This window comes from Fonsecaea monophora, assembly GCF_001642475.1.
Source record: "Fonsecaea monophora strain CBS 269.37 chromosome Unknown Scaff52, whole genome shotgun sequence".
NCBI classification, from domain to species: domain Eukaryota; kingdom Fungi; phylum Ascomycota; class Eurotiomycetes; order Chaetothyriales; family Herpotrichiellaceae; genus Fonsecaea; species Fonsecaea monophora.
In genome coordinates, this window is record NW_019173983.1 from 1 (window position 1) to 135,854 (window position 135,854).

A 135,854-nucleotide genomic window follows, 5' to 3' on the forward strand; every position below is an offset into this window, starting at 1 on the left:
CAAACCCCCTTAAGGACTGTCATCTGTCTCATCTCGCCTTTCAACGGATATCGTCCACGTCGTTCTTCTCGTTGAACCTACCCCTGTGCCTTTCCCCGACGTGATACTGCGTCTATATCCCACCTCTCCCTACCTGGCTGGTAGACCTTCAATCCGAATCCCAAATCCCAAATCCCAAATCCACTCCCTTCACCCGCGGCATATATCAAGACTACTCAGTATACATTTTTGAAAAACAGAAGAATGCCTCACCCAGCAACATCCTCGACCATATGGCCGCCCGCGCCAATAAGTCCGGCCGTCAAAGACCTTCTGGGACGATTCTTCCACCTCGCCGACCAAAAGGACGACAACGTTGGGAACGTGCTGGCTGAAGAAGTCTTTACGCCTGACGGGCGCTTCGTCACGGCCAATGGCGCTTTCGAGGGGAAGGAGCGTGAGTTTTTTCGTCACTTTTTAAGCCCTCCATTTTTTTTTCCAGACTGTACAGGTCACACACACACACACTTCTACCTACCTACCTACCTACCTACCTACCTTACCTAGTGTTTTTTTTTTTACTAAAAATCATACACACGTCCAGAAATCGCAACCAGCCGCGCCGGCGCGTGGACCGTCGTGACCTTTCGCAAACACACCGTCGACAAGGTCTACGCCACCGGAGTGAATGTGACTAAAGAGGGAGTCACGGACATTGTCCTCACGGGCAGACTCGAGACGCGCACCAAGGACGGCGGCTCCGTCGTCGGCACCGTCACGGACTTTGCAGCCAGAGTGGTTTTTGTAGGCGGGGGGGACGACGACGACAAAAGTGGTGAGAGCGCGGGGTGGAGGATCAGGGAGTATCAGGCGTGGATTGGGCGGTCGAACGACTTCCTCGGGGAGTGAAAGCAATGAGTGGACGGTGTGAAGGACGGGGGTGAGAGAAGAAAGGTTGGCCTTGTGATGTCAAAGTAAGGATATGGTATACAAGCTATACAAAGTATTCGATTTTCTCGTAGAGGACTTTGTCACTTTTTTTTTGGGCCATTCGGGGATATATATATTTCTCACGCAGGGGGGGGGTGACGCCTATTCGTTACTCATACTTATATTCATTCATTGCTCTCCTTCCTCTTTCCTCTTCCTGTCCCTCCCATCCCTCCTTCCCCTAATTACACTTCGTTATTCTCATAGTTAGTCCTCGTAATTTTGAAGAACCGTCCTCGCCTCATCAAACTCCCTCCGTATCGTGTCCTCATGCTGCCGCGACCTGACGCAAAACGACGCCGAGAACGGATTCGGCCCAAACACGAAGCCGTCAGAGTATCCCGTCTCGACGTTCGCGTCTGGCGGTGCCGCCCCGGCGGCCGGGTCGGCTTTGATATCGAACGCCCAGGCCATCTTGGACATGTTGATCATCTGTACAACAGAAAAGGAGAAAGAAAAAAGGGGGGATTTGTTAGTTAGAGGTAGGTATTGGTATTGGTACTGGTGCTGTTTTCGGTACGGTGTGGAAGAAGAAAGGGGACGTGTATGCGGATATGTGGGTATGTGGCTTTTGTCTCTCTGGGACGGATGGATGGATATGTACGCATATGTGTGTGTGTGTGTGTGTGTGTGTCTGTGTGTATGGAAATGAAACTCACCAGAGAATTCTCAGCGAGCCGCTGACCGGGACAGACGCGCCTCCCGGCTCCAAAGCTATAAGTCACCCGGCGGCGATTCTCGTCGTCGTCGACATCGTTGTTATTGTTGTCGTCATCGCGCAAAGTTTGGGTGTTGCTCTTGTTCTTACTACCAAACTTGTCATCGAGGAACCTCTCGGGAATGAACTCCTCGGGTCTGTCGTACTCCGACACGTCCTGGTGGATGGACCAGGTGTTGGCAAACACGATGGTGCCCTTGGGGAGGACGTAGCCGTCGTAGACGTCGTCTTGGATCAGCATGTGAGGGACGCCGTTGGGGGCGACTGGTCGCCATCGTAGTGTCTATCGCAGGTATTTCAGTCTCTCTCTCTCTCTCTCTCTTTTGAATACGAAACTTTTTTGTCACTCGAACACAAGGCGCGTGTGTGTCTCTCACTCACCTCTGTCATCACTGCTTGCATGTAGGGAAGGTTTCTGATATCTTGGGAGCTAGGAGACCTCGAGGCCCCGCACACTTGGTCTAGCTCTGCCTGTGCCCGTTTCAGGACTTCGGGGTACTTGATCATGGCGAGCACGAACGAGTGGAGGGTCGAAGATGTCGTGTCGGATCCTGCTTCCATCTACCCAACCAACCAACCAGAGATGTTAGTAATGTCTGACCCGAACCTCAAACACAGCCGCGGGAGAGAGAGAGAGATACCAAAATCCCCCCCGTGTATACAATCTGTTCGTCGTCCAACCCGCTCTTCTCCTTCCCCTCCAGCAGCTTGTCCATGAAGCAAGGGATTCTGTCCTGCCTTCGACCCCGCGCTACCGTCTCATTGAGCAAGTTGGAATACAGCGTCCGCTGCTCCTGTCGAATCCGCGCCGCCCAGCGTTTCCAAGGGGCCAAGAACGCCGGGACGTATTTGAAAAGAGGAAACGCGTCCACGGGCGGTGTGGCTCCCGGGGCGAGGATCGTGGTGAACTGCTCCTGCGCGTGGTACAGGGCTTGGACTTTCGGGGCCTCGTAGCTCGCGCCTCTCTGGCCAAACACGGACGCGAGGATGACGGCCGTCGAGTACCGGCGGATGTGCGTGAAACACTTTTGCGGCGTCGTCATCAGCTCGAACAGCGTCTGCGCCGCTTCGGCTTCCTGCACGGGCAACAGGCGGTCCACGGCCGTCACGTTCAGCATGGCCTGGACGGCTTTCCGGAGGGCCCTCCACCCCGGACCATAGGGGACCAGGAGGATGTGCGTTTCGTCGGGGCAGAGGAGTTGATTGCCCACATAGCTGTCTGGACGACTCGAGTAGAGAGCTCCGCGCTTGTCAAAGAGTCTGTTAAAAAAATAGCTGTCAACACATGCCTGTGTTGTTCAAATCGGGGACCCAAACCTACTCTCTTACACTCTTGTAGTTGTTCAATACCACGACGTTCTGAGGACCCAGCTTGAGACCCACTACAGGGCCGTACAATTTGCTCCACTCATGAAATCTGGACAAATTAGACTTTTGTGCTGATAACCCCCCCGGGCGGGGGAATCAAACTCACTTGATGAAAGGCTTTGTGAGAGGAAGCTGGTGTAGATTGCCAATGACTGGCAGTGTTGGCGGCCCTGGGGGAAACCCTCGAGGTCGACGACTGGCGGCAGCATATCGAGCGAGGACAAGAACAAACACCGCGGCGGATGCCAGAGCCAGCTTGCTGGCAAGTGAAATCAATGTCTCATTCATGACTGTTGGCCTCCTGGGATTAGCAGGTCTCTCTAGCACAGTCTCGCTCTTGGATTGTCTGTAGCGGCACACACTATATGATGCTTATCTTTTGTTACTTACACCACTCCCCGTGTCGCTGAAGCAATACCGTCTCGGCCATTCGGTGATCGATGGCTCCATGGGACTCCCCGTTTCGGGTTCTTGGCTGTGGGGAAGAGATCCACAGTGATATACGAGGATGAGGTCCTAGCGGAGGATGCCGCCTCCGTGCCGAACGCGTTAAGCGAATACTTGTGAGCATTCGGGTGGTAGGCGTGGTGTTAAATGGTCTGGGCAAGGTGCTCTTTTTGTGAGGCAGACTTCCTTGGTAAAGGCAATAGTTACTTCGACACGACGCAGAATGGCTAGAAACCTGGACTTCCCCGTCATCATCGTCGGAGGTGGAGGATGTGGTTTGTCCATGTCGTCGTTCCTCTCTGACTATGGCATCGAGCACATCCTGTTTGACCGCAAGGTCGTGGCCTCGGCTCTGCCAAAGGCACATTATCTCAACCAGAGAACCATGGAGACGTTCAGGTTGCACGACATGCACAAAGAAATCCGGAAGAGAAGCTGTCCTCCCCACCTAATGAGCCAGGTTGCGTGGGCCACCTCACTCGGTGGCAACGGACCTCTGGACAGAAAAGTGATTCACCAGTTTCCGTGCTTTGGTGGCGACGACGGCGATCTCAAAGCCCAGGCATACAAAAGAGACAGCGCCGAAGGATCGGGCAATCTTCCACTTTGCAGAATGGAGCCAATCTTGCGTCAAATGGCTGAGGAAAGGAATCCTGGACGTATCCGTTTCGGCCACACCGTGGTCGACTTTCACGACAACGGTAATCACGTTGAAGTCACTGTCCAAGATGCCACCGGGAACCTCTCCACGTATCGAACGCGATATCTCATCGGCGCAGACGGTGGACGTTTTGTTGGGCAAAAGATGGGTGTCACTATGCAAGGCCCGAGCGGTATTACGGACATGGTCTCAGTTCACTTTGGAGCAGACCTTTCCCAGTACTGGGACGAAACATTCTTCGCCTGCCACTTTATCAACGGCGAATGCGGGACCATCTTTGAGAGCGGTGCTATAGTCCCCATGGGCCCGAACTGGGGCCGGCAATCGGAAGAGTGGGTGATGCATTTTGGCTTCGCACTCGACGACGAAGCGAGACACCAGGAGGAAAAACTGGTCCCTCGAATCCGCGACCTCCTCAAGATTCCCGATCTCGACATCAAAGTCCACAGAATCAGTCATTGGATCATCGAGAGCGTGGTCGCAGACAGGTATCGCGTGGGCCGCGTTTTTGTTGCTGGCGACGCCGCTCATCGACGTCCTCCAACCACGGGGCTAGGCCTGAACACAGCGATAGAAGACGCACTCAATCTGTCTTGGAAGCTGGCCATGGTCCTCAAACACAACGTGGACACCAAGATCCTCGACACTTATGAGCCGGAACGACGACCAGTGGGCAGAAGGAACGCTGATTGGGGCTTGTTCACGTTTGAAAACTCGGCGGTGATTAACGCGGCAATTGGCCTGGTGGCTGGACAGAAGGAGAAAAACCTGTCCAGATTCCAGGCCATGTTCGAGGACTCCTTGACCGGACGAAGCATCCAAGCACAGGTGAAGAAAATGATTGAATCTCAAAGCATCGAATTTGGGGCACACGGGATCGAGCTTGGGTTCACGTACGAGCATGGCCTCAAGATCGCAGACGGCACCACAGCCCCAGAGGTAGATCCTCTCGGACAGAGATATTTTCCGACGACTCGACCAGGGCACCGCCTCCCTCATGCATGGTTGGTTTTGGACGACCGGGTCATCTCGACACAGGATCTGGTAGGGCCTAAAGGATCGTTTCTGCTTCTGGCCGATGACAATGGGGTCGTATGGACGGCAGCTGCAAAGCGATTGGTGCTTCGGTACAAGATTCCTATCCAGACAGCCCGGATTGGCGAGTCTCTGAGGGATATAACAGACCAGTGGCAGCGGGTGAAGCAGCTCGAGGACGGGGGTGCGATTTTGGTCCGACCAGATAATTTCGTTGCCTGGCGGTCGCGAGGCCCGTCCAAGGCTAATGGTCAGGAGCTGGAGGATGCGTTTGCTGCGCTGCTAGGCCTGCCGCAGTTCGTTGTTGAGGAGTCGATATAGCAGCCAGTCAGTAGGGAGAAGAACAATCTGAGGGCGATTACACTGTGGTGGGAGAAGGAAAAAGCTAGCAATGCGCCAAGACACTAGTGTAATTACTAACCCAATCGGGAGTTTAACAGGGCATCTTTCACGACGGCGAATGGACTGCAAATTGAAAGACATAAGAAACTTCATCTATACGTCAAGCTCAAGTCATGGATGCGCGCGCACCCTGATGATCAACATCCATAACTTGATTCTTCTGGGGACGATCATGTGGCACGACTAACCAAGAAATGTCGTATCGTATTCCCCTCTCGCCATCGGCATTCGGGGAACTCGATGTCTCGTCACCGAAATTGTCCCTTGACTTACCTAGGCAGTGAACTCTTGACCGTCTTACACATGTTGTACGAAGAATCATGAGTTCAGCATTGTCCGTTCCCTGAAAGCGAGTGGCGCGAGCCTGTTGTACGACGTTGTCGACATAAAAGAAGGGGGGTTGAGTAGTCATCTCAAGACCACTTACAACCCTTAACCCAACTCTCAGCATATTCCCTCTACCTCTATCGCAACCATCCTCAGGGCTTAGTTGTAGAATTGCTATATCGAAATCATGACATCCACGCAGCACAACGGTGTCAACGGCCACTCCCAGAACGGCACACCACCGAAAATCAAAGTCAAGTCGCCCATTTCTCTGGCCCACGTCGTGCTCCGCACGTCCAACTACGAACCCATGGTGCAGTTCTGGCAGGCGTTCCTGGGTGCCGAGATCTCCTTCAAGGACGACCAGTTGGCCTTCCTCCGCTACGACGCCGAGCACCACCGCATCGCCATCATCAACGTGCCGGGCACGGGGCCCAAGGTGCCCACCTCGGCGGGCCTGGAGCACATCGCCTTCACGTTCGAGACGCTCGACGACCTGACCGAGTCGTACCGGCAGCGCAAGGCCCTGGGCATGACACCGTGCTGGTGCACCAACCACGGCCCAACCACCAGCATTTACTACAGGGACCCCGACGGGAATAGGATTGAAACCCAGGTGGACAACTTCGACACGGTGGACGAGGCGAACGCCTTCATGGCGGGGCCGCTGTACAGAGAGAACCCCATCGGCACCGACTTTGACCCGGAGGATCTGATCAAGCGGCTCAAGGCGGGAGAGGACCACAGGAGTATCAAGACCAGGATTGAAATCGGGAAGAGGGGCTTGCCGGAGGACTTTTGAAGGGACAAAGTCTTGAGGATAATGATCTACACTCCAATACTCTCTTAGTACATTCCATATTGTACTCAATGTCCCATCTGAATCTCTGACAGACATTCTTGATTTAGCCAGTAGATGGGGAGCCCGTATTGAGAGGGACCAGGAATCGTCAATGCGTGAGTCACGTAGAGTCCAGGTCGACCACAAAGCCAACCAAATTACAGATCTCTCGCGTACTCAGCTCACACACACACATACATTTCCACACATACGTCCCAACACAGTCCCCCACAAGACAAGACAAGACTGTCCCGTCCACATCATCGTCGATTGTGCAAAACGAGGACAATCAACCACAGAAGCAACACATCTCGGGGTTCGGCTTCTTGGCAGTCCTGGTCCCACTTGTGGGGGAGACTAGTCGTGCACATCTGGGGTAAAAACCAACCAAACCAGGGTTGGAAGCTCCGGTGCAAGGGGTAGTCCAACCGCCTCCTTTCTGATTCCTTTTCTCTGTTCACTCTTTGGTAAGAACGTAGTTGAATTGACGTCGTTTCCCCAGAACTACGAGTTCGAGTTTCTAACCGAGCCAAGACTCCGGTGGCGGCGGCGGCGGCGGCGGCGGCCCAGAAAAGTGAATTCGTCTCAGATGGGTCGACAGGACCGACCTCACCCCATGGGCCATGGCCCGAATGGTTTTTCTCAACGGACCAAAGCTGGTCAAACCACCTGATGGTCACCATCCACCCCACAGAGCGAGGATTGTCTACATACCATGGCAGAATGCACGCCAAAGGTTTATCTAGGGGGTCAAAAAAGCGGCGTCTCTCCGCTTCCCCCCATTCATTCCCCCATATTCGCCCGGTGTCCGAGTCCCGACTCGAGACTCGACGATGTGCACAGAGCGCGGATGAGAAGTGTATATAAAAATGTCTCATGTGTGTATGGGAGGACTGTTTGTACCAGGATGAGTCTTGACCGCCAACCTTTGGAAACCCACATCCCCCTTTGACTTTCCTGCCCGCCCGCCCGCCGGCATTATTTGAAGAGGCTTGTTATGTGTGTCCCCCCTCTCTCCTTGCCACCATGATCTTGACAAATCTTGGCAAACTGGGCCATAATGCCCCTGCGTGGGCGATTGTCCCACTCCTACTGTTTCTCTGGCTCGGTGGCCTCCTCGTCCAGTCGTACAGGTCACGCCGCCGCCGTCTCCCCCTCCCCCCGGGGCCCCCGCGCCTTCCGATCATCGGCAACCTGCACCAGGCGCCGCAGGTGTACCCGTGGCGGGTGTACCAGGAGTGGACGCGGCAGTACGGCCCCGTGTTCAGCCTGCAGTACGGGATGAACACGGTCATCATGCTGGGCACGTACCGGGCGGCGCACGAGCTGCTGAACAAGCGCAGCCACATCTACAGCTCGCGGCCCCGGGCCGTCATGGGCGGCGAGTGTCTCAGCCGCGGGCTGCGCACGCTGCTCATGCCCTACGGCCAGCAGTGGCGCAACCACCAGCGCCTGCAGGCCTCGTACCTCAACGTCCGCGTCTCGCAGAGCTACCGCGGCGTCCAGGACCTCGAGAGCAAGCAGCTCCTCTACGAGTTCCTGTCCCCCGGCGTCGACTTTGTCGACCGCTACCACCGCTACTCGTCGAGCGTCATCTTCGCGCTGGCGTACGGTCGCCGCCTGCCCGACGGCGACGAGCCCGAGATCCAGGCCATCGACGAGGTCATGAAGAACTTTCTCTACGCCGCCCGCGTCGGCACCTGGCTGGTCGATGCGGTCCCGCTCCTCAACTACCTACCGAAATTCCTCGCGCCGTGGAGACGCCTCGGTGACCGGCTCCACAAGCTCGAGTCGACCCTCTGCATCGACAACATGACCAAGGGCCTCGACTCGGCGTCGTGGAACTGGTCCAAGCACGTGTCGGGCATGAAAGAGGGCCGGGACATGTCGACCAAGGAGCTCGCGTACGACGTGGGCATCATCTACGAGGCCGGCAGCGACACGACGTCGATGGCGCTCGAGATCTTCACGTTGGCCATGCTCGTGTACCCGGACGTGATGAAGAAGGCGCAGGCCGAGATCGACGCGCACGTCGGCGGCGGCGACGACCGGTTGCCCGGGTTCGAGGACAAGGACTCGCTGCCGTACATGGACGCCATGATCAAGGAGGTGCTGCGGTGGCGGCCTGTCAGCGCGGGGGGCATCCCCCACGCCGTCATCCAGGACGACGAGTATCTCGGCTACCGCATCCCCGCGGGCGCGACCGTCATCGGGAACCACTGGTCGATCCACCTCGACGAGGACGTCTACCGGGACCCGCACGCCTTCAACCCGGACCGCTGGATCGAGGACCCGGCCCTCCCGCTCGCCCCCTTCGGCTTCGGCCGCCGCGTCTGCACCGGCCAGCACCTCGCCCGCAACAGCCTCTTCATCAACATGGTCCGCATCCTCTGGGCCTTTGACGTCGTCCACGCGCACGAGTCCGTCCCCGAGATCGACCCCCACACCGGCCGCACCGTCCTCGTCCGGCGCAGGTGCGAAGTCGACCCCCTCGCCTTCACGCAGGGCCTCAACTCAAAGCCCTTGCCGTTCAGGGCCGAGTTCAAAGTCAGATCGCCCGAGAGGGCACGGATTGTCCGGGATCAGTGGGACAAGGCGGAGAAGAGGCTTGATGTCCTGTTGGAGCGCATCCGCGCTGATGTCAGTGGAAGTGGGAAGTGAAGTGGCAAGAACGACGGCCTTAAACGATCTTATATCGACGAAGAATTTCTGATGATGTTTGAACGAGATTGCCGCAAGATATTCAACGCAGAAAATTTGTCGCTTAAGTAAATAATTCAAGAAGACTACACGAAAGTAGTGTCTGTTGTTTGCCTCTTGTATTCACACGTATCGCTATTTGTGGGATTTGTGTAGCGTTCCAATCCTCTATACCTCCAAGTCTCTTCACGCCACAAAGACGACACGGAATACCAGTATGCTATCAGTTTCAAAGATGAGCCTTTGCAGGCCCAACTTCCCAATCCGCCAAGAACCGCACATTGACCTTTCTTCCTCGGAGACCCTTGACAGCCACCTTGACCTCCTGTCCAGGCAGCAGATCGAACATGTTGTCTTCCCACAGTGGTTCAGGCTCGTCCGCCTTTTCAGTTCCATCGTACACGGGCTCCAGCCAACAGCCCTTGATTGGCTGATTGGCACTGACTGTCACCACATCCTCAAAGTGTGTGTCGTTGACGTCGGTATGGGCGTGATCATCTTGGATGCTCTGAACGGAAGTGGCCACTTTGGTGTCGACGGGCCACTGCAAGTACCGATACGGCTCGGGCCAGTCAGTGAATCTTGCCAGCACCTTCTTCGTCGACGGGTCCACGAGGGTTGCATCAAGGATGATCAGACTTTCCTCGGTCCACGACGCATGTGGCTTCAGACTCCCAAGCTCGGTATTGTGACCGGCTGACAAGGTCACCTCCGAGCTCACGCCCGTCCAGTCCAACTCAACCTCCTTTCCGGCGTGAAGATCGTACGCCCTCAGTTCCAGAGAGCACTTTGCCTCCACTGGCGTTGTATTATGCGCAAAGAGAGCAAAGTTGGGGATATACGAATCCTTTGGTTTGTCTTCGTCGATCCAGCGAGAGCGAGGTGTGCGTTCAATCCCAACGCTGATTGGGGCAAAGTTGCGTCGGATCGTATAAAAGGCAGGTTTCGGACGGAGATAATAGTCAATATATGCCCAGCTTGTGACCGGGTAGACATCATTCAGCTGCCAAATGATTGCACCTGCGCACTCCTCTTTACCTTTGCCCCCAAACTTCCGCTTCCAGTCACGCAGCGCATAGCCGTATGCTTCGCTCTGCAAAAGCTGTGAGCAGTATACGAAGTTCTCAAGTTTCATATCATATCGGAAGTTCTCTGACAAGTATCGCGCGATACGTGTCTCCGCGCCGTGGCCTTTGTTGTGACAATCGATGACGCGGGACTGGGGATGACGGTCCTTCGGATCAGGCGCAAAAACATCGACCGTACGCATGATAGGGAAACCGTGCATCCCGAATTCAGAGACAAACCGACCATGCAGCTCTCCATATTTCTGATAAGAGTGCTGCGGTCCATGCCATACAGCCCACTGGTGAAGATCACCGAATGTGGTGTCGCTCGCATTTGCTCCCTCCTCGCCCCAGGGTGATGATGGCCAGTATTTGATCGACGGACACAGGCTCTCGCAGACTTTGGGGAGAAGGTCGAGGTAGATCTTACGAGCCGGAAAACTGCTATCTTCAAAGGGTCCTTTGTGGTCGGCAAAGTCGTACGGCTCGCCAAAAAAGTCCTGGATCCCAAAATCCTCGTTGTTGCCACATAAAAGGGCTAGCGAGGCGCGATTGCGCATTCGAATAGTCTGTGCTTCGGCCTCGGTCTTGACGCTGTCCAAAAATTCCTTGTAGACGGGATAATCACCACAAGCAAATGCGTAATCGTGCCAGACCAGCATACCCATTTCGTCACAGGCATCAAAGAAGTCTTCCGTCTCATAGATTCCCCCTCCCCAAACCCGGATCATATTCAGATGGTGGTACTTCGACAGTCGAACCCAGTCAAAGTATCTTTCGCGGGTCATAGTAGGCAATAGATTGTCTCCTGGGATCCAGTTACCTCCCTGGGAGAAGATATCGCGGCCATTGACGTTGAAGAGGAATGTCTTGCCTGGCGCGTTATCAAGAGGGCGTTGAATCACTTTGATAGTCCGGATGCCGTATCGAATCGTTCTCGTATCGAGCTTGCTCGACGATTCATCTAGAAGAAATGCCGAAACACTGTATAAATGCTGTGCGCCTTGCCCGTTAGGCCACCACAGCTTGGGTTCTGCTATGATGACCGTGGCGACACCCTTTTTCGAATCGTCCAAGGAGATGTCGAGCTCCTGAGATACTTGTGAAGAGGCTTGATCGAGAATGTTGACCTTTACAAGCTTGGCAGAAGGTCCAGTTGCTTGTACCGTTATCGTGAGCGTCGCCGTTGAGTGATCTTCTGCCAGTTCCGTGGTAATGTAGACGTCGTCAAGCCTCGCAGAGTACGTCTCCAAATGGATCGGCATATACGGTCCCGCCGTCACCATTATAGGTCCCCAGTCCCAGCCCCAATGGTACTATATCATCATCAACAGAAGGGTCATGTAACCGAGATGTCAAACCGTACCTGTGCCTTTCGAATATGGTTCCTCCGTTTATCTCGAATCATTTGCGTCCTGGCCCCGAATTTCGCTTCCAGTTCACTTCCTTTCTTCAACGCGCTCTCAAAAAGGATAGAAAGCTCATTTTCCTGTCCCTCGGGTTTGAGCTGACTTGTCACGTTCACTCGATGCGGGATGAACATATTGTCAGATTTGAGAATCTCGTTTCCGTTGAGGAAGACAGTGGCAAAGGTATCCAGTCCCTCAAACAGCAAATCAGCAACTCGAGAGTTGTCAAGGCCCTTGGGGGTTGGGAAAGAGCAGGAATACTCCCAGTCCATTTCGCCAGCCCACTGGATCTGACGCTCATTTTCGCCCACGTTGGGATCCGGGATGATCTTCTTAGCCAGGAGTTCCATTTGGATAACCGACGGGAAAGCAGTGACCGGTGCCCAAGACTTGAGGTCTGGAATGTCGTCTGCTTTCGACTTGCCATTTGCATTGGCCAGACGCCATTTCCACCCGGTGGCCAGTTCATGTCGCTGCATCATTGCCATTTCGACGTAGTAACGAAATGGTTGGGAAGAAAACAGCCAGAGTGGCTAGTATCAAAGTTATAGAGCAGCCTTGTTAGTACGAGCCAGAATTATACAGCCATTGTGTCAGCTGAATCGAGTCGAACTCAATCAGATGCCGTGACATGCATAACTCTTTCCCCACTTTGCTCTCCATTCTGGGCCAGTGTTCTCACCGGGTTGAGGACGTATTGCAGTGAATCTCTTGCAGGGTTGGATCTCTGAGCGTCTGCCGAGGGTGCAACATGCTGTACTGACGGAGGCGGAGACATGTGTGTATGCGGGCATATGTACTCCCGGACTGTATCCGCACTTGACGGCAGTACATATCTCCTCCAATCAACGAAAGATGGCATCGAGGTCTCGGCACCTGAAAGCCACGTCGAGCCTTCGACGTCGACAACTCCTGTTCGCAGTGTCGGGAGCTCAAGAATCTTTCACGGAGAGGTGGTTTGAACCTTCTGAATCTCAGTCCACTCAAGCAAACATTACCCAGAGATATGGATCTTCTGAGACAGCAATTGGACGGCAGCAGATCTCCAACCAATGCAAACCCAAGTGATCTGCCAATACTCCACAACGAAGTTGAGGGAAATGTTTAGTTGTTTCGTGTGACGACTCCCGGACGATGTATACAGGAGTTGAGTTGAACGGCTCGGTCGTCGCTTTACTTCAGCCCTCGGGCCTTGTGTCACTATAACGGACTTACTCGACTCTTCAAGGGATTTTCCATTTGGACGCCTCCGGTGTTTAGTGCAAGCTCTTACTTTGAATTAGGTCGTCCACTGCAGTTGTGTCGGATGTGAGGTTTAGTACTGAAACTGTTCACCTGCATTGGCGAAGAGTGGCGCCTGGCGGTTTGTTGAACAAGTGGCTGACGAATAGACGCAAAGCGGCAGCATGATTGAACACGCAATCGAAGCTGACACGAAGTACTGCATTCATGCCGAGTTCGTTGCTCTTCCCGGACGGCGAGATAGGAGCGATCATCCGCGAACTCCCGTATTCTCCATTTGCTGCCTGCTTAGGATAAGTGCTGGTGGACCTTTGGTCCTCGTGATGAGACTGTCCCATGCAAATGGCTCCTGGGAAATATGAAAAGCCGCCCGAGCTCATAATCACATCAAACAGATCCGAGAAAACAAAATGCCAGTCTTTGGGTGAACGCCCCTTGTGAGGACCTCCATGATGTGAGTCTTGCAGACTTGAAAACCTGATCAGACCAGCCTCACGACAAGCTATCCAGGGTACCGTCACCTCACCTCCCCTCGTGAGCCTAGCAGTACAGCCGCGTGTTCAGCCTGCAGTACAGCAAAGGTGTCCTCGAATTCATGCAACCACGACCTCAAGGATCAGGAAGAGGGTACCAGTTTAGCTGTTGATCTCCAAACGAAAGATCATAATCAAACCACTCCAGGAATGGACCCGGCGCGGTGACGTCCTGTCCGTCAAAATTCATCAAGTCCATTGCGGTCTCCGATCTTGCATTGGCCAGAAAATCTGCATATTGGTCGATGTCAGCTGCGTACTGAGAATCTTCGTTATTCCAAGATATCACGCCATCTCGCAATGCCTCGACAATGCTGCCATATCTGTCCGCTGGCCTCGTATGAGGAGCCATATCTTTGAATGCACGAATAGCACCGTCCAGACTCTGTTTCCAACCATTGACTGCGGCTTCGCCAAATAGACTCAATTTCTTTGCCACAGCAATAGAAATCAGGGGAATCAGACAAGCTTGGAAAAGTGCAAAGGTCGAGTGCCAGACCGAAACCCTATCGTGATGAAGGCCCGAGCAGATCAGGTCGATAACTTCACTCGCCGAATTCTGGCAGAGTGATACAACCTTCCAGTCCTCGTCTGTGAATGCATTATGCGCCATGGCGTCGTCTGCCAACCGCAGCAGATGTGGTCGAGACAACAGGACGCGTACCCCCAAAAATCGATACATCATGGTCTCTCGACTCAGCCAGAATCGTTTTGGACACGAATTCTCCGACAAGAACCGAAAGTGATGGGATTTACTCCAAATTTCGAGTTCGTCGCTGAAGGCAAAAATCTCCCGAGGTGTAATGTATGACAACTGGGCCATTCGATCTCCTATCCTTTGAGCGATGATGCAAAACTCGGCAGTCACGCGGAGAGCTATGCCATGCCAGTCTCTGTCCTCGGACTCGTTGTGTCTCTGCCGTGCAACGCTCTCTAGCCGCGCAGAGGTTGAAGAGAGCTTCGTAGAAGGCCAAGCGGTGTCCATTGTGAGCGGATCCCATCTTCCAACCCTGGGACGGTGCAACAACAATCCTTGCCAGGCGTTTCCAGCGATCATACACCACCAAGTTCTTCGTCTGACTTCGGCTCGAGCCAGTGCCAAAGCTTCTTCCTCAGGCGTCTGGCCGAGTTTTGTCGTCTTTGCTGGCTCACGATGTAAGCCAATGGCAATAGCCATCCGGAATGCGGTTCCCATGACTAAGAATGCGGTGTTTGGCGAGTTGATGTAGTACAAGTACAGCGCGCTCAAGAGAACCAGCGCCTGTAGCATTTCCAGATTTCCCGAGGTAAATATGTTGTAACCAAGGAGATTCCGCGCTCGTTCGTGGTAAGCGAAGTGTGATTGATCGTCCCCCGCCGCAATGGAACCTAATGCAAGGACCATGTTTGAGAGCGCCTTCCATCCGTCATCTGTGCGTTCCTGGCTCGAGAACTCATCCCGAAAGCGACTCTCGTCCACCATTGGGATCAGGGCGTGGATCTGCTCGAAATACGCGTCGATGGCCATCTGTTGTGCAGACGACAAGGATGGAAGTGTGGAGGATACAGGGGCGACATGATGCGCAGCCCGTGGGGGCTCTTTGCTCGAACTCCGAACGACGAGTTGCTTTGGTTTCTGAAATGCCGACTGTCCAAGATCCAAGAACGATTGTTTTGCAGAGGGGCAGACGCTGAAGAACACATGCAGAAAAGCACCAGTCGAGGAAACGCGCGGATATGAGCCCGGGTGTTGGTGGATGATGATGCCGTTGACAGCGTCGCCAACTGGTGGCTCCGGACCTTCCTCGTCCTGAGCCTCATTCCATTCCTCATCTGCAGCGATATCGTTGAGGGATTGCAAAGCTTCTGGAACCTCATTGGCGACAGCACCATCAGCAGCTGGCGAAGGTGTCTGGGTATCAACCTCATTACTGATCAATCGGATAACACTCTCTCGAGAAAGGCCCGGCAGGCTGTCAAAGTCCACTGCCGGCAAAAGCTGCTTGATGATCTGATTGCGAGCGGTCAGAGCGTCGTTCAACTGGTCAATTGTTCTACACAGCCAGCAGTTAGATGGTGTCGCAAAGTCACAAGAGGCCACAACTCACTTCCAGGAGGGATTTGTTCTCCGCTGTCGCTTCCTGTAGCTACACCTCGATTCTAAAGAATGTTTTCGACAGTTTTGGCAGGGTAAAGTGCCATCGCACTTGATCTTCCTCCTCGTGCATTCAACGCAAGCACGATTGGTCCTTCGAGGCTCAGGGCCGCTGTGCTGCCTCTGCGGGTTCTGGGCCGTAGCCGAGAAGGTGAGATCGCTAGAGCCATCCATAATGCACTGTCTGAGGCTAGTTCTTTGCTGGCATTCAATGTCAACCGCCGAAATTCATCAGGTTGATTGGAAGGGGTTCCGTCCGATGATGTGGCTGTGTAGTATGATGACTCTCGGTGACCAAGTTGTCTCGACAAATTTTGTAGCGCAGCGTACCCTTGCAACCCTACAAGCCAGTCGGTTTCTAGCCTGGACAAAAGCCTCCGAGGGGAATCAATGGATCTAAGGGAGGCCAGGTATACGGTGCGCCGCAGCTGGGTGGGTGTGCTGCACGGTGCAGGAGAAAGACGAGGGACGCCATAGAAAAGAACAAGTCAGGCTGGTCCGATAGAGACTAGGGTTTGTACGTAGTGTGCCGTAGGTGGTATAGGCGGCGCCCTTCTAGTTTGTGGTGAGGGTTGGAGGGTGACAGTGTCCCGTGCTTGGCGCAGTCAATGCATATCTTGAGCATAGTCATCTACCAAGCCTGCAAGCCTAGGTAAGTTAGGCATGGCAGGTAAGCATTAAATCACTCTCCGCACACCTACAAAGGCACTTTGACCGAGAACTCATCAGGCACCCATTCCCGACAAATAATACACGGACAGTCCTTACCCGAGATCACGCTTGAGACTGACTTGCGGAGCAATTCGCACGAGTTTCTGACGCCGAAGCTGTCCATTACAATGTCCAAGGCACACGTTACTGAGGCACGCCAACTTAGTTATACTTGGGTTGGCGCTGGAAGAGATGGCAATAAGAGTAGCAAGAGATGCTTGAACTTCCTGCGGTTCATTGAGACTACGTGCACCAAAGCCGGCCCAAGCAGCACCACCTTCTTTCACACAGAGCTATAGACAGCCAATGCGTACTCAAGCTCTACCTCTATCAAAGTATAATGCGCTCAGCAAGGCAATCCCTCTATACAGAGACTTCACATGGTCGGACTATTAACTTGTTTCAGACGCAACTGACAAGCAACTCTGCAGCCTTCTCCCCAATGGCATACGCTGGCATCTGCGTGTGTCCACCGTTCAGACTCGGCATGATGCTGCAGTCGGCAACCATCAAACCCTTGACGCCCCTGACACGCAGCTTCTCGTCCACTACAGCCATCGTATCGCCATCCTTCCCCATGCGACACGTGCCCGCCGGGTGGTGCGCCGTGGCGCTGTACTGACGCACATACGGCTCCCAGTCTTCCCTGGTAGTTTCGGGCCCCAAGGCCGCGTACTTCGGACCAGCCATCCACACGCCCGGGGCGATGATGTTCTTGGTGCCAGATCCGGTTGTCACGATCGAGTGTGCAAAGCGCACGCCTTCGGCCAACATGAGCAGATCGAGAGGATCGGATAGGTAGCGAGGGTCGATGATTGGCTTGTCATGCGGGCTCGTGGAGCGCAGGGTGACTGTGCCGCGGCTCTGTTGGCTAAACAGCAGTGTCATCATCTCGAAGCCGTACTTCCCCTCCAAGGGAATGGGATATCCGTGAACGTGGCCTGAATACAACTCAGTGTGCATGTATTCGACGTGAGCCTGCTCGGGTGTGAGGTCAGCAGCATCTCGTGTCGACCCAGACGTCGCGGCGGATCTCTCGCGCCACAAAGACGACGAGTTCAACCCGTCGTCGAGTCGCGCCAGCGCAAAGATGCCAAAGGGAAATGTGGAAAAGAAGCCAGATTGAGAGCTCTGGTAGGTTGCCAGGGAATTTGCGAAACCGTTGGCGTGGTGGATGAATCGGTCGTTGGTGAGGTCCGGCTGCGTGACTTCGTAGGGGACAAACACGACCTTAGGAGCAGTTAGAGAAGACTTCCCTCGTCAGGGAATGAGAGTGCGGCTTGCCAGATGGTCTTGGAAGTTTTTACCCACGCCCGGAGAATCGACTATACAATCGACGCCGAGCTGTGTGAGCTCATCTTTTGGGCCGATGCCAGATCGAAGCAGAATAGTCGGCGAGCAGTACGCACCTGCAGACGACATGAGAAATCCCGTACATGTGAGTGTCGGGTGCGATGCTTACCTGCAGACAATATGACTTGCTGACCAGCTTTCAACACCCTCCTGTTCCCAGAGTTATCGACAACCTCGACGCCCGTCGCCACAACATCCCCTTGGACGTGCTCAAGGATGACTTTGTCGACTACGGTATCGACCACGATATCCACTCGACCTTCGTGACCTTTCAGGTAGTCAGTGCCGAACGTTCTCACGCCGCCATGCACCGTCCGGGGAACATGGCCACAGGCATGTGCTGCCTGGCCCGTGGTGAACAAGTCATCTACCAGCGGCAAGCCTTTATCCTGCAAGGACTCTAGGACGTGATTGGAGATGGGCGCCAGATCGTGCGGTTCAACATGCAAGGGACCATCCGTGCCGTGATACGCCTCTGCCGCCTTGAACCAGTCTTTGCCGTGGAACGTCTCTGCGCGTTTCATGTACCGGAACATGTCGTCGCCAGTCCAGCCCTCGAGGCCCCAGTCGTCGTAGTCGGTCTTGCACCCGCGGATGCACAGCGTCCCGTTGAACCCGCTGCTCCCGCCCAGGAACTTGCCGCGGTTGAGCTGCAGCACGCGGTTGTCGAGGTGTTCCTGCGGCACGGTCTCCAGGCCCCAGTCCAGCTCGCCGCCCATGGCTTGGAAGAGGCCGCCCACCATGGTGATGAGCGGGTGACCCGTCGAGTCCGGCCCAGCCTCGACCACCAGGACAGAGACATCCGATCTCTGGGAGAGCGCTTCGGCGAGTCTTCCCGCAATCACACAGCCAGAGGTGCCGCCTCCACTGGACGAGAGAGAGAGAAAAAAAGATATTAGCTTGTGAGCGAGGGGTGTGCAAAAGTAATGTGCTGATCTGGAATATTTGGGCGGCTGATAAAGAGGGGTGGATGTGGAGGGGTCGAAGCATCGAGGTATTATTGAGTACTCCTTACCAGATGATATAGCTGTATTCTTCCCGGACATCCTCAATGGTCCGAACTGGAGACATTGGACGTCTCGATCAAATATACGTGGAATTTATCTACTCGAAGTGAAGACCAGGGCAACAGATATATTTTGGTATTATCATCTATTATCCATGAAGAGTGGGACGACCGAGGTCGAAGTCGAGGTCCATGTCTAGAGACAGAGAGGGACAGTGCATAAGGCTAGGCCATGTTGAGCAAGGACAACGACAAGGACAACGCATGATAATACTTCCTACTATAATTTCCTATCTCTGTACATGCATGAACCGTGATCCATCCGTCCTTCAATGGTCGTTCCGTTCATATCGACCTCCCCATCGATCAGTCTCTCCGTTATGGAAACGCTGCGTTCTATATCGGGACACTGCCTAACTGGGCACCTGGGTCACCTGGCGAGTCGCTAAGAGTCACGTCTCGGCCCGCTCCGATGTCTTCAACTCAATGTCAAGAAATCAAGACGAGACAAGTGCTTGATTGAGCACCGACGCACATGGCACCCTCGTTGGATGTTTCAGGGACCACCAGGTGACTCTTAAAAATCTAACATAGTGACGGGCATAGTGAGCATATCGAGCTACTAAGCGATACCATTCCACTCCAAGGCTTGGGCAAGTTTCTATGTTGGCAGCTGGAGATCTATTCCACACAGTATTGCTCACTCACGGTCGACCAGCGTGATCCACGTACAACTCATGGCTTCGCACACATCAGACGAAGCATTGCTCCCACTGACCTCCCGTCTTTGCGAATCCTAGACTACTCACAAATCTGCTCAGAGAGCAGCGTCCAAGGGCATCACCTCCACAAGAGGAGAGGGGCTGGACACGATCGTTCACAATCACACGAATTAGTTCCCCCGAATGCCCCTGACACTGCATTTTCTCGATATACGCTCTAGCAGCAAACGGAACGGTCCAAGCGGCACTGTAACCACCCGCTGCACTAGCCTCCACGACCGTCGTGTTGGGCAATGGTAGCGTGTTGTTATAAAGTCCTAGTGCCGAAAAGATGGCTGTCATATCGTTATCGTGGCTGAAATCCGCATACAGCTTCCGGCCCAAAGGGAACGTGGCGGGATCATCGTCCAGAGTATGGTTCGTAGATGTGTGGTCTTGAACAGAGGTGTTGGTCAGCCGCGCAATGAGCTCGTTGACGAAGCCCACCCCTTGTGTAGGCCCCAGAGGATTGCCATAAGAATAGCCATAGTATTTGCCCAGTGTCTGATAGTAGCCGTAACTGTGCCATTCGGCTTCGGTAAAGAGGGCGCAGAATGGCGAAATGATGCCGTCATCGTTGGCAACGGTGTTGAACGGGCAAAGGTCCATCATGTCCACTGTTTGGTCCATGCTGAGATTAGCGCCGGGCAGACCGGCGTTGAGGCGTGCTTGGATGGGAGGGATGAAGATCTTCGCCCAGGCCTCCTGAGCGTCGTTGCCAATATCGCCGGCTGTGCCGTTCTCAAACTCAGTGCAAAGAGCATGGTTCAGCGTGTTGTTGAATCCATCACCTTCATACTGCAGGATCACCGGATATGGATAGCCAGAGTCGACATCCGCAGATTTGTCGGCCAGTTTCGAGGCGTGGAAGCCCTGTGTCCAATTGAGGGCCGACTCTACCACCCGATTCTCGCCCGAGGAACGGATGAAGGGTTCGAGGGACATTGCAAGCAAGCGATATCGATGATAGAATTTGGTACCCGAATTGACCATCTGCTCCTGACCGAAAGTCGTCAACTGGTCCGCGCCGAGAGTGTACGAATAATTGGCGAGAAACTCATACGGCCCTGTGAAGGTTTTCACATTGGCATGCACCTGTTTGATGGTGTTATTGTAGGTCTTGGTCTTTGATGCTGTCGGATCTCGAGCTCCATGGCGGGACAAGATCTGAACGAATGTGACTTTGCAGCTATCAGGAACGTCTGTCGAGATATCGGAGGGTACAGTAAAGTAGGGCGAGTACTGGCCCCAATAGTGGGAAATGGTTGGTTGACATTGAAACCCTGTCACGACAGTATCGCATGAATCTGGAGGAGACGAGCTTCCTACAGAGACCCCACTATTTGTTATGAGATGAGCATGTGGGAAACAGTTGACTGCGTCTGAGTTATTGGGAGCTTACCTCCAGCCCAAGAACACAACCACGGTTGCCAACGGTGCCAGTATCATGATGGCGAAAATGAAACCTCGATGGACCCTCCGGGACGAGCGTGTCGGACCAAAGCCATCGTGTCGGAGGACGGAGAAGTTATATCCCTCTTTCTCAGAGGCGATGCGAGGTAGATCTTCCATGGAGCTGCCAGATCTTGCCTAGGTGGTCTCGCCGTCTCATAGCTCTTCTACCGTGCTTATTGACCTGAAGGATTTAGATGGGTGATGATGGAATCAGCGCTGCACTTGAGGAATTGATCAGGCATGATATTTAGGGGCCACGTGTAGGAACGACGCGCCGAGAAGGTTTGGACATGTTCGTGTGCTAGTAGCGACTAACAAGGCACGGGAAGTCAACGCATCAGAAGAAAAACACAGAGTGAATATAGAAGCGTAGGATGAGCTGGAAGCAAGGGCGAAAACATCCATTGACAGCAAGAGAAAATGGTGAGGCTTTGGGTGACGATCAACGTGTTTTGAGGATCTTGGCTTGAGGTCGCAGGTCACCAGGTGCAGTTGGTGCAGTTGGGCATGCGGTCAAGCGGTCCACGTACGCCCAGTCCAGCCCAGCGAAGCCCAGTCTCGTACCTCAACAATGAATTCAATAATGTTCCTATCATAAACCGCCTTGATCGTCTTGTCCTCTAATTTTCATCCATTCCTACAGTCTACCTTGATGCCTCTATCTAATCAAACACACGAAGAGGGTCCAAGCGCATTCCCTTAAACACACGCAGTTGCTAAGGGATCGCGTCATCTCACCTCACATGCCGCAATCGACCCAAGTCGATCAAATGCTACCATCAACAATCCTTGTCCTTTCTTCCCTTCCAATCTTACAAAGCTTCGCTCGAATCTTTCTAAAGTACCGCTAAGGGCCTTGTCCTGTCAATATCCATAGCCCAGTAGATGTGCTGCTGTTCACACTCTTCGTCTCCTTCTGCTCAGTTGATTCCTCCCTTTTAAGCCTCGGACAAGTTACCCCCCCAGTCTTCGAGCGATACTGACGACTGACAGGAAAATTGACAGCTTACCATCATCCACAGCACACACCTTTTCTATCCCTCCCCGTGTTTTCGAAATGGCGCACGAGGGTTTGATTTTGCTGAACCGGCCTGATAACGTCTTAGAAGTCAAGACGTCTGATGGCCACGGCTACTGCGACAAAGCTGCTGGTCACTGTGGAAACCACAACAACTCCTCGTCTCTGTCTGCTGTACTCGTCGATGATGCTTCAACACTTGATCCTCCAGCTCCACCCAACCTTATACACCCGGGCGGCATACATCAGACAAGCGCCCACCACAGTAAGTACTCCCAGGCATATCTGTGCAACCAGGTACCCGCCTCGCCCTCCCCCGTTTGTCGACAATAACGCCCCTCCAATGGGAGGTCCGGAAAGACCTGCAAAACTGAATAGCGAGAACGCCATGCCCATCCTCACACCATTCTTGCTCAAATCGTTGTTCAAACTCGTCACTGTCGTTGGAAAAAGACACTGAAAGGCTCCCGCTGAGAATCCATAAAACGTTGCAAATACGTACATGCCTGCTTCCGACTTCACTGCGATCCAGCTAAATGCAAAAACCCCGTTGATGAAAAGGAGTGGAACCATCGCGTTCAACGGACCCATGAAACGATCCGCAATGAACCCCGTGACAAGTCGGACAGGTATCGCGGCCCCATTGAAGATGATGAGCAAAGTGAGTGAGTCTTCATAGCTCATATTCAGGACTGTCCGGCCAAAGGAAGCGATGTAATAGTAGGAGAAGAATAATCCTCCAAAGACGAGCGACATGCCCAGGAGGACACAGACATACGGCACTTCACAGAATGCCCTCCATTCGACGATCGGCCCAGATTTCCGCGGAGGCAGTCTCGGCCGCATGCATGCCAGTGCCAACGAAAGCAATCCCAGGTTCACGAAACCGAGCACGCGGACAGTCCATGCATATCCAATCTTTGGGAGGAGCTGGCGCACAAGCACCGGATATATGGCACCGCCTGCCGAGTTCCCAGCCGACACAATGGCAACAGCGAGTCCGCGGTTCTTCCTGAAATACGTCGTCACAAGTCCCATGGTGGGGCAGAAGAATATTCCACTGCCCAGACCGGTACAGAGGCCCTGAGCAAGCAAAAGCTGCCAGAAGTTCTTGCATAGACTCGTCATGAAGATTCCGATGATTTGGACGATTGAACCGATGAGCAAGCTCGGAACGAAGAACCCGGCATCCAGCGCCCGACCGGAGAAGGCGCTCACGAAGAAGACCACCCACAATTGAATGGAACCCACCCAGGAGATGGTCGACTGCGATTCGCCCAAGGTCTCGGTGTAATAGGTTTGAAAGACACCAAATGAATTGATGTAACCCCTGAGAAAGACGTCAGCCATCTGTTCAGGGCAAGGTTCTGATATCCCCCCCAAAGGCGTTTCGAAACTCCCACATACCAGGTACAAAAGCAGACAATCCACGCCATGGCGACTTGGATCCATGCTTTGAGGCCTCCATCTGGAGGTGGTCCAGGATCGACGATATCTCGAGTGCTGAGACGTGAGGTGATCCTGCTCAGGGCATTGCTGCTGACTTGTTTGAGTTCCGGGTACGATGTCTGTGCCAAATTCTTTTCAACGTCGGGATTGTTCTCTATGACGTCTTTATCATCCTCCGATATATTCTGGCTCGACATGATTGAGATCTTGATGTCACAAGCATTGGATCTGGTGGTCGCCCCTGGAAAACACTTTACTGTTGAGATTTCTTCCAGGAATCTTGGGAAGATAAGGGAGTCGACGAAAGAACAAGGGGATGACAGCGAGACATTGTTGGCTTGCAGACTGCATCCCCGAAGGGCGCCTGCATCACAAGTTTGTCGACTTTCTGTTGAAGCGGTGGGCTTTTGGGGTAACCCAATCCTTGATCAGTGCCGAATAGCCGACTCCATGGCCAAAATATCCGTTATATGCGGCAAAAACATGATGTAATGCAGGGTATCGGCCGGCACTACAAAGCGCAAAGCTTGTTACAACATCACCACGTGGGCACCACAGATCTGCGTATCGCAGATGTAATGACGGAGACTATTCGCGCACAGAGCTCCGAGCTTGGCAGATCTTTTGTCTGAGAGAACTCCGAAATCTCGAGACGAGATCTCGAGCCGGTGTCGGCCTCGCGCGGGCAGCCAACCAGGGGCTCACGAGGCTTGTTGGTGCGCCGTCTGCATCACAAAAGGGCTGCACCACCAATCCTGTCAGCCCCAATTCCCCAAAGTGTCGGTCTGTAGATTATGCCGACAACCAGATCTGTTGGTTTGGCTGGCTTGGGACACAATGACCGTGGCTTTGGATCTCCATCACTTGGATGACAAGTGGCGTTGAGCCAGATGTCCAGCATCACGACGCGCAGAAAGGAACAAACAAGAGGCCATGATGTTGCCAACGCAATGCATCATTGGTATTAGCGGCGTCGCGGATGGGCGAGCCGCGATGTAAGACTTTAGTTTCTTGAGTCCGCCTTTCTCTTTTTATGACGACCAACCTTTGGACATCTGGACTGCCTTTTCCCACCTCTCGAACATCTCCTTGCTCTTGGCCTCATGCAGCTGTGGTTTGAAGACAGTGCTGCCCTCGACATTGATGTCTTTCAACTCTTCAATGCTGTCCCACACCCCGACAGCCAATCCGGCGGCGATGGCAGCTCCGAGGGCTGTGGTCTCCCGCATCTGCGGTCGCCGCACCGGGATCTGAATCAAATCCGCTTGTGTCTGGACAAATATTAGCACCCATTGACTCCCTCAAGATCTCGGCCGCAACCACGGTGACATACCTGCATGGTCAAATCTGAGTTACTCATGCCACCGTCGACGGCAAGCTCAGCAAGTTTCGCACCCGAGTCCTTCTCCATGGCGTCGAGGATGGCTTTTGTTTGGAAGCATGTTGCCTCGAGAGTGGCGCGTGCAATATGTCCACGCTGCGTGTAGGCTGTTATGCCGTCTGGAGACACAATGGGGATCAGCATTAGATACCAACGAGCAGAGACAGTGACACTTACAGATGGTTCCTCTCGCGTCATCAATCCAGTATGGAGCAAACAATCCGCTGAATGCGGTGACGAAGACACAGCCGCCATTGTCTTCGACAGTGGCAGCCAACTGACTTATCTTACTCGAGGACTCGACAAAGCCAAAATTATCGACCAAGAACTTGACACTGGATCCGGCGACGGCGATACTCCCCTCGAGCGCGTACATGCGCTTGCCCTCTCCAAAGTCGTAGGCCACGGTGCCGAGAAGGCCGTGGGTGGAGAAGACCGGCTTTTCACCGACGTTGTACAGGAGGAAACAGCCGGTCCCGTAGGTATTTTTGGCCAGCCCGGGAGTAAATCCCTTTTGACCGACCAGGGCGGCTGACTGATCGCCCAGACAGCCAGTGATAGGGGTGCCTTTGAGCACACTCAGCTCCAGACGCCCGTATGCCTCGGGATCTGACGACCGAGTGATCTTGGGGAGGTGAATCTTGGACTGGTCCAACCGGAAGAAATCGATGAGCGACTCGTCGTAGTCCAGGGTCTTGAGGTTCATGAACATGGTCCGCGAGGCATTGGTCGGGTCAGACACGAAGACATTCTTCTTGGGCCCGCCGTTGAGCTTGTAGACGAGCCAGGCGTCGATGGTGCCGAAGGCGAGGATGCCTTTGTCGTAGGCCTCCTTGACCTTGGGCTCGTTGTCGAGCAGCCAGAGGAGCTTGCCCACCGAGGGGTACGTCGACAGGGGAAGACCACAGAGCTGTTGCAGCTGGTCTGACCCCAGTCGATGCTTGAGCTTACGGATGAGGGCCTGGGTACGGGTATCGGTCCACACGATTGCATTGTACAGCGGCTCGCCCGTCTCGTGGTTCCATACGACCTAGATGCCGAGCAAGAATCGAGTCAACCAATGTTTTCCCCTCGGTCTTTTCTTGGAGACCCAAAGTGCAAGCAAAGTAACGATTGGCTCGCAACCAACCGAAACTGTTGGATAGGATTGACTGGACGAAAGAGGCAGAAGAAGAGGGGTTCATTTTTCTTACCGTTGTCTCACGCTGGTTCGTGATCCCCACGGCTTTGATGCTGGCGCTTGCGTGGCCCTGGTTCTCGAGGTCTTTGACCGCCCCGTCGATGCATTGCTCCACCGACGAAATGATTTCCAGTGGATCGTGCTCGTGCCATCTATATTAATCATATCGGGAATGAGGGAGGGTTAGAAAGTGACTTTGATAAACGAATATACCAGCTTTGCTTTTATACATTAATGCTCTTTTGGCTTTCTCACACACACTCTCGTACACACCGTATTTTTCGTTCTCCGTGAAAATCCCAGACAGAGAGTAAATGAACTATGAAAAGAGAGAGAGAGAGAGAGAAAGAGAAGAAGAGCTAGAAAACGTACCCGGGATGCGGATAGATCTGCTTAAACTCGATCTGATGCGACGCCACCACCTCGCCGTGCCGGTTGAAGACGAGGAACCGCGTGCTCGTGGTGCCCTGGTCGATGGAGCCGACAAAGACCTCGTGCGAGGCCGACGAGGATGACGACTTTGCAGCAGTGTCGCCCATCTTGGATCGGAGGGTGGTGAGCATTCGATTACCGACTATCGATTATCGACTACTGGGTATTCAGTACTGAGTAAAGGTGTATAGATAGAATCAAGGTAGAACTGATATGGGATCGGTAGGGCCAGGAGGAGGAGGCTAGTAGTGCTGCTGGATGGAGATTGTATGGTGACTGACTGGGTCGTTACCTCGTGGTATTTTTTCTGTAGGAGGGAAGAGAAGCTGTGTGACAGAGCTGTGTAGCTGAGCTCGGTTGGATTGTCTCCTCGTCTTCGTTCGCGGGAAGCTTGTAGTATGGAGAGTGATGAGTTAGTCAAGGATCCGAATTTTTCCCTTTTCGTCGATCAGTCCTATCTCGCGAGAGAGAGAGAGGGGGGGTAGGGAAGAAGCTGTCCTCGGTAGAGCTGTTGTTGTTGTTGCTGCTGCTGCTGCCGCTGTCACTACCGCTATCTCTGATGACGATGACGATGGTGATGGTGTGAGCGAGATTTTGAGTTTCCGAGACTCTCGAAAGCTCGGGCTCGGTGTGTCTAACCCCGAGATACATGCCCCTCGACCAAGTCTGTCCAAGTACAAAGATACAAAGTGAGGAGGCTGGGCATTCACCCATTCATCACTCACCTAACGGGGTACTTGAGCCTGAGAGTGCGGAATCCGGGGAGACCGGCTATCATCAAACCACGCGGGTTTGGGGCGGTGATCAAGGTGTGATGTGTCAAGGATTTGTCCCTTTGTTCTCCAGACGGCCGGGGCCAAAACCATGCAATGCAATCCACCGCCCTCTATTTCCTTTGACTCTCTACCTCGTACTGCCCTGGCTGCTCAACGTGCTCGAGTCAATCAGCAACATGCCGATCCAGGTTCGAGATGCACGGTACAAGGGAGGGCCCCTAGCGCTGTCTTGGGGAGAAAAACGGCCATCACGGGAGAGGACAAAGGCGGGGGCCCCATCAAAAGGGCTTGCATAGCGGCGTCAATCCCGTCCACTAGAATACCAACTAACGCACGTCAGGCCAACCACCTACGCAGATACGAACGTGATGGAACATGAAGAGGGGGTGTTTTGGACAGGGAGGCTGGTCCCATCTCCTCTTCAACCAAGCATCACGAGTGCAACATCAGCTTCGGTAGCGCAAATCAGGCCCAATGCCAATTCTCCGGAGAGCACGCTCACCACAAAAATTCTCATCCAGGCGGCAGCTCTCGGCAGCTGTGCGGAGGCTGAGCTGAGCAAGCGAACAGCAACATCAGAAAAAGCGTATAACAAGGGAATACGAAGCAATCGCGGTGCGGCTTGCGAGACACGGTGGCGTTTCTCGGCGCTCAAAGGCACAAATGAGGAGGCGCATCCACTCTCCATCCACCAGTATAAGGAGTATTTTCTGCGGGGTAGAGAGATGAGTTGGTTGGTCAACATGCTGAAGAAGACAAGGACATGACAGCCACGAGGAGCGCGCTCTCTGGCCGCCTCTTGCAGGTTTTCTCTCGGGAGATTTTGTATAGCCGACATCACGATCCAGTCCGTTTATGCACGGAGATGTTGCCACGTTCACACACGACGAGAGCCGGATAGTCTCCTGGCGTACATCCAACAAGACCAGGGCAAGGACAGAAGTGAAGAGATGCAGAGAGCGACCGTGGTGGTTGGTTTCTTGATAGGGAAGATCTAGATCTACCGACCATAGTTTAGCACCTAGGACCAAAGGAAACCCTGCTACCCCGGCAGTGGCTTGTGGTCTAATTTCTATCCCAAACAGCCAGTGAAAAGGAGAAATGACGAGGGAAATATCTGGAGTAGGGTTAGGAAGATACGAAAGGTACCGAATAGTGAGCACAGGGTGATTGGTCTGGTCTTTAATCTGATGATGATGGTGATGATGGTGCTCTGAGTTGGCGATGATTAATCATAGGACAAGGCTATTGTACGGCATCCATTTGTACGAGTGATTTGAGCAAGCAGTTCCTAAAGGAGAGTAAGAGAGGGAGAGGGCCGCAGGCAAATGAAGACAGATGAAGAGAAGTGGATGAGGCATTACAAGTAGACGAGTAAGAGAGACTGTGTCAGTCTCGGACAGACTTGGCCCGAGCTACTCGTTGGTCCTTTTCTTGCCTCATATTCGCATCGTAGATGGCGTCATTTGTTCCGTCAGTCATTGTGTCAGACACCTAGTCAGACAGTGTCATTTACTCAACTCTCTCCCTCGATCCCTCATACCCAGCTCCCCTCTTCTGCCTCTATCTGTCTGCGTACAGAGATACCCAGCACGGAAAGTATCTTACGAAATCTTACCACCCCTGGTTGCCACAGTCTCCAGCACCGGCAGTACGCAACCTATCGAGCCATCCAAGGCCCATCAGGGACTTTGTGGTCTTGATGCATGATCGAAAACGGAAACAAAAACCTCGTCACACACCATCACACCTGACCCCCCTTGCCTAGCCCTAAGCCGTCGTCGTCCTCCTCTTCTCGCCACGGTCATCCAAAACGTCCCATCCACAAGGCTCCCCGGACTCTCCAGATTCCCACACAAGTTGCTGACCTCCTCCCCTTCAGTCCAAGCTCGCCCTCGCCTTCGGGCTTCCTGGACCCGAGATCCATCACCTCACCTTTTCCATTCGTGCGTGATACATGCTTCTTGGTATCTGATCATCTCCACCTGGCTGGTTCCGTCCTGCATGCAACCTCGCCTCTCAATAGCAAACCAAAGGGCTCGTCATGACTGGTTGGTACCCGCCCGCCTCCGAGCTTCGACCTGGGTGCGGCGATGCACAATGCGGTTCCCACCCCCGGTTCGTGACCAACCCAATGGGGCCCCAAAGGCAAGGTCAAAAGGAAAAGTTGATAAGACTCTGGCCTGCCTCGCTGCTCGGGAGCTGACTCTCAGATGGCTCCTCCTGACCACAGCCAGTCCCTGCCGCTTTCTCTTCCTGTGATCTCGCCCAAAGCCAAGGACGCCGACACCATGGCCCTCGAGAAGGAATCCCTCTCATCTACCCCTCCTGCCACCCACAACGAGCATGGCATATTCCACCATCCCCATGAATACCGCCATACCACCGTCGACGGCCAGCCGGCCTACGCGGAACATGGTCCTCTCGTCGACCACAAAGTCCCTCAGGAGGATGTCGTCCAGTCCGAACCTGACCTAGTGTGGAGCCGGATTCGCCACTGGATGCGGGAACCGCTGTCTGAGTTCTTTGGCGTCTTTATCCTGATTCTCTTTGGCGACGGCGTCGTGGCTCAAGTCGTACTCAGTGGCGGGACCAAGGGTGACTACCAGTCGATCTCCTGGGGCTGGGGGTGAGTCAACATCCACATTGTCAGAGTCAACTTTCGCTGATTCTTGTACAGGTTGGGTGTCATGTTGGGAGTGTATACCGCGGGCATCTCAGGAGCACATTTAAATCCCGCCGTCACATTTGCAAACTGCGTATTTCGCAAGTTTCCCTGGCGAAAGTTTCCCATCTACATGGTTGCCCAGACGTTAGGAGCCCTGTGTGCCTCGGGCGTGGTCTACGCCAATTACAAATCGGCTATCGACGTCTTCGAAGGCGGCCCCAATATTCGAACCGTCCCGGGCTATTCAGAAACTGCATCGGCGGGGATTTTTTGCACCTACCCGGCGCCGTTCATGACCAAGACCGGACAGTTCTTCTCCGAGTTCATCGCCAGCGGCATCCTCATGTTCATGATCTACGCACTTAAGGACGATGGTAATCTCGGGGCTGGGAATCTGACGCCGCTGGGCCTGTTCTTTGTCATCTTCGGGATCGGCGCTTGCTTGTAAGTTGTGCTGGACCGCGTGTGCACGGCAACCAAAACTAACTCTCCCTGCCAACAGTGGCTGGGAAACGGGCTATGCCATCAATCTGGCTCGAGACTTTGGCCCGAGATTGATGTCATACATGCTTGGGTACGGTCCAGAAGTGTGGCGAGCCGGCGATTATTACTTCTGGGTAAGTTGAAACACTGCCACCCTGAATTGACGCGTACGTTGACGGTCTCCATAGGTACCGATGGTCTCGCCTTTCTTCGGATGCACATTCGGTGGCTGGCTATACGACATGTTCCTGTTCACCGGCGAATCTCCCATCAACACGCCGGTTGTGGGATTGGCTAGATTTCTCAAGCCGAATCGGGCGACATGGTCCAACACCTATGTCCCGCAAGAGGGTTCGAAGGTCTAGACAATCTCCGACCGCAAGCAACTGTCAACTTCGGTATTGACCACGAACTCACCACTCAAAACCACTCCGAAACACAACAGCAGATACTTTGGACGCGTACATGACGAGGCTTAAGAGATGGCCGGAAGACAACAAAAGCAAGAGGCGGTCAGATAAAAACGGGACCCATACTCCAGACAGATGTATTTCTAGGTGTTTTGATGACGTTTACGAAGGGTTATGAAAACAAAATAATCAATATGTGGTTGTATACTTTGAGATTTTCATTGCTCTTCCAGACACGACAATTTCAGCCTCGGACTTTGGCTGGGCGCGTCCTTCCTGCCACTTTGGGACTAGCGCTTAATTTCCAGCCAAACTCTATTTGAGCTCCAGCTTCTTCTCAATTTTGCGTCTTCCAAACAGACCATGTCACCACCCTGCTCCATCCTCCCTCTTGGGCGAAAAACATCCTCGCGCGATATATGTAAGATTGCGCTGATGACAAAGGCCAGTATACGAAGTGCCCGACCAAGTCCCGACATGGCCCGAGATGCCTCGTGTTACACCTCGAGCAAGTCCCAAGCCAATTTGCCGGAGCCCGCAGTGAAAAATAGTTCTCACTGGGGCATTTTACGTGTATTTTCGGTCTGGAATGCTCTGGTAGAGAAAAAAAGTCTCTGATAAGACATGGGTCAAGATGCGACGAGTGTTTCAACCCCGGCTATCGGTGACACGGCCGCCTAAGATACTGAGGAAGAGAGAGTGAGATTCTCGCCGAGCCACTTTACGAGTTAGTTGAGAGGCGGCTCGAGACACCCTGCCTCGACTCGAGCTGGTCTACAGAATACAAGCGCGCTTTATCTCGAGCCCACCGATTGCGACGTCCCTATGCCATTGGCCGAGCGACCTGCCATGCGAACCTAGCGCCATCGTGCTCCCGTGCTGATGCGAGTCTGGCCTCGCTTCATGACCTTAGCGTCGATCCCCCGGCCTCTCGCCAATCTTCAAGGTTTTGTGCCTGGCAGGTTTCCCAGCCTCCACGAGGCAACCCGCCAGGACGGGCCCCCAGGGCTGAGCAGGACCAACAGCGTCGTTGCCAGGACATCAACCTCTCCACTTCTATACCTGTTGTTTGCCGTTGTTGGTTAATCTGCTCTCCCTCGTCTTCCTGAACCCACATCTCTCAGGGCTGGTAAGGTCGACAAAAGCCTCCCCCAGCACGCCGATTTCTGCTCCTTACTCCATCTTTGCCTGCGCTTCGCCTTCCTCCCCCAGCCTCGCTCGTTATACCGCTCGTTTTGAAGATGGAAGCACCATTATATAACGGCGCTGTTTGTTTGGTTCAGTATGGCATTCCTCATTCCATTCTTCCAAGAAGACATCACTCGATTTCGCGTTGCCCACACGAAATTGATCTTTCAAAATGCACGTTTCAGTCACTACCCTTGCCATTCTGGCATCAGCTGCTTCCGCGGCATACGTTCTAGAAGATGACTACACCTCCTCGTCCTTTGCAAACATGTTTGATTTCTTTACGGTACGGTAATTTGGCTCCCTTTCGAGACCAGCAAAGTACTAACATTGGGCAAAGGGCAACGATCCGACGAACGGCTATGTTAACTACATATCCTACGATCAAGCACAGAGCTCTGGCCTCTACAAAATTGACAACGGGCGCGTCTACATGGGCGTCGATTCCACCAATGTGGCCTCCGGCCGTGGTCGCGACAGTATCCGGATAAGCACCAAGAAATCGTACAACCACGGCCTCGTTATCCTCGATCTTGCACATATGCCAGCGGGCGCATGTGGCACTTGGCCCGCGTTCTGGATGCTGGGTCCGGACTGGCCGAACAATGGAGAGGTTGATATCATCGAGGGAGTTAACAGCCAATCTTCCAACAACATGGCAATGCACACGGACGCAGGATGCACAATCACGAACACAGGAGCTTTCTCTGGAACACTGGAGACTGATGACTGTGATACTGCTGCTCCTGATCAGCCCAGCAATGCCGGTTGTTCGATGCGCAGCCAAGACACGACTAGCTACGGCAACGGGTTCAACTCCAACGGCGGCGGTGTCTATGCGACCGAATGGACGAGTGAGGCCATCAGCATCTGGTTCTTCCCCCGGAACGCCATCCCCTCCGATATCACAAGTGGAAACCCCGACCCATCAGGCTGGGGGCTCCCTCAAGGCCAGTTCACTGGTGGTTGTGACATTGACGACAAGGTCAAGAACCAACAGTTGGTCTTTGACGTCACCTTCTGCGGCGACTGGGCTGGCCAGGTGTGGTCGACCGACGCCGTCTGCTCGCCGAAAGCCGCCACTTGCCAGGACTACGTTCAAAACAACCCCTCAGCCTTCCAGGATACGTACTGGCTCATCGACAGTTTGCGAGTATATACCGACAATGGCTCTGGCGCACCAGCCCCAACATCCAGTTCAACCACCGTCTCAGCAAGCCTGTCGACCACTCCCACCGTACCCACCACAACGCTCCTTACTTCCACTTCCTCCAATGTACCAGCGACCTCGACACGAAGTGTGGAACCAACCTTCCCCTCGACTACTCCGGCTTTTACTCCTACAACTACTCCAACTTCCACCCCTACGACTGCCCCGACTTCTCTGCCCACCTCCCTCGTCACCTCTGCCCCATCCGCGTCTTCTCCATGGCCCTCATCGGCGGCCTGGGATGGCACACCGTGGAATTCCGCAAACGGTGGATGGAACGGCGGCAACCGGGGCGGCGACGATGGCGGGTCAGACAACTGGGGTGGCTGGAACGACGGAGGCAACGGCGCCGGTCGGGGAAACCGTCGCGGGAACCCCTGGAAGTCATGATCTGATCCACGACGCACGACTATTATTACGCAGCAATTTTTCACACCAACAAAAGAAGCGATACGCAGCACCACGTTTACGACGCAACGATTTACAGCATATGACAGAACCACATACATGGGGCAACGGCAACGGGAACGGCAATTGAAATAGGAATGGGAACTGGAAAGAAAAAAAATGGGAGGGTGCGAATATGGAAAAGCCAATAATGGCTCTTTATGACCAGGAATATAATGGATAAACAGGACCCAAATCGGACAGGACGGGACAGGACAGCATCAAGATACCCCGTGGGAAAAGAGGGAAAGAAACGACAATGGAAAACGTTTCGGAGGCTCACTGCCGGCGCCGGCGCACTGGGTGGGATAGACATACACATATGATAAACATGCCTCGACAGGATGAGGTGCCTTGTCGGGGTTGGGAACGGCTTTTGAGCGCATGATTGATATTGAGCATAGTTTTGCGAGGCTAGCCTAGCCGGAATGGCAATTCAATGAAGACTAGACTATATTATATTATATCATATCATATTATACCGAGTGCATATATGTATATGTATATACTCGTTATACGAGGACTTTAAATCTCCTTCTGTCTCTCTCTCTCTCCTTGAGGCATACAAGTACTTACTTACACTTGCTGACATGACTGCTCAAAGCTATTCACTTAGGCAGGCCTTTAGGTGTTTTGCTCAACTCAGGTACGAGATATTTACCCTCCTCCTCTTCCTCCTCATCCTCGTATGGATATATAGTCTAGAATATAATACAATGCACAATATGTTTAAATATACACACAATCAAAGACCAAGACGCTCTCAGTCGTGGTGGAGAGATTTTTTGATCTGGATTCTTTCTTTCTCTTTCTTCTTCCGATCTTCACGGGTCTTGTCTATTCTTTTTTGTTTTTTGACGCCTCACACACAACGGCTTTCTCGTAAGCCCCGCGTTGCATGACATACATACATACATACATACTGCCCTGTCAGACAGCAGAAGATTGATATGTGGGCAGAGTGAAAATCCCCTCAGACCCGTCCATAGCTAGCTACATATACATCTCACCGTGATCATGAGGGGACAACCCCCTTCAATTCATCACGGAATAACGGGGGCGTCGACCCCAAACCAATTCCAGCCTTGATCCAGGTCCACTCCGCTCTGGCCGAACGGGAAAGTGCTGAATGAATACCCGGGATTCACCATCCCACCTAGGCCACCTCCAGCAGCTGGTGCATTCAAGTCATTCTGTGGCGTCGTGTTTGAATTGTATGGGCTCTGACTTTGTAGAGAGTGCGATGGCTGTGGGGTGAAGCCCGATCCGCCGGACGAAATGCTGACACTCCCTGCTGAAGGGAGGTCTGTAGGCTGTTGAGGTGGAAATGCCATAAACGAGTCAAATGTGATAAATGGATCATCGGCTGTCTCAGGCCAGGCTTGATCGAGGCCCGGGGCAATGTAGTTCGTCGACTCATAAAGAGGAGCCCGTCGGGTCTGGGAAAATTGCGAATGCTGCTGGTCGATCGTGGTCGACAAGGGTGAGGGTTGGGTGCTGTTTGAAGCAGCTGATGGCGGAGTCGGCAACCCGGTGTTGGTGGGCACACCGGCCGCTGGAGCGGACGTGTTCAAGCGCGCATCCCGTGTGCGTTGTGCGTATGTGCCGGGTTTAATGGGGACAAAATGCTTGCCCATACCAATGGAGATGTTGCCAAAGTAGGGGATCGAGACTTGACAGGTCTCCCCCCTGCATTCTTTGACACCTTCCATATCACAGCCCTGCCGTACACGAGCAAGCATTTCGAGGGCTTGGGCGCTTTGAGCAGCCACAACACCACCCGGTTCTTTGGCCGCGTCTTTCAACAGTGCTATTGTTTCGTCAATGAGGTCCGAGTCGATCTGGTCTTGCTCGAGGTCCATCTGCCGAGCATTGCTGCCACGGTGTTGCTGCGAGTACCCACACAGGTTCAGCAGCAATAGCATGGACCCAGTAAAAGCTTGAAAATCAATCAGTTTGCAAATGAACGGGCCCACGGCCTTGTTGGTCCGGAGTGCCTTGTAGACTCGGATCATTTCGCGTGAAGCGTCCAAGGCTGCGGTGTGAGAGTATTGATATCTCTTGTCGGTCGATGACCGGAGCATGAATGGCAAATGCAGCATGACTTTGGCTTGGTGATGGAAGAAATGTGCTTGGAGTCGATCAAAATGGTCCTCGGCCGAATCACCAGGAACAAGCTCGGTCGACCACCAGCTAGGTTCTTGCGTGCTGTGCAGCTCCTCCAACTCCTGATCGAGTCTCAACGTTGCCGAGTATCCCATGGGCACTACACTCTGGTTGCGATCGATCATTTTGGTGATAATGGGGATCATCTTCCCCGTGTAGTACTCGCCGGCGTTCACCGATGACGGTTGAGGTCCAGATATCGGAATGTAGGGAGTGACGAAGCTATCGCTGACGGAATATGGCAGACCCAGTAGCAAGGATAGGTATCGATCGCCCATAACAAGATGACACCAGATATTGACCGAACGCTGATAATCCAGCGAGATCTTGTCCGTGTGAGCTGCTAATCGGTGAATGCCCAATAACTGAGCAAAGGCGAGTGCTCGGTGGAACAACAGCCAGGCGCGTCGCGGCCGGCCCATATTGATGTGGTACTTAGCTTCAAGCATCATGCACTCGATGCCATCAAGCGTGGCTGCAATCTCATCGTCAGATGTAATCAACTTGTCGACTGTAGCAATATATCGTTCCATCAGATCAGCAGGCTCCTCTTTGATTTGAAGTCGCGACCAATCGAAATGTTCTGGTAGCTGGTGAATGCTGATTGCGATACATAACATGATCTTTGCCAATTCGGCCGGCTTCTGAGAACGCAATGAGTGCGAGACGGATTCTTTGATGGTCTCACATCGACTGTCGGTGATTTCGGGAAACATCCTCCTCCATATAGCCCACCATTCGTGGGATTGTTCTAGGATAACTTCCAGATCACTCGGTGCGGGGAGCAACTTGTTCAAGGCCGTCAGAAGCATCTTAGTTTTATTGTACTGGGCTCTCGACACGACGGGCTGGCTCTCTTTTCGTTCGAGGACGGCATTATCGAACAGGCTCAAAGCCGGGGCGTCATCTCGAAGTCCACCAGGAAGAAGAATCGACTCTTCGGTGCTGGGGTTGTCCTGTCGCAACGAGCTCTTCAGACTTTTCAACACTTCAGCAGCCTGAGCATCAAGTTGGCTTTTGTCGGAATCTGAACCAGAAACGTCCCCCTGGGCGCCGCCATCCTTCTCCGGTAACCGGTGCAGCACCTGTTTAACTAGATCCTCAAGCTGTGACACTCTTTCCCTCAAACTGTACGACGATTGTTCTGAGGTGGCCTGGGTGTATGTGTGAATGTCCCCGTGCTCTTGATCAATGCAGGTCGAACCTCTGGCATAGCATTCGTTGCATACCGCAGGCCTCCCGGGTTCGAAAGTACATTTGATTTTTCTCCGCCGACACTCCAAACAACTTTTTGTTCCCTTCCGCATCTTCTTCCTTGGGGGGCCCTGACTATGGTCGAATCCGAGCCCGCCGCCATCAGTATTGTACGGTGAGGTGGACATACTGCCAGTTCGACAAATTGGCTATCAGTGCAACAGAAGTCTGCTCGAAGTCCCGAAGAGAGCAGGCGATTGAAGGTGAGTGGCGGAAATCGGAGACTGCGGACTCTTCTCTTATTTCCAGAGAGGCGCTGACTCAGGTGATCGGCTTGAAGCCTCCAAGTCTAGACTTGAGGGCTCACAAATCGGGACAGAGAGGTAAAGGGAAGATCTTGTGGAAGACTCAAGCAATGGGCCATGCTTCTAGAAACGCCATAAGTGCTTGTTGAGGGCTTCAGATCAGTTGTGTGTCATGGAAGATGCCTGTGAGCACATGAATTGTCAGCATCCGTGCTAGGATGTCACTGATGATGGTATTCTCCAGCCACTTGAGATGCGTTTTGTCTGACGAATGCTGCTTTCGTCATTCCTATATGATAACTGCTACAATACTGGAGATAGCTGACTGTCATTTTGTCATTTGAAGGCTGGAAGGGTCTAGCTTCTCACGTGAGTGTTTCCTCCACTCTCTTTTTTTGCACGCTTTGATCCCTTCTACTACTTCGTAGACACACAAAGAATGACACACCACCTTTTGCCAGGTTCAATGTCCTCTATGCAGCTTACCAATCCAAAAAACATTCAGAACCCCATAGACCCCTACGAGTAGTCCTCCTCTTGGCAAGGAGGAAAGAGTGAGTCGAATTTCGTCCGCCCGATTTCGTCCGACCATTCACCACAGGAGGCCCAATGGGGACACCGCAGCTTCTCGCCAATCGGCGAACAACCGACAGCGGCTCTACTTCAATCTCTATCTAGAAGAAACCTTGCAATAAAGAGGAAGAAACTCGAGACACAATAAAGTGGCTGAGTGGCAATACGGAGTAAGGCATTGTCTCGGTCTCGTATCTTGGGTTAGGACGACGCATGCCAAATATGACCCCAATCGAAGGAACACCATGATATACAATGCTGCCTGGTTTTCTCGGCGGTCCCCTTCCAGCAGCTCGAATGGTCCACCACCCCAAGAAACCCACCCGATGTCACATTCAGCGGACCTCCTGTCGAATGTGGAATGCGAATTTTCTCTCAGTTCGACTGTTTGACTGCTGCCTGATTATCGGCAAGTCTGTCAAAGTGTGCTTTCGGATTGTGGGTCGCCGCCCCTGGTACGGGGTACAGCCTCGTCCTCTGCTGGGACCTTCTAGTTCACGCTGGTTTACTATGACACATCCCCCTTTACTGAGTTCGTATTTTTTTTGTTGGCTGTTATTTCCACATATTCTGTCTGTTGCTCATGCCGAAGGTCGAGACGTGGATGGGTTCACTTGTTTCGTCGGCATTGTGCTTTTATCAATTCTCGTGCTATCGTGATCCATGTGTCTCCCCAACGTTGGCACTTATTTTCTTTTACAATCAGAGGGGTGTGACTTGGACGTATATGGCATTGCAGGAGTAGACCTTATTCCGCTGTCTTGATGCAATCGGTTTTCATACCCTCCCGCCGTCATCCCTTTGGACCTGAACGCTTTCTGGATCTGGCTACAGAAAGAAACGCAGGGAAAAGAAAAAGAAAGATTAGAAAAGCGTACAGGCAGGAAATTTGTATTTTTCATCCCAATTCTACATACACGTACAAACAGCGTGTCAACCAACCTCAGACAAGCGACGGTACCATGCACCTCCCCACCCCTCAAGCATGTAGATCCAACACATCCTCCTTGTCCGTGATGCAGCCATGGCTGGCATCGCTGACCAATTTCGCATACTTGGCCAAGACGCCTCTCCTGTACCGGGGCTCCGGCTTATTAGCATTCCACTCGTCCCGTCTCTTCTTCAACGTCGCCTCGTCCACAATCAGGTCGAGCGTCCTGCTCTCGGCGTCAATCACGATGTTATCACCGTCTCTCACCAAGCCGATGGGACCGCCTTCCATGGCCTCGGGGACGATGTGGCCGATCAAAAACCCGTGGGACCCTCCGCTGAATCTCCCGTCTGTGATCAGGGCGACGTCTTTGCCCAAACCAGCACCCATGATTGCGGAACTGGGCTTCAACATCTCAGGCATGCCCGGGCCACCTTTGGGTCCCTCGTACCGGATGACCACCACGGTTTTCTCGCCCTTTTTGATCTCGCCTCGTTCGAGGGCTTGGATGAACAAGTCTTCGGCATCGTAGACCTTTGCTTTTCCCTCGAAGCGCAAGCCTTCCTTGCCTGTGATCTTGCCCACAGAGCCGCCTGGGGCGAGACTGCCTCGCAGGATCTGAATGTGTCCAGTCTTCTTGATCGGCTGAGAGAACGGTTTAATGATGACTTGATCAGACGGGAAGTCGGCGGCGGACTCGACGTTCTTGGCGAGTGTCTGGCCCGTGACTGTCGTATGTTTGCCCTTTACCACACCTTCTTTTATCAGGAATTTCAACAGAGTGGGAATGCCGCCCACGGTGTGTAGGTCATTGAAGACATATTTCCCGCTCGGCTTGAGGTCTGCGAGGAACGGGGTCCTGTCACTGACCGCCTGGAAGTCGTCGATGGTGAGCTTGATGCCCACCGCGTCAGCCATGGCAATCAGATGCAGCACCGCGTTCGTGGAACCGCCAGTGATCATCACCACAACCATAGCATCTTCAAAGGCTTCGCGAGTCATGATTTCGCGCGGCTTTAGGTCCAGTTTGAGCAAGTTCTTAATAGCCTCTCCAGCCGCAAGACACTCGAGTTGTTTCTCCTGAGAGACCGCCGGATTGGACGAGCTACCCGGCAGCGTCATGCCCAGTGTTTCGATGGCCGATGCCATGGTGTTGGCAGTGTACATACCACCACAAGCGCCACAAGCTGGAATGGCATTACGGATGATGTCGAAGCGCTGCTCCTCATTAATTTCCCCTGCGATGAACTGACCGTAGGCCTGAAATGCTGAGACAACGTCGATATCCGCGTTATTCTGCGTCCGCGCACAGCCTGGGGCTATGGAGCCGCCGTACACCATGATCGACGGGCGATTTACTCTTCCCATCGCCATGATCACACCAGGCATGTTCTTGTCGCAGCCAGGAATGGAGATGTTTGCATCGTACCACTGGCCCTGCATGACTGTTTCTATCGAATCGGCAATGATTTCTCTTGACTGCAAGCTGTAGCGCATGCCGGTCGTTCCCATTGAGATGGCATCCGACACGCCGATCGTGTTAAACTGCATAGGCTGGAGTCCTGCGTCTGCGACACCCTTTTTCACCACGTTGGACAGGTCCAATAAATGCATATTGCAGGGATTGCCGCTGTACCAGACAGACGAAATGCCCACTTCTGCCTTGTTCATATCTGCTTCGGTCATGCCGGTTGCGTAGAGCATGGCCTGCGAGGCACCCTGGGACTTGGGCTGCGTGACATGACGCGAGACTTTATTGAGACCTTCGGCGTCTGAGGAGGAGTTTGCATGGCGCAGGGACGAGGAAGAGAATGGGCGACTGCTGGAGCGTTAGCTGTGCGAGGCCAGGGAGGGCGAATTGCAATGAGCATACATGGCCTGTCTGCTGAGAGGAAATCTTGCTTGCCTGAGCCGCAGGCTTCTGAGGGCTGCTGAAGCTGTCATTGTGAGCTACCTGTATTTCGCAGAGCTGGAGGGGAGACTCTGGACCAGGCGCATCGAGTTCCCAGTGAGACCAACGAAGATTAAAAGGAGGGGAGAGACAAAGCCAGTCTTATTTCCCACCGACAGGGCACCCAGCTTCACCTTAAGTGCTAAAGAGTCACCTACTCCAAGTTACTCATGACCTTGTACCACAAATTGCAGTTTTCCCCAGAAAAGACGAAAAGTCCGTAAGCGGAGAGGCTGGAACTTAGCAAAGTGCAGGGGCCCGGAGCCAATCGGAGTGCAGGGAATTCAAGCAGCGCCGGGGAGTCTCGTTGATCTCCGGGGCGCAGTCACCTGCAGCCTTGCTCAGCCTTGCCTCTTGCGCTGGTCACGGACACCACACGCACTTGTCTACGAGGGATCAACCACAAGGAAGCGTTGCCAGCCAGCAATGTGCTCAGAGCGGATCTACAAAGTCAAGAAACAATGCCACGATTGTCGCCTCCTCGAGTATACTACCACAATCTACGAATTTTCTGCTCTTTTCCGATAAACTCGAAGCTGATTATTCAATGCACAGGTCAAAAGCCCGTTTCCCTGCATCTCCTCTCTTGCGTTATTGCCTGACATCGCATTCCTGCCTCGGTTCCAGCGAATTATCTGTGAGATCGGTTCTGCTTGTACAAACTGCATCGATCGTGGGACATGGACTTACCGAGGCCAGGCCTGAAAGGGATACCCCTCATATTAATGCACAGGCTGCCCATGCCAGCGTCCGACTCCAATTATATTGTGACACAAGCTGCTTGCTGGTGGATGGAAAACCCTACCCAGAGCTACCACGACCAGGACTTATCGTCATCAATTCGGTCCCGCGGGAATAAGGTGAAAATGTCGGGTCATCTCTCATGACATACAAGTGCCCGTCATCCTCTGCGGGGCAATGAGCTAACTAGCTCTTTCCTAACCAACCGGCTATCCCCTCAAAATGGATTGAAGACCCAGAACGCCTTAAGGTTGCCGGTCGGTATACCTCGGGACATGCCGCGGGACTTCCTGTTTGTTTTTCCCCCAGCAACAGAGGAATCAAGGTGATAAGTCACTCTACGAGATCCTCAGAGAAACAAAACATGACGGACGCATTCTCCCAAGCAAGCAGGCGGTTGAGTCAGATCAAGGATTCCATCATGGGTAAAGTGGCCACCACCATTCCCTTCGACCCAGAGTCGACCTCGTTCCCGACCCGCAAGAACCTCCCCAAGATCGTGGGCGCGCCCGACGAGGCGGCCTGGGTTTGGGGCAAGGACGACTACGTCGGGCGGCTGAATTTGCTGACGCCCACGCGCGTCAAGGCCGCCGCCTCGCAGGAGATCCGCACCGGGGAAATGGCACGACTGGATCTGCCCCTGGACGTGCCGCTGCAGCCAGCGTTTGGGCGGCAAAAGTTTGAGCACAAGATCGTGGCCATCGCCGAGGGCATCTCGTACGACGACATCTACCACATGAACACGCAGTCCGGCACGCAGTGGGACGGGTTCCGGCACTTTGCGCACATCGCCACCCAGACCTTCTACAACAACACGCACAAGGACGACATCATGGGCCCGACGGCCAACGACCACAAGTGCAGCATCCACCACTGGTCCGAGCACGGCTTTTCCGGGCGTGGCGTCCTGCTCGACTACCGCTCGTACGCCGACAGCGTGGGCATCAAGTACGACACGGCGACGTCGCACGCCATCAGCTACGACGACCTGGTTGCGTGCGGCAAGCACCAGGGGCTGGACATCCGCCCCCAGGCCCAGGGCGGCGACCTCAAGATCGGCGACATCCTGCTGATCCGCTCCGGCTGGGTCGAGGACTACTACAAGCGGGCGCCCGAGGACCGCGACCGGCTCGCCCTGCGCCACGGCCCCGACGCTCAGTGGTGCGGCGTCAAGCAGGAGGAGGCCGTCAAGGACTGGCTGCACGACTGCTACTTTGCCGCCGTGGGCGGCGACGCCCCGGCCTTTGAGCGCTGGCCCACCCCGGAGAGCTACTACCTGCACGAGTTCATCATCGCCCTGTGGGGGATGCCGCTCGGCGAGATGCTCGACCTGGAGAAGCTGAGCCAGCTGTGCAAGAAGAACAAGCGCTGGACCTTCTTCTTCAGCAGCGCCCCCTTTAACTGCCACGGCGGCGTGAGCAGCCACGTCAACGGCACTGCGATTTTCTAATCTAGGGGGCCACATAACTTCGGCGGAGCGGGCCATGAGAGAGGGGGAAGGGCTTGACGGGAGATTTTGGGGAGTATGTATGTAGGTTGACGACTGCGAGGCGAGGCGAGGCGAGTCTAGCCTGGTGCATGTATGCATACATAGCCCTTGAGGCAGAAAAAATGTCTATGTTGTCGCCAAATCTTCGGGACTGCTTCGATGCGGGTGAAATGAACGGACGAATGAATCTAATTATGGGCGGGCTGCCTGCTGGTCGAACTGAAGGGCACGAGGGAATGAGAACTTCCAACCATTGATGGATGACAATGCTGCATGCATGCCATCCTGGACGAACTTTTTGGGACGGTTCGAATCGAGATCAAACATCCATAACCACCCCCTGCCCTTGTTCTGGTCAAGATATAGTAATATATTTCATTCCACAAAGCCCAACCCCCCACCTGCACTTCCACGGACAACTCTCTCCTGTTCCACTACCGAGTCAAAGCCTAGTTTGAGTGTCTGGTCCGAGTGTGGTCCTATCTATATGTGTTTTGTGTTTGTGTGTGTACTAGCTCAACGTCTTTAGCTTATACCTCGTAGTTATAGCCAGCTATGTCTTGCTGTCTTCCTGCTTCTCTGTGCCTTCAGCTTTCTTCTCTCCGTTCTGCTGCGCGGAGTCCTGCTTCTGTTCTCCATCACCTCCTGTGGCGGGGGGTTCGGATGGTGGAGTTGATGATGGTGGTGGCGGCGGCGACGGCGCTGCTGTTGCTGCTGCTGCAGCATTGCTAACCACTGCCTTTGCCTGGACGACATTCATGATATGCTCGCCTAGATCACCCGAGCCGTCAATCTTGCTGATTCGCGCATTGAAGAATGATGCGTCCGCCAGTAACCTAGATCGACACTATCAGTATTATGATCTGCCTGGCCGCGATACAACTTCTAGAGAGAGAGAGCTTACCTTTCCTTGGCCTTGAGGGACTTGATGGTGACATCTCGGTACGCATTCGTCCACTGCTCTCGGTAACTTGCAAACACGGGCATCATGATCCCCGCCACCACAGGCTCTGGTAGGTGCTTGGCCAGGACTTTCTGCAGGGTGGCCGTTTCTTTCGCCAACGTCTCCATGTACGGCGACACATTGACGGTCGTGTTCTTGGCCGCTTCTTCCCAGTCGATATTCTTCATTGCCTTGACGTGCATCGAGGCTCTTCCGGACATGATGTCGACAAGCTTCTCGTGTATGCCATGTTGATGTTCCTGGAAGAGACGCTTGACCTTGTCGAATTCGGTCATAACTTGCCCAGCTGTCGATGAAGGGAGATGGCGGCGGAAGAATTCTCTCACATACGGTATGAGGGCGACGATGAAGCTCAGCCCTTGAGACGACAGTGCCAGGTGCTTAGTCGTGATATTCTTCAGCCCTGCACTCCTAGTAGCGCCGGCCCCTAAGATTAGCTGGGAGCTTCGGGAATTAAACAATTTGAGGCTTTCCAGCAATGACATGGCCACTTCATTGCTCATACTCGGGATGCCGGCCGCTAGGTGCTGGAAAGTTTCCATGGATCGTAACATGGCAATGGCAGATTCTGGAAGTATATACTTTTGCTCGTCGATCACTGCGCTGCGCACCTTTGTCCCTGCAGCTGCTGTGCCGTTGGTTGCCGCTCCGTTGCTGGTCTCAGCGCCGTTGGTCGAATTTTGCCAGATCATTGTGCTCTCGATCCAAGAAAGAGCATCGTTAGTACTACCTTCCATCACTCGAGCAAGAATCTCATTCTCACGCTCGCCGAAATCGCGAGCGTCCCACTTATCCGCATCCATCACCTTGATCACTTCGTGCTTCTGGGAGTCGGCAAATCGCGCAACGAAATCCTTGATTTGGGTGTCGAGGACGCTCTTGAGACCCGCGCCGCTGCGGCCAGATATCGCTTCACACTCATCCGCAAATAGTCTGTTAAGCGTAAAGTACCTCAAGAAATCAGACAATGGCAGCTCCGAATTCTGCTGGGACCGGACCCTAACTACTTTCGTGATCTGTGCCTGCGCAAGATCTACACCTTCCCCTAAAAGACTGGAGAGATCTAGAACTTGCTGCATTTCTGCCTGCACAGAACTGGTAGCTCGAGCTCGGCCTGTCGGAGGACTCATAACTCTGTCGATACTTGCAGGGTCTGGAGTTCTCGGAGGTGATTTGATCATATGGTCTGGTAAATGACTTGTGATGTCCAACAAAATCTTGACCTGCACGCTGAGTCGGCGCAGACCCTCACTAATGTTTGTATAGATGGTTGCAAGCATCTGATACCAATCTTGTGCGTCCAGAGATCTCAGATTCCGAGCCAGAATTGACGATTTCTCCTGTTGGCTCATATTTCTTCCACCAACTGTTGAGGCGGAGACGGTAGAAACGTTGTCCTCGTCGTTGGAGCTCGGGAGCTGCTTTCGGATCATGCTCTTCATCTCTCGCAAGACGATTGCTCGAAAACTAGTCGCTGCAGGAGTCGTATACCTGGCCCTCGAGAGGCCTCGCATCTCAGCTTCAAGTTCGTCTCGTAGCTCAGATCCAATATTCATATATCCAGGGAACGCTGAAGGTGCTCTCCTTTGGCCCGGTTTGGGCCTTGTATAGGCAATCCCCCACCTTTGAAGGGTCATGCTGGTCTCTGTGTGTTCCACATGTCGTCTGATATCACTGAGCAGGCTGTTGTGGAATCGGGCCTCGTATCCTCTACCAGCGCGCTGGCGCAACTGGTTCAGATCATCCAAGGCGCCCTCGAGGGCTTTGATTCTTCGTAGATCACGCCTCTGATAACGGAGTTGTTGGTCCACCTGAGAGGACTTGCTCTCCCTGCCGGCCATCAAGGCTTCCACGTCATCCAATCGATCCAAAGCTTGATCAATCTCGCCCTTTTCAACCATGTCTTCGCATGTTTGAACAGACTTGACAATGTCTTCGAGCTGCATGATTGCCTGCGCCAATTGACGGACATTGTCGCGACGCTGCTTCAAATTGACCACTTTCAACCCATCGATAGCCATTTCTTTGTCAAGTCTCGCCAACTCCCTCCGGAGTCTTTGAATCCGGTCTACTGAATCAGCAGCCTCATTGTGTAGCTCCCTGAGAGATCCGAGAGCGGAAAAGAACGACTTCGAGGCCGTTGATATGGAGTTGATCAGGTGGACCTCGACAGTATCCATGTACCATGACAACTTCTCTTGCAGAATTGCATTTGTAGCCAGGGACTTCCGTCCAGAAGGAGTACCACTGGGGTCGCGGACAATCTCCGAATTTTCAGAGACGATGTCAAACGTCCTGGGGTTCTCCAGGTGGAAATCTTCTTCCGAATAGACAGCCGGGATTGTGGACAACGGTGTGACGGCCTGACGTCGTTGGCCAGTCTGTCTCCTTTTCGGCTGAGGCGACTCTAATGGTATCGATATTGTCGAGCTCACTGAGCTCGCCCGTGAATGCCCGGGCCGTTGCAGACGCTTGCTGAGGATGGCCTCCCACTCTTCATTTTTTGTATCTTTCTTATCCCGGTGGAACAAGGATGTTTCGCCTTCACCCTCATTCTTTGCCCTTTGGAACGCTTCGTACAGTGAACCAACCTGCGACAGGTAAGGATGGAACGCTTTGGCGTCGACGTGAGGGATGTTTGTGAGGGCAACGGGAGGAATATCGCGTGGCGTAGGAGCCTTGTACCCAGAGCTGGCAGGAACTGTGGTTGCTCTTAGGCCCGTGTGCATTATCGGGTGTTGCAGCAATGTCGAGATTGCATTCTGGCTGGTTTCTGTTATTGTAGCATTGTTTAGTGAAACCGTGTCGAGGGTGCTGGCAATTGAGCTTGACGTCGATCCACGACGCAAGCCACCTTTTGGACCTCCATGCTGTCTCTGCGGAATGCTAGGGAAAGGGTACTCGGTTGCGGGTGAGGTGGCTATCGGTGAGGCATAGGTTCCCTGGGATCCAGGTCGGATTGGAGACGCCATCACATCTTCTTCCCTGGCATGCGCAAGGTTCCGAGGGCATCAAATGTGACATGCCGTGTCATAGGGAAATCAAATATTCAATAAGGCTATCTAGCTGAAAACATTGTGCATGTTTCACCAGTGTGCGGCATCCGCGAACCAATTGCTGATGAGGCCTGAAGGCGAGTTTAGACGACACGAAGGCCGCAGTTGAGTGAGATTGGAGAAACGGCCAAGATGGGTAAAACGTGCTCGCGCCTCAACCTCCGGATCGGGGCCAGATCAACTCTCCTTTCTATCTGTGCGGCATCACCTGCAAGCGAACAATTGTGCTCGAGTTCGCCATGGCCAGCGCGGTGGATGGTACAGTATGCAGTACCTCGTACAGCATTAGGCATGAATGTACAGCAGACTCCTCACGGGGAGCATTTCCCCAGTCTGAAATTGACGGAGAGTACCTCGCGTTTTGACCGTTGAATAACGCCTCAGATCGAGGAACTCATGTTACCAAAGAGGACCGCCTTACACACAACTATGATGCCGCCAACCTTATCGCTCGCCACGTCTGTTCGTGCGGATGGTCTGTTTGGGACTTGTCAAACACAATAAAGAACACCGTCACCTGCGGTGCAATGGCAGATTGACTGAATATTCGAGGCTTGTATTTTCGTGGCATTGATGCATTTACAGTTCCAATTCTCCCATCATCCAGACTGGCATGGCGAATCCAATACAGCACTCCAGACACCTTCGTGTGCATCAGACCGCAAAATCCAAAAGTGTGGAACGACGCATGTTGTTAGCAATTGCTACTATTTTCCCACCTCTTTACCCCTTTTTGGCCTTCTCACTCATCGCTTGTTAACTTCTCTTGTGGAGACCTTTTCCTTTTGCCTTTTTCCTGGCCTCTAGCTTCCCGACGCATGTTCCACTAGAGTCGCGGTGAGGTTAAGGGAAGGCGAGTGAGGCTGTGAGGAGTGAGAGGGTGCTCCTCATGGTGGTGCCTGGCATCAATATTTTCGTCAGTATTGACGCCATCTCACGGGCACCAAGGGGTGAAATGGTGCTCAAACAAGTAAAGAACCCCTCTAAAACCCCTAAAAGGGCGATAGGGGTCGTTGGCGTCCGTCTCGTCAATCGGTTTCGGTAGTGGAGGTGTTCGATTCAGCTCAGCCACGTGGATGAGCCGTGGTTTGCTCAACGGTGGCACTGGTGTTGATGGTATTGTTGATTCTGGTCCCGGTTCTGGCCAACGCCACCTCAGCTGCCAAGCTGCGCTTTCCACTTTTGGCCGAGAATACTTCCTGTTCCTATTTCCACCATCAACGACTCTAGTGAATTTACAATGCCACGAGACTCCGCTCGCAACTCAAATGCGATCGAGACTGCCACCAAGGCGCTTCGCCTCCCATCACAAGGGATCGATATGTGGATATCATGCTATACCATGGCGTTTCCAAGGCGGTGGTTCCGAAGGAGATGGTACAGGTAGGAGGGTGAGGATGTTCACTACAAAGCAGTCTTCTCTCCTCGCATCCGACTTCAGTCTCTTGATCCAAGGCGACTATGTACTGACTTTGACTTTGTATACTGACCTTCGTCACTCGTTTGTTAACAGCTGCCATGGGCTTGCTACACCTCACAGTAGCTCTGGCCCTCGCGGCGTCCACTCATTCACTTGGTTTACCAGCTAATCATGATACCACCATCACAGAGACCCTCACTAGATTTGTCTTCACCTGCCCTTGCGATTCGACCACCTCTGTCAGTATTGGTACGACGTATCCTACTTTGCCTACGGGTGTATCTGACGGACACGACTGGCATGATTGGGTTGGTTCTGTGTCGCAGTCATCGGGAGCTTTGACCTCTTCGTCAAGCTCGCTATCTCGTTCAGGCACCGGATCGCGATCGGCGACAAACCAGCCCAGTCCACATCATACTACTGCGGATTCTTCATCCAAGTCCACCTCAACCACTGCTGTTTGGACTTCTGTTTCTACAAGTCTGCCCGGAACATCTACTGGCAGCTCGATCACATTCACGTCCACTTCCATATACTCGCCTGTCAGCCCTTCTCTGTCGACGACAGCCATCGCAACAAGCTCCTCGCCTACCGTTTCATCAAGCATCTCGACCTCGACCTCGACGTTGGACATCTCAACAAGTACAACAGAGACAACTTCCCCCCTCACTCCTGGCACCACAAGCACTACACTCATCACCACATCCTCATCAGAATGCTCATTTGAGGTTATCACAACTACTTTGAAGAAAAGGGATGTTCTCGAAGTGCGGACATTGACCGTACCTGCTGCTGATTGTTCTACAACGACATCCACATCGGGGATACCGACCACTACACCGGCCTCGAGTTCCACGGCTTCTACTGCATCCACGACTCTGGGCGCGAGCTCGTCTGTGGGCACAAGCTCAACTACTCCAGCGGATCCTGCCACGTCTTCAAGCATTGGGACTTCGACCTCTGCAGATCCTGATAGTCTCCCCAGGACGACAAGCCTGACCACCGTCTCCGTTACTCTGACCACCTCGGGAACCTCTTCTACCACCTTGACTGCAGATACATCAGCCCCTTCAGTTGGTCAGCCCTTTTCCATTCAGGTAAACACTGCTGGACCAGGCAAACACAAGCGAGACATCCTGGTTGTGGGGTATGTCAATGGAGCACTCGTGCTTGTGAGCTCTCCAGCTGATGCTGTGGCCTTCGTTCTCACGTCTGATGGCGTGCTGATGATTTTCGGCACCACTTTGGTAGTTGGCTTCGGTGGTGGTTCGGGAACTTCAGCTTTGATGATTTATTCATCAGTTTCAGCCATGCCAACAACAATAGTATGGTCAATCTCTGGTGGCGCTCTTGTCTTGCCTGGGGCTGGCTTCTGCGTTGGTGCGGGCAACGTCATGTCCGTCAATGTTGGCTCCGCGACAGACAGTAGCTGTGCCCCTGTCACCCCTGTGCCGGATACAGACACAGACTCCTACAACACTGAAGTCGCTAGCACAGTCACGCCGTCACCACAAACCTCGCCTGTGACAACACAGGCTTCGACCTCGACTACAGTTGACATTACTTCTACTACCTCTTTGTCCTCGTTGACAACCACGCCCATAATTATCAGCTCTACCTCCAGTCTCACTTCAACGGTCTATGTCTCCACCAGCAGTCAAATCTCAGATAGCACAACCTCAGGCAGCAGCGCGACCACAACCACAACAACTGCAACGAAGACCGAGGAGACAAGTGGACCAAATTGCTCCATACTACCGCTGCAAGATCAAACTGCACCGAGTGGCACTCAATATACGCAATTCTTCTATAGCTGCTTTGCAGCCATTCCCACGACTCTCGGAGATAGCTACTCTCTTGTCACCTCAGGCGATGGAGACTATAGCAGTGATCCCACCGCCTTTTTGAATCAGTGTGTGGCGACTGCCGAGCAGCTGAGCGCCAGTGTTTGGACTTATTACCAGTCGTCGTCAGACTTCAAATGGCATTGTGGCTTTTGGACTGGTCTGGTGGCAGATGATGGGATTTTTGTGGACGACGAGACAGTTTTCACCATGAATGCTATGACAGTGCTTGGGGGTGATGATACTTCAAGCAGCACCAGCACTTCCTCTAGCTCTACAGCAACATTGTCGACCTTCTCCAGCCAGACGCTTACAAGCTCAACCCTGACCACTACATCCAGCTCATTCTTAACAACAACCACGACCAGTGTGACAAGCACGACATCATCCGCAAATTGCGTGGCTACATCGGCTTCAGTCGGCGACGTGTTGGATACCACGACCGGAAATTCCTGGATTAACTTCTTCTCCTCTGGATGTGGATTGTCCTTGGATTGGCAAACACTGGACTTTAACAATCTTTATGTTTATCAACGCACCGACTATACATTCGAGGAGGCATTGCTCGAATGCGCTCAGGTTGCTGACAATGATGGCTCTCCGGTCTTCGAATTTGAGACTGATATTCGCAATAACAATCGATGGGTGTGCTGGACCCTTAACGGCATCACCAATGATCCGGCGCAATTCCAGCCGTATCCAGGAATTGCAGATGCATACGGCTGGTATCTACCTAGCAGAATGGTTTCGGTGACAACTACATCATCAACCACGACGTCTGCGCCTTCAAGCACCGTGTCAACTCTGACTACGACTTCAGCCCCTGGCGCTACAACTAGTCAATCTACGCTCGCTCCTCCAACCACACCGTCAACCCTGACAACAACTTCCGCCTCCCCAACAACAATTACAACATCTAGCTTGACTATAACTTCAAGCTCTGCTACCACCACCACGGCGGCAGCGTCGTGTCAACCAACAAATGTCGTTGACTCAAACGGCGACACATGGCAAGTTCTTTGCGACGTAGTTCGACTTGGAGGTGGTGAAGGTACCGGCACCATTTTCAACCTGGGCACTGGCACTACTCTGGCCCAATGCATTGAGCTATGCGATGGGATTGACACATGCAACATGGTGGAGGTTGGGCCCGATGACAGTGGTACGGTCTATTGTTGGGGTCTGACATCCGTTGTGTCTTGGACTCCGGCCGAATACGCTGGATGGGATACGGCGCTGAAGATATCCGGCGACTTCGCTCGTGATCCTGTCAGCGGCAACACTATCGACGACACTATAACTTCAAGCTCAACACTATTGACCACGACAAGCACCACAACGTCTACTCCAGGACCCTTCACTACGACAAGTACGACAACAATTGACAGCACCGCAACTTCTACATCAATCACCACGACGAGCACCACAACAGTTGACGACTCGACGACAGCTACGTCAACACCGACCACCACGACAAGCACCATCATTGACATTCCGACTTCAGCTGAGACGTTCTACATCGCTGCTGAGACGGGAGTGGCGGGTCGCAGGATCAAGCGAGGCACTCAATATCTTGTGCTGAGTCCGCAGACTGGCTTGAGCAGTCTTGTCGACTCCCAATCCGAAGCAAGCACCTTCGTTATTGCCGATGATGAATCGTTAATGGTGGTAGTGAGTGGCACACCTGTCTGGGTCGGTTTTACGTTCACCACGCCCACTCAAATAGTGATGGCGACTGTTCAACCGGATCCTCCTGTCACTGCAACGATCCATAGCAATGGACTTTTGACGATTTCATCAGTGGTGACTGAGTGCTCACTGAACGGCGGCCTGGTTGTCTCCACTGATGGCTCGATTCCTGAGGGCTGCATCCAGGTTACGTTGAAGGCAGTTTCTGCACCCATTGTTGATCCAGTTAGTTCAAGCACATCTACGTCTTCATCATTGCCGGTCGTTACGACTTCTGGCACGACGATAACCACGGGTACAACGACAATAACAACGACTGCAACCACCCCAACACCGACCTGCACAAATGGGGAAATAGTCAGCGATGCGAACGGCGACACATGGGAAACTCTGTGTGGACAGGGGAGCGTTAACGGATGGACGTATTTTTCCAGCTTCGCTGACGTTGCAACTTTGGCCGATTGTATTGCCAAGTGCAATGAAGATGGCTCGTGCAATGCGGTCTCTATCGAATATCGAGACCTAGGGACCAATATGTGTGGTTTTATCTACACGACAATCGATTTCCAGCCGTACGACTTCACTGCAGATACGGCGATCAAGGTTTCGGGAGCGAATGCCAGACCTCAAATCAACTTCTCTGGCTCATCCACGACAACAACGACAACGACAACCGGCAGTGTCTCAAGCACGGCTACAACTTCGGCCACATCAACAACTACGATACCTGCATGTACACCTTCGGCAATCGGAGATGTCACCGCCCTTTATGATACAACCCAGACTTTCCGTAACGTTTACACAGGTTGCGGTGAGTCATTGGAAGGAGCGACGACAGGCGGTTTGCAATATCTTCCGAAGCAGTTCGCAGTCCAATGGCAAGCGTCAGACAATTATGAAGGCTGGACATTTGAAGATGCTGTCAGTAGATGTGTTCAGACTGCCGTCGACAACGCTGCGACAGCAGTTGAGTTTTATGTCGATGTGGATCAGAATTGGCTCTGTGTCGGTGTCGACGATCTGACTTTGGACGACTCCTCCTTCTACGCTGATCCGAATGTGATCAATGTCTGGGGTTTCGTCTGGGAGAATTCGTGCCAGAATTCGCCGCTCGATGACATTGTCGCAACAGATGGAACTGTCTTCTCCGAATTCTACACTGGCTGCAGTGCGTCGCTCCAAGGCAATATACCTGGTGGACTGCAATACCTTAACCGAGTCGTGTCAGTGCAATGGCCTGCCCCAGACTATGCCGACTGGACCTTCGATGCCGCCGTCAAATCTTGTGCTGACCAAACAGTCTCGCAAGACGGCACTATGTTCGAGTTTTACATTGGTGCAGATGATTCGTGGTACTGTGTTGCAGTCAACGACTTGCCCATTGAAGCCGACAGTTTCTCTCCTGATGCGACAGTCGGTAAGGTTTGGGGGTTTGCCATCACACAATCTACAGAGGTCTGCGAACCTTCACAACTTGCAGGTTCAGTCCAGTTGGCGAACGGGACTACTTATGATGAATTCTATGATGCATGCCATGTGTCGCTGGAAGGCATCAATGGTGGAGGGCCGGGCTCGATGACAAATGTCTTTGGCTTCAATAATCCACCTGGGGAAGATGGAAATCATGGAGGATGGACTTTGGAGACGTCGCTACAGCAATGTATCACGGACTCGGCAGCCGCCGGGGCGACCTTGGTCGAATTCTATGAGAATGCCGACGAAGATCCCACGTGGTACTGCTTTGGCGTCACCGATGTACCAGCAGACGAGGGTTCGTTCTACGGCGACGACACTGTTGGCCGCTTGTGGGCTTTCCAGCTTGACGAGTCCACCTTGCCGACAAATGACTAGACAGGAGTTGTGGTTGGGAAAGGATGCACTCCTTGAGAAGTGATTGCTTTTCAAACCTCAACCCATCTATCCTAGATTTCACGTACACAGTTTCATATGTAAAGTTTCAGATATTGGGGAGCTATCTGTTTCGGGGACAATCTTCATAGTAATATGATGGATAAGCTAGAATTAGATATGGAGTGATGAGGAATTATATGGAAAGAACGCTGTATATCCCATCGCTGTGCACGGAAAAGAATTCTCTAATCTATCACCGTGACTACATTTCCCCATCAGTCAGTCATCGCTTACTGTGTAAAAATGTATCCGTATGTGTCGATTACTCTCTCTGACTCTCCGAGGAAAAGGAGAATTGCAGAGAACGACTCGCTCGCTCGCTCACGTAGCAGGACGCAGAAATCGGAGAGGGGCGGCTTAGGTCGTTTCGAGATTGAGCAATGTCCATGCAATGAGGCGACCAGCGACGGGTTGGGGGGGGAGGGGGAAATCGAGACAATGATCGTGAAGGCCCACGGCGTCTGATAACTCAGTCTTCTTCCCGGATTCCACACCGTACGCGTACGAGCGAGCACCAATGTCCATCCTCGTCAACCCCAAGTATTGTCGCTGGTGATAATATGGATAGAGGAGGCACCCATCTCCCACACTTTGCTCGCCCCGATTGCGCTGAATGAGATGAGATGCAGCACATGTTGATTTCACGCTACGTGCTTGTTTCGTACTTCGTCTTCGCCCTCAGTAAGCCCCCATGCCGATAGAACATCCAAGGCATCGGTGCCATTAACAAGGTGCAAAATGCCAGAGTCGAGGTTGCCCACCCCACACCGAGTGCCTTGTAGAACTTCAGGGCAAACAGAGGGAATGCGGCCGACAAGCCATATCGCGACAGCATGGCAGCGCCAGCAGCCGAGGCACCGTATAGCGGCCCATAAGCATCGACCATGAATAAGTTCATCGATGCGTACACCATCACAGTGGCGGTGAACGACATGCCCTGGAATACTATCGGCACAGCCCAATGAATTTCAGCGTGTGCCGTCCAGGCAAATATCAACAGGCAGATAGGAAGGAAGAAGGATGCGATCATGCTTGGATAGAGACGATGTTCTGGAGGAAAGTGCTCGTCGGCGCCCAAGTTTTCGGCGCGGAACTGTTTCAGGCGTGGTTGGTAAATGTACAGGTCGACCAGAATCAGCGGGAAAGGAGCAAATGCGGTCCCACCCATCAAACCAAGAAACGACAACGACTGGCCCGTCAGCGAGAAGTTGTAGTAGCGCTCGAAGACCCAGGGCGATGCGACGACGAAGGTGTACATCAGCCCAAAGAGAAAACCGTTGTATAGGCATACAATGGTGACGATGGGCTCCGTGACGAGCATGTGGAGAGGGCGGAGAAACAAGGTTGTCAAGAAGTAGTTGACAGCAGCAAGAATCGACCGGCGTTGTTGAGGCGGTCCTTGAATATTGAGTCTTTTTGCTCGCCGTTCAAGGATGGTCTTCTTGTAGGTTTCCTTGGTGAATACGATCGGGATGTAAAACGTGACAATGAAGAAGAGTGTAACCCATTGTGTCCAACGCCAGCCTTTTGCCTCGACGACGAGCCCTCCGAGGAGGGGCCTATATGAGGATTAGCCTCAGTATTTCCACAAGCTGGTTATGGACGTACCCAAATACTGCTCCAAAAAAGGGTATGGAATAGTAGAATGCCAACGAAACAGCTCTATAACGTCCAGCTGTGTAGTCGACGATGGTTGCGGAGGCATTGCTAATGGCTGGCGAGGCAAAGACACCAGCAAAGAATCTGCAAATAATCAATGACGCAGGTCCCTGGGAGAGGCCCGCCCCAAGTGTGAAGAGAGCGAATATAGGGGTTGTAGTCAAGAAGACTGCTTTGCGACCAAACGTCTCGCTCAAAGGTGCCCCAATGGGAGGTCCAAAGGCCAGGCCAAAGTTGTAGATCGACAGAGGAAGGATGGCAACCTCCTCCGAAACACCAAATCGTCTCGAGACGTCGTCGTGCGCTGGACTGTAGAGCGAAGCAGCTATGGTGCTCACAAATGCGAGAAAGGTCACGGCCAATGTCGACGATATCCGGCGCAGTAGAGAGAAGTTTCGAGGATTGTCAGGATCGTTGGGCCCGTCCCAGTCTGTTGCTGTTCGCGGGCGCTGGAGCACGCCTGTAGTGTCGATTTCGAGTTGTTCATGCCTCGCCATATTATTCCATCTGATCTGGCGTGATCGAAGAGGCTATTCCTCCATGCTGTGTGGATGATTGTGAAAACGAGAAAGAGAGAAAATGATAACCCAGCAGACGCGATGTCGGACAATGACCCGAGTCCTACACCGTACCTTGTACTCCATATAGGGATTGGGGATATACATACATGCCCTGATGACCGTCCATTCCCCGCATATCAGAACGGATAAATCGGCTTCAGACCTACCTATGATGAACAACCGGCGACATTCCGACCAGTATCTAGCCAGTCAAGCGTGCGAACACAGGCCGTTTGAAGCTGTACCTGAGAGCAAAGAGCAAGACATGTTACCGATGGAGGAGAAAACATTGATTATTATCGTTACAGGCTGTCGAGACCAGGGCGTCGCTGCCGGCAATTCTTCGGGGGTTCACGTGATCAAAATCAATTAAACGCGTCGAGTCCAGAACGCGTCGACGCGTCCAACCACAAAGTCTACGATCCGTACTTGTCACAGCCCCCTCGCACCCCCTGCGCAACTGCGAGATTCAAGACGCTTTCGTTGTCTTCTGTCCTTACCAGCACCAACCGACAGTCTCGACAACGATCCTCCAGCATGGCCCTCGACTCTCGCTCCGCGTACTCCCTCTCTGTCCTTCCTGCACACAATGACCAACTGGGCGAACCGCGGACCGAACTGCAGCAGAAGCTCAGGGACTTCATCCTCGCATTCCAACTCGACGGCGTCTACATCTACCGAGACCAGCTGCGGCAAAATGTCCTGGTCAAGCAGTATTACTGCGATGTCGACCTGGCGCACCTGATCTCATACAATGAAGAGCTCGCGCACCGGCTCACGAGCGAGCCTGCGGACGTGATACCGCTGTTCGAAGCGGCGTTGAAACAGTGCACACAGCGCATCGTGTTCCCGCACGATCGCGAGGTCCAGCTCCCTCAACATCAGCTCCTGCTCCACTCGAGTGTCGCGCACATTTCGATCCGTGATCTGACCGCCGCGAACGTCTCGCACCTCGTCCGCATCCCAGGCATCGTCATTGGAGCGTCCACTCTATCGTCAAAGGCCACCCTCGTCGCGATCCAATGCCGCGGCTGCGAACACACGCAGCAACTCCACGTCGAAGGCGGCTTCTCTGGCATCACACTCCCTCGCCAATGTGGGCGGACAAAAGTCCCCGGCCAAGAGTCTGGAGACCCGTGTCCTCTGGACCCCTATTTTGTGGTCCATGAATCCTCACAATTTATCGACCAGCAGATTATAAAATTGCAGGAAGCACCAGACCAGGTCCCAGTGGGTGAATTGCCCCGCCACATTGCCGTCTCTGCGGACCGGTATCTGACGAACCGAGTCGTTCCTGGGTCGAGATGTACGGTGATGGGGGTGTTTTCAATCTATCAGCAAAACAAGGGTTCGAAGAAGGATAGTGCAGTTGCGTTGAGACAACCGTACTTGCGAGCAGTAGGCATCCAAACGGACGTAGACCACTCGGCCACCGGGGCATCATTTTCGGACGAGGAAGTTCAAGAGTTCGAGGAAATGTCCAGATTACCCGACCTCTACGAGCGGTTTGCGCGTTGCATTGCTCCAGCCATCTATGGAAACATGGATATCAAGAAGGCCATTGCATGTCTGTTGATGGGTGGCTCAAAGAAGATTCTCCCAGACGGCATGAAATTGAGAGGCGACATCAATGTCCTACTTCTGGGTGACCCGGGTACAGCCAAGTCACAGCTGCTGAAATTTGTCGAAAAGGTGTCGCCCATAGCAATCTACACCTCCGGAAAGGGTTCATCGGCAGCCGGTCTCACCGCCTCCGTGCAACGAGATACACAAACACGAGAGTTTTACCTGGAAGGTGGAGCCATGGTCCTCGCAGACGGTGGCGTAGTCTGTATCGACGAATTCGACAAGATGCGCGACGAAGATCGAGTGGCAATCCACGAGGCAATGGAACAGCAAACCATCTCGATCGCGAAAGCGGGCATCACCACCATCCTCAACGCCCGTACATCCGTCCTCGCAGCCGCAAATCCCATCTTCGGACGATACGACGACCTCAAATCTCCGGGGGAGAACATCGACTTCCAGACTACCATTCTATCTCGTTTCGACATGATCTTCATCGTAAGAGATGACCACGACAGAACGCGGGATGAAAACATCGCGAAGCACGTCATGGGCATCCATATGGGCAACCAGGGCGTCGAAGAGCAGGCCGAAGTCGAAATCCCGGTAGAGAAGATGAAGCGATATATCAGCTTCTGCAAGTCGTAAGTGGAATTTGTTGCCTTGATGGTATAATTGAATAATCTGCTGACAACTTTTTCTAGCCGGTGCGCCCCCAGATTGTCGCCCGGCGCAGCAGAGAAGCTCTCGTCGCATTTCGTCTCAATTCGGAATCGAGTAGCTCGAGCTGAGGCCAACAGCAATGTCCGATCTTCTATCCCTATCACAGTCCGTCAACTTGAAGCCATCATTCGCATCACAGAGTCACTCGCGAAGCTCACTTTGTCAGCCGTAGCAGAGGAACACCACGTTGACGAAGCCATTCGTCTCTTCCTCGCCAGCACCATGGACGCCGTGTCCCAGGGAGAAGGCGCTGGTGGCATGAGCGGAAACAGAGAGTTGATGGAGGAAGTGAGCAAGGTGGAAGAAGAGCTTCGAAGGCGGCTGCCGATCGGTTGGAGCACAAGCCTGGCGACTCTAAAACGGGAATTTGTTCAGGGGCGAGGATACAGTGAAGCAGCGTTGGCCCGCGCGTTGCATGTTCTGCAAAGAAGAGAGACGATACGGCTGAGAAATGGTGGAAGTCAGGTATATCGAAGTGGAGTCTAATCGAGGACCGGAATAGCTGTTTACGACGTGTCACGAGTACATCTTAGTGTAGCCAACGTTTTGTGGCTTTCTGCAAAGGACCTGTTGCCCTGTTTGCTTGAATGTGCCTTACCAGTTTGCACACCAACTGATGCAAAAAGTGGCTTCCCAAGCGACGAACTAGTTGAGCCGTAAGCCGAAGAAGCTTGGTAAAACCAGAAATTTCCATTTGGAGTAATTCTTTCAGGGCCGTTCGGGGAATGGGATCGATCGTAATATCCCTGCTCGACTGCATGCGAGCCCAGCGGCCTGGTGACTTTAAGTTTCTTCTTTCCAAGGGGCCAGCTCCCCACATTCACAATGATGGATTGGTGGAATGACGCACCGGAGTGGTCCAAGTGAGGAAGACAACCCGTGTCCAGGATGCGAGTGTTGGCCACATCTGGCAGAGAGAGCTACCGGCCTCATGACATAAGACCTGTGAATGGTCATAGTGAGCTAGCATCAAGAATCTAGGGCAGTGGGCCGGCCACTGTCACGGAGCTGTCTCAAAGTTTGCAACCTACTCCGTACATCCGCTAAGCGAACAATGTGGTTGGCGTCCATTCAGAAATATCTTGTGGCGGCTTAAGGCTAATCAAGCCGAGTCATGCTTCTGCTTCTAACAGAGCACCTAGGTGCAGGTGTAGAGGCCGTGTCCATCGAAGCTGAAGTCGCCCAGGAGTGAGACGAACCCCTGCTCGTCGTCGACTAGGGAGGTGACTTGTTGCCGAGCAGCCACGCCGTACCAGAGCGCAGTGACTCGTAATGCTAGAGGAAGCCCAGATTGGCGTTAGATGGGCCAAACGCGCACCAAGTCTGTGCATCCAAGATCCAGATGGGCGGCACCAGGGTGGGACAGCAACTCACTTGGACGTTGGCAAGCGATCCTGTCATCGCAATTGGCCGCAGAGAACACGAAGCCTGCAGGGTCGTCATTCTGAGTTCGGATTTTGGTCGGCGTCGACAAGTCACAAACAGTCTGCCGGTACCAATGATCGTAGCAGGGGCACAATTTGTGGTGCGCCTCCTGACACTTCGGATCTTGTACCGTGCATGAATGGCAGTTCTGAGGCAAGCCACCTCTAGATCGGACTCTGACGACGGGTCTGCAAGGTCAGTGAAGCCAGGAATGAGGATTTTTCCACGGTCAGGATAGTGCACACCAAGTTCGTAATTTGTGGGCGAGTTCGTTGCGCGCAGATTTTAGACCAGGAATGTGTGCAGTCTAGAGGTAAATGTTGCCGATGGTACAATTTCCGATCATCAAATGCGTGCGATTGTGCAGGGAATAGCTCGATCTTGAGAGAAATCGCCGAGATGGAGGGTCCTAGATGGAGGGTCCTAGATGGAGGGGTTGGTTGAAGATCTGAAATATCAGCAACCTCGTCAGAGTCGGGCGCTCGATTCTCAAGAGAGTCAGAGGAAGCGAATGGACATGTGAATGCCGATCACAGAATCTCTAATTCAAGGGTGTGTGAGCATCCAAGGCTGAGAGCCTCCTCTGGTGTCCTTCTCTTGTTTGACCTAAATCCATCACCTCGAGCAGCCAGGTTGCAGGGATGTCTCGGCGGTGCATTGTGCTCGATGGGAGTCAGCTATACGAGGCATCTCAAAAGATTGTGTCACTAGGGCGTCAGACGGAGGTTGTGATCAGCTAGCGATGCAGAAAAGTAGTCCGATGGCTCATCTAGCAGGTTGATGGCAGAGTCGATCTAGTAGCGTAGCATAGTGAACATCGAGCGGGACGAGGGCCATCTAACAAAACAGGATCCAAATCGACACTGATTTGAAAGAATCGACAACTGACAGGGATTGGGTGAACTAGGAGCGCTGTAGTGTAGTGCAGTGTGACGAACAGTAGGCGAGCTGGCCTGCTGGGTGTGGGATAGAGTGGACGGAGTGCCTTGAGGGGCTGTTCTGCATCTCAAAGTCTTTGATGCCAAGCTCAGACCCAAGTGGAAGACGTCACGGTTGGACGGATCGCGAGTGCAGGTCTCTAGGAGCCTCTAGCCCCTCCACATTATTAGCAAGAGATGGGTGGCCAAGGTTCTGTTAGGGGGATCCCTAGACAGCGCAGCCGCCTACAAGTACATGTACAAGCACTCCCCAAACTCTAAGTACTCGGGCAGGCGGGCCTGACGCTTAGCAGGACCGTTAAGGGCAAAGAGCGTGCTTCGCTAGCTAAACTGCTTGCATAGGGGCTGCAGCGGTTCCTGTTTCCGACGCCCGACCCGACACTCTATTGAATCCATGTCTCGTAACCTCGGATTCGTCGAACTGTCTCGTAACCTCACACCAAAGTCCCCCAAATAACCATGGATCTTCTCAAGAGACCATCCTCTGCCGTCTTTCCTCCCTCCCACAAACAGCAGCCAGTATTTTACAAGCATTGAGCCTGGCCTCTTGCTCTAGCCTCCGATCCATCCCCTCTTGACCTCGAACAGGAAAACGATGTACCCACTGCCTGCAGGACGGCCTGATAGAGATGGCGGATGCATTCATTTTCCCTCGATCAGCTTTCATTCCGGGGATTGCCTCAGTCTGTGGGGGGTCACGCGGTCCCGCTGAAGCCTTTCTACCCTTGTCTCCTCCCTCGTCGGCTGTCTTAGCCACGATATAACCTAGCGTGATGCTGAAGCTTGCGCGTATCGCTTCGCAAAGGACAACCCCCTGTTGCCCTGCAGGCAACACGAGGATGTTAGTGATGATTACAGACGAAAGAAACAGCCCCTGCGAGTCGACCGCTCTTGGTCCTATTTGGGATTGCCTTCACAGCCTATATCCAACGCCCTTCAGCCCAAGTGCCGCCAGGGGAGAGCCATGATTCCCTCCATGATCCCACCATTGAAGGTCGCAGCACAATGGTGACGGCCTCATGGCAGGTTACACCAGATCTCTGCTCCCCCAGGCATATTCTGTGTAGCAGACCAACCCGTCAAATCCCTGTCTCTGAGACGATCAGGTCCCAGGTCCCAGGTCCCCGGGCGTGCCTGCAAGTCAGTATGGATCGGCTTCGGGGGCCAATCATGAAGAAAATGCATCGAGTCTCTGAAAACTCAGGGACCAGAGTTGATCCACCCTGCGTCTTAGAATCATGGTCGCAAAATATTGCAGAACCGTGATGGTGTGCGAATCCAGCTCACAAACAGGAGAGAGATCTGATGCGAAGTCACCGCGATAACTCCATAGTCGAACCGGATGCTCTCACGCGGTTCCCTTGTCATACACACAAAATCCCCTAGGGCAGCGACCGCTCTGTCGGTACTGCTTCTATGCTTGAGGACAAAGACCGGTCCTGCTCTGAAGACATTGACATCATACTTTCCTGGTGCTGCAGAGTTCCAATACGACAATAACCCGCTTGCAACTCCCACACATCACAATCTATCAATAGTCGATATTTCCCAAGCGACCGAGGACCAAGAGAAAATGTGGCGCATGCCCTTGTCTTCTGTCTCTTTCATCCTCCCCTTCTCCATCATCCCATTCGTTCCCTCCTTTTGGACTCACCCTTGACGCAACCTGGTGGTCACTGGAACAACATGAAACATTTATTTGGATGGGCAACTTCGCCATCCCATGGCGTCCATGTCCCGTTTCGAGTAGCCTCCGTTCTGTCCGTGGCCCCTCCCTCCTCAACAAAGCGACATCCTTGTTGACTAGTAGAGATTGACAGGTCGCATTCTAATCACTGGGTATAGACGTCCAACCGTAGCCCTGTGCTTTTGGCCCTTGTTCTTGTTGCCTCCATTCCACCCTCGACCGTATTGGGACAGATGGCGATAGCTGGACATGGTGGACGTATTGCTCCATTGGGCTTCTAGTGGATCGTCTGTAGAGGTCGGATCATGGACCCGATGGCGTCTCTTTCTCTTTTGGAGCACACCACGAAATGTAGCATCCATCATGCGCCGGAGCAGTCCATGCACATGCACAACGCCTACAGCCTTACCCTGAAGCATAGAAAAGGTCACCAACACCTCGAGAGGAAGATTTTTCCTCTGCTCCTGCTGGTTCCCTCCTGCTCATCCCAAAGACTGGTTACATTACCTCTGCATAAACAGTGATCGAACCCATCACACTTGCAGAATTCCAATCGCGGACCAACAATAGCCTCACATTATTGCCATTACGGTCCCTTGATGCCATCTCACAAACCTTCAGCCCTGATTCAAAGTCTACATTACCAAAGAATCTTCTACTACCTCGTTGACTGTGTTGGAATTGTTGTACCCGTGGTTGCCCCCCAGATATCACGATGGAACTCGCCGTTGCACCACCGTCGCGCGTCGCAGCGGGTGTCACCCTTGAGACACCCCTCGTGGTGACATTCTTGGGACCACCATCCACATCGGACGACAAGTGCGAAAACGAAGAAGCCTTTACACTCCCCGAAACAAGCGGGATATGGGTTTTTCTATCTCTAACCACACCGGACATGCAGGAAAGCCTAGCTCCGCCGCGGGAAGATCTCTTGTGTGGGAGTAGGGCCGACTCCATACATGCCCTCTGCGAGGAACAGGAGGGCGAGCGAGCGACCATCGCATATGCAATGTTTCCCGGCCTTGTAATCACGCAACCCGGCACTTACCGCATCAAAGTCAACATCATCGACATGAATGCGTACGATTCGAGTTCCTAGAATAGGATTGTGGGTTGCTAATGATCAACTAGGACACTCAGGCTAGACAATGAAGATGAAAGGGCAGCTACGGTTCTGCCATGCCTTCACTCGCCAGTTTTTGAAGTCGTCGAAGCCAGCGAGCACAGCGGAAATGGTATGCATATTCTTTATAGCTTTCCATGCAACACGACGCTAACAAAAACCAGAGCCACAGGTCGCGGAGACGATCAGGCGGTTAAAGTCAATTGGCATCAATTTCGGAGGCGAGGACGAGGGGTCAGGTGATTGAGGCTCATGGCGGAGTGAGTCTATGGCAAAGAGGTGTATAAGAAGGGGGGAACTATCGATATGTGCTAATGGTATGTTGCTCGAGCCAGTAGAGGCCAATTATTGCGTGTCATTGACGCCTGGGTATTTGGATACGGAACAGCTGGGTGTCCTTTGCTATTTCGCTCGCTTTTGTGTTCGATCCAGTTTTATACTGTAAGACGGTACTTGGTTGAACATCTTGACCTCCCTTAGATCACACTCATGAGTGAAGAGTCAGTTACGGCATCAATTCTGAGGTTGACCATCTGAGCTGGCACCACATTCCTCACCTCCACTTGATCCTGGGGAATACCTCGACTCTCGCGCTATTCTGCTTGGAACTTCGGCTTGCGGACCGAAATGAACCTTGGACCGTGCTCTACGCACGAGACCACCGAACGGCCAGATGGGACGGACGATCATTGGTGTGATCCATTCTCTGTCGACAGATGGAGAGAAAGATCTCAAACACCAGCAGTACCAACTGGGTTGTGCGATCGGGCATTTCCACAACGGGATTAGTACGGCTGTCTGTTCACGTGAGAGATTCCAAGATATAATTGGTGGAGCTTCTCCTCGCCACAGTTTCCTATCGTGTAGAAGTGTCCAGGGGTGGCTTTGTCCCGCCCCCCCGACGCGGTGCAAAGTTGTTTCACACCCGCTACCGTGGCTGGCAAACTGGCACGCCTCGATCTTTTCGCCCGCCCTGACCTGCCCTGCTCTGCCCACTTGCCCCCTCAAGCCTCTCTCCCTTCCTGCGACCGATCTCTGTCTGCAGGGACTCGTCGCCCACTCCTGCGAACCTTGGCTCTTTGTCTACCCTCTGGTAAAAGTGTCAATGCTGACACTTAGCGGCAAAGACATATCCCCAAATTCAGTACAGACTATGCTGACCTCGAGAGGTCCTTCTCTCCCCTCCATATACGCGCGCAAATCTACGGCCTCCGAACCTGATACCATGAGCATGACCAGCTTCACCCAAAGAAGCAACATCCCCCTCCTCCCCAACCTCTCATGATCTTGCTAGTGAGGCGACGGCCCGCCCTTGGGTAAACGACCCAGGAATACAAAAACATGGCAGACTCTCAGCCTGCGCCCTCCACCTCCTCTCGTCCCCATCCCCAACACCTTCGTCTACAAGAAACATGCGAGAATGGGTCTCCTGGGAGACAATCTTCCTCCTCCGCAGCTCACATCGAGCCTGACGATCGTATCTTGTTGACACCACCCCTCCCAAACCCAGGAATCAGTCCCTTGGATCAGGCGCTCTATAAGAACAGTAATGAGCGGAGTTTTTTGGCCAATGCAAATCAGCAAGCGGTTTCTCACAATGGACAACTCAACATGTCGCCGCCCGATTCATTGCGCATTCACCATGATGCAGCACATCTCTTGAGTGGCCTTCATATACGTACGGATGTTGGGGGTCCCAAACGTAGCAGTTCCACCCAGTCCATGGATTCCGAGTACAGGTTACGAACCAGTGCCTCTGCCGCAAGTATCCCTCGTCGAGTTCCTAGTATCCGAGCTCACCTTCATTCATCGGCCGGTTCGGTCTCCCCTGGTACAGTCATCTCCTCGCCCCAGATAACCGCAATGCTGGATATCACTCCTCTGCCCTCGCCGACAATGGCGGCATTCGAGTCATGGAAGGCTCTTTCGCTGGCAAGGACCAGATCCCGTACCTCCTCCATCTCTTCGGCCAAAGCTGAAGCATTGCCCCCTCCCGTTCTGCAATCACCCACCACTCCTCGCCGAAATAAAGGCTATCCAGGTTTGAGATCTACTCCTTCCTCACGTCCAGGTACATCAGACGGCCAGACCCTTGGTGCCGATCACAGTCGTACTAGAAGTGTCAGTGACTATGTGCCCGACCCTGTGGCTGTGCCGAAACCCCGAAACATAGCCGTGTCAAGCGCTGGGGCACCATTCGAGATCACCGAGTCTCCAACGTCTATGCATCGAGAAGAATATCTCGGTCCGCAAAGAAGACTGAGCAAGTCCGTTGCCAGACCTCTTACCCCTCCGCAACCGACAATACAGATAGAGAGGAGCCACGAAGACGAGCCCGCTGCCAAACGACCAAAACTTGAAATCTTTAATGCGCGGAGCATTTCTACCGGGGAGCCAAGATCTTACGAAGCGATCCGGATTCTTGGCCAAGGGACTTTCAGCAAGGTCTACTTGGCAGTGCGGCAAGTCGACAACGATCGAAAGGACAATGTCGATTACATGCAAGACAGCACAAATATGGCCGGTGTCCGAGCTCGATCTCGACGACTTGTGGCAGTTAAAGTCGTAGAACATGGTCCAGCGGGTGGTGCGGACGCGGAGAGGATCGAGGTCGGACTGAAAAGAGAAGTGGACTTGTTGAAATCCATACAACATCCATCTCTGGTCCATCTGAAAGCATTTGGCAATGATGATAATGCGCGAGCTCTGCTTGTCATGAATTACTGTCCTGGTGGAGATTTGTTTGAAGTGGCGTCGAAACACCACGAGGTCTTGACGCCATCGTTGGTCCGAAGGGTGTTCTCCGAGCTGGTGTCGGCGGTGCGATACCTTCATCAAAAGTACATTGTTCATCGGGACATCAAGCTGGAAAGTAAGTCTAGGGAAAGGGACTCAATCTCCTGTCGGTGCTAATGGAACCCAGATGTCCTGCTCAATATTCCGGTGCGTGTGCACTCGGACGTATCCAATTGGCAAACCCTTGATCGGGCGGTTGTCACACTCACCGACCTGGGTCTCTCTCGCCGCATTCCCGAACCCCCCGAAAGCCCCCTTCTCACAACGCGCTGTGGAAGCGAGGATTACGCCGCACCGGAAATACTAATGGGTCAGCCCTACGATGGACGACAAACTGATGCCTGGGCACTTGGAGTTCTGCTTTACGCACTAATGGAGGGTCGGTTGCCCTTTGATCCTCTTCCCGGAGCGCGCGGAGACCCCGCTGTTCTGCGTGCGAGGACGCCGCACAGAATAGCGCGGTGCGAATGGGCGTGGTACAAGTATGGCGACGAAGACGGAGAATGGGACCCCGTCAAAGGCGCCGAATTTGAAGGTGCACATGAGTGCGTGGCAGGGTTATTGAAGAGGAATACAAGACGGCGACCGTTGGCCGAGATCCGAGAATTACCATGGGTCAAGGACGGGATCCAGGTCGATGGAGGTCTAAGATGGGTTGAAGAGGAATTGTAACAACATTCGCTCCACCTTTTCTGTTCGTTTCTTCTGGGATTCTTTGATCGACTTTTGTTCTGACTGAGACGGAGGCACTTGAAGCCATTTGATCGAACACGGACGCAAGGAAAGAAGCATAGATTTTGAATAGCAGTTGGTTAGCGGGACCTGTCTGGCTGGTGCTGATGCGTTTGTATATCAACTTTTATAGACTCTTGATAAGATGGACTGGAGACATTTTTTTGTTTGAGGACGAATGGCGAGAATGGGTGTTTGAGGATTTCTGAGCACCGACTAGATTTCTTTGTCTCGTTAAGAGGTTAGGGGGTCAGGAGGATTGATTCGTGGCTGGTGTATATCTCGCATCGGAGACTCGGTCGATAGCGGACTCGTGCAATTGAGTTGTCTTGTGCTATGCTGTATGATTGTCAAGCCAGACTTGGGGATTGTCCCACTGGAAAAGACGTTGGAGGAAGACAGAAGGATCGATACCTTGGGAAATAAAGAGAGGAAGAAAGGAAGCTCTGCAGCGCAGGGGAAGAAGTACGTAAATGACTGCGGGGAAATTTCCATGGCAAGGCTGCAACGAATCCACCAAAGAGGGTCCAAAAGCTCGGGCTCACTTGTTCCATCTCAGCAGATTTTCTTGTCTTCTCGCTGTCATCATGGCTTCAGGTTCGACGTCCTCCTCTGGGAGTCTTGAAAATGGACAATCTGCACCCAATGGAGTCAACAATGTGTCGTCGTTATCAATATCGTCCCAATCCGACCCACAGACGCCACGAGTGCCTAAGAGGCTGTACTCGCTCTCCCAGCCGCCGTCCCTGTCTGCGTTCAAGACGCTGTGCTCCCAATCGACAAGCCGAGAGATCTATCCACACGCGTCGGCCGTGGTATCCAATATCCCCGTCTACGAGCTACCCACTGAGGCAGATACGTTTGCAGACCCTGGCTTCATCGATGCATTGCAGGATGAATGGCACCATATCCTCCTCTCAGGGCCTGGGGTGGTGGTTCTCCGCAACTTCGTCCCGGACAGGAAGCTGATCGAGCAGGTCAACGCTGTCTTCGAGGCCATCATCGCCGCAGAATCTGAGTTGCTCGCTCAGGGAGGACACGGTAGGGACAAGGGCGACCACTTCGCAGCGAGCGGCAAAAACGCGCGCATCTGGAACTCGTTCCAGAAACACGCCGAGCGCGACCCGGCGTCCTTTGTGCAGTACTACTCCAGCCGTTATTTGGCCGCCATGTGCGCCGCCTGGCTGGGACCCGCGTACCAGATCACCGCACAGGTAAACATCGTACGGCCGGGAGGCCAGCCGCAGGTGAGCCACCGCGACTACCACCTAGGGTTCCAGACCACGGCGGCGTGCGCGCTGTATCCCTCGGCCATGCAGGTGGCGACGCAGTTCCTCACACTGCAGGGCGCTGTGGCGCACACGGACATGACTCCGGCAAGTGGGCCGACGCGCTTCCTGCCCTTCTCGCAGCAGTTCGAGCCGGGGTACATGGCGTTCCGCCTGCGCGAGTTCCAGGAATTTTTCGACCAGAACTGGGTCAGCTGTGCCCTGAAAATGGGCGACGCCGTCTTCTTCAACCCGGCATTATTCCACGCCGCGGGCGAGAATCGCACCCCGGATGTCCATCGCTCCGCGAACCTGCTGCAGGTCAGCAGTGCCTTTGGCAAGACCATGGAGACCGTCGACACCCTGGCCATCATCTCTCGGTGCTGGGACGATGTCAGGAAATTGTATGTCGAGGAGAGGGGCGGCGGCGGTGGCGGCCTCGACAAGACAGGGCTGCTGCAGAATGGTGGCGTCACAAGCAGAGTCCACGCCATCTTGGATGCAGTCGCCAACGGATACCCATTCCCGACGAACCTCGATCGCCGCCCGCCCGCACCAGGCGGCATGGCACCGGAGAGTGAAGTTGATATACTCCGCAAAGGGCTGCTGGAAGGCTGGGACGTCAAGAAAGTTGTCGCGGCTCTTGAGGTCATCCGAACAGACTCGATGCCCTAACTATGATACTTATTGGACGACAACAACGCCCCCACAACAAGATAATATCGAATGAAAGGAGGACAGGGAATGGTACATGAAAATTGTCGGTTTTTTTCGTTTCTCAATTCCACCGTGTCGGAGATGCTAGTCATTGTCTCGTTATCCCATTCTCCCACAATTACCATCTCTTCGACCCTCCTATATATCCCCCTCCCAATTTTTTTGGCGTTTCTGCCGTTCCTAGGTGCTGTACTGAGTACCTACCATATGAGAACAGGTTTGATGACGCTCCCGTCCTCCATGCCGTGTAAGGCCTGAAGCGCATCCTCTGCCGGGAATTGCTTGACGATCTTTTCGATGGGGAATTTGCCCTCGCGCCACCACTGGATCATGACGGGGATCCAGGCCTGGCCGGTCGTGTTGCCGAGGTAGTGGCACTCGTACGACTTGTTGGAGCTGAAAAACTCGCCGACCGGGAGGGTGACTTGTGCGTCTGGCCTGGGGACGCCGAGCTGGATGAAGCGGCCGCGCCGGCCCAGCGCCTTCATGCAATCCTCCACGACGGGGACGGCGCCCGTGGTCTCGATGACGATGGAGATGCGCTGGTTCGCGACCAGCTGCTGGACGCTCTCTGCGATACTGCCGCCGCTGGGAATGGTCGACGTGTCAAGCACCTTTGTGGCGCCCAGCTCTTTGGCGATCTCGAGCCGCCGCGCCACCCGGTCGACGGCGACGATTTCCTTACACCCCGCGATCTTGGCCGCCATGATGGCGCCCAGCCCGACGGCCCCGATCCCCGTGACCAGCACGACATCGTGCGGTTTGGCGGCCGCGCCGTTCACGATGGCCCCGGATCCGGTCATCAGGCCGCAGCCCAGCGGGGCAAGCAACTTCAAGTCATCGTGACCGCCGCCGCCGCCGCCGCTCCCGAGCAGATCGCGGACATTGACCACGCTAGCCTCACCGACGATGCTCGTCGCCGCGAAGCTCGACTGCCCGAAGAACTTGCCGGGCACTTCTGCGCCCGCACCCGTCTGAAAGATGGTCGCGTCGCCGACGATGTTGAGCAGCGGCCACGCCGCGCAGTACGGCTGCTCGCTGCTCTTGCACAGGTCGCAGGCGTCGCAGTAGCTGTAGGACAGCAGGACCGGGTCGCCGACGCGCGCGACCGTCACGCCGGGACCGACCTCCTCGACCACCCCGGCGCCCTCGTGGCCCAGCACCCGCGGGAACTTGAGCCCCATCTGCTCGCCGGGGATCGACGCCACCAGGATGTCCGTGTGGCAGATGCCCGTCGCCACCATGCGGATCTTGAGCTCGTGTTCCTTGGGCGGTCGCGACACCTTGATCTTCTCGAACCGCCAGTCCGGCGTGAGCTTGGTGGGCTCGGCTGGGTACGAGACCAGCGCGGGAACTTGGTCTGTTGCCATTGCTCTGTCCGCGTCTTTGCCTATATTTGGGGAGGTGTGTAAGCGTGCGAGTACTGTGTAGGCGTGTATAGGTGTGTGTGTGTGTGTGTGTGTGTGTGTGTGTGTAGGTGTATATGTGAGCGGTGGGTGTGTATGGGTAATGTGTGTGCGTGTGAAAAGATCGAAGAGGTGATGCGAGGAACGAAATGACAGGGTAGATATAGATGGATAGGGGATATATACAAAATCCGGAAATCTAATTTCTATTCCCTTTCTCTCTTGAACACTCAATCCAAGCCAAGTCCCTCTCCCCCGTCCGTTCCCTGTTTTGTGTGAGAGAGGAGGGGGGGCCGCTTTTGAAACAATACCATGTACATATGTACTGTGTGTGCCCACTGGATATTTTCTACTACTAACACTACATTGAGTAACTGAGTAACTTTGAGTAGAGTAACCTAGTCAGTGAGGGAGTGACTGCTCCCTCACTGACTAAGTGACTGACCCATCGACGAGTCGTGTGTGCTTACTCGGCCGCGCCTCCTGGAACCCTGTCTTGGTTTATTATTTCGGGCCATCCTAGCCTAAGTTATGTACGAGTACTCGGGATGTAGCAGGTACTAGGTATGTATATGTGGACGGGTGGAACTCAAGTCAACCCCTCCTCGCAGTTCTGCTTGGGATTTGACCTCGGGTAGCTCGCTGGATGCTAGATATACATCAATCACATTGGGCTGGCTGGTGAGTGGATACCCAGGATGGATACATTGCAGTAGATCTCGTATACCGCAAGAGATGAGCATGATGATGGAGGACGCCCTACATATCTCGGCGCTGAGTGCCGAGTGCTGGGTGCTGCACAAGTAAGTGCTGGTGGTGGTGGTCAGATCGAGGGCATAGACAGGATCAGAATATGAGAACGGAATGGAAAAGAATCCAGCATCGGCGTCGTTATGAAGTACCCAAAGTACCTTAGCTTTTCTCTGGCGGATCTCGGCTCTACCCCGCGCTCATTCACTGGAAGGGATACCCATTCGTGATTTGCGGAGCTGAGCATGCATGCGAGCAAAGCTCCCTTCAGCTATGCATCTCCCACTGTTCGGCGTCCCATTCTAAAGTTCCATCTAATGCCGCATTTGAATCCTTTCCCACTTCTTTTTTGGCCCTTTTCCAAACTTCATCGTGTTTATATCTGCGAGAGTAAGCACTGATACTGATATGTCACGGAAGTGGGAAGCCTGTCGCAAAACACACCAATAGCAAAGACTCCCGAGATGGCCAGACTCGGTATCGGAGGAGGATGTGGTTGCTGATGCCACTGCCAGTGCCGGTTCGAGTGCGGACGAGCGGTCCGCGGTAGGATTCTGGGATTGCGCATTGATGAGAATGCGGACCGCGAGGCCGACGACTAACTGAACCTATGCACAGTATCAGATCATGGATGGGGTATTAAATCCATGCCTCGTGTCAGCCGCACCAGTAGCACCAGCATCGAACCTTGATTTTGTCTATCTGTCCCTCTTCTGTTGTATCTCGCAAGTCTGGGCTCTTTTTTTTCTGCACGGCCCGCTGCTTACTTACATGGCTCGGCGGCGGCCTGATGGATTGATGGAATGATTGTTTGGTTCTCATTCACGTCGGACCTCGACTTGGAGGAGAGGCATGAAACCTCAGACACAATAGGGGTACTAGAGGATACTCCCCTGCGTTGATTGATTTCGCCCCCATCTCGCAAATGCAAGTCGTCGTTCTAGGGTATGATACGAGAGTCAGCCGCAGCTTGAGAGGGGATCAGCCACCGTTTAGCCTGGTTGTAAGGAGGGGGTGTGTGTGTGTGCCTTGAAAGTCAAATCTCACTTCCTCCTGTTCTAGCGCGCCCCGAAGAGTGTCGACTACCAGGTATGTAACAGATGACTATGACCGGGGTATGAAGGTGTGCGAAAGGTTTGTATGTGGCTTTCTGGTTCTGCTGAAAAGGGATGCCGTGGCTGGACGTGTCGAGAGGGCGCACATACGGGGCGCAGGTGAGAATGGATGGACTCGAAGGCGATGTTGGTATTGGTTTCTTGTAACTGAAAGGTCTTGTCAGCTTGCAGAGTCAGAGACGGAGGAGGGGTTGACAAGTTGTGTATCTCAAAGATTACACGCTGTCCCAGCTTGATCTTGTGTCCAGTCTGCCGCTCTCTGTTGATGATACACAAGATTCAGGTTCAGAGGAAGTGAGGCACTTGAAAGCAACTCCCAAGGACCATTCCTCGTGACGGACAACTGACACGACGACCTTCCCTTCAACAACCACATCCCACCCACTCAAGACGCTGTGCTCTTCTCCAAAGCTTTGCTCAAGGCAAAGGACGATGATGAAAAGCTGATATGTGGAGAGACAAAAATTGCGCTCGCGGAAGTCCCGGAGGTTCTTCCAGCACAGTCACCGACTCCGATGTGCCATGGAGTTGACATCCGTGCAACAAACTCGACTGCATGTGCTCAAGATGTTCGAACAAGGTAAGTATGAAGAGAAGAAAAGAAAGAAGAAGAGAGGGAGGAAGGGAGTGGGAAGAGATATTTATACCCCCAAGGGAGGGAGGTGGTGGTCAGCCTTGGCGGGCAGTCGCGATAATGCATGATCTGATCTGGCAGTTGGGAGAAGTCGGTCCCTGTTCTGCCAAGGGACAGGAAAGATCAGAGGGATTGAATGACTGATCTGTCACTCGCTGTGTCACCTCCCAAATCAGCATGTAACGTGTGAAGTGAACAAACAGTGATCTTGGGACAATGATTTGATGTCCTGGTTTAGTGCAGAATTCACCTCAGCCTCGTCTGATGCCACACAGTAACTAGATCATATTACACTGTACTACACCACGCTACGCTACACAGTGTGACAGCAAATATCTCTCGGACAGGTGCTTGGACAGATAATGTATTGTCTCAATCATTCCTATCAACGCGATATTGTGTTTGCCACAATTCTGGGATCTTTCACGGCGTACAAATTAGACATATCCTATGCCATGCCAATGGAACGTCAACGTGATGTTTTCGGTGCAGTCGTAGCCCTCCAAGCTTTTCTTTTTCACAAGTTCGGGTCGTATTCCTCATCGAAGGTATCCAACATGCTCTCAATGTCCTCAATCTGCGCCCAATTTTCGGCCGTGAAAACTTGGTCCACGGTCGCCAGGTGTGTCAACATGTGTGGCGTGGTGACGCCGTACATCAAGATGTCCGCACATCGAAGAATATCCTCACATTTGTGTTGCTGGTCCCGGAGAAACAAAAAGGCGTCTTCAAACATGTCCCTCAGCCCACGTAGTCCCACAACCCGGTTGCGGCCAAGGTAGTCGGTCTTCTCCACCTCCAATCGGCGGTCGGCCAGTTCGCGGTCCATGACGGTTGCGATGCGCACGTACTTGCCAGTGATTTTTCGTTGCTTGCGCGCCGTTCCCCCTCGAAGACCACGCCTGCGGATGTCCTGGTTGTCGTCCCAGAGCTCTGAGAGCCCGTGCTGGATTCTCGCCTCGTGTTGATCGATGGTGGTATGCGCGGCGCGGACGAGATCGGCGAGGACACAGAGACGGTCGAGGTGCCCTTGGATGGCATCGAAGTCGACGAACAAGGCCGGGTCGAGTTTGACAGATACTGAAACGAATGTGGTTTGTGCTAACAATGCCGATGACGGTGGTTCGTACTGCTCGATCCCTGGGAGAAGCTCTGACCGTGTCAACAGCTGAAGAGGGCACAGAAAGGGAGAGTCCTACCGTAGTCTTCCTCTTTAACTGTGGAGACTGCCATCTGAGTCTCCATTGAAGCCGCCATGTCAATGGGATGAATTCATCAGAGGGAAGTTCGATTGAGAGCTGAGTGAAGATGGCCGCCAGTGATGGAGGGTGTGCGGCAGGACTCCTGGAGATTCACTGTTTGCGTCTAGTGATGGTGAATTATGTTGTCTCTCCGTAGGGTGTGGCAGAATGCTGCTCTCTTCCTCTTTCCCTGCCGGATGCCCATCGATAGGCTCGACCGTTTTCCAGCTCCATTGTATGTCCATCGCCAGTTCAATATCATCAACTGCATCTTCAAATCCTCCACGCGCTGTACCAAGCGAGACTCTCCGAACTTACATGACGAGCCGAGTGGAAGCCAAGTCTAGTGTCAGGAAAAGCCAAAGTCAATGACATGCTTGATATCTGAATTTCAGAGTTGAGGAGGATACGGCGTCGGTGTACAGGGTCATTGACCGCCTACGGGCCTATCGACATGTTGCAAGAACACGGAAACTTGTTTGTCTCGGGGCTGAGCTGTCTTACGAGATGGAGAGGTTTGATGTTGCAGGAATCAATAAACGGCGATCGCAGGGTTCCGTGGTGAAGTCCAGGTGTCTATCCGCCGACCGCCGACTCGAGGATGATGTCGGTACCTTGTGTCTAGCGGTCATGATGCCGAGGGCATGAACTGCAGAAGGCAGCGAGACAATGACACAGACATCTGGAAGCATATCATGCAGCTTTTGATCCAGGATTGATAATAGAGGAGAACAAGTTTGTCATGGCATTGACCAAAGCGGAGACTTGAGTTGCGTTGGACTCCGAGATGAAGCCGAAGTTCGGAGAAAAGAAAATGATGTTGTCTGACAGAGTACATGTTGCTGTCATATAGAATCCTACAGTGGAAATTCTGCTATGATGAGGCGGGGGCGTCTGTAATATGTTTCTGTAAGACATTCAAATTATACCCTTCGACCTTTCCTCATTGTCCAAGCGTCACACCACTTCAACCACTGAGGATCGACATGGTGGGTATTCGTAGGTATTCACGTACCTAGTCTACGACTCCTCCATGTCCCCCTCCTCCCCACACTCCCTCCAATGGCTCCGTGACCCTTGTTTGCATCCCATCTCTCAAATACTGAGTACTGCCCCTCCATCTCACCCTGTTTTCTTTTCTGCGTCCCAGTTCCCATCGATTCCGAGTCACCCGTGACAGGTTTCTCGTGCAGTTTTCCCACCGCATATATCAATCGAATTCCCGAGTCTCGCGTCAGAGACAAGCCCAGCAACCATGCTCCTCGAAGAAACCCATATAGATGTGCCGACAAAGGCAGCAGGGGAGGGTTCAATGCGTATGCCATCCACACACCCGACCCTTGAAATGGTCATTCAAATGTGATCTGAGGCTGAGCAAAAATGTCCAAATTGGCACAAAACCGAAAAAGGCATCTTCATCTTTCATCCCACCATCGCTGGGTACCCGAATGCAAAGTTTCCCGGGGTCGTGGTGTTCTCGGAGATCTACCAAGGTAAATAAAAGAAAAAACTCTACCTGGAAGAGAAGAAAGAAGAAAAGGACTCTTTTTCTCTTCTACATATCCCCCCCAGACAGAAGTCATGCCGGGGGTAATTTTAATGAGAAAGAACCCCCGTCACCTACATATACACAACAAGTGTAGACTGAAACCACTTTCTTTCTCCTTGTAGTGACCGGCCCCGTCTCCCGCTTTGCCCGCCAAATCGCCGGCCAAGGCTACATCGTCGCCGCGCCCTCGTGCTACCACGAATTCACGGGTCCGGAGCCGCTCTCCTACGACGGCCCCGGCACCGACGCGGGGAACCTCTGGAAAATCACCAAGAAAGTCGCCGCCTACGACGAGGACGCCCAGCTGGCCGTGTCGTACCTGCTGGGCCTGAAGACGTGCAACGGTCGGATCGGCGCCACGGGCATGTGTCTCGGCGGCCACCTCGCGTACCGGTGCGCGCTGGACTCGCGGGTCAAGGCCGCCCTGTGCTTCTTCGCCACGGACATTCACAGCAGCACCCTCGGCGAGGGGAAGAAGGACGACTCCCTCAAGAGGGCGGGCGACATCAAGGGCGAACTGGTCATGATCTTTGGTACGGCCGACACCCACGTCCCCGCCGAGGGGAGGGACCTCATCCGCAAGACGCTGCGCGAAAAGGGCGTCGCCTTCTCCTTCTACGAGGTCCACGACGCCCAGCACGCCTTTGTCCGCGACGAGCTGAGCAAAAACCGCTACGACCCGGCCATCACGAAGGTTTGCTTTGAGATGCTCCTCGAACTCTTTAACCGGAGGCTCAAGGTCGATCTGGGCGAGCCGAGCGGCGAGAAGCTGGTCGTTGAGGACATCTGCTGACAACCAGCAAAGCTCTAAAACGAAGGACAGATACTTTGGAAATAGGGGACCAAAAAAAATCCAAGGCGGGACAATCCAATCCCCAGTAGAGGCTATTGATCATCTAGACCAGACAATTGCGATACAATAGATACACCCAACCCCGTACCAAGAATCGGGTCTTTTATATATTTTTCCCCGTTGGTCAGTTAAGCCTGTCTTTACAATTTTGCCCCGGGTTTCGTGGCCTCCTCTCCCGTCGTCTTGTACCCGAACAGATACGCGGCGACCTTGCGCATCTGGACTTCCTCGCTCCCCTCGGTGATGCGATATCGCCGGAAGTGTCGCCAGATGTGCTCAAAGGGGTAGTGTCGCGAGTATCCCACGCCGCCGTGGACCTGGATGGCTCGGTCCGCGGCCTCACAGCACAGGCGGTTGGCGTAGTAGTTGCACATGCCAATCTTGTGGCCCAGCTGCTTCTCAATGGCGACCCAAGGCGCCTTGCCGTTGGCCTTGGCCACTGCCGTGACCTGGTCCATCTCCACCGCGGTGCGGAGGATCAGGAGCCGGAGCATCTCGGCCTGAGTCGCGAGCTCCACAAGCGGCCACTGGATGGCCTGGTTTGCCGACAGAGGCTTTCCAAACACCATGCGCTTTTTGGCGTACTCGACGCTGCGGTCTACGCAGTACTGCGCCGCACCGCAGCTGGAAGCCGCCTGTCGAATCCGGTTCTCGTGCGTGAATGTCTGGGCGATGGCCAGGCCATTGTCCAGCGGGCCAAAAATCGCTGACGCGGGCACTTGGACTTTGTCAAAGAGCACGGTTGCGTGGTCCGTCGGCATGTTCAGCGTCCATTCATACGATGCAACCTTCAGCCCCGGTGTCTCTCGGGGCACGATGAAGGCCGTGATGCCCTTGGGGTCTCCGTTGCGGCCAGAGGTCCGGGCAAAGACCATGCAGTGCGTGGCGGCGTGCATGCCCGTCTGCCATTTCTTGTTGCCGTTGATCTCGTACCCGGGCTCGCCATTGGGTAACGTGATGGGCGTGGCCCTTGTGTCCATGTGGGTAGCGTCAGAGCCGTGGTAGATCTCGGTCAAGCCAAATGTGGCCTTGAACTCGCCCTTGATGCTGGCGGGGATGTACTTGTCCTGCTGCTCCTTGGTGCCATAGTGGTGCATCATGATGATGAACGGATTGTTGCCGACGACACTGTGCTCGTTCTGCAGGTCGTTGGCCAAGCTCACGCCGCCTCCATAGACCGGATGGGACGCCAGGTGATACCGGATGGCACACATGTACAGGTTCAGGTCCTCGCTGGCAGAACCGCCGAATTCCTTGGGGAAGCCGAATCGGTAGAATCCAGCTTCATCGGAAAGTTTGCGTGCTTGCTGGAGGAGTTCCTCCCAATCATGACGAGGGAGGCCTAGGTTGTCCCATTGCGTTCGCGAAGATTCGCGGCGGTGGTCGAAGAAGCGGTTATTGTCGTCCTTGTGCTGGAGCGGCAGGATCTTGTCCTTGATGAATGCGTCGACGCGCGATAGATAGTTTTTAAGCTCGGCGGGATATTCGAAATTCATCTTGTCTCTGGGTCGGGAAATGCAGCTGGGGGCAAGCAAAAGAACTGGAGAGGGGCTCGACACTGGTCTTGCTCAAGAACAACTTACCATCAAGTGCATTTTATCTGGGTTGACAGCTTTGACTTTGCATCTTGGCATGTTGTCGGCTTTGTCGAAGCGGAGTAAGGCGAGGCTGATGATGGAGAAACATTATCCTCGGATGCAGCATCCCTCGGTTCACTGACTTGGGCTAACAACTCATGCCACTTTGGGTGGTTTGACACTGGCACATCTGACAGATCTTCAGTATTGGGCTTGTGCTCTGCCGTAATTGGGACTCCGTGGAGCACCAGTGGATCGGCAGGATTGGCTTCCGTTTTAGCCGTATGGCCGTGGACACCGAGGCACCTGCGAATCTGGTCCCGGCGCCCTCATCAGCCTTGTTCTAGGTAGATTCTCCAACGATCTGAACGATCTGTGGAACGGGCCTCGCTCGATTTCGACCTCGACTGTTGCTGTGGCCCGTGGGCGTCGTCAAAACATCTTTGGGCATGCTTGTCTCTGTGTCGGTGTCGGTCGAAATAATCGGGCCACTACAGATGACTTGTTTTACGCCATCGATTGCCAAATCGAACGAGGGGAGAAGGGTCCTCAGAATTTCCTTGAGTTGGGGACGACTTGCTGCTAATGTTCAGGTATGCAGCCGTGGCAGCATCAAGTGCAGACAGCGGAATGGCCTGTCATATGTGAAGCCTTGGATCCCGGAACTCCTCTACCGTCTCAAGTTCAGAGACCATTCAGTGATGATGCACAAGACTGGGAGTCTGGCAAAACCCATTTTGGTGATGGGATCATTAGCTGTCCGAAGAGCATATGGTTGTTTTATGCCTAGAAGACGTGGCACGCAACTGCTTCTACTCGTACTCGGTGCTGTTCCAGGCACAGCACGTTGGGACCCCAAAGATGCCGAGTGGCTCTGTCTCGTCATCAGTTCTGCGGGCGTTCTGTGACTCGTGGCCATGCCAACTGCAACCCCTGATGATTAACCCCCCCAGCGCTTTTGGTATCTTGCCAGGGTTGTCTCAGACCAGTGTCGGATGCTGCTCGAAGACTTGAAGGGTGCACATGTCTCAATCTCGTTTACATACTAGACTCAGCAAGATGAGAATGTCAGATTGCAAGGCCAGAGCATCCTTCTTATCCGAAGGTGCAGTCGTCTGGTTTCCCTCCGACATGAGTCTCATGCATATGTGGTTCTAGCCATGTCTCTGATGGCTCCCCGCAGACGAATTCCGACTTCCCCATGCCAAACGCAAAGATCCTCCTCTTGTCCGTCCACACAGATAGGCGAACAGCCTCTGTGGCTGGCGGTGATGATCTCGAGCGCGGTAGGGTACGTTATCAGATTCCAGGAGAAGTCAGCATCGAGGGTTTCGAGGGAAGGCTATACCCAGGTGAGTCAGGAGGCTGAGTAGAAGCTGAGACCATCATGGCACACGGGCAAGCAGCACACGTTGGACGCTGCAGCAAAACGAGGCTCCAATCTCGGGATGCAAGCCACGGGAGCGCCAAGCTTGAATAGTTGCGGTGCACTAAGCCTTTTTGGGAATCTCCCTTCTCCTTTTTTCAACTTTCCTCTCACTTCCAACATTTGCACCAAGACAACAGTTGATTCTGTGGCTTGATCACGAAATTTTGGTCCAAAGGAACCCACAGGCATAGCGCGACTGTTGCACCGTTCAGAACTCAACCTTCTTTCGGAACGGTGGACCGGGGTATTACGCCAAAAGTGTCTCCCTTCTTCAGCTGCCAAACAAAGAACGGCGACTATCCCCCAGTGGTGCCAGTGTCCACAATCATCATGTCACTGGCCTGTCGAGGCCCCCGCCGGGAGAATCTCATGCGTCTTCCAGCCATGTGGCGCTGATCTCTAACAGGGTGCCAACCTAGTAGCTTTTGATATGATTCGATGACCCTTTGGACAAGGGTTTACAGAACTCCCAGAAGGGAGTAGACCACATGTGCGTCGTTCGCGCTTTGGGCTAGGTAAGATGGTGCTGCGGAGAAGGCTCAGCGTCGAGCGACGCCATCTACTACTCTACCTGCACATCCCTCGTCTTCCCTCCCTCTTCACTTTTGGTAAACCATCTTTGCGTTGTCGATTGGCACGCGTCCATTCGTTCTTCACCACAGTCGCTCTTTTTCCTTTGAGCTGTTGCTCAATGCAACATGCTGCCATTCTTTTATTTCCTTTTGTTGTCTGATGTGGCTTTTGGTGCATTGGGAAAATGGGACGGTTTCATGCCATGGAAGAAGAATCTGCTCGAACGCGACGTCGAACCGACCTGCTCTTGTACTGATCCGATCGCCGCCGAGTGGGCAACCAACAAATTCTTTGCGGATGCTGCGACATCTGCTGCGACCCCGGCCGGTTATTATCAAGCATTTAAAAATGGACAAGCATGGGTCTCAGGAGATGGGTTTATTGGACACACGACGATTGATGAGTACGATAGCGGCATCTGCGCAGCCATTTGCAATAGCATTGACGAATGCTCCTCGTTCGAAATCTACTTTGAGAAGGAAATCGGCGGACCAGCTCCAGCAATCAAGTGTTCTTTCTGGGCTGGTTCCATCAGCCCTGCTGGTCCAAACAGTGCAAATGCGGTCATCGCTGGTTGTAACGGCTACACTAACAGCACCTTGACAACTCCGAAAGGATTCGATGTGCCAGTATTCATTGCGGGCTCGGCGATCCATCCACCGCCGACCTCTGGGGCATTCATGGGCTCAAAGATCTTCTATGGCCCATTTGACACAGCATACTGCGCCAAGGAGTGTAGCGCGATCGGATGTAATTTCTTCAACACCTATGTTCTCTCTAGAGACGGTGTGAGCCAGGGTCAATATTGCGACATGTACGCTCAGACGTTCGGACCGGAATGGGCCACTGAAACTGGAAGATCAGATGGGAACACAAACTATACCATCTCTCACAGCTTCACCTGCCGTTCCGCTGGAGAAAAACGTGGTGAGAATCATTCCAATACCGGCAGCAATGGTGGCAAGGGAGGATCTTGGGAAGATCATCATCCCTGGCACGGGAGCAATCCCTATGCAGGCAATACTGGGAGCAGCTCCAGCAGTAGCTCAAGCACTTCGAAAATTTCTACTTCTGCAGGGCCTTCTGCGACCTCTAGCAGACCGGGAGGTAACGGTACCAGCCACACTAGACACTCACCATCTGCTTCGACACCAGTTTCTCCCACGGATGGGCACACACAACCTGGAGGGGGAACGGGGACACCATCGACGTCTGCTTCCAGCACGCCCACGAGCAGGCCTGGGAACAGCTCGGGAACCCTGAACCCAGTTGATCCTACCACCCGGAGACCTTCAACGACTCCAACCAGCCCGAGTGGCTCTTCGACTGGTGGTGGCCCAGGGCATTCAGGACCTGTTGAAGCGACTAGCTCGAAGTCGACTCCTTCCGGATCCGGACGGCCTCCACACTCGTCGCTCAGCAAGCCGAACCACGAAAGCCAATGGCTCGACTGGAACAGTTCTCAGTCATCGAAGACCACGGAGTTATCTTCGTCAACCACCCAAGAGCCTGTTGATGCGTCGACTACAGAGACCAGCTCGTTTTCCAGCGGGCGGCCAGGACAGCCAACTCGACCTCCGGGTGGTCGCCCACACTCTTCATCAAACAGAGGGAATAGTGGCTCTGGTGGCTGGGGGGATTGGGGATTGCCAACGGGACATAGTTCCTCCGATACTTTGACTACGACGACCACCTCGTCGAAGCCAGTCGAGGCTGCATCGACGAAATCTACCACCTCTTCCGTCCATTCTGCCAACCCCACTATTTCGCACCCCACGCGTCCAGGAGGATGGCCATCACACAGCGGATCAGAGAAACCGTGGCTAGATTGGACGTCATCGTCCACTTCAAGCTCTCTCATCGTCGATGACCTTACCACAACTTCTTCTACACCATCTACATCTTCTGCGTGGCCCCGTCCGAGCAGCTTCACCTGGCCAGCAGAAAATGGTACAGGAAAGGTCTGGCTGGATTGGACAACTTCGTCTTCAACTTCAAGCCTTCTGCCTGTTGACGCTGCAACAACCACCTCGATCCAGCCAACTACCACTTCCACAGGTTACTTCAATCCCAGCAGCCGCTTTGCTTGGCCCTCGGAGAATGGAACAGAACAGATCTGGCTGGACTGGACGACATCTTCAACTTCAAGCTCCTTGCTTGTTGACGCGCTAACAACAACCTCAACACTTCCAACGACGACTTCGACTTTGTCGAGGTCGGGTGGCTCCGGCTGGCCCTCGGAAAGCGGGACACAACGAGTGTGGTTGGACTGGACCACATCGTCCACCTCTAGTTCTTTGTTTGTTGATGCGGCAACAACAATATCGACGACCACCGCTACCTCGAATGCGGTGAGGCCTTCCGGCTCTACCTGGCCTGCGGAAAATGGTAGTGCATGGGAAGATTGGAGTAGGACATCTACGTCTACCTCGACCAGTCTTGCCGTGGCGGACGCAACAACTTCTTCTCTTCCTACAACCAGCTCTGGGGCAGTTTATTCTAGTTGGCCGTTTGAAAACGGCAGTCTATGGCTCGACTGGACCAAGACAACTTCATCTTCATCGACCGTCCTTCCTGTCGCCGATGCTACAACTTCTTCGCCTCTTTTGACCACCACTTCTCAGACCACTTCAAGAGCAGCTTACACCGGGTGGCCTTCTGAAAATGGTAGTCTGTGGCTGGACTGGACGCGGACATCTTCATCGACGTCGAGCGTTCTCACTGTTGCCGATGCCACTACGACTTCGCCCCTAGGCACGACTAGTTCCATACCTAGCTATTCCGCCTGGCCATCTGAGAACGGCAGCGCCTGGTTAGACTGGACACGAACGGTTTCAACTTCGACCTCGAGCATTCTATCTGTTGCCGATGCCACTACAACTTCACCCCTGGGCACGACTACTTCCGAACCTAGCTATTCCGCTTGGCCATCTGAAAACGGCAGCGCCTGGTTAGACTGGACACGAACGGTTTCAACTTCGACCTCGAGCATTCTATCTGTTGCTGATGCCACTACAACTTCACCCCTTAGCACGACCACTTCAAGATATGGATATTCTGCTTGGCCGTCTGAGAACGGTAGCGCCTGGTTGGACTGGACACGAACAATTTCAACTTCGACTTCAAGCATTCTCAGTGTTGCGGATGCCACTACGACTTCTCTAACCACAACTAGTTCTGAACGTGGATATTCTGCTTGGCCATCAGAGAGCGGTAGCGCCTGGCTAGACTGGACACGAACCGCTTCAGGATCGATCTCGACCTCGACCTCGAGTGTCCTCAGTGTTGCGGATGCTACTACAACTTCCCCAAGCACGACTAGTTTCAAGCCTACCTATTCTGGTTGGCCATCGGAAAACGGTAGCGCCTGGCTAGACTGGACACGAACAGTTTCGACCTCGACCTCTAGCGGTCTATCTGTTGCAGATGCTACGACGACTTCTCTAACCACAACTAGTTCTACACCTGAATATCCTGCTTGGCCGTCAGAAAACGGAAGCGCCTGGTTAGACTGGACAAGAACGATTTCGACTGCCACTTTCACTTCGACCTCGAGCGTTCTATCTGTTGCGGATGCCACGACCAGCTCTGGACCTGGATATTTTACTTGGCCTTCAGAAAGTGGCAGCGCCTGGCTAGACTGGACGCGGACAATCTCAACTTCAACTTCAACGTCGAGCCTTCTTAGTGTCGCGGACGCTACAACCAGTTCCGGACCTGGATATGCTACTTGGCCATCAGAAAGTGGTAGCGCCTGGCTAGACTGGACGCGGACAGTCTCAACTTCAACTTCAACGTCGAGCGTTCTATCTGTTGCGGATGCCACGACCAGTTCTGGACCTGGATATACTACTTGGCCATCAGAAAGTGGTAGTGCCTGGCTAGACTGGACGCGGACAGTCTCAACTTCAACTTCAACGTCGAGCGTTCTATCTGTTGCGGATGCCACGACCAGTTCTAGACCTGGATATTCCGCCTGGCCGTCAGAGAGTGGTAGTGCCTGGCTGGATTGGACACGGACAGTCTCAACTTCATCAACGTCGAGTGTTCTTGGTGTCGCGGATGCTACAACCTCTTCTCCAAGTACGACAAGTTCGAGACCTAATTATTCCGTCTGGCCTTCAGAGAGTGGCAGTGCTTGGTTAGACTGGACACGAACGATTTCGACTTCAACTTCAACCTCGAGCATTCTTAGCGTTGCGGATGCGACTACAAATTCACCTCTTAGTACGACAAGCTCACGACCTAGTTATTCTGCCTGGCCGTCAGAGAGTGGAAGCGTGTGGCTAGACTGGACGCGAACGATTTCGACATCAGCTTCGACATCCTCAAGCGTTCTTAGCGTCGCGGACGCGACTACAAATTCGCCTCTCAGTACGACAAGCTCAAGGCCCAGCTATTCCGCGTGGCCTTCGGAGAATGGAAGCGCGTGGTTAGACTGGACACGTACGATCTCGACGTTGAGTTCTACTTCCAGCATTCTTAGTGTCGCCGATGCCACAACCTCTTTCTTGAGTACGACAAGCTCAAGACCTACTTATCCCTCTTGGCCTTCAGAGAGTGGAAGCGCGTGGTTGGACTGGACGCGAACGATCTCAACATCAGCTTCGACTTCCTCGAGCGCTCCTAGTGTTGCGGACGCGACAACAAATTCGCCTCTCAGTACGACAAGCTCAAGGCCTAGTTATTCCGCTTGGCCTTCCGAGAATGGGAGCGTGTGGTTGGACTGGACACGAACGATTTCATCCACCTCCAGTGCAGTCTCAGTGGACGCGGAAACCACAAGCTCTTTGGTCGCCGCCACTTCGACTCAGAGTTCTAGACCATATGGCTCAACTTGGCCGTCGCACAGCGGCAATGGCTCTTGGGAAGACTGGGCAGCAACAACAACGTCCGTAAACCCGACGAGCTCTTCGGAATTGCCGGTTGATGCTATGACCACAACAAGTTCAGTTTCGTCGACGACCTCCATCGCTACACATCCGGGCTACCCCGGCTTCAATGATTCAAATTCTATCTGGCTTGATTGGAATCTGACGTCGAGGACTTCGTCGTTGCCAATTGAGGCTGTATCTACAGCCACAACCTCGAGCTCTTCCCTATCCCCAACCACGACCAGCTCGACTTTTGGTTACCCTGGCTTTAACGACTCGAACTCCATCTGGCTAGACTGGAATCTGACGTCCTTCTCGAAGACACAGACTACCTCTGCCTTGCCGGTCGACGCCGCAACTACAAGCCTGAGCTCCTCTTTAAGCACAACCACGAGCTCCAGTTTCGCATATCCCACGACAGGTAATTGGACAGGTCACAACGAGAGCGCGTGGCTAGACTGGAATTTGACTGTCACCCGAACAAGTACGCTGTATGTCGACGGTCAAACAACATCATCCTCGATCGCAACCACTACGAGTTCAGTCAGAGCTTATCCGACCGGGAGTTGGACCGAGTCACAGTGGCTAGATTGGACCAGAACTACGAGCTCTGGGATTGTATCTACGACCTCGAGCTCGCAGACAAGCTATCCAACATTCCCGGCCTACAATGGAACGGGCAATTGGTCCGACTGGCTGTCTAACTTGACTTATAGCTCGTCCTCAAGATTTGTTGCACCGCAGACAACCACTTCCTCCGTTCTTTCCGTCGATGCTACTTCTCTGCAACCTACCTCGTCCACCACTTCCGTTGCAGGATATCCGACGATTCCAGCCTATAACGGCTCATATCCTTCGTCGAACTGGACCGACTGGAATGGCACAATCCCGTGGAACGTGACTGACGGCAGAGGTTCGACCACAACGTCGACATTGTATGTGTCACCAACGGCTACAAGTTACACGTCAGGATCGACATCAACAATGGCCTCTCCTGTGGCGCCTACGACGACTTCGACCTGGGCTTACAATGGCACAGGCAGTGGTAACTGGACAGACTGGGCCAGTAATGGGACGGCTCCGCTGAACTACACGATCCCCCATACAAATTCGACCAATTCGACGGCAGGAGGTGGTAACTCGACGTATCCCGCCGGCAGTTCCTCTGGATGCAGTGCCACGGCCCCTTCGCAACTTCTGGAGAACCCATCGTTCGAATGCTCGGGCACAGGGTGGAACCTTGACGAAGTGGATATTGTCTGGGGAAGTGCCTCGGAGTCGTTGACATCTGCTAGGCGCATCCGCGATATCTTGTCCCCTGACTCGGCATATGACGGCAAAGGATTTGCCCGCTTTGAGCCCACTTTCGAAGATGTGACTGCCACTTTGTCGCAGACTCTTGCCGCTCCCGCCACGAGTGGATCGTATTGGTATTCTTTCGCGTATAGGGTTCCCTCTTCTGGCGTTACACCGGATGAATGCACGTTGACAGTTTCGAACGATGAAGGAACACTGGCAACATTGGGATCTCTCTCGGCCGCAAGCACCTGGACGATGACCGGCAAAGAATTCCAAGTCACATCATCGGCGAGCACATTCTCTCTGGTGTTTAGCTGCTCCGGCGTTCAGACTGCCTCACCAATTCTTGATATCGACAACATCAGAATGGGTATGGGCGGCGGCAATTGGACTGCTGTGAATGGAACCTCGGGCGGACACAGCAATAGCACTGGTCTTCCGACTTGGAGTGCTCCTTCCAACATTACGTATAGCCCGCCACCAACCAACCTGACTCGGCCGGACGAAGCCGGCAGCCCAATTGACTATAGCGGAGGAGCTGCTGCAGCGCCAACACAAACCACCTCCAGCACTGAGCCCGTGACCACTTCGACCGTGCTCGCTCCAGCAGCGCCGACACTTGCTGATTTCGAGATACCCGCACCTCCGCCATCTTCCTCATCAGCAGTACCAACGACTTCATCTCCGACAGCTCCAGCTGCAGCTACAGGCGCATCAGGACCGCCGGATGTTAGTGATCCTACGACATCGGCGGACCCTGTAGTCGCATCGACCACGGCTCCAGCTGCGGTTGAAGAACCAAGCACAACAACAGCGACGTATCCTTCCAGCACGGTGTTTTCTTCAAGGAACCGGGTCAAGAGGCACCGATATCATCGGAACTAGGAGGAGATGATGTATGTTGATGGGGTAAGTTTGGGATTTTTCAGGGAAAGGGGGAAGCGACCTATGGGCACAAGCAACAGATAATACCCCCCAGAGTGTTTTCTCTAGGTAGTTGACTTTTTATTAATGACTTGTGTGTTTCTTGACAACCAAGATTCGGACTCCTAAGCAAAGCAATTCTTCATGATCTTTCGGAGGGGGGCGGAGATTAATTGGCACCGCTGCAGTCGCCCATGGCCACTTTGAGTCTTTTGATTGCATCTTTCTGCGAACTGGGAAAGCGAAGGAAAAATGGGAAAAGGAAGATTCAAGGCGCACTACGGACGACGACTGTTCTCTCTCCCCTCTCGTCTTTGTTTCCTTCACTCACTCATTCTCACAATCTCGCTTTCTTTTCTTTCTTTTTTCTTCACGCCACAAGGGATTGAGATTTTCGGGGGACCTTTCATGGGGTTTGGACGTTTTCCACATTTCTACATTGATTGGATATGAGAAATTTGGTGTGGGCGCCAGTGATGATTGTGCGACTCGACGGGTGCTGTACGGAGTCACGAGGATATATGTACCGAGTACAAACAATGGAGTGTAGTGGCGCTTTTCCTTTTTCTTTTCCGTGTTCCGCGATCTGCCCACTCTTCCTCCACCTGTAAGGCTGGCGCAGATCTTTCTCGCTTGTGCTGGTGTACCCGGTGCCGCGCTAGCTCCGTTCGCTCCTATGATGATTGAAGACTAGGAACTGAGTATCGAGCACTTGTACCAAAAATGTATGTATGTACATATCTTCGTCAGGAAGGGCTTTCCCCGTCGTCCTTCTCGCTCTCGCTCTCCGTGTAATGAAGTGCCTTACCATGGTTCCGGCCAATAGGTTTCAGGAACCTCGGGGCTCGCATGAATCCTACCTTTTTCTCGTCAAGGGGCAGTTTGATTGCGTGACTCCCAAGGTATGGGCATTATGGATTATCAATTGTCCTCTCAAGCCTGGGAAATTCCATATTCCATCTCCTTCACGCACGAGTATCGAGCATGGAGATTTCATCTGCCCTACAAGAAACAATAACAACGCGTCGCCCACTTAAACACGATCATCTCGGACGTTTTCCCGCGCACCAGCTTCATCTGTTTTCCTCCAATGTAGTGCTTGATCCCTATATACTCGTCTCGCCGTATGTGACGGAGAAGTGTGACCATCCGGCCCGAGAGTAGTCAGGGGACCCACTATGCAGTCGGTAGCAAGACACTAACCTCCGGGGCTCCACCTGCCATGTACCAAACTAACCCGAAATAGTCAGGGGTGGCCATTAACGATACTGAACATGCCAATGAGGAAATCCATGACAACCTCAATGGAGAAGGCCACGGAGGAAGAGAGATTTGCTAGAGGAAGCGGACAAAGCTTGTGCGGACCCTACAAGGACGACACGAGACGAAGACGAGGAAGTAATCGAACATGCATACTCACTTGTGTACTTCTCCAGAGACCTACCCGGATATTTCCCTATGTCATCACCCTTCTCTTGATACGTCTCTTCGAGAAATACTACGTTCTCGAGTTTCATTCAACCCTTCCTTTTTCCATTTATTCATCGGACAATTATTCGGACAGGGCGTCCCTGGACCGGTGATTTGTGGCGTTTGTGGCGCTTGGCTTTTGCGGGATCCACTTCCTCCCCTCCTTTTTTCCCTTTCTCCTTTCACTCTGCCGTACATTCAACTTTCACTTCACACATTCATGTCCGCAAGAAACGTCTCCGCCATCTATGAGTACATACATCCTCGCCACTGCACATCACTACTCGTAGGATCGTGTACCGAGCACGGAGTTGTTTACCGTCATGGCTGTCTCACGCGTTCTACTCCACGACGATGCTTGCGATATTGACAGTGGTGATTACGATGATGAGATTTTGGGCATGGAGGAATCTCCTTGGGAGAGATCTTCTCCATCACCCGCCTACTCACTCTCCGAATGATTGACCGGGTTTCGGTAACGGCCAGTGTACCAGGCAGTGGCAGCGGCAGCAGCCTCAGCCTCGGTCTTAGCATCGGCATTGGCTTCGGTATTAGGGCTGGTATATTCTACACTGGCATCATCACCGGCAAGCAGTAGCAGTTGACACCAACGAAGCAGAATCCCCGTGGGACTGACAATCTGCAATCTGCAATCCCCTCGTCCTCGTCCCTTGTGGAGGAAGAAGGACGAGAGACCGGACTTTCATTTCCGCCACCGCAATACAATGACAGACTCTGGCCAGATTCCCAGAAACAAGACACATGATTTCCGTTATGTTTTTCCTCCACCACCCCGTCCAACCCCGGCTCCCTTTCCATTCTATTGCATCTTCCATATCAGACACACAGATTACAATCACGGTTCCCAACAAGTGGACATGCGGTGGCTCGATTATTGCCAGTTTTAATCTTAACGACTTCTGTATAGAGCGTGTTTGTGTCTATCTGTGTTTGTATACCGCGTTCATAGGTAGGTCCATACACACAGACATACACACATGCCTCTTCATCAATGGATGGATGGATGTGTATAAAAGGTCTGTGTCCTCTCGCATCGTTCAATCAGTTCTATCCAGCAATCGACAGTTTCAGTTTCTTCACACTCCTTTGACTCGGCAACGAGGCCATTCATTCATTTATTCGTTCGTTCGTTCATACTGACCACAGTCATTCATTTCCCCTTCTAAATCTCACCCCTCAGTCACTCCTTAAGTTACTCACAGACACAAGATACAAAAACACAAAACATAATGAAGTTCTCCAGCACCGTCGCCGCCTTATCGGCTGTCGCGGGCGTCACCCTTGCCATTCCCCAGGGAACTTGGTACGGACGCCCGTTCCCACCTTACGACTACTCAGACAAGCCTCAGAGCATCGACGCTGCCTCCCATGGCGGAGACAGCCACGGCGCATCCGCCAGTGGCACTAGCACTCGCGCCATCGTCGCGGACAGGGCTACGACCACGACTACAACCACTGCCTCGGCCACAGCGAACTGGAATGACTGGAGTGTAGATGGCGCGCACACATATCAAACTCAGAGCATCGACGCGGCCTCCCACGGTGGCCGCAACGAGAGCCACAGCGCATCTCACTCCACCAGCGCAGCCGCTGCGGTGGTGGCTGCGAACACCAGGACTACGGCCACGACTCTGGCGAGCAGCATCTACCGGGCTGCAGAAGGCACACATACATACAGGTCTCAAAGCATCGATCCAGCATCCAGCCGTGGCAACAGCGACAGCCACGCCCACCGCGCATCCACGACCACGACCACAGCAATCTGGAACACCTGGGCCGTCGAAGACGCACACACATACAAGGCTGAGACCACTCACGCACACGTCAATGACCCTAGCAGTGCCACTCCGGTGAGGGCTGCGACGACCACGATCACCACTACGACGAACAACAACAACCGGCATGTGGACGGCACACATACGGCCTCCACGACCACCGCCAACAGCAACGACTGGGACATCTGGGGTTTAGTTGATAGCATCAACTCGGACATCGCTGCAGTCTCCCACAGCGGCAACGACCCCCACGGTGCATCCACCACAAGCACTCGCTCTTTCGCAGCGGCGGCTACGACCACGACCACAACCGCAGCGAACTGGAGCGACTGGGTTGTGGACAGCGTCGACGCACACAAGGCCCAGGGCACCGACCCAGCTTCCCACGGCGGCGACAGCCACGGCGAATCCACCACTGGCACTCGCTCTTTCGCCGGGGTGGAGGCTGCGAAGACCACGAGAACGACCACAGCGCACCACAATAGTCGGGCTGTGGATGGGGCACACACGACATCTACCACCACGACCGTAGCTGAGTGGAGCAACTGGGTTGTCGACGGCGCAGACCCGTACAAGTCTCAGAGTGTCGATACAACCTCCCACAGCGGGAAGGACAGCCACGGCACAACTGCCACCAGCACTCGCTCTTCCGCCACAGCAGAGGCCGCGAAAACCACGACCGCGGATTCTGCCAACTGGAACAATTGGGTTGTCGACGGCGAACACACGTCCACCACCACTACAGTGACCCACAAGTCTGTGGAGGCATACGAAACGTCTACGACCACAACCAGGACCACGGACCCTGCGGATTGGAATAACTGGGTTGTTGACGGCGAGCACGCAAGCACCACCTCGGGGAACCATAAGAGTGTGGACAGCGCACATACGACCTCCTCGACCAAGGCCACAACCACGACCACGACCACTGACCCCGCGAAGTGGAACGACTGGGTTCTAGACGACGCACACACCACGAGCACAGCGAGCCACAAGTCTGTGGATGCGCACGAGACCTCGACAACTACAACCGCGGCCGCTGATCCCGCCAACTGGAACAACTGGATTTTGGACGGCGAACACACGACCACGACCACGACGAACGACAAGAGCATTGACGCGCACACGACTTCTACGACGACGACGGCCAAAACCGCCATCACGGATCCTGCCCACTGGAACAACTGGATCGTGGACGACGCACACACGAGCACCACGTCAGCCAACGACAAGAGTGTGGACGCACACGAGACCTCCAGGACCACAACCTCGACGACCACGATCGCCGACCCGGCGAACTGGAATGACTGGGTCGTGGATGACGCACGCGCGACCTCTACAAGCATTACCACGAGCACAGTGAACCACAAGGACCGGAGTGTCCACGACAGACACACGACCTCGACGACTTCGGACCCTGCAAACTGGAATAACTGGGTTGCGGACGAAGCACACACATACAGCCACACGACCACGACCACGACCACGACCACCGCCGCCGTCGCTGCCACCACAACAACTTCCACCTCCACCAGCTCCCACAGCAGCACGACATGCCTCAGCCACCCCGCGGCCTCCAGCATGGTCGACAGCTTCGCCTCCCTCCTGAACGCCTACGACGACGCGACGGCCGAGAAACTCCTCTCCCCCTCCTTCACCGACACGTCGGACTCGATCAACTTCTTGGCCGGCAAGCCGTTGGGCGGCGCGGCATTCGCGAGCAAACGCGCCTTCCAGCAGGGCCAGGGCAAGAGCCAGAGCCAGGGCGCGCAACCGCCCGTCACGTTCGACGTGCTGTCCATCGACGCCGTGACCTGTGACGTCATCGTGTTCCGGTGGGAGGCTGTTCTCGCCAATACTGGTGCCGGTGCGGGTGCCCGTGCCGGTGTTCCCGTAAAAGGCATCAACATCCTCCACACGGTCAACCCGACCGGCGCGGCCGACGGGTGGCAGATCGAGCAAGTCTTTTCAGAGTTCAACTCGGCCGTCTGGACCGTCGGGGCTGGCGGGTCCTGTGCGCCGCCTCCGGCGCAGCAGCATGGTCAAGCTCAAGCGAAAGGACAGGCGTAAGCTCCTTCGCTTTCACTAGGACAGGACAGGCCACAAGACGAGACAAGACAAGACACCTCACACACACACACACACGGCTCAGAGAGTACTTGACCTGACCTGACTTGAGGCAAAAGGTTCACAAGTCCCTACAACGATACATATGTTGTGGGCACGACGAGGTCCGGCCAGGTCAGGTTAGGACACCGCGAGACAGACCTCCCTCCCTACCTCCTTTCGAAAAGAAAAAAAGAAAAAGAAAACCCCAAACAAAAAGTATGATACATGCACGACACCGGTAATAATCACGGGCTTGGCTTAGCTTTGCTTCATCACCCTTTTTGATATTTACATGGCCACGAAAAAAGAAAAGAAAAGTTATCGGAAGGGAAGAAAAAGTTATTGGAATAATGGACAAACGGGCAAAAACGGCAAAAAAGGCAAATGCAAATTGACAAGTTGATAATGTGACAGACGGAAAATCTCCTATTTTTATGGCGAGGGGTTGAGCATGCTTTTTCTGTCTTTCTGTGTGATATATATTTCACATAGGTGTACGTTTCTCGTGTTGGTAATGTCAACGTGTTGGCTTCCATTCGTGTTATTAGCTCTCCAGATTCTGTCATTCTTGATCAGCCCAAAGTCCGCATCGATACTTTGTGGGACGTGTAAGCTTGGAACATGACATGCGTGTACACATTTATCATCTATCTTCTCTGGCTTCTCTAGCCTCTAGTATTACCTGCGGCCATCGCTCATAAACGAGTGTACTCAACTCATCTCGCGCAGCACTCCGTCTACACTTCAGTCTCAACAATCCTGACTCCAATGTAGCTGTGCCATTCGGGGCAACGTGTCAAAGCTCGAAAAGTTTCCATCTGCACTGATCCAGTCACTGGTGTTGCCGCTCAAGTACTTCCCCGCCGCCGCCGAAAAGAAACTCGTGACGTAGACATCGACCAGCGTCGAATCCGAGGTGTTGGCTCCAACACTGACATTGGCTTGCACATAATGTGGAGAAGAAGAGAAGCCCTGGTTGATGTGCACGATATTGTCACCGTCGTTGCCAAAGTCGTCCTTGGTGACATAGCCCGGTGTCTTAATCAAGGTGGTGGCATTGACTGGCAGCGGGGCGCGTTTGAAGACTTTGTCGGTCTGCATATTCGAGAGCAAGTTCTTTGCTGAGGACCAAGGGGCAGTCATGCGCAGCCAAAAGTTCTGATACGGATTCGTCTGATAGGCATTGTCGATGGTAAATGGTCCCTTCAGCAAGTCGTAGCGGAAACCACCAGTGTTGGTGAGGATGATGCGCGGCTGATCGGTACGGTTAGGAGCGACCACGACCGCAGGAAAGACCACATTCGTGAGGTAGTTGAATAGACTTTGATTCGAGCTGATGGGGAACCGGTCGAGATAGTAGTTATCCGGGCAGCAGCCGAGTTTGTTGGTCAACACTGGCAGACTGTTCACCGCCGCGGTGATGTTCTTGCTGATCGTCACACCCAGGCTGGAATTGAATGTCTGCTCGTTGGTGTTGGTGTGGAATTCAAAACTGTAACGGTTAAAGTCAAGATATTGTCTCGAGTAGGACAAGGTGGAGTTGGGATTGGCCTTGACCCCAGGCACGTCCGAGGGTTTCTGGGTGATTTTGGTGGCATTTCCCATGGGCGACTTAGCTTTGGTGACAGCGCTAGGCAGACCGTTGACCGAAACCCAACCCACTGTCTCGCAATACCTCCCCGAAGCAATACCCACGGCCGACGCGTCAAAGACCACGGCGTCACGCACATGTCGATGACCCCCAAAGATCTGGATGGGAATGGTAGGATGATGTTGGCGAATGGCCGCGTAGATCAACCCCCATTCTGGAGAGTTCCGAAGAGTGATATGTCCCGCGACCAGAAACATGTCGATATCCGTCCTCTTGACCTGTTCCTGGAACCAAGATTGTTTGACAGCATCACCAACCGGGGTCACAATGGTTGCATTACTATTACCGGTGAAATTGAAAAGAAAGGCAAAGGACATGATGCGGACGCCCATCTTCGTCTTCCAATACGCATAGCGATCGGAGAAGGGCGTGGGGCTGCCAGTGAGATTGAACTCGACATTCGAGGTAATGTAGCGGCCGGCCCAGTTCGGAGCAAAGTTGTGATATGTGTCATTGGCGGTTTCTGTCGTGTAGAGTTCATGGTTGCCAATTGACAGCAAATCATACGGTAGCTTTTTGAATATGGGCAGGGTGAGCTTCCCGTTGGGCTTCGTCGCATCTCCAAACCCAGTACCGTCATGTAAGTCCCCCGAGTCGATGAGGAGTAGGTCGACGCCCAGCACATCCGCCTTGGCCTTCATCTTCTGCACAAAGTCGGCAAAATCGCCGTAGTCGGCACTGTAATTGTCATCCAGCAGGTGGCCCGCGAGCCAGCCATGGGTATCCGTGGTGTGAAGGAAATTGACCTGACCCCAGTGCAAGTCCTTGATCTGTTGCGGCGGGGTAGGGAGAGCGGCTGGCTGGATCCGTTTGGCCAGGTCATGTCTTTTCATCAAGTCGTGGTCGACATAGCCTCCCAGGACCGGAGATGTCCAATCATGGTCGTCGCATGAATAAGAAGGCTCCAAGAACGCGGCGAGTGCAATTAGCGAAGTGAGCAGCATGGCGGACACCTCGAGAGAGCCCAGATGACTTCCAAAGAACAAGCGACAATAGCTTCACGACAATATGAACAGCCTCACCTTGCTGGCGAGGCAGGAAGAACGGGGCGGCCGGGACTTTTATCTCGCTGTGGTATAAGATGTGCAGGAGCTGCAGAGTGGTGCTCGCTTCATCCTCCTAAGATCCAAGGTGGTAGGTAGTAGAGGTGCGTAAGGCCATCGGAGCTGCTACTGCAGGTAGCCGCAGCATAGCCCTGCCGGATGCGGGAGAGGAAAGGCGAAGGAACCCAGAGTGCCATGTCAGATGGATGGTGTGAGGATGGAAAGGCTCACAGGTTGCCAGGCTGAAAGAGGGCATGATCGAGGCCTGGATCATCAGTGGCTGAACTGGACCACAACTTGAAGCTTACCAGCAGCCCCAAAGCAACTTGCTCCGGAGCTTGAGCTCGGGCAAAGCTTGTAAGGTAGCAGGGTAGCAAGGCGTTGTTCTAGCTCCTTGGATGGCGGCTGGGCACACGACACAACATACGAGGGTCGTTGGGCTGACAACAGCACGAGGGGAGATCAATTGGAGATGATCGGAAATGGAAACCTGATGATGATCATCTTACAAGGGAGGAGCTTTTCAGTGGATTTCAGTCGCCAAGCAAATCCTAGTACGAAGCGAGGAAGTACGAGTATCGAGCACGTGAGTGCACATGGCTCGTAGACAATCACCATCCGCAGGCACTCCGTAGTAGCAGGGCTCATCACCATCCCAGCCTGCGCCCATACATCTTACTTTCCTTGCCAACTTCCACATTGTCTATCTTGAACTTGATATATGGCTCATAGCTCTATACCCAAAGTCTCCAGGTAGCGAATATCCATTCCTCTAACAAAAGTGTCGTACATCATGCAGAGTCTTATTTCAACATGGCCACGTCTCATTTCATATTCATCAACACATGATCGGATTCACCGCAAATGCCCCCTGTGACAGCTTCGTTAGCACCACTATTATCGAAATTAGCAGAAAACACTCACCTGGTTTTGCATCGCCAGTTCAGCAAATCTCCTCTGTACATTCTCGTCATCTTCCAGAAGCTTGTCAATCACCTTGACATCGTCGATGACCCAGAAATCCCGGAAAGCTACCACAATGTTTTCGGTATGCTTGCGCACCACATCATCATCCACCGCGGCAAAGCAGAGTCGGTAGTATTGCCAACCTTTCTCCTCTCTGATTTCGGGCGTAGGGCAAAACATGCTTCCAGGGGCCAGCAGAACAAGGTACGGCTCGGTCGTAAGCCACACCCAAAGCGCTTGGGAAAGTCGTTGATGGTCGACCTCGTTGAAGAGAGGATGTGTTTCAAATCGTGCATGCAACCAAAGGAACATGCCAGCCATAGGGTAATCAAAATCGTACAGCTGCGTCTTGTGGACCACTTCGTATTCAAGGTCATCAGGCGCAAAGGCGTTTGATTTCGGCTTTGACTCTTGAATCAGATATTTCCCCTCTTCCAGAGTCGACGCCATAATCTGCATTCGTCGTTCGTAATTGCCCCGTAAGCCTTCGAGCCATCGAACCCAGCCGTCCGCCTTCCATCCCCTACCATCCTTGCTACCTCCTTTGCCGGGATCGCCGTCGTGGGAGGGTCCGATGATGAGTTCCGCAATCATACTCTGAACGAATCCGCTGGGTTGCTGGGTGCTTGTCTCCGTGATACGCAGGATTCTCTCAATCACTTCAGGCTGGGCTGTGATCCAGCCTAATCGACAGCCCGGAGCAACTGTCTTGCTGAAAGTATCTAGTCGGACGACTCTTCCATCCACATCAACCGAGAGGTATGAAGGGACAAGGCTATCCAAGAATGGAAAACCACTGGATTTGCCACCGGGGGCGGTGTTGTAGTTGTATGAGCTGTCCGAGGGGAAGTTCTCCGATACAAGTTGACCTCTGTTTCTCATGGACAGCTCATTTGCCGAAGGATATTGCAGGTACCAGTACGGATCGTCTTCGATGATGATGATGTCGTATTTTGAACACAGGCCATAGATTTCTTTCCGCCTTTTTAGTGACAGTAATCCAGAGGTTGGGTTTTGGCCCATTCTGTTCCTGTTAGTGCAGTTTATAGTGTGGTCAAGATGGCACTCACGTCACCGTATACATCAAATGTGGTCTCTTGCCCTTGTTTTTGTCCCAGTTCACCAGGACTTCCTGCAGTCCTCCCTTGCCATACGCAACCATTCCTTCGTCGTCCATGGCCACTGGGACCACATTGAGCCCTCGAGGCCGAGCGGCTTGAATGGCATTCATGTACGCGAACTCTTCGCATAGTATGCCCTCACGTTCTCGAATCCAATCTCTTTCCTCGTCCCAGATGTTGCTGAAGCATTCAAGCGCCTTCGAAAATCCATCAGTAGAGCCACAGGTCAAAATCACGTCTGGTCCGTCCTTGTAAGGCACATTGGGATGGAGATTTGTGCGTGCAAAGTCTCGTATGAAACTGTAGAGGGGCGGATATCCCTGAGCGGTGCCATATTGCAGAGCGGTGGTCAGGTCGATCTTGCGCAGGAGGTTTGGTTCGGCGGAATCGTGGGGAACAAGAACGCGCGAGGCTGTTGGAGCTTCTGAGAGACATATCTTTGCAGCCTCAGACGCGGGGGGATCGACAGGCCTGTTGGGAGTGGGCTTGAACCGATCGGGGAGCGCCGTGGATGCTTCCAGCGTGTCATACGGAAAGTATCCTGGGTTTGGAAGTCCTGGTAACGGTCAGCTAGCCAGACTCAACGTCAAAGCGACAACTTGCCTCCAGCAAGGTTTCCGATCCCGGGAATAGCAAAATATTTATAGAAAGCCTTCATCTGGCTGGCAGCACGACGCTTGGTGACCCGCGAATAGAGATGGGACATGTCCTTGGGCGCAGGTTTGTCAGTGCTGGTCGCCATGGCTGCACAGTGTTGGGGCTGTCGGGCTGAAGCGATAGTTCTGTCCAAGGTAAGTCAGTCACCTAAAGAAGGACCCAAATGTCCAAAATCAAATACAACTCAGAAACTCCAGTCAGCGGGAGAATTGTAATCAAGAAGTTCCAGTTGCATTGATCGATGACTATTTGACACTGGCATGGCGTGCGGCCAGAGCCCGACTGCCGACCCCGATAGCGATAAGGAAAGTCCATTGACCACCGGAAGACGCGTTCCGCCAGTGCCTGCTGGAGTGAGGCTAGCGCAATTGGGCGCCCCGTCCCTGGTACTGGCTGGTGCTGGTATATTTATTACTCAGCATCCCCGTCTCTTCGGCATCTTGACCTTCCGCGCCTTTGGGGACGAGTCTCGGTCGAGAGATGTTGGGAGTCCCGGTGCTGTTACCATGCGGACATCGTCATGCTCTGATGATTTGTGTGCAGCTGTATTGATTTTCTAGGCCGCTAGTGAGTATGTGCATGTCGAGTCCATCAACTCCCAGTTCTCCATCATTAGCATAACCCTGTGTCATTCATTATGTTCTGGATGTCACCGTCCATCACGCCCGTCGTTGCTTTCCAAGATGTGCAATGCCGTGGGAGATGCAGTCTCAAATTGGTGGTTCTCTCTTCGTAACCCGCATCCACATGTCGCTTACAATGAAGACTCCTGCACTAAAGGATTTCCATGGGTGCTGAGGGTCGACAATGGTGAACTCGAAATTCCGAAGAAGCTGCAGCAGGGGCAGGTCAGAAACTGTTTTGGAACGCAATCGTCCAAAGAGCAAGTCTGGCACCAAACTTACCTGCGCGAAGACCTTGTTGAGTTCAATGAACGCAATGCTCTTCCCGAGGCACGACGACCTCCCGTACCCAAATACCATGTCGACATTAGCCTCCTTACGCTTGATCTCCTCCGGTGTCCCCTCCAGGAATCGCTCGGGTCGAAACACCCTAGCATCGGGGCCCCACAATCCCTCATCTAGGAACAGGCCAAATGCACAATATCCGATCTTCGTTCCTCCTGGGACGTAGTACCCGTTGAGGGTGTCTCCCCCAGGCGGCACAGACTTGGACTGGAGCCCCGTAACGGGGGGATGAATGCGCAAGCCTTCTTTGATCACAGCTTGGAGATACGGCAATTTGCGGGCCTCCGAGTCCTGAATGGGATCGGAGATGTTGGCGGACGAAAGCTCGGTCAAAACTTTTGCCAAAACCGGCGGGTTGGTGAGGATATGAAGCATCGTCGCACGTATCGCCGATGCTGTGGTGTCGCTGCCGGCGAGGATTTGGACCAAGGTCTCCGTTTCGGCGTCTTCTTGTGAGAGGCCATGTCGAAGGAATGATCCCAGCATGTCCATTCGTGGTTTTGCTCCAGGTCGGAATCTCTCAGCTACCACCTCCTTTGCCACTCCCATGATTTTACCCAGGCCATATGCATCGGTATCCTTTGGCATAAGAAACCTCATCAATGGTGACTGAAAGACCTTGGACAACCCTGGAAACGCTGCACACAAAATCATGGCCGGAATGGAGCTTTCTGTTGTCTGGATATACTGGAATACATCTTCATCCTTCTCAAGGTATCCGAATGCTCCCCCAAAGGCAATGGTGGAGAGGATGTCGAGAGTCAAGTATTGTGCCTTCCGTGCAAAATCCATCGGTTTGAATTCTTCGGGGGTGGAGAGATAGTTGCGTTCGATGAGGCCGACAAGCTTTGCAATACACTCGTCGATTGACTGCTCGAGGGTGGGATTCTCTTTGCCAGCATACTATTGACAGTGTCAGCATCCCACGACCAAATTTGGAAAACAGCTTCTATTCAAATACCCCAGGGGCCATCTTGGCGCGAAGCATCGCATGTCTCTCCTCGTTTCGCTCGGAGAGAATGTTATCACGATCGACTCGAAGGGCATCATACCAGTCAGATCGACGGTACGGAGATCTAGCCGCACCCATTGTCTTGAGTATTTCGGGGTCACATGTGATGAGGTCGTTCGGTCCGATGCGAACGAGGGAACCTACGAGTTACGTGTCAGCCAGAAGTGAATTTTGGCACCCCCCTTTTCAACGGGGTTGTACCATATCTGAAGCATTGTTCCGCAGACTCGATGTACATGGACCCATCCCAAGTGTGTTTGAGCAGCCATCCTTTTGAAAACCCAGCGGAGAAGGGACCAGGGATGTGTCGCAGGCGGTACCAGTCGTAAAATGTCTTTGCGAACGAGTAGATTAAGTAGGCCCCGAGCCCAATACCAAGGTAGGCGAGGGCGAGCATGTTTGCTTCCTGGGGAGTACAAGAGATAGATGTGATGTCCAACTTGTGTTCACCGCGGGGAGAGTTTCAGATCGGATCTCGCATCGTACGTGTTTGCCCTTTTTTGCGGGAGCTCTCCGTGATGAGCAACGGTGCCGATTCCCTACTGTGGATCACACTGTGAGAAGCAAAAGACGAGATAAGGAAGGACTGACAGCCACGTCTGGGGGAAGATGTCGTACAGCAGATGTCAAACGGCGGCACCCAAACGGGTCTGTTGCAGTAGCGTTGGTCTGTTGGTCAGTGACCATGCAGTGAGTAACGAGTGAGGATGGGGTGGCATTGGTTCCATGTTCCTGCGGGTGCGGCGAATCTTGACACCAGGTTCCCACAATTTCTTCACGGCAAAGAGGGAAGCTACACGGGTACCAACCGGGGGGGAGAAGTTGCGTTTCACACATTCACTGCATTCTCGATTTGTCTGGGTCTGGACCCGCCCTTTGAGGTATTTCCTGGATTATATTATTCGTCACCGAACAGCGGGACTGCATATAGCCCAGAAAGTTATTGCTACTACCTCCCTACATGTCAAATCCTACCGCCAGGTTTCCCCAAGTCCTTCAGCTCGCTTACCCGGCCAACATGTGTTAGTCCTAAGCAGCAAACCTGCTGGATGCCAACCACATCTGCCGGCGTACAACATTTTGGCGTCCCGATCGGCTATTGGGGCTTTGTCCCACTGATGGAGTATCTGATGTTTCACCCGTCAGTCTCGCCCATGTCACAGCGCCGGAACACGGAGGGGTTGCTCACATGGGCCAGAACGCATGATACCTCGTGTTCCTCATGTCTTTGCGAACGTCGATCAGAAATGCCTCGAGCTCATCTGCTGTCCACGCTAAACCTCGTGTGAAAAGTGCCAGGCTGATGCCGGACAGCGAGGTAGTGAAGTTGTGATAAGTCCAGATACCTGCAGAAGTCGGCTTCGTGAGCATCTTCGGCTCCATCACATCCGGGCCAGATTGATGCAGGCTCACCGATCTTGGTCAGGGTGGACTCTTTCTTCCATGGGTTCATTGGCCAAATGTAGGGTGTTTCCACCACGTCGACGAAGCCCGTCTCAATCATAATTCCCCTTACAGACTCAACACTGTCCAGGGGACACCCCAGCTGCTTACTCGCTTCGAGCATATAAGCTGCCCATCTGGCCAATGCAGAATTCGCGGGAAGGGTTCCGTCCTCACACGTGAGATGGAACGATATATCTTGTACCTCAAGCATCGCTCCCGGGGCAAGGTTTCTGTGCGAACGATCAGCACCAACGACAAGTTTGAGCTTGGCTCTCGCCCTTACTCGTAGCATTGCCGAATGAACTGCCTCCAGTCTGCAATAGCACCTGTCATGAATCGGCTGAAGATGAAATCGAATTGGTAGCCGAAGACCCATGGTTGCCCGACGTCCATGATCTCGAACCTCACGTTGGGGGGAACACTACTTGTCAAAATGAGCAAACGAAGACCGGGAGTCTGATTAGACTTACTACGTCGGTTGCACAGGGCTGACATCCACCCCGAGCACCTTTTCTCTGTCAAATGTCACTCACGTGGGTTCCATGGCGGCAGCGTCAACTCACCATGGCTTCCGGATGAAGGTCACCTTTGACACCATGTCAGTCGCCCTCTCTTCTCGGAACCGGGAGACGTATTCCCTTACCGTACTCGACGGACCAGATGCCCGTCCCAGTGCCGATATCTAGCACATGGTGCAGATCTCTGGTCTTTTCCACCCCACAGGTCGACAATTTGTTGTTAAAGGTCATCTTGAGCAGATGATGTTGGAGGTCTAGTCAGACCTACCGTTAGCGAACCCGTGATGGAGAGGGAACCAGGGCGAGATACTGTACCTAGACGATCTAGCTCTATCTGTCAAGACAATGATATCAGCACCGTGGTCTCCGACCTGTCAGGTGACAGCGGGGCAAAACACCAATACCTCATCGTTGGGCAGGACATATGCTGAAGACAATTAGTTCCAGGTAAATACGTGCTTCAATGACGTACTTCGCTCGCCGTAGGCGTTGTATGTCCTCCCATGTTCTTGTATGTAATCAAAGATACTTGAAGTCAAAGACGACGTGGACAGAAGATCATCTTCCTGAGTGGTATGTCAGCTTGCCATCTCTGTTTTGACATGGTTGAAGGTTCACATCTCCAAGTGCCGAGTCAGCGTCATCCGCGGCGCCTATGGGCGGGTCCTGGCAAGCGACATCAGTATTCGACCGGAGCCATGTAAACAGCAAAGAGGTGATCAACCCTACAGGATCAGGATCAGGCTCGGTGGGGGGATCATGATCTTCCATTGGGAGTGACATCAGCCACAGAGGACTCAGAGGACATTTATTGAGGAGGAATGATGGAGACTTCCATGAGAAGACGTATTTAGAGTCATTCTTGAAGGGACTTGCATTGTTTGCTTCGAGATATACTCTGCGTTTCTCTGCGAAGCGCAGATCCGAGTCTATCCAGTTCGTGTTGCGGTTGTGAACCCTTGTCTGTATGCTCCCTTTGCTCCCCCGAATACCTGGTGTAACGTGTGATGCATGGGGATTTAAAGACTGTCTGCTTCCGGCTGGCTGCGTTGTGTATCTCCCACCTCTTGCGGCGTGGCACATCACGGACAGCCTGATTTGATCTCACGCCATGTGGCCCAGTTGGTCACACAAGATGGCTTAGTGAAAGGATCAAGGTTCCATTGGTGTAAACGTTGTTCTAGGGCTGCTGTCGATCAACGAGCATGATATTTCTGATTGAGTTTGATGGTCTCAACGGTTGGGGGAACTTGGGAGAGCTTCTGCTTCGAGTTCGATCCTGATATGCAAGGTTTTTTACCTTTGCTGACCATCCTTTTCGATTTGTAGCTAGTTTGCAAGGAAGATCTGTTCTAGGCTACAGCTGCCTGCGACAGTGTAGCTGCACCACACCCATTTCGGATGTGATATGACGTGTATCACAGACAACATCAATACCAATATTTGCCGGCGACTTATTGGAAGCGTAGGTGGGATATTACGTAGGAGAAGGGTCAACTCGTGGCATGACCAAGGCAATACCCGAGTTTGGTCTTCAGTCGTTGGTGTTCTAGGCCCATCAGCAGGAACTGTGGTCGGATTTGAATCGTGGCTTGAAGGTTGCAAACACGAGCAGCCGTTGCTGCTGTGGACCACTCGGGTAGAAGCAACATGGGGGATCCATGTCAGGATTTGTACGAGGTTGTGCGGTTTTGACTGGCTTGACTGGTTGGACATTCACTTCCTCGACGACGCGTGGGGGAGACTTGGCAGCTAAGAGACGCGTAGACGGGAAGCGCCTCCATCCGACTAATTATTATCTCGAGGACTCACCACTGGTGAACCCTCCCACCCAATGCACAGCTAGTCACTATAAGTCCACATCCTTGTATGAATGCAGAAGGTCGCGTCTAATATGGACTTCTTCTCCTCGTTCAATTTCTCCATCATCGCCATGGTCGACACTCTGCATATGCAAGACTGCGGCATTCCACGTCGACTCACCCAATGACATTCACTCCTGTGACCAGCCCCATCTGCGGCCCTCCACGTTACCTCCTCCATCATCATAGTTCCCCGTCCGTAACCATATCCTTTCTGCCGTTATGCTCGTGACCTCTTCTCAGCGGTTTTATCTTCCGCCCTTGGGTCCTTCTCGCGTCGTCTTTTACAGTTACCCTCAAGTCGATCGAATAACAAGACTGGCTGGGGATCACGGTATTCATGTCTCCGTAACTAAGAGCTAGCAGACCAGCCAAGGGTTACACTCAGAATGCATATTCAGCCAGCCTCCATCACAAGAGTAAGGTCCCGCAAGGAAGCGGCGCAAAGACAGTGAAACCATGCGCATACTCGCTTGAGTCTGCCAGTGACTCGTCCATCTCAACGATGCAAGGGAGTAATCATCCTTCCAATATCGCTAATGAAAAATTCATCAGGTCGATCCAGTACAGAGATGGTCGCCTGGAAGATGAGGCCATACTCGGAGTGGAAGCATGGACATGGACAAGCAGTGGTGACTTTATCTCCAGATGTCCTCCCTGGTTCTGGACTGGGGGGTCCGTCAAAACCAAGCAAAACATTGCATACCACTCCAGCGAGCAGCCAAACCTCAAAAAACAAGACTTGCCAAATATGTGTCTATGGATGGCTAACACCCACCAGAACTTCGACAACCTTGGAGGCAAGCACATGAGACATGAGGCGCCGCTACGCACCGTCCTGTTGACACAACCTTGAATGATGGAAGGACTTCAAGAGGCGAGTTGACGGGAATTCACATCAAGAAGGGCAATATACCGCGTCTTGATCGGCAGGGGGACTTTGTAGCTCGCCACATTTACGTAGAAGTCCAAGAGTGCACATTTGAACATGCTGTGTAGGTAGAACTCCAATTGCACTCGATACTTCTGAACGAAAGCCGTGTCCGCGCTGTCAACGTGCTAGCAGCTTCACATTGGTGACATCTCAGACTTGAAGAAATTACCGGATGGCTCGGTCGTGATCTGCTCTTGGCAGCCTCATTTGCCGCAAGCTTCCGGTCATGCTCAGCCTCGTGGGCTGGTAGGGACAACAGGCATAATTGTGTACCGAACCTGCTTGGGAGCGGTGATGGCGGTGGTTGTCAACATGAAGACAATACATCATCGATTAGGTGTCGCTGGAGAAGTACAATTACGGCGTATAACTGTAGCATCCTGGTGCGTGGCAGCCGAGGCCGCAGATGAGCTCGGCGGTGTCTTTCTGCCAGCGTCAGCAACACGCCGCGCATTCAACCCGCTTCATTCGCTTCTCATCCTCAGTCACACGCCTCGTTTATTCTTAGCATTGGGTTGTTTGCGTGTCCCCTGACCTGCTTCTGGTCCCATGCTTCTGCCTTGTATCACAATGTCCTCTCTTGCATAGCTACTGCGGAATTGTTAACCTCTGTACCTTCGAACCCTCTGAATCCTATACCCCTCGTCCGCCGCAATGGTCGGATATCGCGACAACGCAGATGATCCCGCATCCGAGACTCTACCTCTCTCGGATGGAGAGACAGCGCTTGGGGCCCGAAGCCCAGAGTTGCACGTCCAGTCTACCCCGGATTCACCCTCCTCGACTGCGCTCCCGATCCCTGTGTGGCTACGAGAATCGGCCAATTCCTTCAAGTACAAATGGGTGCCCCTACCTCTGCGAAAGGCGGGCAGGGCAATCGTAACATGGGTCAAGGGTCCGGTTCCTCCCCGAGTTCTCAAGATTGAGCCAATATACCCCAAGATTCAGCAAGCGCCTATTAGACTGTTGGATAGATATGCGCCGAAGAAAAAACACCGAGTCATCCTGCTCATGGCACTCTACGTTTGCTGGTTTCTTACGTGGTCGCTCATGCTCAAGAATCACTCTACATCTGGGTTCATCAAGGGATACGGCAAGCCGAGCAATCTGTGGTGCGGCGCCAGTTTCTGGAACGAAGGCAATGGATGCGGATTGAATGGGAACATGTGTCGTCCGTTCTCGTCGGCCCATTTGACCTTCCGCTGTCCTGCGAATTGTAAAGGCACTCATCTCCTGGAAGAACACATTGTTGGGAACCAGTCATTGCGGTATCAAGGGTTGGTCGTGGGCGGGCCGAAACCTGACGAACCCGAGTCGATGCCCGTCTACCGAGCAGACAGTTTTATCTGCCAGGCCGCCATTCACGCGGGCATCGTGACCGAAGCCTCCGGCGGTTGCGGAGTGGCCACGCTCATCGGATCTCACACAAACTTCCCATCCACCAAGGCTAATGGGATTGAGAGTACGAGCTTTCTAGGGACATTCCCGCGATCGTTCACCTTCCAGCGCCTCTCGGCCGCTCAAGCCACATGCCCCACGGATTCGCGATGGCCTCTTTTTGTGGTCACTGCTGTAGCGTTGGTTGTTCTCTCCATCTTCACCACCTCGCCCGCTGTTTTCTTCTTCAGCACCTTCGTGGTCATGTTTCTCCACGTCGGTCTCGTCTCGGACCCACCCAATACCGCGAACGTCTACGAAGCAATCAGCAAACTGGTGGAACGTCTCCTTCCCGCGTCGTTCATCGCCGTCATCCTCTATCGCGTCGCCGCGCTGCCACTGCTCCGCGACCTAACTGCTCAGATCGAGAAGACGGTGCTGTACTTGGGGTTCTGTTTCATCGGCGCGCTGAACAACTATACTTTCGCCCCCCTCATTCCCATAGAACGGCTGACACCACGCGACCTGGCACAACCCGGCGCCCCATTCGCCCTTGCCCTTATTGTCACCATCATCCTGGCCATTGTCATTTCGCAAATCCACTTCATCCGCATCTCGGGCAACATGCCCAAATACCTCGCCATCTATGGAGCCATGGCTCTGACGTTGATCATTTTCCTCTTGCTACCCAACCTACGACTGAGGATCCATCATTACATTTTAGCGATGGTTTTTATGCCTGGAACATTCACTCAGACACGCGCCTGTCTAGCCTACCAGGGATTGTTGCTGGGCCTGTTCATCAACGGGATCGCGCGCTGGGGCTTTGCATCCATCATCCAAACACCCGCTGCACTGGGGGAAGCGAACGGGGGTGGCGGCAGCGGTTCGCCCGGGTCGTGGTGGGGCGCGAAATCGCCCAATGTGACGGCCGTTGTGGCGCCAGACATCTCCAACATTACATTCAACTGGGGGCCACTGCCCAAAGATAGCGGGGTCGACGGCGTGAGCATCCTAATCAACGACGTCGAGCGCTGGCGCGGATACACGGACGAAGAACTATACTGGGACCCCGAGGGCGTGACGTTGAAGAGACGGCACGAACGGGGCGACACGGACGATTCCCTGGAACCCGAGTTCTTCAGGTTCGCCTGGATGAGCGGATCCGAGACGGGGCTCTACTCCCGCGTCGGACTGTGGGATGAACACGGACAATGGCACGGGCCGGAAGAAGGGACCACCAGGAATATGGGGGTCGGGGACGAGGAGGACGACGAGGTGAGGAACTACGGAGGACCGTTTGACTTTGTCGACGAGGCCGAGGAGCAAAGATTGCACGAGGTTGCGGAACAGCAGCAACAGCAGCAGCAGGAGTTGTAGCTCACGCCAACCGTGCCTCTTGCTTACTGTACAATGTGAGTTTTACGCGAGTATCTGTCGGAAATTGGACATTGGAAAGTGGAATTGGATATGAATATACCTATATACCCCGCGAACGAAAAGCAACACCAATACATGCACGCACGAATGGAGCCGGTACAGTACTCTCTATACTGAGGCGAGGAGGAGGGAGAGAAGACAAGGCAGGAGATGAACATCAAATACCAGCCAAGCCGAGCTGTGAGCTGTGAATGGATGAATGAATGTATGTAGTTATGTAGATATGATTGATACAGATGTCTGCCTAGCAACCCCACATGTCTACCTTGGTTGGTACTTGGGTTCTCACATGGGTATTCAGAGGTACAGGGATACAAATACTTGTTATGATCATGATCATGATCCGTTGCTATGTTGATATGTTGATGTGTTGATTTGTTAGATACATCAAATACCCAAATACCCAAGTACCCAAGTACCCAAGTACGTGTATTACTCGAGAACAAAAAACCCAATTGCCATCCACGGTTTGATCTTCGAGGGTGAGCGAAGGTCGCTTTACCCCAGGCTTTAACTGACCCTTTGGCTGAGCAATCACTGAGTGCTCCTCCCTGAGCACTCCCCTGAGCAAAACTCACAGGGGAGGCTAATCTGGGCCGTTTGCGATCGGTTGGTTAGACCTGCCTCTCTGTTGGGCATTCGTTTTCAGAATGGGCGGCAGGAAATCTGACAGATTCGCTGCCCTTCGCTTGCTGCCTAAATTTCCTTGTGATATTAGGCCTGGCGGTGTGGTATCGGCCCCCAGGTGAATCGTACGTCGTAGAGCAAGACCGGATCGGCGTTTCTTGTTGTCGACAGCACGGCAGCCTCGATCATCATTGGCTTCTTTGCCGTTTGGGGACTTGCTTTTTTTTTAAAAAAAAGAAAAAAAAACCAACACTGAAAACCCCAAGTTCAACAAATGTCGGCCGAACAGCCTCGACACCTCGGTGCAGTAAGAGATTGCAACAGAGTGGGGGTTGATGACATGGAATTCCCGAGAGCAGGAGGACGATCCAAGGCCAAACTCATCAGCCTTGACTTTCATATCTTGACAATGTGTGTGCTGGAAATCCATTCTCCGCCGCCTTGCTGCCGCTGCTGCCATCTCCCAAACATCAAGTACTGATCCACTCTGCCGTCATGAGCATCAGGCATCTCAATCAGTTTGTTCCAGGTTATTCTGTGGCCTTCGGGGGGAAACTCGGTCTTGTGAGCTTGTAAGTGGAACACGCCTCCTTCACTACCGGCTTCTTCAATCCCGATACAACGTTTTGCGACTTTGGCCATGGGCTCGGCTTTGAACGTGTTTTCGATCAAAGGTCCGCTTTCGAGTAAAGAGACGGCTTGTCGGCGCACGACCGGATCGCGACATTTGCACGCAACGAAGAATAGAGAAGGGATGAGTCGAGTCTCGAATACAAATACCGGACGGCCGCCTCCACTGTTGCGCGTTGCGGCGGCGTGACGCGCATGCTCGATCATGGCTTGGAACGTGGTTATAAAATGGTCAAAGACAGTCTCGTCCATATTTAGAGACGTAGCAACCCATATATAGTAATGGCTGGACCCAACATTCAAGAGGGCATATCGCTCAATATCGTCTTGTTGAGACACGGTGTCTGGATTGCTGCTGACAAAATGTCGAAGAGCGGAAAGCCACTTCGATAAGTTTGCCTCGATACAACTTTGCCATGACACCAGGTCAGGAGATGGTTTCCAGCCTTTCTTTGTTAGCCTAATTTTGATTTCACCCACATGGACGATAAATTCATGAGCCTCGCTCATCAAAACGTAAAGCTCATCCCTCGCATCCTGTAATGTGGAAAACCGATAGTGCCGTTCCGGGCCCTCACCAGCAACAACAGGACCACCACCGGCGCCGGCGCCGGCAGTAGCAGCACTTCTTTTCACTGGTAAGCCCTGCGAGATGGCCATGTGGCGCAGCAGTGCTCGAACAGTTTCTTCGAGCGTTACTTCACGTCGAGCTGTGGAAGAGTGTCCGCGTTGATGATGGTCCGACACCGGCCCGATCATCGCCACCGCCCGCCGATAAAGTGCAGCGGCCTCGACAGGGTCGTCTTGCACGCATTCGATGCAGATGTACAATATACAACTGACGAAGGTGACGGTGGTGGTTGTTGACGACACATTTTCGTTTGAGATTCGTTCTTGCAACTTGGCGATAGACTGGTTGTACCATCTCAGGGCTCTTCGATGCTCGTCGGTCACTGCAGGTTGTAGGATCTTCCTTCCAGGGAGCGTCCAGGTCGGCGAAAACTGCGGGTGGCGAATGAGACAGGCGAGAGAATTCACAGCGTACCAGATGACGGGGTCCGAACGACTGAGCTGGGGGATAATTTGGTGCCAGAAGGCTTCGTCAACCATTCGGGTACAGTTGGGCACCACTTTCTCCATGAAGAACTCGAAACATCGCAGCTCCTCGGGCTCGGCGTGCTTGTGAGGAGTAGTGGAAATGAGGCTGCGCAGATTGCCGGAGCTCGTTGCAGCCGCAGCCGGCCGAGATGCATGTGAATCGACATTGCGGCCGTAACCATCACACTTTCTGCCAGTGCCCAAGCACCTTCTGCAAGCTGGCCGCAATTCGTCGCACTTTACCTTTCTGATTTTGCAGGTAATACAACCGTCGTTGGACTTTGTGCTCCCAAGGCGACCTTTCCTGGGTCGTGACGATAGAGGATTCATTGCCCACAATGTGGATTATCTCAATGCCCTCGTCTACATGCATGGAATCGCAGCGATACACGGTCAGTGCGCGACGAGTCTAGATGGATTGGTAGTTTAGCGCACAGGACAATTGAAAGAGGGTTGGCTGAAGGAACCCCCTGACGAGGCTGAGGCCCAGCCTTGGCACTGAGAGGAAAAAAGATCTTCCGAGGCGACGACATTAACGCCCGGATTCATTGAGAACTCTCCCTGCGGCTTACCGACTACCCGGTGTTGAGTTGTAGACGGAGATATCGGCCTTGTGTTAGAAACAGCCTTTATGTGACTAGAGGGCGGGATACCTAAAGGAAGGTCTACTAGCTACGGTAGCCTAATAGGACTTAGATTACCAATAAGGCTAGCTAATTAAAGAGGAAGACGGACGATAGGTTTTTCGCACGAGACTACCTAAGTATCTACGTACCATGGTACCTGGTAGCTGCGGTACTTGAGTACATACCTCCAAAATATGGGAATGACTTACGACGGGCAAGAACCTGGAGAACGATACAAGACCAGACGAGACGAATCGAGCGGTCTGTTCCCTGCCACATGTGGGATACGGTTCCGCTCGTATCCTGCTCTCCTATACTCCAAGCAAGCGAGTGAATTTTGTAGTAATCTTTGAGATGGTGCTAGTTTTCTATGGAGCCATAAAGTAGGTAGTGCCATGACTCCTTACCCCCTGCACCTCTACAGTACATGCCAGGTGCCCATGCAGCCATGGTACATAGATACACTTATACACACATATAAGAGAGAAGCGTGCTCCGTGCCTGACCTGTGTATGCTCTAAAAAAGGGTTTTGGGTTCTTCACAACTTGGCCTTGCGCGGCCTCTCAGCGTCCTCCTTGTACAGTTCATCCAAGAGGGCGCGGAACCTCTTGACCGCGACGGGCCTCTTCAGCTTCAGGGTCGGCGTCAACAGCTCGTTCTCAATGCTAAAGGGTTCGAGCAGGAGCTTGAAGCTCTTGACGCGCTCGTAACCCGCAAATTTCTTCTTGCGGCCACACTTTTCCAAATCCTGGAGCACGGCCTCTTTGACCTTGGGGTCCTCGCATGCGCGGAGGAGTGCAGGGACGTCGGTAGGCGAGATGTCGCGAGACAAAATTCTCGACGCGAACGGGGCAAACACGTCCGGCTGGATGCCGAAGATGGCGACAAGTGAGGTCTGTGACGAGTCGCCGTGCACGAATGCTTGCGCCAAGTACGTGCATGAAGACAAGTACACGCCTTCAATGCGTTCCGGTGAAATGTATTCTCCTTGCGCGAGTTTCAGGACGTTCTTGCGACGATCAATGATTTGGAATCTGCCCCTCTCGTCCACACTGGCAATATCGCCGGTCCTGAACCAGCCATCCTCTGTAAAGGCCTTGGCGGTTTCTTCCGGGTTCTTATAGTATCCCGTGAATACAGACGCACCTCGGAGCAAGAGCTCGCCACGAGGATATGGTTTATCTTCGACACTGTAATCCATATCGGGCACCGAGAGCAGACACGCTTCCACACAGGGGACAACACCACCACAGTTACCAACGGTAAAGTCATCGGCTGGCTGGGTCAGCGCAATCGCGTACGTTTCCGTCAACCCATAGCCTTGATAGACCCGAGACGACAGTACGACGCGGAGGAATTGTTGCAACGAGGGATCGAGAGGTGCTGAGCCCGACACAATCGCCGTTGCACGGTCAAGACCCAGGGCGGACGAGACCTTACGACCCCAGATCCGGTCGTAGATCACGTGTCGGTAGGTTGGGCTTGGCGCAGCGGATCCTGGGGATTTCGGCGCCGGATTCGAGTTGGCCAGTTTCGTACGGACAATGTAGCGGCTCAGTGCCCCCTTGACGCCTGGCTGCTCGACTGTGTTGGCCTTGATCGCTCCGCCAAAGCGATTCAGCAATCTAGGGACTGAAGCAAAGTTGGTAGGACGGAGGAGTTTGATGTCGTCCACGAGTTCGAGGATGTTGCCATGGAAGTAGCCGATCCGACTACCACTCCAGATCGCAGTGTGTTCCAACAAGCGGCCGTAGATGTGGGCAAGTGGCAGGTAACTCAAGATCACGCCATTCTCCTTGACTGAAATAGAGACGAGCGAGGAGGACGTGGCTGCTACGCACATTGCGTGGGTGAGAAGGACACCTTTAGGTGCTCCCGTGGTCCCAGAGGTATAGTTGATGGTGATGGGATCTGAAGGTTTGGGAGGGTTGTTGGGTTTCCCTAGAGATGCTCCAAGTTTTTCCACGGCTGCAAGAGAGTAGATTTTGAGCCCCACGTCTGCAGCCATGGAGTCGAGCAGCTGCTGCTTTGACAGTTCCGGCTTCTCGTTCAGGGTCGGTTCAAGAGGGTCTAGAACAACAAGGAATTTGAGGTGAGGGAGGCGCTGCTTCAACCTGATGAGGGTGGGGACGTGTGGCAGAGAGCAAACGACCGACGCCAGTTCGGCGTGTTGAATGATGTATTCAGACGCATCAGGACCGAGCGTGTCGTAGAGAGAGACCGAATACAGCGACTGGGACATGCAAGCCAGGTCCGTGAGTTGCCATTCAGGTCGGTTCTGGCACCATAGTCCAACGCCATAGTTCGCGCCCTGGATCCCTTCTCTTGCATGCAGCTCGACGAGTCCTGCGCCGAAATCTGACCTCCTCTTGCGGACTGTCTCATAATCTAGCCATTCGTAAGGGCCGTAAGCTTGCTTGGAGGAATCGTAGGGTCGGTAGCCTAGACACGGAGCGTGAGGCCATCTCTGTGCGGCGTATTCGAACATTTCATGGGCCGTAGTGACAGAGGGATCGAGGGTCTCGAGGACGCCATCGCGACATTTCCGATGGCGGTAGACGAGAGTACGGTCAGGTTTCTCTGAACCAGACACGGTGATGGAATACGGCTGCCCCTTGGGAGGTGGTTGGTAGTATTCATCGGCCTTTTGCGCATAGAGCGCCCTGGATGAGAGAAGGGGCATGGTGAGGGCGGCGGACGAGAGCAAAGATGAGGACGAGGACGAGCGAAAGAGACCAAAAGGGGTGTTGGAGAAACGGTCAATCAATTACGGGGTCTCCAGGAAAGTGGAAATGGAAGAAAAGGAAAACTGAATCGATGGAGTAAAGGGAGGACAATAACATAACTTGCCAGTTCTGATCTGACAGGAGGTGGGAACTGATTCGGGGCCGGCGTCACTCAGTCTCCTTGCGACTTTTGGCTCGACAAAACTTCTACTCGTAGGGAGGGGCACCCAGGGAACTTGAGCGCGTGCTTGGGACCAAGAATGCATCGAGAAAGCTCGGTGTGTGGCATCTCATGGCATGTCATCTGCTATTCTCCCTTTCTTGGGCTGCGCACCTGCGGGTTGCAGATGGTTCGGGCGGAGGAATAATCACCATCATCATCATATGCCATGCCACCAAGTGCCACTAACCACTAACCACGACGCGATCTCCATCGCATCAAGTTAATGCCACCAGAGTGCCTCGGCATCCCCGATCTTAGCCAGACAATTGCCAGGCTCTGTTACTTGTAGTGGCAAGCCCCCGAGTAAGTGGACCAGACCAACGGACATGTAACCAAAGATGGACAGCAGTTGGGTAGACTGCCTGACTGCACACAGGCAGTACTGGATACGGAATACGGGCTCTGGGGGTTAGAAGACTCGGCAAGCCTTGGGAATTGCACATCTGACCGAGCTTGGGCGAACAGATTTCCTCGTGATATTATTGGAATTGCCGAATGCAAAAGGGCTGTCCGAGCATGTGAAAATGAAAATATCCAAGTCCAAAAATTGTCGCCCTACAACCACCACCACCGATTGGCTGTCGCAGCTTGTCCCGGAATTCCCCTTTCCAGCCTCACCGCGTGGCTTGCGGCTCTCCAGCTCTCCAGATTCTACGTGGTATGCTTCTTTCGCTTAGACAACACCAAGGTCACTGCTTTCTCTTTCTCCTGTATCGCTTTAGGTATAACGAAGCCTCTTGTGGTCCATGTCACTCTCTTGTCGGTTGAACTCCATCGTTCTAGAGGTTCGGCCCTGTATCCAAATGTGTCATCAGGATCCCTCTTCTGTATCGCAACGTTCCATGAAACGAAACAAGAACAAAAGGTCAGGGAAATCAGGTAGCCCCACTGAGTGCTGCATCACCACTTGGCTTCGCACCAGCCGCTGCGTTGTCCTTGTTGCCCTCTGCATCCGGCCGTGCGGCTTCGCTGGCAGCAAAACTCTGCTCAAAGTCGTGAATGATGTCGTCGATGTGCTCAATTCCAACACTGATTCTAATCATGTCTTCAGTGACGCCCGAGTCTATCCGCTCCTGCTCGCTCAGTTGTTCGTGGGTTGTCGACCACGGATGAATGGCGAGCGTCTTTGCATCACCGACACTGCGCTCTGATTAGCGGGGCACAACTTTGGGACAATTCAGGAAAGAATACTCACTTGGCGAGGTTGGAGATAATCTTGAACCCGTCAACCACTTGCGAACCTGCAGCAGAGCCACCCTTGACACCGACAGACATGACTCCTCCAAAACCGCGGGGAAGATATTTCTTGGCTAGTTGATGGTAGGGATGGCTCTCGAGCCCAGGATACGACACCCACGCCACGTTGGGATGTTTCTCGAGCCATCTGGCCAGCTTCAGAGCGTTCTCTGCAATCCTCTCGCATCGCAAGCTCAGCGTTTCAGTGCCCAAGATGAACTGCTGGGCGTTGAATGGCGACATGCAGGATCCCAAGTCACGCAAGATCTCTACACGCACTCGAATGAGGAAAGCCAAAGGGCCAAAGGTATCAACAAATTTCAAGCCATGATAGCCGGGAGCGGGATCGTTGAATTGAGGGAATCGTTTCGCGTTGGCTGCCCAATCAAACTTGCCTGAATCGACAATGATGCCACCGATCGAGGTGCCGTGGCCGCCAATCCATTTGGTGGTGCTGTGCACCACGATGTGTGCCCCATGTTTGATCGGCTGGCAGAAGAAGCCACCGGCGCCAAAGGTGTTGTCCACCACCAAAGGCACACCCTTGGCATTGCAGATTTTGGCAATAGCCTCAAAGTCTGGGACGTTGTAGCGAGGGTTGCCAATGGTCTCGACATAGACAGCTTTGGTCTTGTCATCAATAGCTGCCTCGAAATCTTCGGGCTTTTCCGAAGTCAAAAACTTGGTGTGAATCCCCAAGCGCGGAAACATGACTTTGAACTGATTGTAGGTGCCGCCGTACAGGTTGGATGTCGAGACGATGTTGTCCCCGGCATGCGCCAACGCCGCAATGGTCATGAACTGGGCAGCTTGGCCAGACGAAGCGGCAACAGCAGCAATGCCCCCTTCGAGGGCCGCAATTCTTTTTTCCAAGACATCCACAGTAGGATTCATGATCCGGCTGTAGATGTTCCCAAACTCTTTCAGGCCAAAGAGCCTGGCGCCATGAGCGCTGTCATTGAAAGTGAACGAGGTGGACTGGTAGATGGGGACAGCGCGAGAGTTGGTGGCAGGATCTGGCGAATGGCCAGCGTGGACCTGAAGGGTCTCGAACTTTTGAACCCAGTCGTCCGAAGGCATTTTGAAGATCGCCGGTTCTGTAGCAGGATGGGCTTTGACAGGTCAGCCGAAGAGGGGAGTGACACGAGATGGTGAAGTACAAGACTGCAGGCTTGCTAGAATGGCTGGATTGCTGAAGAGAGGTTATATGTTTTCTTAGTAGAGGAATGGAGGAGGGGAGAAGGAAGTTGGTCTCGGGTCAAAGGCCACGAAGAGGTGCACCAGTGACCTTTGTGAGAATAGCTTCTGAAGATGGCGTGCAAAAGAAAGAAAAGTCTCTGTGAGCTCTGGAGGGGTTCCTCCCTCGTAAGCTCTCAGTTGGTCACCTTTTCCACCAGCTTCGAGTGCCTCGAGGCCAGTTTCCCCGCATTCGAAAGACTCAATTGGACGCGGTGCTAAGAATTGCGTGATCGGGCCATCAACCCACGTCAGTTTCCCAACCAGAAATCCTCCTCGTATCTCGACGACTGCGCAAACTCAAAAAGCGACAGAGAAGGAGACGAAGAAAGACCGTCATTTCTTGCCTATGTTCGTTTCTCTAGTTGGTGACTTGGTTGCACTGCGCTGGGAAGTGAAACTGCGGAGCTCGACTCTACAAGAATCCCATGTACAAGCAGCAATGCGAATAGCCTTGTCCCAACTCGGTCTAGGTCATTTCTTCGGGTAGTTGGCCACTTCTGGTACCTGGCATGGCTGCATGGGATGCTGGAAGTCATTCAGTTGCTAGATGGCTATCTTGTTATCTTCCCATCTGAGATCCGAGGCTGAGGAGTTAAGACCATCCGGCCCAGATTCTTCGGATCCGGGACGGAGAAGGACGTCCACTTAGCTAAGCGAAATTCCTCCAAACAGAAAAACTACTAGAACCAACGGAGCTGCAAGATCCATGACGGTGTATTTATCGACTTTGTGAGCCCCGTGGTTTTCTTGTATATGCAAGAATAGGAGCAGTCAAAGCAGACGACATCACCCAATGGCTCTGGGGCTGAACAGCATAAGCCATGATCTGCGCAATCGAATAACACCCCTGCGCGGCCACAGGCCAGCCTTTCTTGAATTCCGCTCGTCCAAGATATTCATTGTTTTCGCGGTGTGTTGGTCTGTCTTCACTGTAGGTACCTCCCTGTCAAGACTTCATGGCGGTACAGGTGCTCACCTCGGTCCAGGATGTCTTCCTTTACGGAGTAATCGTTCCCGTCATCCCCTTTGCCCTCCAAGATCGAGTCCATGTGGACCATGATGATACGCAGCATTGGGTTTCGGTCCTGCTCTCCGTATACGCAGCTGGATTGCTAGTGTTCGCCCCGATCTGTGGCATTATGGCCGACTGGACCAGCTCCCGGCGTGGGCCATTTCTTGCAGGCCTGGTCATCCTTGCCGGGTCAACTTTGATGCTATGCTTGGGCAGAACCATCCCCGTGCTAGTGGCGGGAAGGGTGTTGCAAGGAGTATCGGCTGCTGTGGTATGGGTGGTCGCCCTAGCACTTTTGGCTGATACGGTGAGTGAGCAAGAATCAGGTCAGGCGATTGGATATGTCAGTCTTGCGACTTCGCTGGGGGTCTTGGTGTCGCCACTGATTGGCGGTGTGGTATACGAGCGGTCAGGGTACTACGCCGTGTTCGGGGTGACCTTTGCGGTGATCGGATTTGATATCGTCTTGCGACTGGCCTTGATCGAGAAGAAAATCGCAGCCCGATGGCTTGAACCAGAAACTACTTCAGATCAGCCAATATCCACCGCCCCCCTTCAACAGGATATCGAACTTGACGATCGAAATAACTCAACCGCTGTGGCCGAGAAAAATGCAACAACAGCAGTCGCCGAACCTTCTGTCACGCGTCCTAAGCGAAAATTACCGTCCATCTTGATTCTGCTCAAATCGCGACGTATTCTGGTGGCGTTCTGGGGGAATCTTGTGGGGTCCATGACCTTTACGGCCATTGATACGACTCTTCCCTTGTATGTGAACCAGGTTTTTGGCTGGGATTCTCTGGGAGCCGGATTGACTTTCCTGGCATTGATTGTGCCAGGCTTCGCAGGCCCATGGATAGGACATCTGACAGACAAGTACGGTCCGCGCTGGATCGCAGCGTCTGGATTGCTGCTGTCAGTACCCTTTTGGGTGTTGCTGAGGCTGGTTGACCACGACACCGTCGGCCAAGCAGTCTTACTGTGCGCGCTGCTGGTGCTTTTGGGAGCCGCTACCGCGCTTCTCTTGACCTCACTGATGGCAGAATTCAGCAAAGTGTGCGATGCAAAGGTGCGGCAGGAGCCGGATGTCTTTGCTGGGAAGTCTGCGTATGCCCAGAGCTATGGGATCTTCAATGTGTCATGGGCCGGAGGGAGTTTGCTCGGGCCATTGGTATCGGCCGCCGTCAAAAATGCTTCGGGCTGGAAAACCATGACGTGGACCATGGCACTATGGTGCGCCGTGGGGATTTTGCCTACTGTTCTGTATTCGGGGGGCATGATCTCGCGGGAGAAACGACGTGGAAATGGTGCAAGTAGTGGCGAAGTTGTAGCGGTTGAGAGTGCCTAGAGACGCGTCGGGTGGGACAATGACATGACCGTAAGGGAGGGTGAGATGTAGCACCAACTCGTGATGGCGTCTCTGTAATGAGGATCGGGGTATTGGTGACGATGGTGATAGTAGTCAGAGATGGTGTTGCGTCGTGCTGTCGAATCAATCACCGTGACGCGGTTGAATCTGAAACGCGGCCCCTGCGCATCGCGACTGTCGCAGCCTTGGCCCCAACAAACTGTGCCGCCTGCGTTTCTTTGATCTCCATCATCTTCGTCTGTTTCATCTTCCTCATCTGCTTTGTTCTCCGACTTCCATCAAGAATGTCAAACACCATCGCCCTCCTCCCCGTCGTGACCGACCACAGACCGTCCATGCAAGTCATCCCCTCCGATATGATCTCAAACAGCCAATCTTGCTGTCCGCCCAAAGCGTCGTCTGTGTCGCATGTGGGACAATCGATGCAAATGCTTGACAGACATGGCTGATTGCTTTATGAATACCTGTCTCGCCCGTTCCTTTCTCATTTCTCTACCTGACAGAGATAAAAGTTCAGACCATCTCCTTCTATTCCCACATTCGCGCCGGCTGTGAGTGTGTTAGTTGTATTAATACTAGCAGTTGCAATCTTTTCGGCGGGTCTCAAACTTCAACTTTTGGGCGTCAATATTTTGATCAATTTAAATTCATTTGCCCTCTCCGCAAACCGTTATTTGAATCCATCATAGTCGTTGACGACCTCCTCCAACCGTATCCGCATCTCTCAGATTCAGGGTCCTCACTCTCGTCACCAGAGCCTGTCCACATCGCCAGCAAGAACAGCAACCCGCGTTCATCCAAAATGTTTCTCAGTCCAGTCCTCATCCTCCGCATCGTTCAAGGAGTGTTGGCTTTCATCGCCATGGCGCTTGGAGCAACAGGTGTGTTCTGCACTTGTTGCTTGAGAGCGATGTGAACTGACACGATGATTCAGTGGCCAACGTCCTGAACACCCACCGTCCTGCCCTCGATGTCCCTGCTGGGGTTGTCTTCTTCATTTTCATCGCCGTCTTCACCTTGCTTGTCACGGTTCCCTATACAATCCTGACACCCCGCTACTTCCCAGTTCTGGCTCATCCATTTGCCATGCTCGCCGCTGAAACCACCACGTCCATCTTCTGGCTGGCAGGGTTTGCCGTTATGGCAGATCGCTTGCGCAGAGCAGACATCTGCGAAGTCGGGGCGTGTGCGTCCGCCACAGGTAGTGTCGTGGTTGGGGTATTCGAGTTGTAAGTCGGAGTGATTTCATCCCTCCTGGCTCTTGTTGACCGACTCAATAGTGTCCTCTTTGGAATCACTGCCTTCTTCGCCTTCTCTCATATCTTTCTGGGCGACAGATTCAGTGCGAACAAGCCCCAAAACAAGCAGGGGCAGGTGAACCGGGCTGGAGGTGAGCTTGTGTAAGGCTAGAAATCAGGAATCGGTGTAGCTAGCGGAAGACAAGAAAGAAGAATAATACTGCGACTCTGACCGCATTCTTACTGCTGACGCTGGCCTCAAGCCTCAATTCGCCTCATTGTTGCTTCGCTTTCGTCGCAATGTTGACAAGGACGGTGACCTGGGCGTGATTTCGTTTATTTTCAGTTCTTCAACATCAACGTCGAAGTCGAAATCGAAGTCGGGGACGTGCACACCCGACGCACTCATCCGCCCCTTCCCATTGCGTTGTTATCATGAAAGCGTCCTTGTCGTCCATCGAGATGACACCAAGTTGTCAATTTGAGGTAAAAGCCATCCATCCATCTTTCGGACGCCTTTCACACCGCTCAACAGACTCTAGAAGACAACAGACGCCAAACGCTCAACGAACATGTCTTTCTTTGGGACGCATGAAGGCTCCGTTTCCATTCCCGAGCTTTGGTAAAGAGCGTCCGCTGTATCGCCATCGCCATCGCCATCGTCATGGCCCCTCTCGCCGGCTGGATCCTCCTGTAATATAGTGTGGTACATACGTCTATCATGTCATGTCGTGTTGCATGATGTTATCTACATACATAGGCAGTGACAGTTAGTGTGCAAGTGTGCCGACCACGACCGCGAGCAGAGGCACTGTGCGAGCAGGACGCGAGACGCAAGATACAAGACAGCGGACACGTGAGAGACGGATCCTCGTACACCATGCATACCTCGTACGAGGTACATATATCTCACAAAGACAAGCAATGAAAAGTACGGATGCAACCCCTGACCTCTCGAGGCTCAAAGTCACTGATTGACTGACAGATAAAATGGATGATCCAGAGACACTCAGTTTGTCATTTAGTGTAAGCTTTTTTTTTGCAGTTAGAATCTGAAATCTGAATCTGAATCCGAATCTGCATACAAATCAACATCCTTTCCCTCCTCAATCTCTCAACTCAATGTCTGTGCGTGCACGCTTGCAAGAGAGAGCAACTATATCTCGTCGCAGTAATTAGGCAAGAAAATTCTTCGCTTCAAGAAGAGGTCGGTCTTAGTGCACAGCTAAAAAAGGAGATTTTCACACAAAAGCCAATATAAAGGAGAGAAAGAGGGAGAGAGAATAGAAAGAGAACCAACCCCAAAGTGTGGGGGCTTCCACCGCAAGATCGAGACTGTACAGTTTTTCTCGCCTTTTTCTGCTTCTCATTTCCTCCCTGGCTAAGCCAACGAACTGGCTCTCTGCTCCGAACATATCCATCTGTGGGTGATACAGGTCATGACCGAGGACTCAAGAGCGGAAGGTCAGGAAATCGGCAGCCTGCATCGTACAGTCAATGGTCAGCATAGGAGTCGAAATAATGGCTCAACGCAAGGACATGAGAAAAATCTGTGAACCATATGACTAGATAGCAGGGGGAATCAACAGTTGCACGAGACTCACCTTATCAATGTTATAATCAAACTTTTCCAGTGCCGCAAGACTCTCCTCGCGTGACCATCCCATGGCAGTCAATCTCTTGAGGATTGGGTCATCGTGCTCCGTACCCGTACTCAGAGCTCGACCGATTTGGGGCCGCTCAACTTTTGAGGGTGGTGGGGGCGACGTCTGTGCTGGCGTGACAATAGTCGGAGGTGGCGAAGAGACACCCGACTGGCCTTGTGGTGGTGATGGCGTGGAAACTTCAACGGCCTGTGTTTGACTTGGAGGGAAATCAGATGCTGGCTGTGACGACGCAGTGTTATTTGCGTTTGTGTTCAGTGGTGCGAAGAGAGCGTCCCAGTCGTGAGAGACCGGAGACGTTGCCGGCTGTGCTTGCTGAGGAGGTCCAGATGTCGTGACCGCAGAATAGAAATCGTCATTCCCAAGCTTTGGAGCCCCGTTTGTGACTGGGGCTGAAGGGAATTGCGCCCGCGGGGGTTGCGGAGGAGAATCGAAAGTCGGGTCAAACTCAAGTGCAGCGTTCTTCGGCGGACTGAAGACAGCATCATCATCGTCCTCGTCGTCATCATCTTCTTCAACTGGGGCAGCCCCCACGCCTGAAAATGCAGAGTCAAAGTCAAACGGTGAACTCGCGGTGGGAGGTGGCGCAGTGGGTTTACTGTCTGAGGGGCTTCTGGCTTGAGCTTCAGGACCATATGCTGGCGGAACGCCACTAGGGGGGGGTGCAGGGTGACTAGAACCCCCGGCTGTCGGGACTGGTGAAGTTGGGTCTTCACGCTCTGGTAGCAAGCCTTTGTATTCTCGGGGAAATTGGCTTGGGTTGTCTTCAGGCACTGCATCGTTATACGTGGGCGGGGATTGTTGCGATTCCACCCCTGGTAGTGAGCTAGCATTTGATAAAGAGCCGGCAATGGCAGGGCGTGGTGACAGGGTACTGCTGAGCTCAGGTGCGACCTCCGGTTGTTTGCCAGTTCCCACATCGGTAGGACTCTCTCGAGGTGGAGATTTTGCATTGAAATCGTCGTCGAATTTCATGGGTGTCTCGTCTTCGCTGTATTCGCTGCTATCCTCATCGTCGCCGACTTCCTGGATAGCAGGAAATTCTTCATTCAGTGCGACCTTTGGCTTGCCCATCTCAGCAAAAGCAGAGTCAAAGTCCGCAGCCTTCTGAGATGCTGAACGCTGCGGTAGAGCGCTTCCAAAGAAGTCATCAAAATTCTGCTCAAGGCTCTTGCTGGCCGCTGAGGGTTGTGCATCGTTGGGTTTATCACCATTGGTTGTGGCGGAGACGGCGGCGGCACCTAAACCAGCAGCAATCACGGTTGGGTCAGCACCTGGAGTGTCAGACCGTGAACCTGGAAATGCTCCTGGGATGTCTTTCGCTTGGTCGGCTGAAGCCTTACCGAAAGCCTCGTCAACAGTTGTTTCTCCGGCGGTGGGCTGAGGCAGTGTTCTACGGACAGATTCCTGTTCTTCATCCGGTGCGGCGGCTGTAAAGGGGTCTTCGCTTGGGTCCTTGTGCTCAGCCGGGCTAGCGGTAGACGCAGGAGTCAGTGCTTGAGGGGTGTCACTGGGACTAAGCCTGCTGGCCGGTGCCGCAACCTTGACGGAGGAGCTGATCGAATCTTCTCTCTCGAGCGGCCTGCGGAAAGGAAGCGCGGCCGAGCTGATCTGTCGGGACTGGGGTGGAGCTGGCGGTTCAGCAGCGTCTCGAGGTGTGGATGAAGGGGCTGGTGAGTCAAGCTGTGGGAGAATTTGTTGCCCAGCGGGAGTAGATGGTTGTGCAGAGAAAGACGTCGTGGGAGCAGGACCCGCAGCAGCAGCAAACGACGGCCCGAATATGCTGTCGAAAGCACTTTGTTGGTCCTTTGGTTCACTCGCACCGACCGCAGGTGGGAAGGTCGTGTCCGTTGTCCGCCTGAAGAACGGATTGGAGCTCGTAGATGGCGCAGGGCTCACAACGGGAGGGCTCTTGACCGTAGGCATTGGAATATTCCGGGCTTCTTCCAACTCCTTCTTGGAGGCTTCCACTTGTCGAGCCGACTCCTCGGCCTCTCGTTGCGCGTCCTCAACTTCCTTCTGAGCAGCAGCTATCTCGGCCTTTATTCTATCTCGCTCGGCCTCGTTAGTAGCTAACTGCTTCTTGTTGATTGCAACCAAACCTTTCTGTTGCCTCGCATCCGACTTGATCTTTTCGAGCTGCGGTTTGAGCTGGTCAATCTCCTGGTTCAACTGCCGAATGCGTTCCTTGAGCGAAGCATTTTCACGCTGGTCAGATTCCAGTGCAGCACGAAGTTGCTGGTGCTGCGTTGCAAGATCTTGATGGGTCCCGTCAATCATGGCCATTTCCTGCTGCAGCCGCTTGGTATCATTCTTGGAAGCTGTTAGTTGTTCTTTGAGCACCTTGACTTCTTGAACCTCCTTTTCGTAAAGAGACCTGAGCTGAGCCAATCTGCCCTCAAACGCCTTCTTTTGAGCAGATGCGCTGGACAGCTCTTGTTCAGTTTGCCTTCTATCCGTGTGAAGCTCTGTCATTTGCTTGGACAAGCTGCTGACTTGATTGGACAAATTACCTAGTTCGCTGGTCTCGTTTGTGAGTTTCGAGCTGATCTCTGGATCTGCGTCCCCGAGCAGGTCATCGGGTTGCGCTCTCGGCTGTGGCGCTGGTGATCCCGTTGCCTGTGGGATGATACTTTGGCCAAACGAGCTGGTTGGCACAAATGGTTTGAAGGTTGTGGCCGTCGTCTGTGGTGTCAAAACACCCGGGGGGTTTGCGAACGGGCCAGCGTCAGTGCCACCCGTTGATTGAGGTACTTGCATAGGGGCGACCGCAGGGACCGTGGGAGCAGGACCGAATGCGTCGAGGCCAAACAGGTCATCGGCGGCAGAACGTGGTTTTGTCGGCGCCGCATTTTCGAATGCTGGAGCGGTTGGCTGAGGGGGAGCAATCTGCATCTTTCGCATGCTGGGAGGGATGAGAGCAGGGGGAAGAACGGATGGCAAGATGCCTCGTCCATCCTTCGTTCCTCGCTGTTGTCTGATCAAGTACATGGCCACTGCAAACTCGTCCCTGTTTAATTGGCCCTCAGAGTTGATGTCCGCCAAATCCCAAATCTGGGCCAGGATCTCCTCTGGTAGCCTAGCATTTCCGAAGAACTCGACTGCTTGCTCTCCAGTGATAAACCCTCTTCCTTGGCGATCGACTGTCGCAAAAATACTGTCGAATCGAGCTTTGTCGGCCGGAGTTATGGCCCATGGCTCTCCTGTCGACTGCGCCGACAACGATAACGGCGTACTCACTTGCGGCTGCCTCGTGATGGGGCTTTGTGGCCGGGCGTTGTAGTTCACCGCGGGAATAGTACTTGAGCCCGGACGAGATCCACTACTTAGTCGTACAGCCGGGCGACGAGTTGCGGCCTCAAAAAGGCCCGGAGGAAGTGTGTTTGGGACACCACGCATCTGGCCTGACTTGTACGAGGCCAAAAGGTGCATAGCGATCACAAATTCCGTGACATCCAACGCGCCGCGACCCTGCGTGTCGGAAAGCCCCCATATGCGCCCAAGAACTTCGTTGGGCAACCTCGCTTTTTCAAATATTTGCTTAGCCAACAACCCGGAGAGCAGCCCGTTCTCTGCGCCTGATTTCTCAAACATGGTCGAATACTCTGCGACCTTTTCTGGTGTCAAAGCAGGCACACGGATCGGGGGATGAGCCGCAGGAGTCGGGCTGGCTGGGGGTCCAGTAGATTGCTGGGCAATAGGTTGAACGGGTTGAGGGGGAGGGGGTTGAGCCAGTTGCTCGGACAGGGGAGTGTCAAATCGAGGAAGAGGCGCAGCTGCGACAAATTAGTTCAGTCATCTCCCGACGTTCTCAACTGAACGTACTCTGAGTTGCAAGCTGGGCTGAAGGTGAACGGCCACTTTGCGCATGGCCAATAAGTCGGAGCACAACTCCAAATCCTGCTGGCGTGAGGAAGCCTCGATTTTCGGTATCGGCAATCTGCCATATCTACTGAATCGTCAACAGGGGCGCAGAGAATCCTCTCGATATTCCGAACCTGTCCTAAGACATCCGGTGGCAGTTTTGTCCTCTCAAAGAATTTGACGGCCACATCTCCAGAGACAGCTCCGAACCCATCGGGGTCAGCTTCTTTCAGGAGCTGGCCGTAGACTCGCTTTTCCTCGGTCGTCAGGTTGAGATTCGGATGCCCTGGAATTGAGAGTGTCAGCGCCCTAGCTGAACAGACAGCCACTTGAGCAGGAGGAGCAAACCTGAGGCAGCGGATCCAATCGTCTCCGACATGGCCGGGCGTGGTAGGCTCGTATGCGATTGGGGAACGTCTAGATGTAGCGCATTGACGGCATGGAGAGGTCGAGGTAATGTTCAGGGAGGGACAAAGATGAGGCGCAGGTGATTCTGAATTAAGGCAGGATAACTTTTGATCTCGCGGGAACACAAGGACAGGCGACAACGGTTTCTAAGGAAATGGCTGGAAGTCTTACGGGGATGGAGAGAGAAATGGAGATGAACTGGATGGGGTGGATCGCGATGACGAACGAGGAGCCCGGTTGTTGCCAAGCCCTGGAGCTCTCAAGCTTGAGGCGCCGGTACGACTAAGTTTGGACTGGGGGTTCTAGGTGGTGGTTCCAAGCTCAAACAAGAGGGCGGATGTTAACCTAGGTACATACGAACTGAATCTACCTGAGATCGAGCATCAATACAACCCCTGAAATACCAGGTGCCAACATGAAAGGAATAATTGTCAGCCTGGACGAGTGACTGGTGATGCTTGGTGTGAATGGTCTGCTTCGATTATGCACCACGGATGCTAACCTACAGTATGCCATCTTGTCTCACAGAGACCATCTTCAAGAACACGATTGACTCCCAATTCTTTGTCGACAGACACTCAGGATCAACTCTGAAATATCGCTTGCTCCCTGCACTCCTTGCAATAGACTCTCACGGGGTCGGAGAGGATACAAAACGCGGGAAGATACAAAAACTAGTGCTCCATCTCTCCCTCATCGCCCTCCTCAATGGAGTCGCTGGCCACTTCTTCGTAATCTCTCTCCAATGCTGCGAGATCTTCGCGGGCTTCAGAGAACTCGCCTTCTTCCATACCCTCACCAACGTACCAGTGGACGAAGGCGCGCTTCGAGTACATCAGATCGAACTTGTGAGACAGGGCAGACCACGCCTCGGCGATGGCAGTGGTGTTGGAGAGCATGCATCTATGAAGATGTTAGAAGACACGTATAGAAGGTGCATTGACATGGAACTTACACTGCTCGATTAACCTTGGCAAGATCACCGTTGGGCACCATCTGAGGAGGCTGGTAGCAGATACCAATCTTGAAGCCAGTCGGGCACCAGTCCACGAATTGAATTGTACGCTTGGTCTTCAGAGTAGCGACAGCCTGGTGCACGTCCTTGGGAACAACATCTCCGCGGTAGAGTAAGCAAGTGGCCATGTATTTGCCGTTGCGTGGGTCGCATTTGACCATCTGGTTGTTCGGTTCAAAGCAAGACATCGAGATCTCTTGCACCGAGTGAGCCTCATGCTGCGCCTTTGCCGCCGAAACAACGGGTGCATAGGCAACGAGAGGGAAATGGATGCGTGGGTATGGCACAAGGTTGGTCTGGAACTCGGCGAGATCAACGTTCAGGGACCCGTCAAATCGGAGGGAAGCAGTGATGGAGGACACAACTATTTCTTTGTCAGCTGGATCTTACCAAATGGAGGAGTGATACCCACCTTGGGCGATCAGTCTGTTCAGATTTTCGTAGTTGGGTCGCTCGATTCCTAGATTGCGTCTGCAAATGTCGTAGATGGCTTCATTGTCTACCATGAAACTGCAATCAGAATGCTCGAGAGTTGTGTGCGTCGTGAGGATCGAATTGTATGGCTCGACCACGGAGGTGGCGACTTGAGGAGCTGGATAGACGCAGAACTCCAACTTGCACTTTTTGCCATAGTCAACCGAGAGACGTTCCATAAGCAAGGCACCGAACCCGGAGCCGGTACCGCCGCCGAACGAATGGAACACGAGGAAACCCTGAAGGCCACTGCAGTTATCGGCCACACGGCGAACTTTGTCCAGCACTTGATCGATCAGCTCCTTGCCGACGGTGTAGTGTCCTCGGGCATAGTTGTTTGAAGCATCCTCTTTCCCAGTGATCATCTGCTCAGGGTGGAAAAGGCTGCGATAGGCGCCAGTCCGAACCTCGTCGACGACGTTGGGTTCAAGGTCACAGTAGATGGTTCGGGGGACATATTTGCCGTTGCCTGTGCAAAACTCAATCAGCAACGAAGAGATAGGGATGATTTCCGATACCGTACCCGTCTCGGAGAAAAAGGTGCTGAAGCCTTGGTCTGGATCAGCGGCTTTGCGTTCTTCGGTAAGGTATCCATCGGGCTGGTTCAGGTCAATTTGTGGTTGGAGCCAACGACAACGGTGCACCACCCACTTGGATTCCATGCTCGAGGCAGTACAGCTGCAACCATCAGTAATTGTCTGAGCCGATGTCTTTTGATAAGGAAGATTGTTTACCTCCCAGCATGAGTTGGCAATTTGACAGCCAGCCTGGCCAACTACAATTTGCAAATGCAGGTCAGCTTGTAGTCACAAATTCTCTAGTACAGGGGCTTTCCAAAAGGGTCGGTCAGGGACGCGTGTTTGGATCGTCACGTACCGTTCAAGCTGATGACTTCTCTCATGGTGAAAGGGTTCCGGAGAGGGATGAGGAGGAGATGAAGGAGAAGATGTGAGATGGATAGATGCAAGACAAGTCGACGGACAAGCAAAGGATTGGAAGAATCAATTGTTGATGGGGGAGAGAGGGTGCAGTGGGTGCAGTGGTGGTTTGCAATTGTGGGGTGGCTTCCAATTGTTGACAGCGCGCTCTTTCTTTCACCGCCTGTCCCCTGCCCCGTGAAGCCAATCACAACGGCTGTCTCTAGTGACTCCACCTGTTCGCGTCACAGCCAATCAAGTGGCCGCTGCGGAAGGGTTAATCAACTGCGCCATTCACGACAAACCACCGACATCATCCTTCACTCCTATTTTCTCAACACAATGGCTTATACATTTCTCATCGTCTGGCTTCTATGGCCTTACTGTGCCTTCGCCAATGTGGAGAAGGTCATTTTCCTTGCTCCTGCGGCTGACAATCTACCCCAAGATGCGAGTATTGACAATCTGTTTCTGACACGCCTGTCGGAACAATATCCAAGTGTTAGAACTCACATCAATGCGAGCTTCCCAAGTACAGACTTCCCAAAGGGAATTGAGAGCTGGTTCTTACTCGAAGGTCTGCGCCCCGGAAGACGGTATGAGCTTCGAATATGTTGGTTGGCAACTGTAGGAGGATGCCCTTCCTGGTAGTGAACGTGGCTGACTCTCCCCAGCAACCTACATCCTTCTGGCTCTATACGCATTCTCTGGATCATGCCTTCGCAACGCCCAACCTCCTGGCCTCACTGAGTGACTACGCTTATGCACGGCATGCACAGCTTGGCTCCGAAGATAGTCGGAGCCTCCTGCAACGGAAAGCCGAGGCCAGCACAAGCGATGTCGGGTCAACTTTCTTGTTCCTCCAGGTACTCGCTGCTGCAGACTATTTCAGCCTGAACCAGACAATCATGGAGGTCGTGCCTCCCGTGGCCGTCGACATAATCTTAGACCCATACATCCTCAACGTCTTGCCCCAGTCACTTGCTCCCACGGGACTATATCTCCTCGTGATCGCAGTGGGCGCATGGTTCCTTTCAACCTGGATTCCAAAGCTCTTGGCCAGCTCTGTAACACACCAGGTTCAATTAAAAGCAAAACAAACTTGACTGATGCTGGTCATGGCCTAACCATCGAGAAAGGATCCTGCAGCTGATCGAAGTCCGTCATTAACGAGAAGAGTGGGAACTCTTCAGTGTATGATGGTAGACTTGGTATACCGGACCCATCTGGTGAGAGGTAATCTGCTTCTGGCATCTGTCCGAAATCGGTGCGTGGCAGAGGTGGGATGGCATCAGTAGCCTCCTCCCCATTATACGCCAATACTCCAGAGGTGGTCAGCACAGGGCCGCGACTCTCTGGCGGCATGTCGAACCGCAGCTGCCACGGTGGCGCGGCGTCACCAGATTCCTCTGCGGCATCAAACAGCGCCGTTGTGCCATCGTTGGTCTGAGCGATTTCTGAGGCCGAAATCTGACTGGGTGTGTGGTTGCCGGTAGTCGCTTTGCTTGAACCTGCACCGTTTGTCTTGTTGATAGGATCACCAAAAATGTTGTGGATGTCTTGTCGGCGCCTCTGCATTTGCATTTGGTCTCGCCGTCGAATGTGCTCAATCGCTGCCAGGCGCAGATAGCTGGTGATCTCAAAGTGTCGTCGGGCCGACATGTCATCCTTTGCCATGATTGTCAAGATAGCCTCCGCTTGGGCAATGCTGCTGAGCAACGGGAACGTCTTATCGAAGTCGCCAAAGATGGCAAAGCCGATCACCATAGCCGATATAAATGTGCTGTTGGTAATCATGAACAGTCGCTTGGGTACTCCCGGGGTATGAACAATATCGGTCGCAATCTCGATGCTCCTCAACGCAGCATCAATACAGGCCTCACTCAGAGTCATTGTCACCGAGTTTCCGGCGCCGTCGTCATCCTCGGAACGGCCTTTGATCTTCGAGGACACCTTGAAGATCAGAAATGGTCTGGTCAAGAGAATAATCGACCAATAATAAGCGCCCTTCAAATGGGCGATGCCGATTGTCTGTCGCAGTGTCGGGGAAGTAGAGCCACTCTTCTGGTCCAAACTGTCGGCTTGCAGACCTGCCGGCAACTGCATGGTCCAGTCTCGATATTGCCGGGAGATGCTTTCCACAAGCTGAACAGATACTTCCCGACGACAATAGACCTCGTTCAATATCCGCTCAAAGATAAAACATATCCTCAACGTCGCCGAGGTGTTGCGTCCGTTCATCTGGATATCTTCGTAGTCTCTGGTGGAGCGGTTCCAAGACACACTTCCACCGTCTACTTCGGATGTCGCTGGCGGTCGGCCGAGTGAGCCGCTCATGTAGAGGTCGAGGACGCGCAGACTCTTCCACACTCGCTCGCGCGCGAGCCTTTCTCTCGGTTCGAACAAGTTTGATATGTCGCTTCTGTGCAACCCTAGAGCATACGCGGCTCGGACGGCAATGCCTAGCAGCATGAATGCGCCGTTTCTTCTCACGGCGGACAACATGTAGAAGGTGATCAAGGCGTAGGCCTGGATGGTCAGGACACTGGGATCCTCCAAGAAACTCGAGACTCCGATCTCTCGACCACGGGAAAAGTAGAATTCTGCCTGGTCCAGGTCCTCGGCGTCGCGCGTCAAGGCGCCGATAGCCATGACTAGATAATATATGGAACTGTTGAAATCCGTCTCGGCGGATGGGTCGCTCGTCCATGCACACAGATGGTGGGTGATATCGTCAGGGTCGAAGAGGTCAATCACGCCGCTCGACGCCAGCAGATAATGTTTGATCAGGTCCTGGGCCTCAGCCAAGCTAGGCTTCGGGTGTTGCGACTGCGCCGGCGTCGGCGCCTTGGGAGGTGGAATGACCTCGCACATGGCATGTCGTAGCGGGTCTGAGGTCAGTTGACACTCTCCAATCTCTGCCTTGACCAAGCGGCGAATGTTCTGGACAAACGCCAGGTTGCTCGAGTCGCCGACGAAGATGAACTTGCCGCGACCATCGCGGAGCAGTCTGGCCAGCTTGGGCACAGGGGCTCTCGACACGAGTGCATCCGGATCCTTGTCGTACTGGGGAGATTTTGGAGCGCTTCTCGACCCGGACAGCGTGAGGAGCGACTCGATGGCGATCTCGGCATCATTGGACTCGTTCAAGGCATCCTTGAGGGTGATGGGATGAGATGACGCGGTACTGCCCTGACGCTGTGAGCCTCGTTTGGAGTAGGCCTCGGTGAAGATGCATTCAGACTCGCGACAACGGCGCTTGCAGAGCAGGCAAGGTTGTTGTCCGTCACATTTCTCCTTTCTGCGCTTGCAAGTGTCGCAGGCCCGCGCCACGCGTTTCCGGTCTTCGTCCTTGACGCGCGGACGAGGCATGAGGCATGCGACCACTCAGAGTTCGTCTGATCATCAGCCTCGTAGCCTTGTGACGGGCGGTGTATCGATGACTCACTCACGGGGTTCACTTTCCGGGTTTTTTTGGATGGGTGCCAGGTCAGAAAAACTCGGATATAGCACCTTTTCGTGAGGAGGTGGAGTTTGTTTTTGGAAATCTGAGGTTGCGGTCATCTGCTGGGAACCGTCGGAAGCGGGCAGGGAAGAAAAGTTGGAGAGAGAGAGGGGGGGGCGATGAATAATGGAGCTGAGACAGCCCGTGACTCCCCTAAATTTGGTGGTTCTCCGTGCCCAGATTTCTCAGTGGGGGCGCGGGGAAGCGGCCCAATCATGCATGGTGTATAGTTAAAGGCGGGATGTTCAACCGAGTATATAATACTCGGGAACTCGTATTCGAGCAGGGGTGATTTGTCCGGCTCGTTGGCGCCAATGGCTGATTTCAGTGGCTGGAGCGCCGCTACATATCAAAACACACAAGTTTGCATCCACCAAGTACTCATAAGCTTGGGATTAAGGGCTCTTCTCGTCCAGGTCATATACCCCATACACAGCTTGTACATCCTACATCAACATAATCAGCAGCTCCGTTGTGATCCTTAAAAACCGCGACCCATGCCTTCGGTCACTAGCGCTTCGCCGGATTCTCCCTTAGAGGACAGCGGAGCCATCTTAATGTCATATCTCAATTCCTTTTGGGCCTGCGCGTCACCTTGTCGGGGTACGAACTCGACAATCAAGGAGTCCTTGACCGCAAAGACAGAATCATCGTCGAGATACTTGCTCTCCTTGTCGAAAATCTGGGTCGTGATGGGCTTGTAGCCCTCGGCCAACACCTGCGCGACTGTCACTTTCTGATCTCTGGAGGCACGGGGCTTCAATACTCACGATGAAATGGATGTGGGCTGGTCTGTAGGGGTGTCTGTCAAGCAATTGGAGCAGTTTACCCGCTGGTCCATCGTACGGGATCGGGTAAGGGGTTGGTCTCAAGCAATAGAAGCCGTACTCTCCGTTCTCATCCGTGTAGAACTTGCCGCATAGGTTCGACTTTGGTTGGTTCTCATCCTGTTGTTCGTACAACCCTGCAAGGCTCCACGTCAGCACTCCCTTGCTCACCACATGGGATTGTTTAGACCGACCGTTTGTGGATGCTTGCCAAACATCGACTGAAGCATTCCTCAAGGGCTTGTTGGTAATGGCATCCACAACTTGGCCGTACAAATACACAACTTCGGCATCCTGCGGAGTATTGGTGGAGATGCTGTCGCCCTTCTTGCGGATCGTGTGGTCAGTCTGGAAGAAGGGACCAAGTATAGCACTCTGAGTGGCCAGATCGGCGGCTTCGGCTGCCTTCTTGTATGTGATTTCATCCACGAGTCTGTACAGTCAGCATAGGCCCTTGCATACCCTTTTCAGTTTTCACCTACGTTTCCAAGCCGACAACATCGCACACCAGTTGACCTTCATTCCGTCTGTCATTGCTCATCTGGCCGGCCCAGTTGATCAAACGAACACCCTCATCCCACTCTTCCACTGTCAACTCAATCTCGCGAGCAAAGTCGTGAAGGTGTGTGATCAAGCTGGTCATGACTTCCCGCATCCGAGGGGAAGTCTTGGGACCCATGGCATTGATAACATTCCGGGTGAAGGTGGGATCAAAGCGCGCAGCGCCTGATTTGTTGTTGCCGTTCATGTTGGACAAGTTTTGATTCGATGGTTGGATTCAGGTGGCCCGGAGGACTTGCACTAGAACGCGACAGTAGAAGCAATGCGTCACTGACGGTGAATTTGGCGGGCTTGAAGTTTGTGCGAGAGGAAAGTAGACAGGATGCTCTGTGCAAAAGAGAGGAACTGTCTGATTCAAATAGGATTGGCAATTGCAATGACTTGTTTCGTGGAAAGCCACCATCGGCTTCAGGACGGGGAGAACCATAACCCTAGTCCACACCCCAGACAACTCGCAGGCTGAGGCCAAAGGATCCATACGGAACCGTGTACGAAGGTTCGCGCGAAGGTGTCGAGCTCATCCCGCAATACCCCGCCCCGAACACTTCCTGCATCGGATCTCGCGCCGCCTGGACTGTTGCTTCTAACCACTAAACCCAGATAGCTAGAGCCGAGACTGGTTAGATCAGCTGCGCTAGTTGTGCAAATGCGGCTAGTGCACCTCGCCGTTTGAACTTCGGAAGCAGACTGTGCCGTCAGGTGCTCAACGCCGCCCCGTCGGCTTCCAGTTTCGGGACGCGCACTCACTTCTTCGTCTACCCATCCACACCTCGTTCTGATATTGTCGACGCGCACAAATGCTCAAAGCTCTGGTCTTTCTGTGGTGTGACTGTCTAGTACGCGCCTCTGACATACCCGATCGCACCACGAACCATTATTAACCAGGACGGAATGCTCCGCTGTTCCTCCATGATGTGGGCTGATCTGTCTTCCCTCCAGCAATTGCTTCCGATGAGAGCGAAGCAGATCAGATTATATTCACCTCCATCATCATGCTTGACCTGTCTCTCGTAATCCATCACGATGCTGCATATACGGTACAAACAAATGATTGGCCACCGCTCGTCTTTGAACGGTACGCTCTCAGAGAAAAGATCGGATTAGGAAGTCGACAGAAGCGACGAGGTGCAAACTCATAACCACACAAGTCAGGTTGTCAGTCTCAACGATGCCGTCCTCACAGAGTCGGTGACATCTACTGCAAGGAAAATCAAATCAGGTGTACAATCTTGGTCATTGGGGCGGAATCGTGCTTTGCAAGACAATCATCGATGCTCTGCAACCACCCAGCCTTAGATCAGGCTGCGGGACCAAGACAAATTGAAACACACCCATCAAGCAACCCCAGCGAAGGAAGGGAAGCCCTTCCACGACTTCTGCAAGCCCATCTCTCGGCCCGCCAGCTGCCAGTCGAGATCGACACCGGCCATGCGGCTTGCCGTTGACTTCGTGGCACCAATCTGAAGTCAGCAAAGGTTTGATGCTGTGTTACCGTCCGATTGCTCTTGGTTCTCTGGCTATCTCGTCCTCTCATTGCGAAGTTGTCGCACATTCTTCGCTTGCTGTTGCGTTCCGTGATGCCCATTCATCCTATCAAGATGGGGGGCAGATGTCCCCCGTCTACTCTTCCTCTACCTGCACAGGTTTTGTTCCTTCAAAATGCTTCTAATCATCAGGAAGTACCCAGCAGTACATCGAGTTGAACCAGGTACCGACCGGTCATTCCCCTATTTCGCGCAAACTTCGCCCAGAGCCTTGTCGAAGTGATGTCTGCATCAACTGCGCAGTATCCCAAACGTACCTCGAACCATACTTCACAGACTTCGCAAGAACGGCCTTCGCTTTCTGAGTCCTCGGTGCCCGCATCTCCTCAAGCTCGATTCCCACGCTCACCTCCTCCGCGGCCGCCGAGGCCAAAGACTTCTCTAACCAACATCCGCCCAACAATTATCCTTTCACCCCTCGCGATTCCTCCTCCCAGCGCGTGCCGCCTGCCGGCCCCCAGCCATTGTTCTCGACTCGACCGGTTTTCAGACGACGTCTTTAAGTCGCTTCCAGAGCATTTGAGGTCCTCATTGATATCGCCCAGCGGAGGGGGGACACAGGCATCTCCTTGTGACGCGGCGTTATGTCCCTGTCAAGACCTCCGTTCCTCTGCTGCACAGTCCTGCGTGGCCACGAAAGATTGCTCCGATGTCTGCGCTATCCCCGATCAGCCTCCTGTCCGTCTAAAATGTCAGGACCAGAACCTTCCAGCAACCAATTCCTCTGTTTTGGGCGTCGGGAAATGTTGCGCTTTTACGCCAAATAGAGTAAGGGAGATGGACAGCTTCGAGCGCGCGATCCACCAGTGCCAGTATCCAGAGTCTCAAGATCCTGGTGGACCGGTCAAGAGTTGCCTGCCCGTCGCCACCACATCAAGCCCGCGCGATTGTCCATTCTCAATCTCTTCGCCCTTGAAGTCTGAGTCTGCCACGGCGGACTCGGCACAGCCACGCCTGGACATATCGCATGCTTCTCAGCCGGGGTCCCACCACGACTGGGACGACCAGCCCTCCTCAAAGTCATGGCAGACAATCGTCTTTCGCCACAGAATCCTCTTACGCATGGTGTGCACCGCAATATTCGTGATCGTAGCGTCAACGGCAATAGCGGGTGGCGTTATTTGGAAGTTGACAAACTGTGAGTCCAAATCCCCTTTTTTCGTCGTTGCCATATTATTACTGGCGTTCGCAGACAGATGGCGAAGATGTAGACTCCTTGCAATATTTGCCCCTTGGCCTCAATTCTC

At 53.3% G+C, this 135,854-nt stretch overlaps 39 protein-coding genes across 39 annotated transcripts; 18 read left to right on the top strand and 21 right to left on the bottom strand.

Annotated features, from left to right (window-relative positions):
* Positions 1-1,176: 1,176 nt before the first annotated feature.
* On the bottom strand, positions 1,177-3,505 carry AYO21_07030 (hypothetical protein; the record flags this gene model as incomplete). The annotated part of the gene is made up of 7 exons (XM_022656987.1): positions 1,177-1,401; positions 1,629-1,970; positions 2,069-2,248; positions 2,350-2,947; positions 3,009-3,104; positions 3,162-3,391; positions 3,446-3,505. The coding sequence occupies 7 exons, from the start codon at positions 3,503-3,505 to the stop codon at positions 1,177-1,179; spliced, it is 1,731 nt and encodes a 576-aa protein (XP_022510629.1).
* A 220-nt stretch (positions 3,506-3,725) lies between these two features.
* Positions 3,726-5,519, top strand: AYO21_07031 (hypothetical protein; the record flags this gene model as incomplete). The annotated part of the gene is made up of 1 exon (XM_022656988.1): positions 3,726-5,519. One exon carries the CDS (start codon positions 3,726-3,728, stop codon positions 5,517-5,519), a length of 1,794 nt encoding a protein of 597 aa, XP_022510630.1.
* A 595-nt stretch (positions 5,520-6,114) lies between these two features.
* On the top strand, positions 6,115-6,729 carry AYO21_07032 (hypothetical protein; the record flags this gene model as incomplete). The annotated part of the gene is made up of 1 exon (XM_022656989.1): positions 6,115-6,729. One exon carries the CDS (start codon positions 6,115-6,117, stop codon positions 6,727-6,729), a length of 615 nt encoding a protein of 204 aa, XP_022510631.1.
* Positions 6,730-7,794: 1,065 nt separating this feature from the next.
* Positions 7,795-9,429, top strand: AYO21_07033 (hypothetical protein; the record flags this gene model as incomplete). The annotated part of the gene is made up of 1 exon (XM_022656990.1): positions 7,795-9,429. One exon carries the CDS (start codon positions 7,795-7,797, stop codon positions 9,427-9,429), a length of 1,635 nt encoding a protein of 544 aa, XP_022510632.1.
* Positions 9,430-9,697: 268 nt separating this feature from the next.
* On the bottom strand, positions 9,698-12,432 carry AYO21_07034 (hypothetical protein; the record flags this gene model as incomplete). Its single annotated transcript, XM_022656991.1, has 2 exons — positions 9,698-11,851; positions 11,902-12,432. The coding sequence occupies 2 exons, from the start codon at positions 12,430-12,432 to the stop codon at positions 9,698-9,700; spliced, it is 2,685 nt and encodes an 894-aa protein (XP_022510633.1).
* Positions 12,433-13,795: 1,363 nt separating this feature from the next.
* AYO21_07035 (hypothetical protein) lies at positions 13,796-23,803 on the bottom strand (the record flags this gene model as incomplete). Its single annotated transcript, XM_022656992.1, has 9 exons — positions 13,796-15,752; positions 16,622-16,857; positions 16,982-17,794; positions 17,876-17,973; positions 18,027-18,784; positions 19,860-20,967; positions 22,560-22,594; positions 22,660-23,487; positions 23,565-23,803. 9 exons carry the CDS (start codon positions 23,801-23,803, stop codon positions 13,796-13,798), a joined length of 6,072 nt encoding a protein of 2,023 aa, XP_022510634.1.
* An 834-nt stretch (positions 23,804-24,637) lies between these two features.
* AYO21_07036 (glycerol kinase) lies at positions 24,638-26,706 on the bottom strand (the record flags this gene model as incomplete). Its single annotated transcript, XM_022656993.1, has 5 exons — positions 24,638-24,877; positions 24,940-25,106; positions 25,165-26,017; positions 26,181-26,319; positions 26,540-26,706. 5 exons carry the CDS (start codon positions 26,704-26,706, stop codon positions 24,638-24,640), a joined length of 1,566 nt encoding a protein of 521 aa, XP_022510635.1.
* Positions 26,707-29,588: 2,882 nt separating this feature from the next.
* Positions 29,589-30,891, top strand: AYO21_07037 (hypothetical protein; the record flags this gene model as incomplete). The annotated part of the gene is made up of 4 exons (XM_022656994.1): positions 29,589-30,004; positions 30,056-30,487; positions 30,546-30,660; positions 30,715-30,891. 4 exons carry the CDS (start codon positions 29,589-29,591, stop codon positions 30,889-30,891), a joined length of 1,140 nt encoding a protein of 379 aa, XP_022510636.1.
* Positions 30,892-32,296: 1,405 nt separating this feature from the next.
* Positions 32,297-33,724, top strand: AYO21_07038 (hypothetical protein; the record flags this gene model as incomplete). The annotated part of the gene is made up of 2 exons (XM_022656995.1): positions 32,297-32,410; positions 32,465-33,724. The coding sequence occupies 2 exons, from the start codon at positions 32,297-32,299 to the stop codon at positions 33,722-33,724; spliced, it is 1,374 nt and encodes a 457-aa protein (XP_022510637.1).
* Positions 33,725-34,824: 1,100 nt separating this feature from the next.
* Positions 34,825-37,329, bottom strand: AYO21_07039 (hypothetical protein; the record flags this gene model as incomplete). Its single annotated transcript, XM_022656996.1, has 1 exon — positions 34,825-37,329. One exon carries the CDS (start codon positions 37,327-37,329, stop codon positions 34,825-34,827), a length of 2,505 nt encoding a protein of 834 aa, XP_022510638.1.
* A 1,669-nt stretch (positions 37,330-38,998) lies between these two features.
* Positions 38,999-40,894, bottom strand: AYO21_07040 (dihydroxy-acid dehydratase; the record flags this gene model as incomplete). The annotated part of the gene is made up of 2 exons (XM_022656997.1): positions 38,999-40,769; positions 40,824-40,894. The coding sequence occupies 2 exons, from the start codon at positions 40,892-40,894 to the stop codon at positions 38,999-39,001; spliced, it is 1,842 nt and encodes a 613-aa protein (XP_022510639.1).
* Positions 40,895-42,006: 1,112 nt separating this feature from the next.
* On the top strand, positions 42,007-43,092 carry AYO21_07041 (hypothetical protein; the record flags this gene model as incomplete). The annotated part of the gene is made up of 1 exon (XM_022656998.1): positions 42,007-43,092. The coding sequence occupies one exon, from the start codon at positions 42,007-42,009 to the stop codon at positions 43,090-43,092; it is 1,086 nt and encodes a 361-aa protein (XP_022510640.1).
* A 592-nt stretch (positions 43,093-43,684) lies between these two features.
* On the bottom strand, positions 43,685-47,067 carry AYO21_07042 (hypothetical protein; the record flags this gene model as incomplete). Its single annotated transcript, XM_022656999.1, has 2 exons — positions 43,685-43,967; positions 44,036-47,067. The coding sequence occupies 2 exons, from the start codon at positions 47,065-47,067 to the stop codon at positions 43,685-43,687; spliced, it is 3,315 nt and encodes a 1,104-aa protein (XP_022510641.1).
* Positions 47,068-48,669: 1,602 nt separating this feature from the next.
* AYO21_07043 (hypothetical protein) lies at positions 48,670-53,955 on the top strand (the record flags this gene model as incomplete). The annotated part of the gene is made up of 3 exons (XM_022657000.1): positions 48,670-48,820; positions 48,898-49,213; positions 49,326-53,955. 3 exons carry the CDS (start codon positions 48,670-48,672, stop codon positions 53,953-53,955), a joined length of 5,097 nt encoding a protein of 1,698 aa, XP_022510642.1.
* Positions 53,956-54,661: 706 nt separating this feature from the next.
* Positions 54,662-56,171, bottom strand: AYO21_07044 (hypothetical protein; the record flags this gene model as incomplete). Its single annotated transcript, XM_022657001.1, has 2 exons — positions 54,662-55,574; positions 55,624-56,171. 2 exons carry the CDS (start codon positions 56,169-56,171, stop codon positions 54,662-54,664), a joined length of 1,461 nt encoding a protein of 486 aa, XP_022510643.1.
* A 600-nt stretch (positions 56,172-56,771) lies between these two features.
* Positions 56,772-59,009, top strand: AYO21_07045 (hypothetical protein; the record flags this gene model as incomplete). Its single annotated transcript, XM_022657002.1, has 2 exons — positions 56,772-58,444; positions 58,505-59,009. 2 exons carry the CDS (start codon positions 56,772-56,774, stop codon positions 59,007-59,009), a joined length of 2,178 nt encoding a protein of 725 aa, XP_022510644.1.
* A 4,279-nt stretch (positions 59,010-63,288) lies between these two features.
* AYO21_07046 (hypothetical protein) lies at positions 63,289-63,943 on the top strand (the record flags this gene model as incomplete). The annotated part of the gene is made up of 3 exons (XM_022657003.1): positions 63,289-63,653; positions 63,705-63,808; positions 63,861-63,943. The coding sequence occupies 3 exons, from the start codon at positions 63,289-63,291 to the stop codon at positions 63,941-63,943; spliced, it is 552 nt and encodes a 183-aa protein (XP_022510645.1).
* Positions 63,944-65,592: 1,649 nt separating this feature from the next.
* On the top strand, positions 65,593-67,164 carry AYO21_07047 (hypothetical protein; the record flags this gene model as incomplete). The annotated part of the gene is made up of 2 exons (XM_022657004.1): positions 65,593-66,568; positions 66,620-67,164. 2 exons carry the CDS (start codon positions 65,593-65,595, stop codon positions 67,162-67,164), a joined length of 1,521 nt encoding a protein of 506 aa, XP_022510646.1.
* Positions 67,165-67,811: 647 nt separating this feature from the next.
* On the top strand, positions 67,812-69,167 carry AYO21_07048 (hypothetical protein; the record flags this gene model as incomplete). Its single annotated transcript, XM_022657005.1, has 1 exon — positions 67,812-69,167. The coding sequence occupies one exon, from the start codon at positions 67,812-67,814 to the stop codon at positions 69,165-69,167; it is 1,356 nt and encodes a 451-aa protein (XP_022510647.1).
* A 242-nt stretch (positions 69,168-69,409) lies between these two features.
* AYO21_07049 (hypothetical protein) lies at positions 69,410-70,579 on the bottom strand (the record flags this gene model as incomplete). The annotated part of the gene is made up of 1 exon (XM_022657006.1): positions 69,410-70,579. One exon carries the CDS (start codon positions 70,577-70,579, stop codon positions 69,410-69,412), a length of 1,170 nt encoding a protein of 389 aa, XP_022510648.1.
* Positions 70,580-73,631: 3,052 nt separating this feature from the next.
* AYO21_07050 (hypothetical protein) lies at positions 73,632-74,371 on the bottom strand (the record flags this gene model as incomplete). Its single annotated transcript, XM_022657007.1, has 2 exons — positions 73,632-74,266; positions 74,314-74,371. The coding sequence occupies 2 exons, from the start codon at positions 74,369-74,371 to the stop codon at positions 73,632-73,634; spliced, it is 693 nt and encodes a 230-aa protein (XP_022510649.1).
* Positions 74,372-75,610: 1,239 nt separating this feature from the next.
* AYO21_07051 (hypothetical protein) lies at positions 75,611-76,697 on the top strand (the record flags this gene model as incomplete). Its single annotated transcript, XM_022657008.1, has 3 exons — positions 75,611-75,671; positions 75,765-75,848; positions 76,027-76,697. The coding sequence occupies 3 exons, from the start codon at positions 75,611-75,613 to the stop codon at positions 76,695-76,697; spliced, it is 816 nt and encodes a 271-aa protein (XP_022510650.1).
* Positions 76,698-76,897: 200 nt separating this feature from the next.
* On the bottom strand, positions 76,898-78,253 carry AYO21_07052 (hypothetical protein; the record flags this gene model as incomplete). The annotated part of the gene is made up of 1 exon (XM_022657009.1): positions 76,898-78,253. The coding sequence occupies one exon, from the start codon at positions 78,251-78,253 to the stop codon at positions 76,898-76,900; it is 1,356 nt and encodes a 451-aa protein (XP_022510651.1).
* Positions 78,254-80,533: 2,280 nt separating this feature from the next.
* Positions 80,534-87,394, top strand: AYO21_07053 (hypothetical protein; the record flags this gene model as incomplete). Its single annotated transcript, XM_022657010.1, has 1 exon — positions 80,534-87,394. One exon carries the CDS (start codon positions 80,534-80,536, stop codon positions 87,392-87,394), a length of 6,861 nt encoding a protein of 2,286 aa, XP_022510652.1.
* Positions 87,395-90,153: 2,759 nt separating this feature from the next.
* AYO21_07054 (hypothetical protein) lies at positions 90,154-92,769 on the top strand (the record flags this gene model as incomplete). The annotated part of the gene is made up of 1 exon (XM_022657011.1): positions 90,154-92,769. The coding sequence occupies one exon, from the start codon at positions 90,154-90,156 to the stop codon at positions 92,767-92,769; it is 2,616 nt and encodes an 871-aa protein (XP_022510653.1).
* Positions 92,770-93,558: 789 nt separating this feature from the next.
* On the bottom strand, positions 93,559-95,403 carry AYO21_07055 (hypothetical protein; the record flags this gene model as incomplete). Its single annotated transcript, XM_022657012.1, has 1 exon — positions 93,559-95,403. One exon carries the CDS (start codon positions 95,401-95,403, stop codon positions 93,559-93,561), a length of 1,845 nt encoding a protein of 614 aa, XP_022510654.1.
* Positions 95,404-96,340: 937 nt separating this feature from the next.
* Positions 96,341-100,623, bottom strand: AYO21_07056 (hypothetical protein; the record flags this gene model as incomplete). The annotated part of the gene is made up of 7 exons (XM_022657013.1): positions 96,341-96,373; positions 96,427-97,492; positions 97,539-98,145; positions 99,022-99,079; positions 99,152-100,117; positions 100,176-100,366; positions 100,428-100,623. 7 exons carry the CDS (start codon positions 100,621-100,623, stop codon positions 96,341-96,343), a joined length of 3,117 nt encoding a protein of 1,038 aa, XP_022510655.1.
* A 788-nt stretch (positions 100,624-101,411) lies between these two features.
* Positions 101,412-102,421, bottom strand: AYO21_07057 (hypothetical protein; the record flags this gene model as incomplete). Its single annotated transcript, XM_022657014.1, has 6 exons — positions 101,412-101,572; positions 101,640-101,902; positions 101,956-102,093; positions 102,143-102,180; positions 102,236-102,258; positions 102,316-102,421. 6 exons carry the CDS (start codon positions 102,419-102,421, stop codon positions 101,412-101,414), a joined length of 729 nt encoding a protein of 242 aa, XP_022510656.1.
* Positions 102,422-105,640: 3,219 nt separating this feature from the next.
* Positions 105,641-107,743, top strand: AYO21_07058 (hypothetical protein; the record flags this gene model as incomplete). The annotated part of the gene is made up of 1 exon (XM_022657015.1): positions 105,641-107,743. The coding sequence occupies one exon, from the start codon at positions 105,641-105,643 to the stop codon at positions 107,741-107,743; it is 2,103 nt and encodes a 700-aa protein (XP_022510657.1).
* Positions 107,744-108,826: 1,083 nt separating this feature from the next.
* AYO21_07059 (hypothetical protein) lies at positions 108,827-110,488 on the bottom strand (the record flags this gene model as incomplete). Its single annotated transcript, XM_022657016.1, has 1 exon — positions 108,827-110,488. One exon carries the CDS (start codon positions 110,486-110,488, stop codon positions 108,827-108,829), a length of 1,662 nt encoding a protein of 553 aa, XP_022510658.1.
* An 835-nt stretch (positions 110,489-111,323) lies between these two features.
* AYO21_07060 (hypothetical protein) lies at positions 111,324-113,468 on the bottom strand (the record flags this gene model as incomplete). The annotated part of the gene is made up of 1 exon (XM_022657017.1): positions 111,324-113,468. The coding sequence occupies one exon, from the start codon at positions 113,466-113,468 to the stop codon at positions 111,324-111,326; it is 2,145 nt and encodes a 714-aa protein (XP_022510659.1).
* Positions 113,469-114,609: 1,141 nt separating this feature from the next.
* Positions 114,610-116,050, bottom strand: AYO21_07061 (O-acetylhomoserine (thiol)-lyase; the record flags this gene model as incomplete). The annotated part of the gene is made up of 2 exons (XM_022657018.1): positions 114,610-114,874; positions 114,930-116,050. The coding sequence occupies 2 exons, from the start codon at positions 116,048-116,050 to the stop codon at positions 114,610-114,612; spliced, it is 1,386 nt and encodes a 461-aa protein (XP_022510660.1).
* A 1,115-nt stretch (positions 116,051-117,165) lies between these two features.
* On the top strand, positions 117,166-118,569 carry AYO21_07062 (hypothetical protein; the record flags this gene model as incomplete). The annotated part of the gene is made up of 1 exon (XM_022657019.1): positions 117,166-118,569. The coding sequence occupies one exon, from the start codon at positions 117,166-117,168 to the stop codon at positions 118,567-118,569; it is 1,404 nt and encodes a 467-aa protein (XP_022510661.1).
* Positions 118,570-119,392: 823 nt separating this feature from the next.
* AYO21_07063 (hypothetical protein) lies at positions 119,393-119,994 on the top strand (the record flags this gene model as incomplete). The annotated part of the gene is made up of 3 exons (XM_022657020.1): positions 119,393-119,471; positions 119,525-119,819; positions 119,871-119,994. The coding sequence occupies 3 exons, from the start codon at positions 119,393-119,395 to the stop codon at positions 119,992-119,994; spliced, it is 498 nt and encodes a 165-aa protein (XP_022510662.1).
* A 372-nt stretch (positions 119,995-120,366) lies between these two features.
* Positions 120,367-125,735, bottom strand: AYO21_07064 (hypothetical protein; the record flags this gene model as incomplete). Its single annotated transcript, XM_022657021.1, has 5 exons — positions 120,367-120,519; positions 121,433-125,268; positions 125,318-125,441; positions 125,491-125,642; positions 125,705-125,735. 5 exons carry the CDS (start codon positions 125,733-125,735, stop codon positions 120,367-120,369), a joined length of 4,296 nt encoding a protein of 1,431 aa, XP_022510663.1.
* Positions 125,736-126,438: 703 nt separating this feature from the next.
* Positions 126,439-127,915, bottom strand: AYO21_07065 (tubulin alpha chain; the record flags this gene model as incomplete). Its single annotated transcript, XM_022657022.1, has 4 exons — positions 126,439-126,667; positions 126,720-127,143; positions 127,192-127,722; positions 127,777-127,915. 4 exons carry the CDS (start codon positions 127,913-127,915, stop codon positions 126,439-126,441), a joined length of 1,323 nt encoding a protein of 440 aa, XP_022510664.1.
* A 597-nt stretch (positions 127,916-128,512) lies between these two features.
* On the top strand, positions 128,513-129,259 carry AYO21_07066 (hypothetical protein; the record flags this gene model as incomplete). The annotated part of the gene is made up of 3 exons (XM_022657023.1): positions 128,513-128,797; positions 128,845-129,197; positions 129,250-129,259. 3 exons carry the CDS (start codon positions 128,513-128,515, stop codon positions 129,257-129,259), a joined length of 648 nt encoding a protein of 215 aa, XP_022510665.1.
* Positions 129,260-129,286: 27 nt separating this feature from the next.
* Positions 129,287-131,542, bottom strand: AYO21_07067 (hypothetical protein; the record flags this gene model as incomplete). The annotated part of the gene is made up of 1 exon (XM_022657024.1): positions 129,287-131,542. The coding sequence occupies one exon, from the start codon at positions 131,540-131,542 to the stop codon at positions 129,287-129,289; it is 2,256 nt and encodes a 751-aa protein (XP_022510666.1).
* A 614-nt stretch (positions 131,543-132,156) lies between these two features.
* On the bottom strand, positions 132,157-133,250 carry AYO21_07068 (hypothetical protein; the record flags this gene model as incomplete). The annotated part of the gene is made up of 3 exons (XM_022657025.1): positions 132,157-132,393; positions 132,446-132,935; positions 132,985-133,250. 3 exons carry the CDS (start codon positions 133,248-133,250, stop codon positions 132,157-132,159), a joined length of 993 nt encoding a protein of 330 aa, XP_022510667.1.
* Between the last annotated feature and the right edge of the window lie 2,604 nt (positions 133,251-135,854).